General features: G+C 45.3%; 2 protein-coding genes across 5 annotated transcripts; one reads left to right on the top strand and one right to left on the bottom strand.

Moving 5' to 3' along the window:
• Window positions 1–67,009: 67,009 nt before the first annotated feature.
• Window positions 67,010–69,232, bottom strand: LOC119948801 (extensin-like). The gene is made up of 6 exons (XM_038770289.1): window positions 69,198–69,232; window positions 68,797–69,112; window positions 68,409–68,645; window positions 67,894–68,320; window positions 67,545–67,790; window positions 67,010–67,503 (listed from the first exon to the last, which is right to left on the bottom strand). Exons 1-6 carry the CDS (start codon window positions 69,230–69,232, stop codon window positions 67,010–67,012), a joined length of 1,755 nt encoding a protein of 584 aa, XP_038626217.1.
• Window positions 69,233–69,477: 245 nt separating this feature from the next.
• Window positions 69,478–143,044, top strand: NKD2 (NKD inhibitor of WNT signaling pathway 2). Of its 4 annotated transcripts, none has more exons than XM_038770394.1 (10): window positions 69,478–69,621; window positions 73,618–73,653; window positions 76,853–76,950; window positions 132,521–132,581; window positions 134,476–134,600; window positions 136,045–136,140; window positions 137,371–137,518; window positions 138,778–138,862; window positions 139,773–139,900; window positions 141,844–143,044. In XM_038770394.1, the coding sequence occupies exons 1-10, from the start codon at window positions 69,597–69,599 to the stop codon at window positions 142,407–142,409; spliced, it is 1,368 nt and encodes a 455-aa protein (XP_038626322.1). In that variant the 5' UTR covers window positions 69,478–69,596; the 3' UTR covers window positions 142,410–143,044. The 4 variants fall into 4 exon arrangements, with proteins under 4 accessions (XP_038626322.1, XP_038626321.1, XP_038626320.1 ...); XM_038770393.1 differs by having other exon boundaries at window positions 73,615–73,653; XM_038770392.1 differs by having other exon boundaries at window positions 73,610–73,653; window positions 139,776–139,900.
• The last annotated feature ends 1,135 nt before the right edge of the window (window positions 143,045–144,179 follow it).

Here is a 144,179-nt window from a genome sequence, read left to right as displayed (position 1 = left end):
AGCACTGATTTGAACAGTACTTTACAAGGGCACACATCTGAAATCACTTTATTTCCTCTAAAAGGTTACCAGATACTTGCCGGTAATACAAGACGTGGTTGTTGTGACTTAAAAGACAGAAAAAGAAAGTTTCCTGAACTTTTCTGGAATGTGATCTGTAGATGAGGATTCTGAGAGAATAGTTGGAAGGGTAAACTAAAAGGGGTGGGGGGGGACTCATCATTCATCCTGATTTCTGATCTGGGGGATGCAAAATCAAAAGTATTTTGAATTCTGGCTGGTTAAGGGCAGGGAACGTGCCTGCTAATTCTGCTGTATTTTACTCTCCCAAATGTTTAGTACAGTCCTCTGCATAAAGTAAGTACTCAATAAATACCATTAATTTGACTGGTCTGAGTTGCGATTACATCATACAGTCTCAGACATCCAGTTGGGAAGCCTCCGTTGATCTGCCTTGAGGGATCAATCAATCAATCAGTCAATCGTATTTATTGAGTGCTTACTGTGTGCAGAGCACTGTACTAAGCGCTTGGGAAGTACAAGTTGGCAACATATAGAGACAGTCCCTACCCAACAGTGGGCTCACAGTCTAGAAGGTGAGTCTGAGGATCGTGAGTCTGAGACAGTAATCGGGGATGAAATGCCCCGAGTGGGATGGGAGTTGATGCAGTGTCTCCTAGTAGAGCCACAGGACCTGGGTTCTAATCCCACCTCTGCCGCTTAACTGCAGTGTGACCTTGGTCAAGTCACTTCACTTCTCTGTGCCTCAGCTTCCTCAACTGTAAAATGGGGATTCAATGCCTATTCTCCCTCCGACTTAGACTTTGAGCCCTTTGTGGGACAGAGACTGTGTCCCACCAGATTAACTTGTATCTACCCCAGTGTTTAGAACAGTGCTTGACACCTAGTAAGCGCTTCATGAACTATTATTATTGTTTGCATTGTCACATCACTTCTCTGCACCTCAGTTACCTCATATGTAAAATGGGGACAAGAGTGTGAGCCCCATGTTGGACGGGGACTGTGTCTGACTTGATTAATTTAGGAGAAGCTGCGTGGCTCAGTGGAAAGAGCACAGGCTTGGGAGTCAGAGGTCATGGGTTCTAATCCCTGCTCCGCCACTTGTCAGCTGTGTGACTTTGGGCAAGTCGCTTAACTTCTCTGTGCCTCAGCTCCCTCATCTGTAAAATGGGGATTAAGACTGTGAACCTGATCACCTAGTATCCCTGCCAGCACTTGGAACAGTGCTTGGCACATAGTAAGCGCTTAACAAATACCATTATTATTATTATTATTGTATCTACCCCAGGGCTTAGAACAGTGCTTGGCACATAGTAAGTGCTTAACAAGTACCATTATTATTATTATCAGCCCCGACCTGTTTTGATTCCATCCCACCCGACCTAAGGTAAGCATTGTACACCAGGCCCTGAAAAGACCTGGGCCCTTTTGCTTGAATCATCCAGAAAAAGCTTCATGAGAAACAGGCAACTCCTATTCTTTGAAACACATCCGAAACTTTGTGGACAGAGCAAATCAACCATCACGGACGGGAATTCACTTCGGGGCTCGAATCCCAACACGATACGCAAATCTGGAATGGTGCTTGACTCCGTTTCAGAGGAGACCACGGCAGAATCGTGAGTGCTTCCTTTCAAGGCCAATTAACTAAGGGATCGGGGCTGGCAGAACTGTTCCTCTGTTTCTGAAAATCTCTCCGTACGTGTCAACATCAGCGACTTTGATTTTTCATTCATCAGCCAAGACCACCCTAGAAAACACAATAGAGGATTGGGAAGGGGTGGGCTATAACCCTCTGAAAGCTCATGTATGACCAACTTGCCTCACTCTAGAGAATGGCACGACGAGATTATTCTTTCCTTACTGAACCATGGAGGTTTGAGGGAATTTTACAGCCAAAACGGTGGACTTATACTGAATTACTCTCTTTCCCTATGGAACTTGCTTCCTCAATGTTTTCTTTCAGCAACTGGAAACTGGAACCACCTCGAAAGATCCCAGCATAACCTCACCAGACTGTTTAACAGTCCTCTTGGTTTACTGAACGTTTCCAACCACATCTGATCCTCTTGGAAAATTTGCGGATGAGCCGTCCATGATGGGTTACTGCAGGGAAAGTCAAGGAAGGATAGGGAAGGAAATATTAGGGGTTACCACAGGTCCATCCTTCTGGACCATGAAGGTGGGTGTCTAGAAAGGTGTCTAGAAAGGCAGCCATACAGTTCTTCCAAAGCTTTTTTTTTCCTATGGTATTTGTTAAGCACTTACAATGAGCCAGGTGCTGTACTAGACCCCGGGGTAGTTACAAGGTAATCAGGTTGGACACAGTCCCTGCCCCACATGGGGCTCACAATCTTCATCCCCATTTTATAGACGAGGTAATTGAGGCACAGAAAAGTGAAGTGACTTGCCCAAGGTCACACAGCAGACAAGCGGCAGAGCCGGAATTAGAACCCAGGTCCTTCTGACTTCTAGGCCTGTGCTCTAACCATTAGGCACGCTGCTTCTCAGTTCCTCCAATCAGTCAGTTAACACCATCAGAGACGAAGTCTTGGGCTGAATTTTTTTTCTTACAGCATTTATTAAGCGCTCATGATATACGAAACGCTGAGATAGATGCGAGCTAATCAGGTTGAAAGCAATCCACATCCACAGTTGTAGTCCCCATTTTACAATTGAGGCAACTGAAGAACAGAGAAATGAAGTGACTTGCCCAAGGTCACACAGCAGACAAATAGCGGAGCCGGGATTAGAACCCAGGTCCTCCAACTCTCAGGCCCTGGGGAAGCAGCGTGGCTCAATGGAAAGAACCCGGGCTTTGGAGTCAGAGTTCATGGGTTTGAATCCCGGCTCCTCCAATTGTCAGCTGTGTGACTTTGGGCAAGTCACTTCACTTCCCTGTGCCTCAGTTACCTCATCTGTAAAATGGGGATTAAGATTGTGAGCCCCTCGTGGGACAACCTGATCACCTTGTAACCTCCCCAGCGCTTAGAACAGTGCTTTGCACATAGTAAGTGCTTAATAAATGCTATTATTATTATTATTATTATTATTATTATTATTATTATTATTATCTGCTAGGCCACACCGAGGCCTGGGTTGAGAGTGACCAAAATGTCAGAAGCAGAGATTTCTGGAGTTGCACCCCGCATTCAGTGTGGGTCAGTGGAAAGAGCCTGGGCTTTGGAGTCAGAATTCGAACCCGTGACCTCTGACCCATGATGTCTGCTGTGTGACCTTGGGAAAGTCACTTAACTTCTCTGAGCCTCAGTTCCCTCATCTGTAAAATGGGGATTAAGACTGTGAGCCCCATGTGGGACAACCTGATCACCTTGAATCCCCCCCCAGTGCTTAGAACAGTGCTTGGCACATCATCAATCATCATCATCATCAATCGTATTTATTGAGCGCTTACTGTGTGTATAGCACTGTACTAAGCACTTGGGAAGTACAAGTTGGCAACATATAGAGACAGTCCCTACCCAACAGTGGGCTCACAGTCTAAAAGGGGGAGACAGAGAACAAAACCAAACATACTAACAAAATAAAATAAATAGAATAGATATGTACAAGCAAAATAAATAAATAAATGAATAAATAAATAAATAAATAGAGTAATAAATATGTACAAGCATATATACATATATACAGGTGCTGTGGGGAAGGGAAGGAGGTAAGATGGGGGGATGGAGAGGGGGACGAGGGGGAGAGTAAGGAAGGGGCTCAGTCTGGGAAGTCCTCCTGGAGGAGGTGAGCTCTCAGTAGGGCCTTGAAGGCACAGAGTAAGCGCTTAACGAATGTCATCATTATTAGTATTATTCACTCCCTCCCTCCTCTCCATGAGCTGTCTCAAGGAACTGGGGAATCAGTGGTATTTATTTAGGATTCACCGTGTGTGGAGCTCTGTACTAAGCCCTAGGGAGATTGAGATAGAACAGAGCATGGACAAAGAGAAGAATCCACGACTTTGATTTCATTCCCATCTGTCAAATGGGAATTAAGACTGTGATCCCTATGTGGAACAGGGACTGTGTCCAACCTGATTAACTTAGCTCAGTGTTTAGAACGTAGGCCAGGGAAGTCATGGTTTCTATTCCCAGCTCCATCACGTGTCTGCTCTGTGACCTTGGGCAAGCCACTTCACTTCTCTGTGCCTTAGTTACAGCATCTATAAAATGGGGATGAAGACTGTGAGCCCCACATGGGACAGGGACTGTATCCAACACTGATTTGTTTGTATCCATCCAAGTGCTTAGTACAGTGCCCGGCTCATAGTAAGTGCTTAACAAATACCGTAATTATTATCTATTCCAAGGCTTAGAACAGAGCTTGACACATAGAAAGTGCTTAATACCATTATTATTATTATTATTGTTAATATACCTGAGCAGGAAGTTGTGCTGTATACCATTCCCTGAGCTGACCCTGAGTGGGACGCAGAAAACCATAACAGAAACCCATTTCAGTTATCTTTCCAATAAGTTAAAATCCTCATGTATGTCTCTGGAACAAAAAGTCTCCACAGTTGACAATATTTCATTATTAAGAATAAAAAAAAAAGGCAGAGATAAACACTTCCTTCTATGACCCTGAGTGGGACATAGAAAACCCATATGGGTTATTGGTTACAGACTCTCTGAATTCTGCCCCTAGGAATTAGACCCTCGTACACTTCTTGGAGAGAACATTTCTCTCTGTTCAAGTCTGTGCTCCCATCGCTTGTTCAAATTATCTTCACTCATATGGAAATAATATTGCATCTCACAAAAATATCCAAATTCTTGTTTCAAGTTATGAAACAAACATTCTCTTCGAATAATACCATGTCAAACTATGAGTGGGGTTTTGAATTCCTACTTCAAGGGGAAGTTAAAATTAGTTCTAACCCATAGCATGTTAGTTTGTAATAAATTGAACACCATATTCTGTTGCCAATTAGAAGTAACTGTTGGATCCAATTCTTTGAATTATTTAAATTTACACTTATGTTATGCTTTCCACAAAACCTCAGGGTCCCACACAAAAGAATAAGCTTCAAAACAGTTCAATAACAATAAATAAACTTCAAAGCCCTGAATAAACAGCAGAATTCCATAAAGGCAGAAAAAATAAACATGTTTCCAGTTTAGATTTGAAACCCTACAAATTGGTCTGTGTTTTAATCTCGAGTAACAGAACATTAAGAAATACTTTGGAATGAGGGAGTGTTTATCTCTGCTTTTTTCAAAAATTCTTAATAATGAAATATTGTCATCTGTGGAGACTTTTTGTTCCAGAGAAGTACACGGGGATTTGAATTTACTGAAAAGAGAGACTTTGTGGAGGCTAGACAGGGCAAAATAAAAAGCAATTTTGGAAACTTCCCTTGAGCCTTTCCCCAACCATAGCAAGAGGGAGCACCCTCGTTTCCTTTTAACTAAATGTTGTTTTCCAAACAGCCCCGCCTCCAATCTGTTATTGTTTTCTATTTTAATTCAAGGGCTCACTGGGAGGAATTGAGAGCTCTTGGAAAGAAACAAGCCGGTTGATTGCTTTGAAAGGGATTCTCGAAGAAGCAGCAGTTTTCCAAAGCGAAATGATTGAGCCACACACTTCAGGAGGGAGAATCCAACCTTAGATACCCACCCGCAGGGTTCCAATGATAAAACTCGTAATAAGGATATTTCATAAGTGCTTACAGTGGGTCAAGCACTGTACTAAGTGCTGGGGTAGATGCAAGCTAATCACGCTGGACACGGTCCTTGTCCCAGTGTCTAAGCAGGAGGGAGAGCAGGGATTTAATTTTAATCCCCATTTCATGGATGAGGTAACTGAGGCACAGAGAAGGAAAGTGACTTGCTCAAGATCACGCAGGAGACAAGGGGCACAGCTGGGATTCGAACCCAGGTCCTCTGACTCCTGGGCCTCGTGGTCTTTTCAATAGTCCACTCTGCTTCACAGGCCGAAGGTATCTCCATTTATTCATTATCCATTATCTTCTCCATTATCTTCTTATGTGTCTCTCTCCAGTTTCCTTTCCCACTTTTTTATTTTTACACTATGAACCCCCTGGAGGGACAGGGCTAATAATAATAATAATAATAATGTCATTTATTAAGCGCTTACTATGTGCAGAGCACTGGTTCGAAGCGCTGGGGAGGTTACAAGGTGATCAGGTTGTCCCTCAGGGGGCTCACAGTCTTAATCCCCATTTTACAGATGAGGTAACTGAGGCACAGAGAAGTTAAGTGACTTGACCAAGGTCACACAGCTGACAATTGGTGGAGCTGGGATTTGAACCCATGACCTCTGACTCCAAAGCCCGGGCCCCTTTCCACTGAGCCGTGCTGCTTCTCTGTATATTCTCTGCTTCTCTGCTTCTCTGGACAAACCTGTATATTATTTCCCGGTGCTTAGTGCTTACTGTTCTGCACATGGTAAGTAATAAAAATTGCTACTACAGTACTTTGCACACAGTAAGCACTCAATAAACATAATTAATAATACTACTACTATTAATACTACTACTACTACAACTAGCTACTACTGAAGCAACATAGCCTAATGACTAGAGGATGGCCCTGGGAATCGGAAAGACCTAGGTTCTAAGCACTTGACAAGTTCATAGCCCTTGTCTGCTATGCGGTCTTGGGCAACTCACTTAACTTCTCTATACCTCAGTTACCTCATCTGTAAAATGGGGATAAGAGTGTGAGCCCTTTGTGGGACAGGGACCATATCCAATCCGATTTGCTTTTATTCACCCTAGTGCCTAGAACAAATACTACAATTATTATTACTACTACTACTACTAATAATGATGGTATTTATTAAGCGCTTACTATTTGCCAGGCATTCTACTAAACACTCGGATGGACACAAACAAATTGAGTTGGACACAGTCCCTGTCCCATGTGGGGCTCAAAGTCTCCATCCCATTTTACAGATGAGGTTACTGAGGCACAGATGAGTGAAATGACTTGCCCAAGGTCACACAACTATCACTACTACTACTATTTCTACTATGCTTATTCATTCTTTCCATTCTGCCATTAGTATTGTCTAACCCCTGTTCAAGGCACTAGATTCAGCTTTTGTCCTCAAGGAGCTTACGGTCCAAGGGACGAGAAAGGGAGATATATATGGTGTATGAGCCATGACAATAGGAGTCTGAAAACAGCAAAAATTCATTCAATCATATTTATTGAGCACTTACTGTGTGCAGAGCACTGTACTAAGCGCTTGGGAAGTACAAGTTGGCAACATCTAGAGACTGTCCCTACCCAACAGCGGGCTCACAGCCTAGAAGTGGGAGACAGACAACAAAACAAAGTATGTAACAAATACATAACCAATGGAAAAATGACTTCATAAATGCAGTAACTATATCAGTACCAACATGCATGCTAAAGGTAATAATAATAATAATGATGGTATTTGTTAAGCACTTACTATGTGCAAAGCAGCATCTGTTACCCCTGCTAGACTGTAAGCTCATGTGAAGGCAGGAATAATGTCAATCAGTGGTATTTATTGAGCTCTTATTGAGGGCAGAGCACTGTACTAAGTGTTTATCTCTACTCTCTGTATTGTACTCTTCTGAGCAGTGCAACCGCTCTCAGGGTCACACCTGAAGAGTTTCCATTATTCTACCAGTCTCGGCTATGGGAGGGAGAGTCAAGCAGAGGCCTGTCCACTCCATTCCTAGCTTGGGTGGTGTCTAGCGAGTAGAAGGCAATCTGCTACAAATCAAAACTCCCCCGTGCTGGGCAGCAGCTACACGGGAGAGAGTCGAGGGCGGAGACTCAAGTTTACCACGCGGAAGGCAGCAATGGTAAACCACATTTGGGTTTTTACCAAGAAAACTCTCTGGATCCACTACCGGAAAGATTGCAGATGGAGAACGGGGCATTCCGGGAAAGATGTGTCTGTGGTGTTGCTATGGGTCAGAAAAAAAAAATAATAATGTTGGCATTTATTAAGCACTTTCTATGTGCAAAGCACTGTTCTAAGCGCTGGGGAGGTTACAAGGTGATCAGGTTGTCCCACGGGGGGGCTCACAATCTTAATTCCCATTTTACAGATGAGGTAACTGAGGCCCAGAGAAGTTAAGTGACTTGCCCAAAGTCACACAGCTGACAATTGGTGGAGCTGGGATTTGAACCCCTGACCTCTAACTCCAAAGCCCGGGCTCTTTCCACTGAGCCATGCTGCTTCTCTACGGCTTCTCTATGACTCGACGGCATAAGAAAAGACAAGACAAGAGCTCTGCTCTGGGTAAGCACAGTGTTAAGTATTATTATTAATAAGTCTTCAGTTGACAAGGCCACTGGGATTATTAACATTCTACATCATCATCATCATCATCAATTGTATTTATTGAGCGCTTACTATGTGCAGAGCACTGTACTAAGCGCTTGGGAAGTACAAATTGGCAACATAGAGAGACAGTCCCTACCCAACAGTGGGCTCACAGTCTAAAGGGGGGAGACAGAGAACAAAACCAAACATGCTAACAAAATAAATTAAATAGGATAGATATGTACAAGTAAAATAAATAAATAGAGTAATAAATATGATATAGAATTGATATAGAATTGCAATGTTGAGTCAAGAAGGTTAGCATGCCACCACATGGGGGACAAAGCAGCATTCTAATCAATCAATCGTATTTATTAAGCACCTACTGTGATAATAATAAACAGGGACTAACCATAATAAATTCTCGAGAGAGAACATTTGAGTAAGAGGCACGTGGAAAGAGGAAAGAGGAATGGAGGAAGGGGAAGCTCAGACATCTAGTCTCAATCAGATAAGTGTCCTGGCCAAGAGAATATCGTTTGCCCAGGCAAACTGAAGCTGAGATCAGCTGATTGGAATAAACCAGGATAAACCACTGAAACAGAAACAAAGTAAATACTTTTTCACCTAGCACATGGGAAACATGAAACTCATTCCCATTGGAAGTTGTGTTGGCTGAAACTATAACTGTGTTCTCAGGGGTGGGGCGTGGGGGGCCTTAAGTGACTTGCCAAAGGCCACACTGTAGACAAGTGGCTGAACCCAGGCTAGATTATGGACTTCCTGGCTCCAATTTCTCTGCTCTAGCCAATGGGCCATGCTGTCTTCCCATTCTGACCCAATTTCCCCGGCTCCAAGAGAGGATCACCAGTAATGGGATCTCAGAAACACCATCAGTCAACCAGGATCAAAGCAATGCTCATCTCATCACAACTGTGCTGTGCTGGGAGGAATAATATGAGAGAAGGGTGGATAACAGCAGGAGACTGAACAGCTGTTCTCCCATGACCTGAAAGGGAGAAATTGTAAATAGCTTCCGGCTCTGCCACTTTTCTGCTGTGTGACCTTAGGCAAGTCACTTCGCTTCTCTGGGCCTCAGTTGCCTCATCTTTAAAATGGAGATCTAGACTGTGAGCCCCATGTGGGACATGGACCGTGTCCAATCTGATTAGCTTGTATGTACCCCAGTGCTTAGAACAGTGTCTGGCACATAGTCAGTGCTTAAAAAATGCCATTAAAAAAAATATATGGCAGCACCTTGGCAGTTAGGGAAGAGAAATGAGGATAGACCAACTGAGCTTAGAACAATTAGAATTGGGGTAAGAATTGGGGTCTTTGAATTGGGGTCTTAGAACAGAGGCCCTGGGAAGATTGTGACACCAAGAAGGAGAAACCACAATGACATCAGACACTGAGAGCCAAAGATCCAAAAGGGGGAGAAAGTGCATTTTGTGTATGCCAACAACATGGAAATGATTGTCGGTGACTTTGGGCAAGCCACTTCACTTCTCTGGGCCTCAGTTCCCTCATCTGTAATATGGGGATTAAGACTGTGAGCCCCCGTGGGACAACCTGATCACCTTGTAACTTCCCCAGCGCTTAGAACAGTGCTTTGCACATAGTAAGCACTTAATAAATGCCATCATCATCATATCAGTCTTCACCACAACCATACTCACCGATAGAATCTCTGGATAAGCAGCATCCCATTTGAACCCTGAGGAAGCTGGATCAAGAGGCAGCATAACCTAATGGAAAAAGCACAGGCCTAGGAGTCGGAGGACCTGGATTCTAATTCTGCCTTTGTCAATTGCTTGCTGTGTGACTTGGGAGAGTCACTTAACTTTTCTGTGCCTCCGTTTCCTCAACTGCGAATGGAGACTCAAAACCTGTTTTCCCTCCTACTTAGACCATGAGGGACAGGGACTGTATCCCACCCTATTCATTTGTATCTACTCCAGGGCTTGACAAATAAGAAACACTTAACAAATGTAGTAATAATAATCACTTTAATAATGATAATAATAATAATCATAGATGTGCCCATCTGAACCTCACAAAAAAGGGGTAGCACTGCTCTTCTAATGTGCTTCCGGGGCACCATTTTTAAACCAAGACTCACTCCCCTAGCAGGAAGGCTACAGACTTGCCTAGAAAACTCCCTCCTCTAGATTGAAGATGGCTACTCTCTTCCCTGGAAGATCCCAGCTGCTTCGATGTAGATGGACAAAATGCCTGACTTCCTCGTGGCTCCACTGTTGCAAGGCACCATATTTGTTTTCCTTTAACTTCGTCCGCTCGTTGCAGGATGTAAACGCCTGAGGGCAAAAGACATGAAGAGGCACGATGTCTTTTTTCTTGATTTGCAAATGTACCCAGAGGTCTCAGTGATGTATGCACAATATGAATCGAATCAATCAATAGAAACTCACGTTCCCACACTTCAGATGGCTTGCCTCTCCAGGGGAACTCACACGCTTTCCAAACTGAATCGGGAAGGGATGAAATCAGCCCAGTCTGTTGAGGTCAAACCATGGACAAGTGGATAAGCAAGTGGATAAGTGGGTGCCTTTTAGACTGTGAGCCCACTGTTGGGTAGGGACTGTCTCTATACATTGCCAATTTGTACTTCCCAAGCACTTAGTACAGTGCTCTGCACATAGTAAGCGCTCAATAAATACGATTGATGATGATGATGTTATGGCTGTGAATGGAGATCTAAACCGTCACTTGGAACGCGTCCGAAATCATCCATTCTCACCAGGTGAAGTTTCCTGCAGCGAGAGAGCTGGGACTCCTTGTAAAATATGTTTCCATTTCCTTTCAGTTTATGAGTTTGGGTTTTCATTTTTAAAATTCCTTTGCTTATGGCTTTTTCCAGTAAACCTTTGAGGCGAAACCTAATTCAGCCAGGAAAATAAGAAGACCAGCCTGACGTTCGGTTTTAGGTGGATATGAGAAGTCATTGTCTTACTCGCGCTATTAGTTATTAAAATCATCCTATTCATTGGCTTTATCCATCAAGTGTTTCATTTCAATGGCCCCTTTCTTGAAACTTTGAAAAGGGTGAGGTGATTTGCCACTTGATATCTTGCATATTCCTCTTGATTTGGGTAGAAGCCCTTTCTTCTTGGTATGACACCAAATATTTAATAAACATAATATTCAAAAGGAAGTGCCAATTCTCTTACCGTGAAAACAGAAAAGTGGCGAAGCGAATGGGAGGACGGTACAGAATGAATGCCAGAACACATTTTTCCAAAAGAGAAGGGAGGGGGGAGTTTTTTTTAAATAAAATAAAGGATTCATTTGTACCTTATTTGTTTCTCTTGTTCTTTCCCAGCTGGTGTGCCTCATTAAATATTTTATTGGAAGACAATGCATTATTATCCAAAAGGAGCTTTGGAAAACAGGGCTGTTAATAAAGGGCCATCTGTCTCAGGGCACAGAGTTTCTGGACCTGAAGGAGTGGGTGGTGAGGACGAGTTTGTTCTCCAGGCTAAAACGGGGTGGCAGCCAGAGGCTGGCAAAGTTTATTTTATTTTTAATGGTCTCATTTGAACTCGCATTAAGAGACGCTGGTCTTTGGAGGTCTGAAATAAGGCTCTGTTTGTCTTTGCTTTCTCGCAGAGATTACTCATTAGGAATGACGAATCGTGGATCGGCTGGTCCGTCAGACCGGGATGGAACGAGCTGACTGGCACAGAGCTGGGTTCGTCTTGGGCACACTGGGTGGGCTCGCCAGGCTCCTAGTGGGCAGCGTGGCTCTGAGAGGACTTCTAAAACATCTTCTCCTCAACAAATACTGCTATTATTATTACATATTGAGTGCTTAGTGTGTGCAAGGAACTGCACTAAGCACTTGGGGGACTATTATACGGTAGAGAGTCCCAAGCACCAGTGTCGGGTCTGTCTAGAATTTGGAATTCATTTTACCTTCACGAAATCCATGAAAAGTAGGGAGAGGAAGGGTGTTATTATTCCCAATTTACAGATGAGAAAATTGAGGACCAGAGTACTTAGTTCAGAACAACACATCAAAGCGGCTTTTAATAAATGCTGCTGCTACTACTACTACTACGGAGAGGTAAATCAATCAATCAGTGTTATTTATGGAAAACTTACAGGGTGTAGAGCACCATACTAAGCGCTTCGGAGAATAAAATGGAACAGAGAATACAATATAAGAGAACACGGGGAGCTCACTGCAAAGTCACTTGCTCAAAGTCACACAATGGATCAGTGGCATTGCCTGCCCACACTGAGCTCACTGTCTAGAAGCAGGGAGACGGTCATGAATACAAATAAATAAAAGTTGCAGTTGCCTCATCTGGAAAATGAGGATTAAGACTGTGAGCCCCATTTGGGACAGGGACTGTGTCCAACCTGATTACCTTGTATCTACCCCAGCAGTTAGTACAGTGCTTTGCACGTACTAAGTGTTTAACAAATGCCAGCGTGGCTTAGTGGAGAAAGCCCAGGCTTGGGAGTCAAAGGTCTTGGGTTCTAATTCTGGCTCTGCCACTTGTCAGTTATGTGACCTTGGGCTAGTCACTTAATTTCTCTATGCCTCAGTGACCTCATCTGTCAAATAGGGATGAAGACTATGAGCCCCACATGGCACAACCTGATTACCTTGTATCTACCCCAGCACTTCGAACAGTGCTTGGCACATTTTAGCACTTAGCAAATCCCAACATCATTATTATTATTATTATTATTATTATTATCATTATTATCATTATTATTATTATCATTATATGCCATTAAAAAAAGATCTGTTCATTTATTTGATTGTATTTATTGAGTGCTTACCATGTGCAGAGTACTATATTGAGTGCTTGGGAAAGTACAACAATAAGCGTGCGACCTTCCGCGAATTCCTTTGTCCCAGAATTCCTGCAAGCCCAGGGAATTGTGCTGAATTATAGCAGTTGCCCTGGCGAGGAAAGAACTTGATTTCCCCACCTTCCTGAAAATAGGAATTTTGCAACAGTGGAATACGAATGCACCCTGAATCCAGGCGACATGTAATAAACTCCCTGACAGAAGCGGTCTGTCTCGGGATCCAGACTTTGCTCTTTTGCCAGACGCTCATTTGAGAAGCCTCGAATGGAGCGAATGTTTTAAGGATATCTATGAGCTGGATTTGTTATTCCTCTTTATGTTTTAGTTGATTCATGAAGCTCTTTTAAGCTCTGAAAAAAAAAAATGCTCCAGTCATCAATTAGGAGCCAGGGAAATGAAGAATAACAAGATCGTTTCAAAAGAAATGGACACCGTCTTTCCTGGCGGCCGGCTGGAAGCAGGGTCAGTGCGTTTCATGCCAAGATCCCAAAGTTAAGCCTTTTCCCCACTCTTTTCTAAATGGGCTAAATGCAGGCTCCTAAATCCAAAGAAGTAGGCTCTGCCAGCATGGAGTGCTAATTAATCTTGATTAATTAAGAAGCAGCGTGGTGGATCGGGCCTGGGAGTCGGAAGGTCATGGATTCTCACCCCAGCTCCTCCGCTTGTCTGCTGTGTGACCTTGGGAAAGTCACTTTCCGTCTCTGTGCCTCATTTACCTCATCTGGAAAATGAGGATTGAAAGGTGAGCTCCATGTGGGACGGGGATTGTGTCTAACTCGATTTGCTTGTAGAGAAGCAGCGTGGCTCAGTGGAAAGAGCCCGGGCTTTGGAGTCAGAGATCATGGGTTCGAATCCCGGCTCCGCCACTTGTCAGCTGTGTGACTTTGGGCAAGTCACTTCACTTCTCTGGGCCTCAGTTCCCTCATCTGTAAAATGGGGATTAAGACTGTGAGCCCCCTGAGGGACAACCTGATCACCTTGTAACCTCTCCAGCACTTAGAACAGTGCTTTGCACATAGTAAGCGCTTAATAAATGCCATTATTATTATTATTATTATTATCACTATTCAAGTTTGACTCTGGTAAGCAGGTGGCCCCAAGATCCCACATCACCACAGCTTCAAGAGAGCCTCTGCCCTCCCTCCGGTCACCACGACACCAAAGCCACAAGAGTCTGGAATATTCCTTCTGAAGTTAGGAAGCAGTAAGGCCTAGTGGAAAGAACACAGGACCGGATACCTGGGCTCTTATCGCGGCTCCACCACCCTGCTGGGCGACCTTGGGCAAGTCACGACTTCTCTGGGCCTTAGTTTTCTCACCTGTAAAATGGGGTTAAAATATCCATTTTCCCTCTCCCTTAGAGTATGAATCCCAGTGCTTTGCACATAGTAAGCACTTAATAAATGCCATTATTATTATTATTATTATTATTATATGGGATGGAGACTGTGTGCGTCCTGCATTTGTTGTACGTCTCCCAGTGCTTAGTACAGGGCTTGGGAGAGAGTAAGTGCTTAACAGATGCAATTTTTGCCATTGTCAGTACTTAATTAATAATAATAATAATAATAATAATAATAATAATGATGGCATTTGTTAAGCGCTTACTATGTGCAGAGCACTGTTCTAAGCGCTGGGGGGATACAAGGTGATCAAGTTGTCCCACGTGGGGCTCACAGTCTTAATCCCCATTTTACAGATGAGGGAACTGAGGCTCAGAGAAGTTAAGTGACTTGCCCAAGGTCACACAGCAGACATGTGGCGGAGCTGGGATACAAACCCATGATCTCTGACTCCAAAGCCCGTGCTCTTTCCAATGAGCCACGCTGCTTCTTAATCTTATCAATTAAGATTGATATTATTGAGCTTCTTCTAATGTTGGGAAGCTTGTGGTAATCTGATACTGCCAGAGCAGTGAGGAACACTCCCCTCCACTGCTTAGTATAGCATTTTAATAATAATGATTGTGGTATTTGTTAAGTGCTTATTATGTGTCAAGCACTGTTCTAAGCACTGGGGGAGATACAAGGTCATCAGGTTGTCCCACGTGGGGCTCACATTTTTAGTCCCCATTTTACAAATGAGGTAACTGAGGCAACAGAGAAGTTAAGTGACTTGCCCAAGGTCACACAGCAGATAAGTGGCAGGGGTGGGATTAGAACCCATGACCTCTGACTCCCAAGCCCATGGTCTTTCCACTAAACCACGCTGTTATAAGCCCTTGATGAATGTTGCTGATGAATTCAAATGGTGGATGTTTTCTCAAGGAATGTTGGCTGAGTGACCGGGTGACAAAAGGGGGTTATGACCATGTCCAGGATTTCCTGGGAAAATCCATTTGGTTTTCAGTGTTGCCTGAAGTGTCCATACGGAACTCCTGGGAATGCTAGAAATTAAAACAATGACTAACATTCTTCCTTAATTGTTTTTTTATTTCAAAGTATGTGGGTAAACTATATTTTTGCTTTTCCACTGAGAGCAAAGACAAAAAGATTCTTCTCAGTTCCAATTCATGAACATGCAGCACAGAAGGTATCATGAGAAAAGCAAGTAATTTCCAGATGAATATCCAAAAGTAGCCAATAACGTACTCCTGGAGGCGAGGGAAACTGGGTTAAAGTTATGTTGACTTGGCTCCTAGAAACTGGTTGAATGAGGACAGACAAGTTTTCCAAAATATGCATGAGAGATTCATCCTTAAAACACCCAATAAGAAGGCTCCAGTTTTTTCCATGTCATCTGAGGGTTTTGGTTTAGACGTAAGTGTCTCACTCTGCCGTCCACAGTTTTGTGATCATCGATTCAAAGTGAACACCCTTTCTTTAGGGTTGCTAGTCCAGGGATATGTTTCTGACCTTCGTCTCCTTGGAGAAATGAAAGCTCACCTCCTCCAGGAGGCCTTCCCAGACTGAGCCCCCTTGTCCTCAGATCTATAATTCTATTAATTTATATTGATTCTATTAATGCCTATCTACTTGTTTTGTTTTGTTTTGTTGTTTGTCCCCACTTCTAGACTGTGAGCCTGTTGTTGGGTAGGGATTGTCTTTATTGTTGCCGAATTGTACTTTCCAAGTGCTTTGTACAGTAAGCGCTGAAATACGATTGAATGAATGAATATGTTCATCCTGCAATCACAGAATTTAGAGTATCTAAAGCACTGCAGGAGAAGGAAATTCCCTGTTTTCACTCAATCACGACTGACTGCAAAATTCACTAACTGAATGGAAATTTTTCATGCTGTGCCTGGGGTCAGGAGTTCTATCTGGTTAGCGAGCCTTTTGAACTACAAGGAAATGGAAAAATGAATGTTTTCTCCTAGAAGAATTTGCCTTAAAATGACGTTAAAAGATTCTTTCTAGGAATAGACTGAGATGGTATGGAGCATGACCAATGTGTTCGAAATGAAACTGCAGGTTCTAAACGCATCTTTGATCCAACTCTGGAAGCCTTGTCTTTGCCAAAAGGACAGGGTTTGCTGCTAGGGATTCTGGTTGACTAAAGTGTACGGGGAGCATCTGAAATCCATCTGAAGGAGAATCACGGGGAAATTTTCTTTCCAGAGAGATTTTTTATCTTTAAATATGGCTGTCTTTGTGTTCCTTGAGAGGAAAAAAAAGGAAAATATTGAACGAGCGTAAGTCAACATAAGAACTCGTCATTACCAACAATCATAACATAGCACTTACTCTATGCAAAGCACGGTTGGGAGAAATTCAAGATAATTAATTAACACGCAGTCCTATTCCACAAGGCACTCACAATCTAAATGCGGGGAGGCAGACTTCTAGGTGGAGAAAAATAGAATACAGTCAGCCAAGAAAGCAGGTGAAAATCCAGCTATCGACAACATCAACATTGGATAACTGCCCCTCCACCAACCCTGCAGCACTTTTGTACGTATCTTTAAATTATATATTATAAAGTACTCATTTATTCATATTATTTTCCGACTTCACCGTCTAGACTGTAAGCTCTTCATAGGTAGGGATCGTGTCTGCTAATTCTGTTGTATTGTACTCACCCAGGGGCTTAATACAGTGCTCTGCACATAATAAGTGCTCAAGTTTGATTGATTGATTGATAGATCCGCACTAAAATGTGCCATTTGAACGGTACTCACAGGGGGAAGCCTTAGAATAAATGGGGCAGCCACTTCGAACGAATGATATTTGGTTATCAGCTAAGGACCTACTCAATGTTCAAAAAGCTATTATGGATGGCTTCAACGTGCCCTGCTTGCCTTCAGAGATTAGGGCTTTGCTGTAAGCTTGTTGTGGGCAAAGAATGTGTCTACTGTTACACTTGTACGCGCTTCATACAGTCCTCTGCACACAGTAAGCGCTCAATAAATATCTCTGAATTGAACGAAGGAATAGGGCAGGTGGGGGAAAGTAGCCCCAACCTCCCTCCCCCTCCCACATCTCCCCCGACTTCCGTGAACCAGGGAGATTCTGCCCACGTGAGCCACATGGCCTCATGCTAAAGACCTAACAATAATAATAATAATAATAATATATAATAAATAAAATTACTGTGTCTCAGTTACCTCATCTTTAAATTGGGGATTAAGACCATGAGCCTCCTGTGGAACACGGACTGTGTGCAACTTGATTAGCTTTGTTCAACCTCAGCATTTAGAACAGTGCCTGGCACATATTAATGGCTTAGCAAATACCATTTTTTAAAGAAAGCAGGCACCATGACTATTGTCTGACTGCTTCTGTGGAATCCCAGCTCCAGGAAGTAACTGAATGACTGTTTAACAGGCCGGAGACAACCCCGAGGCTGATTTCACATGGCACGGAGTGTGTTGATGTTGGCCAATGGGGAGCTTGTCATTTATCAAATGGTAATTTCCCTATAACCCCGGGATTCAAAACGTTTAGATGATTTAGTGATTCTGCCAAAGGGGTCTATAAAATTTTGGCGAGAGCCAAGAAAAGGTTTCCTCCTGACAGTGGGACTAAGAGGGGAGACCCAAAGAGACAGGGAAACTTCAGAGGACCTAAAGAAAGCTTTGTGACCACCTTAGAGATCACTAGAATTGGATTCTAATCTCCTTTTGTTTGCACCACTGAGCAAAATGTCTGCTTTGGGGAAGATGAAATAAGGGAAGCAGCATGGCCTAGTGGAAAAAGCCCAGGCTTGGAAGTCAGAGGATCTGGGTTCTAAAATCCCAGCTCTGCCACCTGCCTGCTGTGTGACTTTGGACAAGTCACTTAATTTCTGAGTGCTTCAGTTTCCTCAACTGTAAAATGGGGAATCAAGACCTGTTCTCCCTCCTACTTTGACTGAAAAATTCACCAGCTGAATGGAAATTCTTCATGCTGTGTCTGAGGTCAGGAGTTCCATCTGGTCAGTGAGCCTTCTGAACTACAAGGAAATGGAAAAATGATTGTTTTCTCCTTGAAGAATTTGCCTTAAAATGATGTTCAGAGATTCTTTCTGGGAATAGACTGAGACGGTATGGTTCTAAAATCCCGGCTCTGCCACCTGCCTGCTGTGTGACTTTGGAGAAGTCGCTTAACTTCTGAGTGCTTCAGTTTCCTCAACTGTAAAATGGGGACTCAACGCCTGTTCTCCCTCCTACTTAGACCGTGAGACCCACGAGCCCCATGTGGGTCAGGGACTCTGTCAGACCTGATTATCTGGTACCTATCCCAACACTTAGAAGAATGCGTGACCCATAATAAGCATGTTAGAAATACCATAAAAAAGGAAAGAGCTGTGCCAGCTACGGACATGGGGGTGGAGTAGGATGGGGGCCGGGTTTGCTACCGTTCTTATTCTTACCTGTTTCTCATGCTGGTGTTTCCTTGCATGTTGAGGAGGGAAGAATACACCTCTCCTCTATTCCAGTTTCCTGAGTGTTTCGTTGCAATGTATCTAGCTCATCCCTATCCATCCCTTCCTTCCTCTGTCTATCCCTCAATCTCTGAGCCCGTCCACCTCCCCTTCCCATCTACCTGGACCTGTGTCTTCCTCCTACTCCAGTCTCTCTCCTCCTAAGTCTCCCCCATCTTTTTTTTTAATGGTATTTGTTAAGTGCTTACGATGTGCCAAGACCTGTTCTAAGCTCTGTGACAGATACAAGTTAATCAGGTCATACATGGGACTCACACTCTTCATCCCCATTTTCCAGATGAGGTAACGGAGGTCCAGGGAAGTCAAGTGACTTGCCCAAGGTCACACATGTGGAGAAACAGGGATTAGAATCCAGGTCCTTCTGACTCCTTGGTTCCTGCTCTATCCACTTATCCAGCCTGGATCCATCTCTCTCCTTGACCCAGACAAAACCAGAGTAATTCTATAAGCACTTCCCTGTTTTTTCAGTTCCTCAGGGAAACTTTGCTAGGGTGAAATCTTCACTCCCAAGAGAATTGTGACAGTGACTTTGTTTTGTAAAATTCTCTGGCTATATGTCACTGGGCTCCTACAAGTAAAGAGCCTGCCATTGTTCTTCTAAAAAGCCACAGTAGACTGTCTCTTTTTATTACAATTGTCTCCCTTGGCTCAAAAGATTCTTTTGTGACGAGGCCTTTCTAGGTAGTTCTCAGACAGCAAAATCTTCCTCTTCCTCCTCAATGACGACTATCAATACAGTGAAGTAAAGCCGCAGATTTGCGGCTAAGCAGGGGTTAGCTGGCAGGCAGCCGTGGAAGGAGGAAACGGAGTCACTGTCTTGGAGCAGAAACTGTGGGAAGGTGGCAACGACCCCGAGGGAGAAACTCAAACAGTGCCAGGAGCTTGTGGGTTCTAAATTCAGGGAAGCAGCGTGGCCTAGTGGGTAGAGCATGGAGCTGGGAGTCAGGAGGACCGGGGTTCTAATCTTGCCTCCTCCCCTTCCCTGACTGGGCAAGTCACTTAACTTCTCTGGGCCTCAGTTCCCTCATCTGCAAAATGGGAATTGAAAACCTGTTCTCCATCCTACTTAAACTGTGAGTCCCGAAATGGGGAGGTCCCTCGCCCTTCCCAACTTAGTCTCCAACCAACTCGTGTCCACCTCAGAGTCCGGGACTTGATCACCCAGTCAGCCCCAGGATGGACCCCGATCAAATAGAATTAGCCCAGGATGAAACAGCAGGCCCTTCTCCTGTAAAATGCACCCCCCCTCCTCCCCTGCCTGCTGTGTCAAAGATAGAGAAGCACTGTGGCTCAGTGGAAAGAGCACGGGCTTGAGAGTCAGAGGTCATGGATTCTAATCCCGGCTCCACCACTTGTCAACTGTGTGACTTTGGGCAAGTCACTTGACTTCTCTGTGCCTCAGTTACCTCTTCTGTAAAATGGGAATTAAGACTGTGAGCCCCATGTGGGATAACCTGATCACCTTGGTCCCCCCCAACCCCGGCTTAGAACAGTGCTTCGCACATAGTAAGCGCTTAACAAATACCATCATTATTATTAGTAGTATTATAGTTCTAGACAGTCCGGGCCACCCCACAGCACTTATGTCCATATCTGTAATTTATTTATTTCTGTTGATGTCCACCTCCCCCTCGTGAATGTAAGCTCATTGTGGGCAGGGATTATATCTATTTACTGTTGTATTGTCCTCTCCCCTAAGCTTAGTACAGTGCTCTGCACACAGCAGTAAATTTGATTGACTGGTTGACTGACTGACAGTGACCTCGGGTGGGTATGATGGCCCCCAGGCCCATGGGTCAGGATCCCGGGGGATGGGGTAGGTAGCCCCATGGAATCAGTTCCCTTCTGATTTGTGATTCCCCTCCTCAGTAGCACCATGCCCCTCCCTCATCCAAGCCAAACCCAGAGGGTTCAGGCTTTGTGCCAGCCTGATTCAGCTCCAAGGACTAAGGCCCTGCAGGCTGACCAGCCCACCCAGGGCTCTCAGGGATCGCGTCCAACTCAATTTGCTTGTATCCACCCCAGCGCTTAGAACAGTGCCTGGCACACAGAAAGTGCTTAACAAATACCACAATCATTATTATTATTATTCATCCTCAGATTTTTGAAGTGACAGGATGGAAGTCCAAAATTCACTTCCATTTTACCAATCATCCAATTTTATGCATCATCCAATTTGACTCCCCCTCTCCTGGAAGAAATTCCCAGGCTTCTTCTGGTTGGTCAGGGGATCCTTTCAGTCTGACTCAGACCTGGACTGCCCTTAAACACACCTATGTGAATCTGCTTAGCACTGTCCAGGCACAAGCCAAACCGGAATGGGTCCATGCGGAGCTCTGTTCAGTAATTCCCACCTTGTTTTCCTCTTCAGGAGCTGACAGAAATGTTTTCTTTTGAAGAGTCTCCTTTTGCAAAGTCTTCTGGGAAGATGAATAATAGTCTGTTTCGGGCTTCAGCCAACTTCCTGCTGAATGAAGGCAGAAGGCTGATCTTCTGTACAGTCCCTTCCAAAGGCCTTTGAGAAGTTCAATAATTAGCTTCTTAGAATGTCAGCCTTTAGCTTTCTTTCCTCCCATACGAGGAGGAATGGGGGGAAAACCCTTTTTTCTACCTCCCTCGAAAAGCTCATTAGGATAATAAAAAGTCAGCTCTTCTAGAATTAAGCCAGGAGTGACGTCTTTTCTCTTTCCCGTTCAGCCAACAGCTGAAGAGTTGCCCTCTTTTGAACACACCCGCCTAAAGCACTGCTGAGCCCTGAATACATCACCTTGATGGCTTCTTCCTTCCACAGAGGGTGAGCAGACGTTTGGAGGTGCTGACAGGGACCATCTGAAGAGGGTGAAGATTTCATCTTTCAAGGTGCCCTTTCAGAAAATTCTGTCCAGAGTGGAAAGGCCAGATCTTAGTTGATTTCAATGACTTGTGACTTTCCTATCTGTCTGAGCTGTGATTGTCTGGTTCACCCCAGTATCTGGGAGAGATGAGCATTTCTCTCTCCCAAACTGACCCACTTTAATTAGTTTCTTCTTCCTGGTGAGGGCCAAGAAAATCCCCTATCCAGACTTTTCAAAACTGGATAACCCAAGCCTTCGTAACAACCAGGATTCTCTTCTGCTCTCCTTACTCTTCGGTTTCTGCTAGGACAGAGAGGTTGGTGGACTTCTTTTAAGAGCAGATAAATCCAGCCAAAGTTATCAGATTGAAAGATAGACCAGGGAGGGAAAGTCGGGGGACTACTAAAGTCTTTGGAAAGACTAAATCATTAAATTCTTCAGGCTCCTGCCAGCAGCTTTTCTTCATTTGGTATGAAATCACTGGGAGAGCTTATCTGAAAGGAAAGCCCAGGGGACCTGCAACTAGCTTGACTTGATTGGCAGCCCCTCCCTCCACCTCACCTTCATCGGGGGTGGATTTGGGGGGACCCCCAAAAGGGACGGATCAGGATACAGGAGTGTCCCGAAAACCTCTGCTCCTGAGCTGAGGAGGAGGAGAGAACAAATTCCTTCTTCCACTTGGTTTTACCCCATCAGAATGCACGGCCTAGAAAACTCGTCGTCTTTGTGAGCGGGAAAAGAAAACTTCTCCAACTCTCTGAAGCGGGTGCACTGGAAGCAGACCTCCCTGGATTTCTCCATCTCACCAATTTTCCTCACCCATGTTTCTACTCTAAAAACATAGTTTTGAATGCCTCCCCACCTGCCCATCAGTTTAATGATGGCATCTTTGAACTCTCCGGAAGCCACTGGCTTTGGAAACTACAAAGGAAAAAGTTCTCAAAAGTTGCCTTTCTCTCCTCACAAAGAGAGTCTTACGAGTGTTCTACTTTTCTTTCAAACCCTTTTCAAACATGGTTGGAAAACTGAATTATATTGTTAGATTCTTCTGGCTTTAGAAATCATTTGCATCTTCCTCCTCATCACGTCTGCCGGAATAGTTGCCTCCGGACGCAGTGTGAGTCGTGTACACACTCATCAATAGAAAACAGCCTCTCCTTGAAGATAGAAGATTGTTTCCCTGTTTATTAAATAGAACTGATTCTGGCAACCACGGGATGGGAAATGTTAGGGCTTCAGCCACGGGCTCTAACTCTGTGTCCCCCACCCTGGACGTTCGAGAGGCCATTTTGCGACCGTTTCAGAGAAATGAATGATCACCTCCCTTCTTTCTTCTTGTTTTCTGTGAGGCCTGGGGGTCTTCAGATCTTCATCCAAGCCTTGGTGGGGTGCCCAATGACATCGTCCCCCATTCTAACTCCCTCTCCTGCTTTATTCTCTCCTCTCAGTCCTCCCCATCCCCCTCACCCACCTCCCATCCTTCCCAAACAGGAATAGAAAAGTTGCCTTTTTGTGTGCAGGACTTCACTGCAGTGCTCACTTGGGAAGGAAATAATTGGCTTCTTTAAACCTTTGCCAGGCCATGCTGTCCTCATTCCTTTCCCCTTCTAAAGTGTTTTTCTTCCTTTATCTGGAAACTCAAGTAAGCCATTTTGGGTGTATTACCCCCACCTAGCCCTTATTTTGTCTCCCCGCTTCTAAAAGAGTCCAGGAATGCTAGCTTCTTTGAACAAGATTTATAAGAAAAAATAGGAGTCGGACTGTCCGTATGCCCTCCATGCTCTCCCCCACATTGTCCACAGTTATTTTGTCGGAAATAATTACCAAATTCTTCCCGCTTTTGTTGAGAGCAGGGTAGAAGCTGTTGTTTTTCATGTCTTGCCTCTCTCCATGACCTCACGAAGAGACTGATAAAATGGACTCCTCTTTTCAACTCCACTGACGAATCCCTTTTCCTCTCCCTGAAAAGGGAAATATAGAAAAGTATCATTTTTAGATTCTGTAACAAAGCCATTCCCTTAATTTTATTGCATATTTGATTATAAAAGAAAGTCACTTCATTTCATTCTAAATGGACTTGATATCGCTATAATGAACCCTTCTGGGAAACTTAGATTAGGTAGAGCATTTCAAACTGGGGAAGAAAAGCAGCGTGGCTCAGTGGAAATAACACGGGCTTTGGAGTCAGAGGTCATGGGTTCAAATCCCAGCCCTGCCAGTTGTCAGTTGTGTGACTTTGGGCAAGTCACTTCACTTCTATGTGCCTCAGTTCCCTCATCTGTAAAAATGGGGATTAAGACTGTGAGCCCCTCGTGGTACAACCTTATCACCTTGCAATCTCCCCGGCACTTAGAACAGTGCTTTGCACATAGTAAGCGCTTAATAAATGGCATCATTATTATTGTTATTATTATTAAAAGTGGCGTGGCATGATGGATAGAGTGTGGACTTGAGAGTCAGAGGACCTGAGTTCTAAACCTGGCTCTGCCACTTATCTGCTGGGTGACTTTGGGCAAGTCACCTAACTTCTCTGGGTCTCAGTCCCCTTCTCTAGGCCTCAGTTCCCTCATCCGTAAAATGGGGATTAAGACTGTGAGCCCCATGTTGGACATTGTCTGTGTCCATCCTGATTAGACTGTGAACTTGTGGGCAGAGAATGTGTCCTCTTAGTGTTATATTATACTCTCCCAAGTGCTTAGTACAGTGCTTTGCACACGGTAAGCACTCAGTAAACACAATTGAATGAATTCATTAACTTGTATCTACCTCCAGCACTTAGTGTAGTGCCTGGACATAGTGAGCACTTAACAAATACCGTTAAAAAAATGGAAGGGGGGCTGAGCATTATAACTGTGGTATTTGTTAAATGCTTCCGATGTCCCAGGCACTGACTAAGCACTGCGACAAGCTAATCAGGTTGGACAAAATCCCTGTCCTACATGGGGCTCAAAGTCTTAAACCCCATTTTACAGATGAGGAAACTGAGGCCCAGAGAATTGAAGTGACTTGCCTGAGGTCATACAGCAAACAGGCGGCAGAGCCGGAATTAGAACTCAGGTCCTTCTGATTCCCAGGCCTGAGCTGTTTCCACTAGGCTATGCTGCTTCCGTTGGGACTAAATAAAGACACCTTTAATTAGCCCTTGGGCTTCTCAGGGGCCATGGTCTTTATGGGAGCAGCAGTGGCTGAGCTGTTTCTTGCTGGGCTCCCTGAAAAGGGGAAATTCTGGGGAATCCAGCAAGATGCAGAAATGTAATTCCAGAACAGATGAGAAGAGAAGCTATCCCTGCAGCTATTGCCAACACTAAGCCCGTGGGGATCGGGGTGTTGGAAGGAATATAATGGCAAGACACCCCACAGCCCCAAAAGCACCGATTCTGGGGAACTGTGACAGCAGCTGGGACCATTTTTCTTCTTACCCACCCTCCCAGCTCCTGCCCCAAAGAGGGCTTTTTATCTGTAGTATATTTTCTTATATTAATGTCTGTCTCCCCCTGTAGACTGTAAACTCCTCATGAGTGGGCATTATGTCTACCAACTCTGTTATACTGTACACTCCCAAGCACTTAGTACAGTGCTCTGCACACAGTAACCCCCTCCTTCCTCTCCCCCTCGCCCCCCTCTCCATCCCCCCGTCTTACCTCCTTCCCTTCCCCACAGCACCTGTATATATGTATATATGTTTGTACATATTTATTACTCTATTTATTTATTTATTTATTTTACTTGTACATATCTATTCTATTTGTTTTATTTTGTTAATATGTTTGGTTTTGTTCTCTGTCTCCCCCTTCTAGACTGTGAGCCCACTGTTGGGTAGGGACTGTCTCTATATGTTGCCAACTTGTACTTAAGCGCTTGGTACAGTGCTCTGCACACAGTAAGCGCTCAATAAATATGACTGATTGATTGATTCATTCATTCATTCATTCAGCTGTATTTATTGAGTGCTTACTGTGTGCAGAGCTCTGTACTAAGCACTTGGGAAGTACAAGTTGGCAACATACAGAGATGGTCCCTACCCAACCAACAGGCTCACAGTCTAGAAGGGGGAGACAGACAACAAAACAAAACATGTGGATAGGTATCAAGTCATCAGAATAAACAGAAATAAAGCTAGATGCACATCATCAACAAAATGCATACCACTGATTGATTGATTGATGCCTTGGGCAAGTCACTTAGCTTCCCTGTTCTTCCCTGTTCTCCTTAGAAAGTGAGCCTCATCCGGGATCTGATGATCTTGCAACGCTTAGTACAGTGCTTGGCACATAAGAAGCACTTAACAAATATTATTGTTATTATCATCACACGCAAGTAAGTACAGATAGGGCTAAGTAGCTGAGTTTGAAAAAATGTACATAAGCACCTAGGATGTTCTTTGTGGAAAGGGAGCGGGCCTACCGACTCTGTTACACTTTATTCTCCTAAAGAACGCAGTGCAGTGCTCTGCATGTAGTGAGCACTCAATAAATACGATCGATCAGTGGATTAGATGGGGAGGAATGAGCCGCTAAATGCTTAGGCAATGCAGAAATTCGGAAGTGGCAGTAAGGAGGAAAGCCGACTGGGGAGACGAGAGATGAATCCGGGAATCCCTCCTGGAGGAGGTGTGATTTCAGAATGAGCTTGAAGATGGGGAGAGCCATGGTCTGCTAGAGTAGAAGAAAAAGGGAGCTTTGGGCAGTGGGGAGGGAATGAGCGGGGGGTCATCTTGAAGAGACAGCAGTGAGGCACGGTGAATAAAATGGCTTGAGATGATGGATTGGTTAGCTTCAACTGACTTCTCTGACCAGTCTCCAGTTCTCCATAATCTTCCACCACCTTTCTAAACAATAACCCAGCCAAGAAAAGGAGAGAGAAAAAGAAAGAGACAGAGAGAAAGAGAGAGAGAGAAGGAAGAAGGGAAGCAAGAGGAAAAGAGAAGTAAAAGGTCAAGAAATGCCATTGGTTGAAAAAGAGAAAGAAAAAAGATAATTTTTCCTCCCGGACAATTTGTCTTTGAATCTGACCCTCCAGCTTCCTCAGAGTTCAGCCAGGATCTCTGTCCTTTCTTCTGAGGGAAAGTGAAAAATGTGCCTTTTTTCCACATGCACTGGAATGGAAATGCTGAAATGCGTTACAGGCCTCCTTACAAAGCCATCTTGAAAAGTGAATAATCAACTCCTTGAAGTTGAGGCCAACAGATCCCCTCTTTTCTCCACCCACAATGCATCCCGATTCCTGCCCTCCTCTCCCTCCCTCCCCTCTTCTTACTGAAATGCACAAAAGGTCCTTTTGTTATTTAACTCCTTCAGGATTCAACCTTTAGTCACTGAGAGTTTCCTCTCCTATTTTTCAGAGAGGAAAAAAAAATACTTTCAGAAACCCTCCAGGAAGATAAAAAACTAGACTCTAGTCTTCACCCCCCAAATTCTTTCCATATTTACCTTACTTAAGACTAAATGCAAAGACAATCAACTCCCAAGTCCTCTGTCCCAACTCATTCTGGAAAAGAAAAAGCAGAAAAGGAAAGTCTTTTCATTAGCATTTTGAAGTCAATCATTCCCCTCCATTCTCCCTCTCCAACCAGGAAGAGGAGTTCCTCCAGGAACTCTTGTTAAACCATTCAAGAGGGGAAATCAGCAGCATGCAGCGTGGCTCAGTGGAAAGAGCACGGGCTTTAGAGTCAGAGGTCATGGGTTCGAATTCCATCTCCCCCAGTTGTCAGCTGTGTGACTTTGGGCAAGTCACTTAACTTCTCTGGGCCTCAGTTACCTCATCTGTAAAATGAGATTAAGACTGTGAGCCCCATGTGGGACAACCTGATCACCTTGTACCTCCCCAGTGCTTAAAGCAGTGCTTAGAGCACATAGTAAGTGCTTAATAAATGCCATCATTATTATTATTATTAAATCTTACCTGCATTAAACCTTACCTGCTGTATGACCTTGGGCAAGTCACTTAATCAATCAATCAATCCTATTTATTGAGCAGCCACTGTGTGGAGAGCACTGTACTAAGCCCTACGTTAAGAACGCAATTTTCGCATATTCTCATTTTCATACCCTAGTTAACTACTTAGATTTCCATTTTCCATTCTCTTCTTCTTCCTAGCTCTAATTTATTTTGCGCCTTTACCTCAAGGATTGTAAGCTCCTCAAAGGCAGGGATAATGTCTTCTAACTCTATTGTACTCTCCCAAGTACCTAGTATAGCGCTCTGTGCTCAGGAGTTGCTCAACAAAAACCTTTGATGGAATGATTGATGGATACCCTTAGCCAATGTATGTTCTGGTGGATTCCTCACAATGAAACAGCTTCCCCACTGAGACCACAAGTCAATCAATTAATCGTATTTATTGGGCGCTTACTGCGTGCAGAGCACTTTACTAGGCACTTTGGAGAGTACAATCCTATGACGATGTGGCTTGTTGAGACTGGGTTACCTAGGTACAACCAGAAGGGTTTTTCCATTTTAGCGGTTGGGTCCAGAAGGGAATTCTGACATGTCATACTCCCTAGAGGCCATAGCTGTCATCAGTAAACAGATATTTTTTTTTCTTTAATGGCGAGCTGAAGTAACTAACTCATGAAGGAAGCCGTTAGAAACAGGCAAATCCTGTTTGGGAAGATTGTTATTATAATAATTCTGCATCAAAGCAACTGGCTTGATCAAAGCCAAGCTAATTTATCTGCTGTATTTGTCCTTGACAAAACTGAAGGGCTAAGTTTTAGCATAGGGGAATTTACTGTTTGACCCAATCAATATGCCAACATCAAAGAGGTTTTGTCTTCCAACTGAGACAGCAAGCCTGCTTCTTGGACATGGGAAGAACTCTATGTGAACCGGACAAGTGGAAAAAGAAGTTTCTTCCTCAGCATTATGTGTGAAACTGGGTAGCCAGACTCCTTGTATTAAGTTGGGTCAACTGGATGATTTCTGACAAGGATATGTTCAAACCACTGGGTGAAATTCCACTGAAAGAGATCCCTCCTCCTCCTCCTCACGGCTCCCATGCCTCACCATCAGAACCAATGCCACTGCTACCACCAGGCCTGGAAAACCTTAGCTATTCCCACGTGGAGTCTCTGTCAAGCTGGCTCAAGACCTAGGCTGAGTTCTCCAAGGCTCTTATAACATCCTCCAAAGGAACTTGGACTCAGCAATTCAACACATTTTCACTTGTGCCTTCTGCCAGGAATGTCATGGCTCCAGAGCAAAGGAGCAAAGATCCACTCTGGGATCAGTGAATTTCTTTATAAGGCTCTATGTGGCTTCACTGTGCCGCTTAATCCGTGGGGCACACGTTACTTCTAGGCTTCACAACCAGGTCTGGTATTCTCCAGGGCTGCCATCTTGCATTGAAAATGCCTTTGTCTCCGCTCTGCAAAATGCTGACATCTAAATTCTTCCTCTGGGAAGAATTCTTCCTTTGGGATCCAAAAGCCCTTTGTCATGTGGGAAAATGGGAAACAATTCGGGGGGATGGATCTCGGGAGCTGAGGATGCGGGGATTGAGTAGGAACCAAACTCCAATCAGTCGTTACTAAGACAAAGTCAGGGACATTATGGGAGGAAGGAGGGGAAGGGAACACATTCCAGGGGCTTTCTCCCGACTTTGTCATTTCTACATCTATCAAAAGGCCAATATGGAGGCTGCTGCCAAGACTTCTGAATCTAAGATGAGACAAAAGACTGACTCAGAAAATGTCATGACAATCCTTATTCTCAACCCCTCCATTAAGTACCTCCTGGGTGCAGAATTCTGTTGTAAGCTCTTGTTAGACATTAAAAAGAAGCAAAAGATGTGATTCTCTTCCTTGAGAAGTTTTGGGTCTTATCAGGAAGACGAGCAGACTTAAATAAATGGCCATTACAAGAGTTGAAGGAACGTGTATATTCATTCAATCGCATGTATTGAGCACTTACTGCATGCAGACCACTGTAGTGAGCGCTTGGAAAGTACAATTAGAACAGTACTTTGCACACAGCAAGCGCTTAATAAATGCCATTATTATTATTATACAATTCAGCAATAGAGACAATCCCTGTCCCCATGGGGCTGAATAGCAAACATGAGCAGATACAGAAATCAGTGACAGATAAGGGGAACATCTCCCTGAAAGATGGAACTCTGCAATTGTGGTTGCCTCCCGCAAATAAAAATTCGTGCTCTGCACACAGTAAGCACTCAATAAATATGCTTAATCAACTGAGTGACTGGAACGGTAGGAAAGTTATAGCCGTTTCTCAGTAAAAGCTGTTTGCTGGAAGCAGCGAGCTGCCGTGGAATACCAAGCCCCTTCGTATTTTCCTGATGATATTTTTATTGTCAAATTTTAATTTGTTTTCACTGTGGTTTGAATTATATTCCTAGTATCCCATCTGTCCACCCACACTTAGGCTGCAAACCCCTTTGTAGGTTGGGGGTCGGGTTTTAATTGATAGTCTTGTAATTATCTCAGAGTTTAGTACTGGGCTTTGAGTAGTTCAAACCCTTAATGTAAGTAATAATAGTCCATGAACATAATTCATACATCTCCTGCTTTCAAAATAAGTTACTCTCAGGCAGGTTTTTGAATATTTAAGAGAAAAAACTGGTTATCCGGGACTAACATGCTTTGTTTTGTCGTCTGTCTCCCCCTTCTAGACTGTGAGCCCGTTGTTGGGTAGGGACTGTCTCTATGTGTTGCCAACTTGTGCTTCCCAAGCGCTTAGTACAGTGCTTTGCGCACAGTAAGCGCTCAATAAATACAATTGAATTGAATGAATGAATAAAGAAAAGTAAACAGAGAAGCAGGATTGGCCTAGTGGATTGAATGCGGCCCTGGGCATCAGAAGGACCTGGGTTCTAATCCCAGCTCCACTGCTTGTCTGCTCTGTGACCACGGGCAAGTCACTTAACTTCTCTGTGCTTCAGTTACCTCATCTGTAAAATAGAGATTAAGACTGTGAGCCCCATGTGGGACAGAGACTCTGTCCAACCTGACATTCTTGTATCTTCCCCAGTGGTTAGTGCCTAGCCCATAGTAAGGGTTTTAAAAATTCCATTAAAAAAAACCCAACACCAAACCATTTATTAGCCAAGGGTTTCATTGATTACATTTCCACCTTACTGTGTAACTAGCACTCCAGAATTCCAATCTCTATTGAGTCATAAACATCACCTCAAAAAGAATTAGATTTTCATTTCCAAAACTCTTATTTTTTTTTTTTGTTTGTAATGTATTTCTCTGGTGTGTGTAAACGATAAGCAGATAAGTTCATCAAAATTTTTAAAAGAGCAGTCTGGGGAACTGTCACTCTTGGAGTGATTTGCTCTCAGGGAATAAAGACTTGGAGACGGTAAATTCTTTTCCCTTTTGGGGGTTGTTCTGACACAAAGTAAAGACGTCAATTTTTGAACTTGGTGAAGCTACAGAACGGCTCAGCTGTGGCCCTAATTTTTTTAGCATGCCATGATGAAACACATTGTGGGAGAAAAACATCTGTGAGGAGACACTTTTAAACTCTATAATTTACAGGGAAAGAATGTACAATATTATTCCTTTGTTCTGGGCCAGATGTGGAGTGCCATCTGGAAAAAGTGAATGAAGAAGGCAGCCGGGTAATAAAGAAAACACAGGAGAAAAAAAATGAGTTTTCTCAATGAGACTTCAGGAGAGATTGGTTTTCAGTGAGATTGGCTCGAGCCTCCCCGTGGCCTTAACAATCAATCGATTGTATTTATTGAACGCTTGCTGTGGGCAGAGCACTGTACTAAGCGCTTAATGTGCCCTCTCAGACCCCCTCTGGATTCTCCGACTGCAGATGGGCTTAGAGGAGGAGGACTCTTCTCTCGATACCTTACAGATGTGCAGGCTGGGTTGTAGTAGTAATACTAATAATAATAATAATAACGATGATGATATTTGTTAAACGCTTACTATGTGCCAAGCACTGTTCTAATGCTGGGATAGATACAAGATAATCAGGTTGTCCCACGTGAGGCTCACAGTCTTAATCCCCATTTTCCAGATGAGGGAACTGAGGCACAGAGAAGTGAAGTGACTTGCTAAAGATCACCCAGCAGACAAGTGGCAGAGGTGGAATTAGAACCCACATCCTCTGACTTCCAAGCCCATGCTCTTCCCACTGAGCCACCCTGCTTCTCAAGTAGGAGAGTAGCGAGGTGAAGTAGGAGGGGGCAAGATGATTGAGTGCTTTAAAGATTTGGGTAAATTCATGCTCTAAAAATGGCTTGTGAGGGCAAAATGGATGCTCTGTAGACCCATCCATTACTACAACCAGAGTAAAAGACTGTTCCTCAAGGAGTTTCAATCAATCAATCAATCCATTAATTAAGCAGCGTGGCTCAGTGGAAAGAACATGAGCTTTGGAGTCAGAGGTCATGGGTTCAAATCCCGGCTCCGCCACCTGTGAGCTGTGTGACTTTGGGCAAGCCGCTTCACTTCTCTGTACCTCAGTTCCCTCATCTGTAAAATGGGGATTAAGACTGTGAGCCCCACGTGGGACAACCTGATCACCTTGTAACCTCCTCAGTGCTTAGAACAGTGTTTTGCACATAGTAAGTGCTTAATAAATGCCATCATCATCACCATTAAGCACATTTATTGGGAGCACTGTGCAAAGCGCTTGGGAGGGTGCAATAGAACAGAGTTGGTGGATATATGTCTGCCCCTTGAAATTCAGCAAACAGGTGCCACAGATGACCATCAGAGACTGGTCATCAGAGATGACCATCGGAGCAGGAAGAAGAAAAAAGATGAACTGGTATTATTAGCAAGATTAAGGAAAGAGGAATAAATGACCATGTATGTGAGAAAATGAGAAGAGTGTGTAAATCCATCAATCGATGGCATTTATTGAGGTCTTACTGTGTGTACTAAACACATGGGAGAGAAGCAGCGTGGCCTAGTGGATAGATGATGGGACTGGGAGTCAAACAGACCTGAGTTCGAATTTTGACTCTGCCACTCGTCGGCTGTGTGACCTTGTGCACACAAACGTAGAGCTTCAGTATGTTGGGTGGGGATTGTCTCTATCTGTTGCCGAGTCAGCACTCAATAAATACGTTTGAATGAATGTCCTTCGAAGTGCTCAAACCTTAGAAAAACCTTAAGAGCTGAGCCTCCATTTTTTGTGTTTTTTGGGGGAGGAAGGCCTCCATTTTGTCACATCAAAGCAGCCCACCCGGCTAAACTGACAGCAGTTGGATCTCAGAGCTGGAGATCGCAAACCAGTTTCTAAACCCGCTCGAGTCAAAGCTGACTAGAACGGCTGGTCTTGCAAAGCGATGTTCTAAATGCAGGGGGAGGTTGAAAGAAGACAAGCTAATGTTGAACTGTCCAAAGTCATAGGCCACCCAAAGAAAGCCATGCTAATCAGCCATCCCAGAAAAGACCAAAGATCAGATGGTGCTGAAATAAGCTCACACCTGCACCGTTCCAAATCTCTAGACCCGGAGGCTCTATGAAACTCTAGCTAAAGGTGATTTCAATTAAACAATCAATCATGTATATTGAGCTCTTAGTGTGGGCAGAACTCTGTCCTAAACATTTGGGAGAGTACAATATAACAGACTTGATAGACACAGCCCCTGCCCACAAAGAGATTGTAACTCTAGACTGTAAACTCATCGCTAGACCATAAACTCGTTATGGGCAGGGAATGTGTCTGATTATTGTTATATCATACTCTCCCAAATGCTTAATACAGTGCTCTGCACACATTAAGCTCTCAATAAATACAGTTGAATGAATAGTCTAGAGGGGGTGGCAGACGTTAATATAAACACATCAATTACAGATATGTACTCAAGTGCTGTGGGACTGAGAGAAGGGTGAATAAAGGGAGCAAATCAGGGTGACACAAGGGAGGGGGAGGAGAGGAATTGAGGTTTAGTCAGGGAAGGCCTCTTGGAGGAGATGTGCCTGTGATTGTCAGATATGAGGTTGTGAAGACTGTTTTCTTTATCTCAAACTCGTCCTCGGACTTGGTAGGGTCACGCTAGTGATTGAATCATTAATGTCTTCCAATAGTCAAGATTGTCCAAAGTTCCTTTGCTGAGAGATCCTGGAGAGTTCCAGAAGCTTTCCTCGATTTCTCATCTTGGCTTAGTGGAAAGAGGCCGGACTTGGGAGTCAGAGGTCATGGGTTCTAATCCCTGCTCCACCACTTATCAGCTGTGTGACTTTGGGCAAGTCGCTTAACTTCTCTGTGTCCCAGTTCCCTCATCTATAATTGGGGTGAAGACTGTGAGCCCCCAGTGGGACAACCTGATCATCTTGCATCCCCCCAGTGCTTAGAACAGTGCTTTGGATGTAGTAAGTGCTTAACAAATACCATCATTATTATTATTATTATTATTAAGTGGCTCAGTGGAAAGAGCTTGGGAGTCAGAGGTCATGAGTTCTAATCCGGGCTCCTCCACTTGTCAGCTGTGTGACTTTGGGCAAGTCACTTCACTTCACTTAGACCCTACTGAGAGCTCACCTCCTCCAGGAGGCCTTCCCAGACTGAGCCCCTTCCTTCCTCTCCCCCTCATCCCCCTCTCCATCCCCCATCTTACCTCCTTCCCTTCCCCACAGCACCTGTATATATGTATATATGTTTGTACGTATTTATTACTCTATTTATTTTACTTGTACATATCTATTCTATTTATTTTATTTTGTTAGTATGTTTGGTTTTGTTCTCTGTCTCCCCCTTTTAGACTGTGAGCCCACTGTTGGGTAGGGACTGTCTCTATATGTTGCCAACTTGGACTTCCCAAGCGCTTAGTACAGTGCTCTGCACACAGTAAGTGCTCAATAAATACGATTGATTGATTGATTGATTGATTCTCTGGACCTCAGTTACCTCATCTGGAAAATGGGGATGAAAACTGTGAGCCCCGTGGGGGACAACCTGACCACCTTGTAACCTCCCCAGTGCTTAGAACAGTGCTTGACACATAGTAAGCGCTTAACAAATACCATTATTATCATTATTATGTTTTTGTACTGAATGAACTGAATGTATTGAATACCAACTGTGTTCCCTGATGCCAGGTCCGTGCTCTTTCCACTAGGCCACGCTGCTTCTCTTTTGTGTTACGACTCCGGGCTTGAGTCTCTGAAATGTTTATCGTCTCTCAGTGGGAGGCACGCCGGGGGTTAATGGAAGGTTGATGTATGTACAAGGAGGGTGTTGATGATTGTCACGGGTTGAGTAATAACAATTAAAAATAATTATAATTGCCAATTAGGTCATCTCGCTACGACTGAGGATTCAATTAGATGAGTAACTTTTCCTGGTAGGAAGTGGGTGGATATGATACTTTAAACAAGATGATGTTGAGGATGCCAGCGCTGTTGGAGAAAGCCATGAAAACAGTGTGTTTTCAGGAGGATGGGTATAGGATTATGGAAGGAGAGAGGAGAGGGGAAGGAGAAGCAGTGTGGTTTAGTGGAAAGAGCTCGGGCTTGGGAGCCAGAAGCTGTGGGTCCTAATCCCGGATCCGCCACTTGTCTGTTGTGTAACCTTGGGCAAGCCGCTTAACTTCTCTGTGCCTCATTTATCTCATCTGTAAAATGGGGATTAAGTCTGTGAGCCCCACATGGTACAACCGGATTACCTTGTACCTACCCCAGTGCTTAAAACAGTGCTTGGCACGGAGTAAGCACTTAACAAATACCATTATTATTAAGGAGGGTCTCCTCAGAACCCACAACTTGTAAACTACACAACTCACAACAACACAATTTAGACCGTTGGTGGAGTTTTCTATGGACAACTCTGTTGACACTATCATTATCCTGCCTTCTCATCAGCATGGCCGGAGAAGCAGTGTTGTCTAGTGGATAGATCCCGGACCTAAGAGTCAGAAGGACCTGGGTTCTAATTCCAGCTCAGCCACTGTCTGTTGCGTGACCTCGGATAAATCACTTCACTTCTCTGGGCCTCAGCTACCTCAGCTGTAAAATAATAATAATAATGGCATTTATTAAGCGCTTACTATGTGCAAAGCACTGTTCTAAGCACTGGGGAGGTTACAAGGTGATCAGGTTGTCCCACGGGGGGCTCACAGTCTTAATCCCCATTCCAAGAGCCCTATTCCAAGTTTCCTTAATGAATTTTCCAGAACATCTGGAGCTATCACCTAGATAAAAAGGAAGATGAGCTGGGTCGGCTCCAGGATGACAGGTGGTGGAAACTGTGAACCGCTCCAGCAAAAATGGGGGAAATGAATCCGGATTTCTGGCAGTGACAGGGGCTCCTCTTGGGAAACGAAGAGTCCAGCCGCTTCTGATTGAATAATAATAATAAAAATGACATTTATTAAGCGCTTACTATGTGCAAAGCCCTGTTCTAAGCGCTGGGGAGAATACAAGGTGATCAGGTTGTCCCACGGGGGGCTCACAGTCTTAATCCCCATTTTACAGATGGGGTAACTGAGGCACAGAGAAGTGAAGTGACTTACCCAAACTCACACAGCTGACAATTGACAGAGCCAGGATTTGAACCCACGACCACTGACTCCAAAGCCCGGGCTCTTTCCACTGAGCCACGCTGCTTCCCGGTGTATTCTCACCTCTCCCCTGCTCTTTAAAGGGGGATCATATTTGCTCCCTCTGCCGCGTGCTTGCTTGTTTCCAGATCCCAGCAATTAAACAGTGAGCAGTGGATTCCTCTTCTTGTGCAAACTTCATTTTTGAGGGTGGGCAGGGAGGGGAATTCAAGAAGACCAAAGGGGTTTTCACTGCAATATTAATGAAAAGGTTTGGATGGACGCCTTAAAAGTGTTTGCAGGAGACAAACGCCAGGCAGTTTGGAAAAGACAAAATCAATCCATCAGTGGAATTTATTGAGTGTTTACTGTGTGCAGAGCACTGTACTTAGCCCCTAGGAGACTGTCTCCCCCCCTAGACTTGCCAACTTGTACTTCCCAAGCGCTTAGTACAGTGCTCTGCACACAGTAAGTGCTCAATAAATACGATTGATTGATTGATTGATAGACTGTAAGCTCATTGTGGGCAGAGAGCAGTCTATCAACTCTCACACTGTGCTCTCACAAGTCCTTAGTCCAGCAGTCTGCACACAGTAATCACTTAATAAATGCCATCGACTAATTAATACAAGAGTTAGCAGTCATGACCCCTGCCCTCAAGCCGCATGGTCTAGCGGAAAGAGCCCAGGAGCCAGAGGGACCTGAGTTCTAATCCTGGTTCTGCCACTTGGCTGCTGTGTGACCCTGGGCAAGTCACTTCACTTCTCTGTGCCTCGGTGACCTCCTCTGTAAAATGGGGACTAAGACTGTGAACCCCACGTGGGACAGAGACGCTGCCCAACCCGATTTGCATGTATCCATCTCATAGTGTGGCACATAGTAAGCACTTAACAAGTACCACAATTATTCTTATTTTTGGAGCTAACAAAATGGGATGACATTTTGTTAGAAATCTTCTCCGTAAGGTGATGCTTAAGGTAGCAAAGTGCTTTGGTCAGGAGATTGCTTCTTTGTGAAAGCTCCCTGAAATAATAAGCACATGAGTGATGTGGTTTATAACTGGGATGCCAGAACACCATCCCAAAGCAAGTTTGTACAGTACTTTGCACACAGTAGGCACTCAATAAATACTACTGAAGGAATGAATGAAAATTTGGCTCACACATCTTTGATGGGCTAAGCCACAGAGGATTGGATACTGAGCTCCAGGGAGAACCCGCATTTCAATGGCTACTAATAACAAAGAGCCTTAATAATATTATTATTAAATACCATTCAAATGGTATTGAAGTTCCCGCAATGTGCCAAGCACTCTGCTCAACACTGGAGTAGGATTATTATTAGACAAGGTGAGTCAATGGTGTCAGGTGGCTGGATGCTGATTTTTCACCCCTCGGCTCCTCACTCATCTCTAGCTCGTGTCCAAATTTGGTTAACTACATGAAATCTCTGGAGGAAGATGAAGATATATCCAGCCGGGGTCTTGGAGATAAAGAAATCATTCTGGTCCATCCAAACCACGGTGTTTCCAATTATTAAGAGAAGCAGCGTGACTCAGTGGAAAGAGCCTGGGCTTTGGAGTCAGAAGTCATGGGTTCAATTCCTGGCTCCGCCAATTGTCAGCTGTATGAGTTTGGGCAAGTCACTTAACTTCCCTGTGCCTCAGTTACCTCACCTGCAAAATGGGGATTAAGACTGTGAGCCGTGGGACAACCTGATCACCTTGTAACCTCCCCAGCACTTAGAACAGTGCTTTGCACATAGTAAGTGCTTAATAAATTCCATCATCATTATTATTGTTATTATATTGTACTCTCCAAAGCGCTGAGCACAGCCCTCTGCACACAGTAAGCACTCAATAAATATGATTGACTGACTGACTTGATATCTAGGAGAAAGAGAACCCGAGGAGGAGGAGAGAAATGGAAAACGACAATGAAGCTTTATTAGTGTGGCGGGAGCCAGCCTCAATGTGAAAGTCCTGGATTTAATCAAGCGAGAGGAGAAAATGCAAGTAATGAAAGATTTTTCCTTTTTTTCTTTTTCTTTTTTTCCACTGTGCCCAGGGTCTTTGTAAGTTAGAAGGAAACTGTAAGTGTATGGGCTCTGCCAGGTAATTAATGAGGCAGACTTTCTGCATAAAGCGGGCGCTAGGGTTATATATTCAAAAGCTGTCAAGGCCCAGCTTGGCTTGAAACAATGCAGTCCCTCAGTTTGACAACCCATATATTTTCCCTGTTCATTTCTTCAATTCAATATTGTTCATAAGTGATTACAGTTTATATAAGAATAATCCCCTTATAATTAGTTCCAACAATCTTCAGTGAGTAAAGGGGCTGTAATTTTCACCTCGGGCGATCAACCAACAGACCTGTCATTTATTGCTGATAAAACAAATTTTCCTTGGATAACGGTCCTCTTCCCCCAGAGGCACCTCTTATGGGAATAAGGAATGAGAGGAGAAAATGGTGGAGCTTTGGAAAAGATTTATGCTCAGTGTGTCCCAGATTTCGAGTACCAATTTTGTCGGGTTACAGATAGGCATTTTTCATTTTGTTTTATGGTATTTGTTAAGCACTTACTCTGTGCCCGGCACTGTACTAAGCTCTGGAGTAAGATACAGGCTAATCAGGTTGGACACAGTCCCTGTTCTCCCCTGGGGCTCACAGTCTTATTCTCCATTTTACAGATGAGGTAACCGAGGCACAGAGAAGTGACTTGTCCGATAGGCCTGTGAGTCAGAAGACCTGGGTTCTAATCCAGGCTCTGCCACTTACCTGCTGTGTGATGCTGGGCAAGTAATTTACCTTCTCTGTGCCTCAGTTCCCTCACCTGCAAAATGGGGATTCAATTACCTGTTCTCCCTCCTGGTTACTCTGCGAGCCCCATGCGAGACCTGATAATCCAGTCTTTACCCCAGGGCTTAGTACAGTGGTTGGCACATAGTAAGTGCTTAACAAATACACCAGTAATCATTATTATTATTAGTGGTGGTTCTGTGCTGATCTTAATCAGACACACATACACATAAAATCTCACATAAAAGTATCATTTGCAAACTGAAAGGGCAGCTAGATAAAGGTAATAAGTGTGAAAATGCTTTCAACACTGGGGTGTGACAAATCCAAGGCGAGTAATTATGGTAATTAGCGACACGAATTGACTTCTTACAATGTTCAAAGCACTGTACTAAGCATGGAGGTAATCACAAAATCAGTTCTGAAAAGGCCTCTGTCTCACAGAGGCCTCTCGAACCAAGTGAAGGAAAGCAGATATCAATCAATCAATCCATCAATCAATCATATTTATGGAGCACTTACTGTGTGCAAAGCACTGTACTAAGCTCTTGGGAAGTACAAGTTGGCAACATATAGAGACAGTCTCTACCCAACAGTGGGCTCACAGTCTAAAAGGGGGAGACAGAGAACGAAACCAAGCATACTAACAAAATAAAATAAATAGAATAGATATGTACAAGTAAAATAAATAAATGAATGGAGTAATAAATATGTACAAACATATATACATATATACAGATGCTGTGGGGAAGGGAAGGAAGTAAGATGGGGGGGATGGAGAGGGGGACGAGGGGAAGAGGAAGGAAGAGGAAGATATGTAGAGTAATACCTCACCGCTTCCCGCCAGTGGTATTTGGTAACAAACTCAAGTAACTTTTCCAACATTTAAAACGTTGTGTAGCGTCTTGAGGTGAAATGGAAAATAAATAACTAAAATAATAGTTAAGCACTTACTATGTGCCAGGCACTGTACTGAGCACTGGGGTAGATGTAAGATAATTGGGTTGGACACTCCTTTCCCTACATACAGTTCACGGTCTTAACCCCCATTATTTTGCAGATCAGGGAACTGAGGCCCAGAGAAGTGAAGTGACTTGCTCAAGGTCACCCAGCAGACCAGAGGTGGAGTCAGAATTAGAACCCAGGCCAAGAGAAAGGTGGTCCATAGGCACAAGTGAACCGCTTCAAGTCCCAGAATCCCAGAGACATGGGGACTCTTGGCCTGTGGTTCCAGCTTTGAATTTCTCAAAATAAGAGCCATGAACATTATTCACCCTGTTGTCAATCAATGGTATTTATTACTCTGCCCAAAGCTTCATACTGAGCGCTTGGGAGATAACAGTTTGTAACAGATTACATATCTAGTCTATTTATTACATATCTATTCTATTTATTACATATCTATTCTATTTATTTTATTTTGTTAGTATGTTTGGTTTTGTTCTCTGTCTCCCCCTTTTAGACTGTGAGCCCACTGTTGGGTAGGGACTGTCTCTGTATGTTGCCAATTTGTACTTCCCAAGCGCTTAGTACAGTGCTCTGCACATAGCAAGCGCTCAATAAATACGATTGATGATGATGAACAGTTAAGTTCGGAGACACAATCCCTGCTCTCCAGGAGTTTACGATCTGGGACTTCGTTCTTGCCAAATTCTGCATTAAGGAAAACTCAGGCTATCGGAGTCCCTGTAACCAACCCGGAGTGCCTGTTCACAAACCGTTTCTTCCTGTATCCAAATGTTTCCTAATTCCCGAACAACATCCTAGCCAAAACACCAAGTGGAAACATGTGTCCTGGCAGAACTGGGGGCGGGGGTACAATAAGTAATTATTTCAGAGTTTTGCCTTTGCTCTCCTATTACATCGCTGTGACAAACAACATTGATCCTAGTGTAAATTGAATAGTCCCTAGTTCACTATCTCTTCTCCTACCTGATGACCTCCATTTTAGATTTTAGGCTGTTGTGGAGCAGGGGAATCGGGTTATTTAGTTTCCTTTTCTATAGAACCAGGTTATTAATACTAGTAGAATTATTAGTAGTAATAATAGTAGTAATAAGAGAAGCAGCCCAGCAGTGGATAGAGCCTGGGCTTGGGGGTCAGAAGGACCTGTGTTCCAATCCCCTTTCCTTCACTTTTCTGCTGTGTGATCTTGGGCAAGTCAAGTCTCTTCTCTTGGCTTCGGTTTCTTCATCTGTGAAAGGGGGAATATTGTCCTATTGTTCTCTCTCAAGTCCTTAGCACAGTGCTCTGCACATAGGAAGTACTCAATAAATGATTATTCATTCAATCGTATTTATTGAGCGTTTACTGCATGCAGAGCTCCGTACTAAGCGCTGGGAAACTACAATACAGCAATAGAGACAATCCCTTATATATAATCATTATCAATGGTATTTAACAATATTATTATATATATATGTGTGGTATTTTATAATAATTGGGGTATTTGCTAAGCGCTTACTATATGCCGGACGTATAGTAACTGCTTAGCAAATACCCCAATTATTATTATGTAAGCTCGCTGTGGGCAGGGAGCGTTTCTGTCAACTCTTTTGTATTGTTTTCTCCCAAGCACTTAGTACAGTGCCCTGCATGTAGTAAGCACTCAATAAATACCATTGACAATTAGGATGATAATAGCATTTATTGAGTGTCCATTTGCTTCAGTGCTCTGCACAGTGTTCTGCACATAGGAAGTACTCAATAAATGATTATTCATTCAATCGTATTAATTGAGCGCTTACTGCATGCAGAGCTCTGTACTAAGCGCTGGGAAACTACAATACAGCAATAGAGACAATCTCTTATATATCATTATCAATGGTATTTAATAATATTATATATATGTGTGGTATTTTATAATAATTGGGGTATTTGCTAAGCGCTTACTATATGCCGGACGTATAGTAACTGCTTAGCAAATACCCCAGTTATTATTATGTAAGCTCGCTGTGGGCAGGGAGCGTTTCTGTCAACTCTTTTGTATTGTTTTCTCCCAAGCACTTAGTACAGTGCCCTGCATGTAGTAAGCACTCAATAAATACCATTGACAATTAGGATGATAATAGCATTTGTTGAGTGTCCATTTGGTTCAGTGCTCTGCACAGTGTTCTGCACATAGGAAGTACTCAATAAATGATTATTCATTCAATCGTATTGAGCGCTTACTGCATGCAGAGCTCTGTACTAAGCGCTGGGAAACTACAATACAGCAATAGAGACAATCTCTTATAAATCATTATCAATGGTATTTAATAATATTATACATATATATGTGTGGTATTTTATAATAATTGGGGTATTTGCTAAGCGCTTACTATATGCCGGACGTATAGTAACTGCTTAGCAAATACCCCAATTATTATTATGTAAGCTCGCTGTGGGCAGGGAACATTTCTGTCAACTCTTTTGTATTGTTTTCTCCCAAGCACTTAGTACAGTGCCCTGCATGTAGTAAGCACTCAATAAATACCATTGACAATTAGGATGATAATAGCATTTATTGAGTGTCCATTTGGTTCAGTGCTCTGTATGAGCTATTCGGAAAATGAAGAATAAGGAAAAACCCATTCCCTGCCCACAAGGAGTTTTCACCCTAGTGGGGAAAACAAACATACAAAATAAATTACTAAGGTATATATAAATTGAGGAGTGATTAAGGAGGAATAAATAAGTAGTAATAAGATTTATTAAGTGTGTACTATATGCAGAGCACTGTAGGAAGCTCTGGGAGAAAACAGGTGGGAAATCATGGACCATGTCCTTCATGAGGCCCACAGTTTAACTTGAAGGGGACCTGGTATTTAATCCCTATTTTTCTAATGAGGAAACTAAGGCACAGGGATGTTAATAATAATAATTAATAATAATTATGGTATCTGTTAAGTGCTTACTACGTGTCAGGCACTGTAGTAAGCACTGGGGGGATACTAGAACCAGCATGGCTTAGTGGAAAGAGCATGGGCTTGGGAGTCAGAGGTTGTGGGTTCTAATCCCTGCTCCGCCACTTGTCAGCTGTGTGACTTTGGGCAAGTCACTTCACTTTTCTGGGCCTCAGTTACCTCATCTGTAAAAAGGGGATTAAGACTGTGAGCCCCATGCGGGACAACCTATTTGCCTCATATCTACCCCAGCACTTAGAACAGTGTTTGGCACATAGTAAGCGCTTAACAAATATCAACATTATTATTATTACAAGCAAACCGGGTTGGACGTGGTCGCTGTCCCATGTGGGGCTCACAGTCTCAATCCCTGTTTTACAGACAAGGTAGCTGAGGTGCAGAGAAGGGAGGTGATTTGCCCAAGGCCACCCTGCAAGCAAGTGGCAGAGTCAGGATTTGAACCCATGACCTTCTGACTCTCAGGCCTATGTTCTAGCTACTACACCATGCTGCTTCAGGTCGGAGAAAGAGGGCGAGAGCAGCATGTTTTGTTTTGTTGTCTGTCTCCCCCTTCTAATAATAATAATAATGATGATGGCATTTATTAAGCGCTTACTACGTGCAAAGCACTGGTCTAAGCGCTGGGGAGATTACAAGGTGACCAGGTTGTTCCACGGGGGGCTCACAGTCTTAATCCCCATTTTACAGATGAGGTAACTGAGGCACAGAGAAGTTGAGTTGCCCAAAGTCACAGAGCTAAGTGGCAGAGCTGGGATTTGAACCCATGACCTCTGACTCCAAAGCCCGGGCTCTTCCCACTGAGCCACGCTGCTCCTCTAGACCGTGAGCCCATTGTTGGGTAGGGACCGTCTCTATATGTTGCCGACTTGTACTTCCCGAGCGCTTAGTACAGTGCTCTGCACACAGTGAGCGCTCAATAGATACGATTGATTGAATGAATGAATCTTGATATTGGGAACAATTGCCCTCCCAGAGAAGAGTAGGAGTCAGCAAGGCCCGCAAAGCCTTTCATCTGAGTTTCAGCACCTGTTGAAGCTAAGATTTGCAGGTGTGGGTGTTTAATGGTTCCTTTTTAATGGGGGGTAGCATGATATCACTCCTTTTTTGAGCAACGCTGCATAGAATCAAGTGTGGCAAGGGAGAGAAACCGAATGATGAAGCGATTAAGAAATTTGCTTAAGAAAACAAGCCTAAACCGCCCAGGAACTGTAAAGTAGGACTGTACTCCAGCCCCTGAGTCCGGGAAAAATGATTCTTCCTGTAGAAGTGAGTAGGAAGCTCCGGATGTGGTATTTTCTTTCAGCTTTTCTTCTTTAACTAAAATACTTGATCAAAGGGAAGTAGAAGGGAGGGGATTGCTTTTTTAAAAAAAAAATCGTGGTCTATAGCTTGTATAACTTTTTTTAGGGTATTTAAGGGCTTACTATATACAGGCACTGTACGTAGTGTTGGGGTTTGTGCAAACAAATCAGGTTGGGCAAGATTCATGTCCCTCGTGGGGCTCGTGGTATTAATCCCCATCTTGTAACTGAGGTATAGAGAAGTGAAATGACTTACCCAAGGTCCCCCAGCAGACAAATGGCAGAACTGGGATTAATAATAATAATGATGGTATTTGTTAACTGTTTATTATGTACCAAGCAGTGTTCAAAGCGCTGGGGTAGATACAAGGTAATCAGGTTGTCCCACATAAGAATAATAATAGTATTTATTAAGCACTTACTATGTGTAAAGCACTGTTATAAAGTGCTGGGAAGGTTACAAGGGGATCAGGTTGCTCCATGGTGGGCTCGTAGTCTTAATCCCCTTTTTACAGATGAGGTAACTGAGGCCCGGAGAAGTTCAGTGACTTGCCCAAAGTCACACAGCTGACAATTGGCAGAGTGGGGATTTGAATCCATGACCTCTGACTTCAAAGCTTGTGCTCTTTCTACTGAGCCACACTGCTTTAAGACTGTGAGTCCCACGTGGGACAACCTGTTCACCTTGTATCCTCCCCAACACTTAACACACTTTGCACATAATAATGATGGCATTTGTTAAGTACTTACTATTATTGTTATTACTAAGTGCTGGGGTAAATTACAAGATAATCAAGTACCACTGGTATTTACAGGAGGGAGAAAGAGTATTAGGCCTAATCAATCAATGGTACTGAACACAATACATACAAAGCGTTGTTCTAAGAGCTTGGAGTACAATACAAGGGAAATTAGCAGACACATGCACTTTCAGCCTTCAGGGGTAGTCAGACGTTAACTGAGACGCAGCGTGGCCCAGTGGAAAGAGCACGGGCTTTGGAGTCAGAGGTCATGGGTTCAAATCCTCCTCCACCACTTCTCAGTTGTGTGACTTTGGGCAAGTCACTTCACTTCTCTGGGCCTTCGTTATCTCATCCATCTGTAAAATGGGGATGAAGACTGTGAGCCCCCTGTGGGACAACCTGATCACCTTGTAACCTCCCCAGTTCTTAGAACAGTGTTGTATACATAGTAAGTGCTTAATAAATGCCATTTTTATTATTATTAACTACTAGATCCTAAGTAGAAATAGCAGAGCTGGAGTGGACTCATCCCTGATCCATTGTCTAATTGTTAAATAATTAGATTTATGAGCGTGTAGTTGGTGGTTTGCTTCCCAGAGAAGACCCACAGCAGGGCCAGGATCTAATTAGATGGGAATTAATGAAAAAGAGGCAAGGTCAGAGGGAGAAAACAACTTCTGAGTGTCCTCGCTCATTTACCTTTCCTTTCCCATCCAGTGAATTCATATTCCACTTTTGCAAACCTGGCTGGGACTTTTTTGCAGTTCTCTGAGTCCCCGAGGCTCCTGAATGATCCTGTTGCCAAGATGGGTGGCTTTGATTTTTTTTTTTTTCATTTGGGCTGATAAACCTCCCAAGCAGAGCAAGGTATAATAATAATGATGACATTTATTAAGTGCTTATTATGTGCAAAGCACTCTTCTAAGAGTTGGGGAGGTTACAAGGTGATCAGGTTGCCCCACGGGGGGCTCACAGTCTTAATCCCTATTTTACAGACGAGGTCACTGAGGCACAGAAGTCCAAGTCTCACTCAGTCTCACACAGCTGACAATTGGCGGAGCTGGGATTTGAACCCATAACTTCTGACTCCAAAGCCCGTGCCTTTTCCACTGAGCCACGCTGCTTTTCTGCAGGGTATGAGTTCATTTACACGCACTAGATTGCACTGATAAACATGCACCCCAGGAGAAAGAAGCTATTATGCGAGGCCAAGATTTATTACTCTCTGGAACACACAACTAAGTACCTGTTTGGGGGGAAAAGGGGTACTGACTGCTGAGGGTGTTGTATATAAGCACCTGTAGCTAATTGAGTTGATAGTCAACTTCAAGAAAAGTGCAAGGAAAAAAATCTTAGCACACCCTAAAGCCCCCCCTCAGGCCTTGCAGGGATCTGAATAATAATGATGGTATTTGTTAAGCGCTCATTAGGTGCCGAGCACTGTTCTAAGCACTGGGATAGATAAAAGGTTAACAGTTTATCCCACGTGGGGCTCACAATCTTAATCCCCATTTTACAAATGAGAGAACTGAGGCCCAGAGAGGTTGTGACTTGCCTGAAGTCACTTGTCCATCCATTTGAAGGTGGATGGACAAAAGCAAAGAGGAGTGGAACAGCCTGGAAGCTGCTATCAGAATCAAGGTGCATCCTGAATGCTCAGTACAGTGTCATTCACATCGTGAGTGCTCAATGCATACCATTAATAGATGATTATGGATGCCTGGTGAAAACTCTAAAGTCCTCAAGGCAGCAGAGTAAATCCAGAAAAACAAAGCCTTCTCATTTGGGAAAGTCAGAAGCAATTAATCATTAGCATTCATTGAGTGCTTGCTCAGAGAGTAAGCTTATTTGAAAGAGCCACAGTAATACTACTCTAAATCATAGTAGGTGTGCTAGTTGACAATCATTTTACTCTGTTCCAGGCACTGGTCCCCATTAGGTTCACAATCTACATTTTTTTTTTTTTTTGGCTGGGTTTGATTTAGATGGTGGAACAGAAAACGTAGGATTGCCGGTTCTTGAATCAGTGAGGCGGGGAGGGTTATTTTTTATCAAACTCGGGTCAGAGTTTCAAGGGCATGAGGGTGTTAGGGGTGTGGCAATCCAGAAACAGTGTGGTCTAGTGGGAAGAGCACTGTGCTAGCAGATGGAAGACTTGGGTTCTAATCCCAGCTCTGCCAGTTTCCTCCACTTCTCATCTGTGTCTGTTTCTTCACCTGTAAAATAGAGATTAAAGAGCCACCCTCCCTTCCTCCCTTTTAAACTGTCACCTCAGTGTTGGTAGAGGGCTGTGTGATCTGTTTGCATTTTATCTATCCCTGCACTTAGCACGATGCTTGGTACATAGTAAACTAATGGATACCATAAATATCATTAATATTTTTGGAATCCCCGTCTTTTAATAATAAGAATGATGGTATTTGTTAAGCTCTTACTGTGTGCAAAGCTCTGTTCTAAGTGCTGAGGAGGATACAAGATGATCAGGTTGTCCCATGGGGCACTCACAGTTTTAATCCCCATTTTACAGATGAGGGAACTGAGGCCCAGTGAAGTGACTTGCCCATGGTCAGACAGTTGACAGTTGGCAGAGCCAGGATTTGAATCCATGACCTCTGACTCCCAAGCCCGTGCTCTTTCCATTGAGCCACGCGGCTTCTCTTTTCTGTGTCATCTGTGCGTCTGGTCCGATACCTTTTGAGCATCTGCTATTCACCCCACCCTCAGCCCCACGGCACTTATGTACAAATCCATAATTTAATGTCCATCTTCCCACTAGGCTGTGAGCTCATTGTGGGTAAGGAACAGGCCTACCAAGCCTTAGTGCAGGGCAGTTCAGTCAGTTGTATTTTTTTTTTGAGCGATTAACATGTGAGAGCACTGTATTAAGCATGTGGGAGAGTACAGTACAACAGAATTAACAGGCACGTTTCCTACTCACAAGTTTAAAGTCAATAGTCTTAAGGATCCAGGCACTAATCGATATACCTCTCAACTTTAATACATTGTTATAAAATGATAATAGTTGAGACATGCTGTTCTTAATTTTAAGAATTGCTGTTTCCTCTGGGATGTCCAAATCCCAATAATTTCAATAAATAGCACTTTCAGGACAGAAGTCCTGGGAAGTAGAATAGCCTAGTGGTTAATGGCTTAGAACAGTGCTCAGCACATAGTAAGTGCTTAACAAATGCCATCATTATTATTATCTTCTAGGCTGTGAGCCCACTGTTGGGTAGGGACCGTCTCTGTGTTGCCAACTTGTACTTCCCAAGCGCTTAGTACAGTGCTCTGCACACAGTAAGCGCTCAAATACGATTGAATGAATGAATTATAAAGCAGGGGCTTGGGAGTCAGAAGACTTGACTTCTCATCTCAATTCCGCCACTTGCCTGCTGTGTGAAACTTGAGCAAGTTAGTTAACTTCTCTGTACCTCAGTTTCCTTAACTGCAAAATAGGGATTCAATACCTGTTCTCCCTTTTAAAAAACAAATGATATTTGTTAAGCACTTATGTGTCATTTATTCCTACTTAAACTGTGAGCCCCATTTGAGGAAGGGACTGTATCCAACCTCAAATGCGTATCTACCCAGTGATTAGAACAGTTTGACACATAGTAAACAACACTTAACAAATATCAAAAACAAGCAAACCAACAAATCTCTTTTCTTACCAAAAAGAGATTTATCTACGGTCATTAATTTCTCCAAGATCTACACCACATTCTTTCTTGAATTCCCAATAATGTAGCTCTAGAGGATTCAGTTACGTCTACCGAGCGTTTACCCGTGGCTCATAGAAAAAAGAAAAACTTTTGCCTCCAGAAGGTTTTACCCTTTACCATCCCCTCTAATCACAATGCAGTCCCCTAGAAGGAGTCTTCAGAGAAGCCTTAATGAACTGTTACATTTCAGGTATTTAAATTATAAACTAAATACACTGCTGGGAAATTATACCTTCAGAATGTCTGGTTACTGTACATTTGGAAAACCTTCATCATAGAAAAACCCCATTCTCTGCTCCAAAATATATTCAGGCCCCTACGAGTAATTAAACACCCTCTGGTCCCTGTACTTATAGTAATTGTCAAACATCTTTGCAGCGACCGCAGCAATGATTAAAAGGGCTAGGAAAGAAAGAAGGTTAAATAAAACTTTTAAAGCTTTCCTCAGTGTCATGAGCCCTCTTTAGGGGATAAAAGATGAAGAGTGTAGCTTGCTTTTATTTACATGCCTGAAAGTATTTACTCTGCTGCCAAAGGATTTCCTCTCCAAGCCGGCTTGGGCCTTGAAGCCATTTTGAAGTGTTCCTCCCCCGGCCCGTGGTGAATTTGGAATGAGGGAAAGGGATGATGTATTGGGATCTTTGGTGTCAGAGAAAAAGCATCATGGCATACTATACTCTGAGTAGGGGGTTAGGGAAAATTAGAATAGGGCTCAGAAGGTGCAGCGGGAGGCAGGCCAGCTCTGGAGAGCCAACAAATTGGAAGACCCCCAATCTGGGGGACTTTTCAGGTTTTGAGACTTTCCATTCAGAAAGTCCTGATCAACTGAAATAAGGAAGTAGAAGCTTTGCCTAGAGGAAAAAGCCAAGGCTGGGAGTCAGAGGACCTATAATTAATAACAATAATGGTGGTCTTTGTTAAGCACCTACTACGTTCCAGGCACTGTACTTAGTGCTGGGACCAATCCAACAAATCGGGTTGGACACCGTTCCTGTCCCACATGGGACTCACCATCTTAAACATTTGACAGAAGAGGTAATGGAGGCACAGAGAATAAAGTGACTTGCTCGAGGTCGCACAGCCTGAGTTCTAATCCTGGCTCCACCACTTGCCTGCTGTGTGTGACCTTGACCAAGTCACTTGACTTCTCTGGGCCTCATTTCCCTTATCTGAAAAATGGGGATTAAAACTGTGAGCCCTATGTGGGACATGGACTGTGTCCAACCTTTTATTTACCCCAGTGCTTAGTACAATGCCTGGCACCTAGTAAGCACTAGAGAAGCAGCGTGACTTAGTGGAAAGAGCCCGGGCTTGGGAGTCAGAGGTCATGGGTTCGAATCCCGGCTCTGCCGCATACCTGCTGTGTGACCTTGGGCAAGTCACTTAACTTCTCTGAGCCTCAGTTCCCTCATCTGTAAAATGGGGATTAAGACTGTGAGCCCCACGTGGGACAACCTGATCACCTTGTATCCCCCCCAGCGCTTAGAACAGTGCTTTGCACATAGTAAGCGCTTAACAAATGCCATTATTACATTACATTACACTTATACTATTAAAAAAAAAAAAAAAACCTCCAGGATCCAATCCATTCCTCTTCCCACTTGACCATCCCTATTGTTTCGGAATGATTCCATATGGGAGCCAGGACAGTTGTGTGAGTTCATTCATTCAATCATATTTATTGAGCATTTACTGTGTGCAAAGCATTGTACAAAAAGCTTGGGGGAGTCCAATAAACAGAATTGGCACTGGACAGCGCTGCCAACACGAACCGAGCACAGTCACTGCAAGTTCATTACGGGCAGAGAACATGTCTGCTTATTCTGTTGCATTGTACAGTGCTCTGCACATAATAAGCGCTTAATAAATACCACAACTTAGGTGTCACACCAGGGATTGTCCGGTAAACCCAAGCCTGGCTCCTCCAGCCATCGAGTGAGCCCAAACTGACCACTGAGGGGTCAGCGACTCCTGGAAACTACCCAGTTTCTAGCTCCCAAGGCAGGGGATTTTTCTTAAGCTCCGAGGACTGTTTTGGAAACTGTTCAGTCGAGCCATTGTCATTCACGCTGGGACGGTTATTATTATCCTGTGGATTTTGGCATTCACAAGGAGGGCTCCTCACAGACCTTGTGAAAATTCCAAAGTCCAGGCCAAAAAATAAGGGCTTGCGATGCATGTGGGTAATAATAATGGCATTTATTAAGCGCTTACTATGTGCAAAGCACCGTTCTAAGCACTGGGGAGGTTACAATCAATCGTATTGAGCTCTTACTGTGTGCAGAGCACTGTACTAAGCACTTGGGAAGTACAAGTTGGCAACATATAGAGACAGTCCCTACCCAACAGTGGGCTCACAGTCTAAAAGGTGATCAGGTTGTCCCAAGGGGGCTCACAGTCTTAATCCCCATTTTCCAGATGAGGTAACAGGCCCAGAGAAGTGAGGTGAGTTGCCCAAAGTCACACAGCTGACAAGTGGCAGAGCTGGGATTTGAACTCATGACCTCTGATTCCAAAGTCCATGCTCTTTCCATTGAGCTATGCTGCATGTGGATTTTTAGGGGATGGTTCCATCTGGGGCTCAGCATAGGGGAACTGGACCTACATTTCTGCAGAGAGATCACTGTCCCCAGAGGCTGGGGTTCCCTAGCTGACTGCTTGTACATTTAAGGCAATCTTGGATAGAGAAGATTTTACAAATACCCAGTCCCATCTGTGACATAATGAATGCCATTATTATTAAGTGCTTACTATGTGCAAAGCAGTGTTCTAAGCACTGGGGACGTTACAAGACTGTGAGCCCATTGTTGGGTAGGGACCATCTCCATATGTTGCCAACTTGTACTTCCCAAGTGCTTAGTATGGTGTTCTGCACACAGTAAGCACTCAATAAATGATTGAATGAATAAAAGGTGATCAGGTTGTCCCATTGGGGGCTCACAGTCTTAATCCCTATTTTACAGATGAGGTAACTGAGGCACAGATAAGTTAAGTGACTTGCCCAGAGTCACACAGCTGACAATTGGCAGAGCAGGGATTTGAACCCATGACCTCTGACTCCAAAGCCCAGGCTCTTTCCACTGAGCCATGCTGCTTTTCTGCTTCATAAGAGAGTAGTGTGGTATACTGGGACTGGGTTCTAATCCCGGCTCCACCACTTGTCTACTGTGTGACCTTGAACAAATTACTTCTCTGCGCCTGTTAACTCATCTGTAAAATGGGAATTAAGACTGTGAGCCCCATGTGGGACATGAACTGTGTCCAACCTGATTATCTTGTATCTACCCAGGGTTTAGTACAGTGCCTGGCACTTAGTAAGCACTTAACTTTTATACCATTTTTTTTTAAAAAAAGCACAGCAAGCTTAGAAAGGACATTTGCTATTTTCCTCAGAAAATAGTACACCCAGATGCACCTCTGGTTTTAAAAAGAAGCAAAGGCGATTAGGGAACTGTTGAATTTACATTATACCAGCTAAAGCAGGAAAGCCCTTAATTACTCCTGTTGATCCAGAAAAAGGCTTCTCTACTTTTGGAAAAGAAGTTGAACGGGGATAGTGAGCAGAGGCAAAGTCCCCCAGGAGCAAACTGATATCTGCGATGGGAAAACTCCTCTTTTAGGAAAAAGGTTTAGAACCAGATATGGAAAACAGACCACTCACCATCTCCGTGGAGAATTTACAAGTGAGCTACACAGAAGCTATTCTTTGGCTAAAATACTGAAATTACCTCATCCAGACCTATTTTAGCAGCCTGCTCACTTCAAATCGTTGTCAGAAATAGAGGCTGTTCAACAAAGAATGGGTTGATAGATTGATTTGCCCTGAGGTAACAACTGCAGTTGGAAGCCATGAATCGATGTTATTATTAAAGCTTGGGAATCTCTCTGTAATGCTCTCTCTGCGAGCGATGGATGATTCTCTTGTAATTACCTCTGTTTTAGAACAAAGCATCAACACAAAAAAAACCTTTGATACATCCATGTAGGCCAGGTGGGAACACCGAAGTGGATCTGAAGCATTGTGGGGACAATAGACCAAATGACGCAGGGCCGGATTCTGGCAAAGATCACTGAATACTGAGCCATCACCTCAAAGTGAGGAGTCTCGTTCATTCAGTCTTATTTATCTTTATTGAGTCCTTACTGTGTGCAAAACACTGTACTAAACAGTGCTTTGCACATAGTAAGCACTAACAAATACCATTATTATTATTATTATTATAATGGAGAGAGTACAATGTAGCAATAAACAGGCACATTCCTTGACCACAAAGAGCTTGCCCATGTCCCCCTTGTCTCCAGGAGCAGTGTGACCTAGTGGAAAGAGCACAGGCCTGGGATTCAGGGGAGCTGGGTTCTAATCCCAGGACTACCACCTGCCCGCTGTGTGATCTTGGTTAGTTACTTAAATTCTCTCTGCCTCAGTTTCCTCACCTGTAAAATGGGAATTAAATACCTCTTCACCTCTAGACTGTGAACTTCATGTGAGACAGGGACTGTGTCTGAACTGATTCTTGTACCTATCCCGGGGCTTAGCAGAACGCCTGGCACATAGTAAGCACTCAACCAGTAAGCATTCAACCAATAAAGCAATTATTGTTCCAGTGCTTCCTGAGCTCAGGATCAAGTCTTGCCTGCCCCTATAATGCTCTGGGGGATTCTTACCCTTTACCCCATTTCATGATGCTATTCATGACGCTATCCCACTCTTCGTTGCTACAGTTGAATCAATATAAACTTCCATATCTCATCATATAAAATCACAGAATGAATAATTATCTACTTTCCTCCCACTTGTGCAGGTATGCAAGTTTGATATTTTTATGTTCCTCTCATAGAATAGAAGGTTTTTGGGGGGCAAGGAATGTATCTTATACTGCTGTCATATCTCCCAAGTGCCCAGTGCCACTGAATTCAATAAGCGCCATTGCTATTGTGCTCTCAAGTGCTTAGTACAGTGCTCTGCACACAGTAAATGTTCCATAAAATCATTGAATATTGCTACTTTATCCAAATTAAATTTCACTTTACTGCTGCTGTCATCCTCTGCCCAGGCCTAGGAGTCAGTAGGACCTGGGTTCTAGTCCTGGCTCTGTCACCTGTCTGCTGTGTGACCTTGGGCAAGGTACTTTACTTCTCTGTGCCTGTTACCTCATCTGTCAAATGGGGATTAAGATTGTGAGCCCCATATGAGAAAGTTACTGTGTCCAACCGGATTATCTTGTATCTACCCCAGTGCTTATAGCAGTGCCTGGCACATAGTAAGCTCTTAACAAATACCATTTAAAAAAAGGACCACCACGTACCCTGACAGGCACGGGGGGAAAATGGTGGATCCCATGGAAGAGATGTGCCTTCAGTAAGGCTTTGAAGTGGCGGAGAGTCATTGTCGACTCCCAAGTGCTTAGTACAGTGCTTTTCTCACAGCATTCAACAACTACTATTAACTGACTGACATCACAGCTCCAAGGGTCCTGGACTCCGGAGTGGATTGTGGAATGGATATGCCTGGCTCCCCTTTCTGTGGAAGACCAGGTGTTCTGAGAAGGCCCGTTCCATAGACCAGGACCCCAGCCCCAAGCTGGGAGTTTGCTGAAATTTGCAGCATCTGGAGGAAGCGGTGGTTAAATTCCAGATCCCAGGACTTTGCCAGCCAACGGGGAAATAACTAGACTCTCTGAAATTAAGACCCCAGGAAAGAAACCACTTTCTCCCATGAGAGAGGCCGCTACTGCTGCTTCTGAGAAGCAGGGTGGGTTAGTGGAAAGAGCCTGGGCTTGGGGGGGGGTCAGAAGTCAAGGGTTCTAATCCCGGCTCTGCCACTTGTCAGCTGTGTGACTTTGGCCAAGTCACTTCCCTTCTCTGTGCCCCAGTTTCCTCACCCATAAAATGGGGATTGAATACCAGTTCTCCCTCATACTTTGACTGTGAACCCTTATTGGGTCAGAGACTGTCTGACCTGAATACCTTTAACTTACCCCAGCATTTAGTACAATCTTGGCACATAGTAAGTGCTTAACAAGTACCACTATTATTTATTTTACAAGCGTATACCCACTTTGAGAGATAAAGGCATGGTCTCTTTGCTGTATAATTAGCCCGATGTTTTTATTTGAATAGCAATTTATTGCGTCAATCCAAAGGGGTCACCAGTTGCACAGAGAAGAAGCATTTGGTTTTCTCAGAATTTTTGACAACTGCCCGTTCTTGCCATACGTCACAGACCGGGGAGTTTGACAGACGTTTCCGCATTATATCACGCTTATTTACCTACTGACCGATCTGAGATTTTTCTTTCTCCTGTTGATGGATATTAATGCCTCATGACAAGGGTATGAACTGATCGAGCCATCTGTTAGTACTGACTGTTTTAGTTGGTGTGGTGCAACATTCTCTACAAAATTCTTCCGACAGTTCACCACCGCTGATCCTCGGACCGTTTTATTCTACTACGAGCAGCCGAATGGGAGAGTATGAGCTGCGGGATGCTGCTAACAGATTCTGGTCCAGCTGTCCACCCTGCAGGGACAACAGATGCAGCCTAGCTTAGTGGATAGCTCAAAGGCCGGGGAATCAGAAGGACCTGGGTTCTAATCCCAGCTCCTCTACCTGTCTGCTTGTGATCTTGGGCAATTCACTTAACTTTTCGCCTGTCACCTCATCTGTAAAATGGGGATTAAGACTGAGCTCCATGTGGGACAGGGACTGTGTCCAACCTGATTAGCTTGCATCTATCCCGTACTTAGTACAGTACGTGGAACACAGTAAGCGCTTAACACCATAAAAAAATAAAAAGAACCAGCATGGCCCAGTGGAAAGAGCCCGGCCTTGGAGTAAGGAGACATGGGTTCTAATCCTGGCTCTGCCACATGTTTGCTGTGTGACCTTAGGCAAGTCACTTAGTTTCTGTGGGCCTCGATTTCCTCATCGGTAAAATGGGAATAAATTACCTGTTCTCCCTCCCCCTTGGACTATGAACCTCATCTGAGTCAGAGACTGTCAAATTTGTATATATCATGTCTTCCCCGGTGCTCAGTATAGTGCCTGGTACACAATACCACAATTACGATTACATGCTTCCAAAGAGAAATTTTTGGAAGACAACAGGGACAGAGCCAAGGATTTTGTGGACATACATGGAAGTGAGGGTGAAGATGATGATGGAGGATGCCACCCAAGATCCTCTCTGCCTCCATTCCTTATCAAGAAAATCTCCCCTTTGTAGAGAAATGAGGGCAAATGAGAAGAATTTATAGATTCTCAGATTAGTGTTGCTGGGTGACTTCAGAGCTGTAGTACTTGTGGAAGTGATTTTACTCCAAGAGCAGATTATAAAGGAATTTTTTGTGTGTCTGACAGGGTACATACTCCCCCCTGGAAGAGGAGGGCCCTCTTGAGTGGCTAAAGTTGGACTGTACTCTCCCAAGTGCTTAGTAGAGTGCCCTGCACATAGTAAGTGCTCAATAAATACCACTGATTGATATTCTTCGACCATTGGTCTGATTTTTGTCGGGAAGTGTTAAGGATGGGAATGGCTCAAGAAAGATTTTAAGTCAGAGGTTCATGATGGCTTATGAGAAGGATGAATGAGAGTGTTAGAGGTCTTGAGAAGAGTTTAGATACATTCACCGGCACAGTTCATGATGGGTTATTAAAGGTGAAGGTTATGAATGGTAGTGAATATCTGAGACAGCAGCCATCAGTGTTCTTTCCAAGTTTTCTGTCATCCTTATTGAAAGCAGAGTAGTGAATTGCATGGATCCGGTAATGTCATCCCTCCTATAAGCAGTGTGGCTTAGTGGAAAGAGCAGGGGCTTGGAAGTCAAAGGTCATGGGTTCTAATTGCAGCTCCGTTACTTGTCAGCCGTGTGACTTTGGACTAGTCACTTCTTTGTGCCTCAGTTACCTCATTTGTAAAATGGGGATTAAGACTGTGAGCCCCATGTGGGGCAGCCTGATTACCTTGTATCTACCCCAGTGCTCAAAACAATGCTCAATATATAGTAAGCACTTGAATGCCATCATCATACATGGAATTGGGATTTTTGAAACAATATTTCTGAAGCGCTTTAAGTATCTCTAAAAGCAAAACAAATGAATCAATCACTCACTGGTGTCAGTACAGTGCCCTGCACATGATAAATGATCAATAAATAGAATTGATTGAGTGCTTACCAGGTGCACAGCACTGTACTAAGCACTCAGGAGAGTACAGTACAACAGATTTTGTTGACACGTTCTCTGCCTTACAGTCTAGAGGAGTTATAATGAATTAGAAAGAATAAATGAATTATTGTGATTTGCATTATCACCATTACTCCTCTTTCCTTTTTCCTGAAAAGTCTAAAACTCCTCAGGTATAATAATGATGATGATGATGATGATGATGGCATTTGTTAAGCGCTTACTATGTGCAAAGCACTGTTCTAAGCTCTGGGGAGGGTACAAGGTGATCAGGTTGTCCCACGTGGGGCTCACAGTCTTAATCCTCATTTTACAGATGAGGTAACCGAGACGCAGAGAAGTTATGTGACTTGCCTAAAGTCACACAGCTGATAAGCGGCAGAGCAGGGATTAGAACCCATGACCTCTGACTCCCAAGCCCGTGCTCTTTCCACTGAGCCATGCTGCTTTTCAGATATCTAGTGAAGGGCAAGGTGGTGGAAAAGAAGAAAGGACAGTTATGGTTGCAATTTGACCTGAGAGAAATTTACACTGATAAACTGTGGTGAAAATAAAGGCCACTGTTGTTCGTTCTTTTCTGAACTGTTTCTCCATGGCTTTGGCGCAATGAAACCACATCAAAGGAGAAGATCGACAGTTGGGGTTGGATCTTCAGAGCCTGACATTTCCATCAGCCCAGATAAAGGAACAAAGTCCAACCAACAAGTATTAAATCTGTAAAAAGCCTCTCTGGTCTGTTCCCACCCTCCCACCTTTACCAGCAGAAATTTAGGAGCGCAGGACTATTTGGGATTATTCTTTTGAAGCCAAGTAAATGTCATTCCACCTGAGACTTGGGCCAGTAAGGTCTGCCCTCTAAAGATTAATCTAGGAGCCATTCCCTGAAGTGAGAAGGCACTAATCAGATTGGACACAGTCCATTCATTGTCATATTTATTGAGCGCTTACCATGTGCAGAGCACTGTACTAAGCTCTTGGAAAGTACAATTCAGCAATAAAGAGAGCCCACATCTTGCATGGAGCTCAGGTTGGATACAGTCATGTCCAACATGGGGCTTCCAAGTCTTAACCCCCCGTTTCACAGATGAGGGAACTGAGGCACAGAGAAGAGAAGTGACTTGCCCAAGATTGCAGAGTTGGCATTAAAACCCAGGTCCTTCTGATTCCCAGGCCCGTACTCTCCTGCTGATTCTTTCAACCATATACACTTGCAAAGATTGTTAAGGACCTGATCATTTTCAAAAAAGCCCCTAAAAATCCTTCTTTGTTGACCTTGTGGGAAATTCCCTGATACAGTTTCAGATGGTCCATAGCCAAAAATATACAATCTATGTATTTGCTTCTATGAATGGATCTGTACTGAGCATCACCCTGATTTCTGGGAAACCAGGGGAGTCACCTTGCTTGGTGTTAATATGGCTCATTGTCCTAAGTCAGTCAGTCAATTGTATTCATTGAGCACTTACCCTGGGTAGAGCACTGTATTAAGCGCTTGGGACAGTACAATAGAACAATATAAAAGACCCATTCCCCGCCCAAAATGAGCTTACAGTTGAAGCTAAAATCAGGAACCAGGGTTCCAATTCCTAAAGAGATAGAAATTCATTTATTGACTTGATGGTATTTATTGAGCAGTGGCTCTGTGCAGAGCACTGTACTAAGTGCTTGGGAGAGTATAGTATGTAAGAGAAGCAGCATGGCTCAGAGGACAGAGCAGGGGCTTGGGAGTCAGTGGTCATGGGTTCTAATCCCTGCTCTGCCAACTGTCTGCTGTGTGACTTTGGGCAAGTCACTTAACTTCTCTGTGCCTCAGTTCCCTCATCTGGAAAATGGGGATTAAGACTGTGATCCCCATGTGGGACAACCTGATTACCTTGTATCCCCCCCAGCACTTAGAACAGTGCTTGGCACATAGTAAGCACTTAACAAATGACATTATTATTATTATTATTATTAATAAACACACATTCCCTGTCCAAAATGAGCTACTCTGTGGCTTGGGTTATGACTTTGAATCTGTTTGTCTATTTCTCCATGTACAAACTGGAGACTGGATCCACAGGGCTGTAATGATCATTATGTAGATTTTAGATTTTGAAATTCGAGATGGATTGAATTTTGGAAACAGAGGCGTGCCAGGAGGAGGAAAGACTGGTGAAGCAGGTTGAGGAGACAGTGTGGAGGAGGAGACAGACATGTGTACATAAGTGCCGTGGGGGGAATAAAGGGAGCAAATCCAAGTGCAAGGGCGATGCAGAAGGGAGTGGGAGAAGAGGAAAAGAGTTAGGGAAGGCCTCTTGGAGGGGATGTGCCCTTATTAAGGCCTTGAAGATGGGGAGAGGATTTGTTGGATATGAAGTGGGAGGGCGTAGATGAGAGGTTAGAGGCGAGGTAGATGAGATAGGGGTAAGGTAAGTATGTTGGCATTAGAGCAGTGAAATGTGTGGGCTGGGTTGTAGTAGAAAAGCAGCGAGGTTAGATAGGAGATGATTGAGTGCTTTAAAGCCAATGGTAAGGAGTTTCTGTCTGAATTTACAAAGTGGAGAGGAAATGTTTCACAGGGAAGAGCAACCAGTTCTCTGTTCCTGCTCAATGTGAACAATTTAAGCAGTCGAATAGCCCGTTTCCTAAGAGGGCAATAAATATTCCGATTTGTTAATGTTTCATAATAATGGCATTTATCGAGCGCTTACTATGTACAAAACACTGTTCTAAGCACTGGGGAGGTTACAAGGTGATCAGGTTGTCCCACGGGGGGGCTCACAGTCTTCACCCCCATTTTACACATGAGGTCCAGAGAAATGAAGTGACTTGCCCAAAGTCACCCAGCTGGCAACTGGCGGAGCCGGGACTTGAACCCATGAACTCTGATTCCAAAGCCCGGGCTCTTGTCCCCGCGGTGCTTCTCTGCGGTTGGGCACCTGATGAAGCTGGTGGTGGTCCACATCTCCGAGGATCCTTGGGGGCGGGGAGAGAGAACTTGGTTGCAGGGGAAAATGGATCTTGGAAAGGGAACACCTTAAGCATCCCTTCCCTGTTTCCTCCTGCTTCCTTAGTGGGTTGTTGGGTGACCTCTACTGGTCTGTGCACACGGAGAGCGAATCTCAGAGCCCAAGGCCCCCCAACTCTCAAAGACAAACCCCCCCACCCCATCACCCCCTGGAGATCCATCAATCACCCCGCAGGGACACAGCAGAGAAGCCTTGACTCCCCTCTGCCAGTCAACCCACATATTGAGAAGCCGACTCAGTGGAAAGAGCCTGGGTGTCGGAGGTCACGGGTTCTAATCCCGGCTCTGCCACTTAATAATAATAATAATGGCATTTGTTAAGCGCTTACTATGTGCAAAGCACTATTCTAGGCGCTGGCAGGGAGACAAGGTGATAATAATAATAATAATGGCGTCTATTAAGCACAAAGCACTGTTCTAAGCGCTGGAGAGATTACAAGACGATCAGGTTGTCCCACGAGGAGGCTCACAGTCTTCATCCCCATTTTACAGATGAGGTAACTGAGGCCCAGAGAAGTTTAGTGACTTGCCTAAAGTCACACAACTGACTGGCAGAGCTGGGATTTGAACCCATGACCTCTTCACTCCAAAGCCCGGGCTCTTTCCCACTGAGCCAAGCTGCTTCTCAGGTTGTCCCACGTGGGGCTCACAGTCGTAATCCCCATTTTACAGATGAGGGAACGAAGCGAAGTGACTTGCCCAAGGTCACACAGCAGACATGTGGCAGAGCTGGGATTCGAACCCGTGACCTCTGACTCCAAAGCCCGTGCGCTTTCCAATGAGCCACGCTGCTCGCTTGTCAGCTGTGTGATTTTTGGCCAAGTCTAATTTCTCTGAGCCTCAGTGACCTCATCGGTAAAATGGGGATTAAGACCCTTAGCCCCACGTGGGACAACGTGATCGCCCTGTATCCTCCCCAGTGCTTTGCACATAGTATTCATTCATTCATTCAATTGTATTTCTTGAGCGCTCACTGTGTGCAGAGCACTGTACTAAGCGCTTGGGAAGTACAAGTCAGCAACATATAGAGATGGTCCCTACCCAACAGTGGGCTCATGGTCTAGAAAGGGGAGACAGAGAACAAAACATATTAACAAAATAAAATAAATAGAATAAATATGTACAAATAAAATAAAAAAATGTACATAAATATGTACAAACATATATGCATATCATTAAATTGACAAGGACTATCATCAAGAAAAATCCATATGTCAGTCAGATGTGGCAACCTTTTTTTCCAGGTGTTTAATGATGGGGGAGAATGGCAGGAAGGAAATAATCAAGCAATATACAGTAAGAACTTAAATACCATCATTATTATTATTATTATTCTATTCAATCCGTCACCAAATCCCGTCAGTCCCTCCTTCGCAGTCTTGTAGACTGTGAGCCCGTTGTTGGGTAGGGACCGTCTTTATATGTTGCTGATTTGTAATAATAATAATAATAATGGCATTTGTTAAGCGCTTACTATGTGCAGAGCACTGTTCTAAGCGCTGGGGGGGATACAAGGTGATCAGGTTGTCCCACCCTTTGCACTTCCCAAGCGCTTAGTACAGTAAGGGCTCAATAAATATGATTGAATGAGTGAGCACCGTAGCTAAAATCCTCCCTTTCCTCTCCATCCAAGCTGTTACCATGTTAATACGGTCACTCATCTTATCATCTTTTAGACTGCGAGCCCACCTTTTAGACTGTGAGCCCACTGTCGGGTAGGGACTGTCTCTATATGTTGCCAACTTGTACTTCCCAAGCGCTTAGTACAGTGCTCTGCACACAGTAAGCGCTCAATAAATACGATTGATTGATTGATTGATCCCGCCTGGATTACTGCTTCAGTCTCTTCGCTGACCTCTCAGATTCCAGTCCATATTTCACTCTGCTGCCCGGATCATTTTTCTACAAAAACGCTCAGGACGCGTCACCCCCTCTCCTCAAAAAATTCCAGTGGTTGCCCATCCACCTCCGTATCAAACAATCAAACAGAAACTCCCCACCATTGGCTTTAAAACCTGCCATCACCTTGCCCCCTTTTACCTCACCTCACTTTTCTCCTTCTACAATCCAGCCCCCACACTTGGCACTTAGTACTAACCTTCTCACTGGGCCTCGGTCTCTCCCGTCTCACTGCCGATTCCTAGCCCTCATCCTGCCTCCTCAAATCAATCAATCAATCAATCGTATTTATTGAGTGCTTACTATATGCAGAGCACTGTACTAAGCTCCGACCCACGATGACTCTCCCCAACCTTCAAAGCCTTATTAAAGGCCCGTCTCCTCCAAGAGGCCTTCCCAAACTAAGCCCCACTTCCTCTCGTCGCCCACTCCCTTCTTCCTGACTCTCTCCCTTTGTTCTTCCCTCCTCGCAGCCCCACACCACTTATGTCCAAATCTGTGACTTTCTTTGCTATTAGAGAAGCAGCGTGGCTCAGTGGAAAGAGCCCGGGCTTTGGAGTCCGAGGTCATGGGTTCAAATCCCGGCTCCGCCAATTGTCAGCTGTGTGACTTTGGGCAAGTCACTTCGCTTCTCTGGGCCTCAGTTCCCTCATCTGGAAAATGGGGATTAAGACTGTGAGCGCCCTGTGGGGCAACCTGATCACCTTGTAACGTCCCCAGTGCTTAGAACAGTGCCCTGCACTTAGTAAGTGCTTAATAAATGCCATTATTATTATTATTGTTATTTGTATTGATGTCTGTCTCCCCTCCTCTAGGCCGTAAGCTCACTGTGGCAGGGAATGTCACTCTTTATTGTTGCATATTCCCAAGTGCTTAGTACAGTGCTCTCCACACAACCCTCTTCTAGACTGTGAGCCCGCTGTTGGGTAGGGACCATCTCTATATATTGCCAACTTGTACTTCCCAAGCGCTTAGTACAGTGCTCTGCACACAACCCTCTTCTAGACTATGAGCCCGCTGTTGGGGAGGGACCATCTCTATATGTTGCCAACTTGTACTTCCCAAGTGCTTAGTACAGTGCTCTGCACATAGTAAGTGCTCAATAAATACGATTGAATGAATGAACACTCAATAAATATGACTGACTGAATGAAAAACCCATCCGGAAAGAAATGTACAAGGTATGGAAGCAGTAATAGAAATAACAGTATTTATTTATTCCCACTTTTATATCCTCTCCCAGGGTTTAGTGCAGTGCTCTGTACGTAGTAAGCTTAAGTGCTTACTACGTACAGAACACTGCACTAAACCCTGGGAGAGGATATAAAAGTGGGAATTAGACATGGTCTCAAACAAAGTGTCGCTCGTCAACCCCAGCTGACCTCAGTCAAGAAGAGAATGAAGAAGGCACAATCAAAAGACTCCATCAATCAATCAGTTAATCGTATTTATTGAGCACTTAGTTCATGAAGAGCACTGTATTAAGCGCTTGTGAGTGCAATGTAACAATATAAGATCTGGTAGAGACATTCCCTGCGCACAACGAGTTTGTAGTCTAGAGAATAGTAGTCTGTTTTCCCCCATTAACTTGCACTAACTTCTTCAAGGGCAGGAAACATTCATCTTGCTTTTTTTTTTTTAAAAAAAAAAGGTATTTAGTGTTTGCTGGGGTGGATGCAAACTTATCGGGTTGAACACAGTCTGTGTCCCACACGGGGCTCATACTTTTCATTCCCATTTTATGGATGAGGTAACTGGGTCACAGAAAAATTAAGGTCGTACAGCAGGATGACGTAGGAACCCAGGTCCTCCGACTCCCAGCTGGGTGTTTTTACCACCTAGCCGCCTGTTTGTGTTTGTGTACTATATGCCTAGCTCTGTACTAAGCATTGGAGCAGACAATCAAGATAAATCTGGTGGATAAATCAAATCTGGTGGATTTGAATCCACCAGAGTCTCTGTCTCACCTAGGGCTCACGGTCTAAATAGGAAGGAGACGAGGAATTGAATCCTCATTCTGCAGATAACAATAATTCATTCATTCAATCCTATTTATTGAACACTTTCTGTGTGCAGAGCGCTGTACGAAGTGCTTACGATAATTATGGTACTTGGTAAGCACTTACTATGGGCTAGGCAGTGTACTAAGCACTGAGGTAGTTATAAATTGATCAGGGTGGACACAGTCCCTGTCCTCCATGGGGTTCACAGTCTTAATCTCCATTTTATAGGTGATGGAATTGAGGCCCAGAGAAGTGAAGTGACTTGCTCAAGGTCACACAGTAGACAAGTTGTGGAGCAGGGATTAGAACCCAGGTCCTCAGACTCCCAAGCCCGGGCTGTATCCACTAGGCCATGCTGCTTCTCCATCACTATCAACTCTTTCTCCTCACATCCTCTCCCTTCTCCCTATTCCTTAATGTTGAAACTGCTTCATATTCATTCATTCATTGTCGTATTTATTGAGCGCTTACTGTGTGCAGAGCACTGTACTAAGCGCTTGGGAAGTACAAGTTGGCAACATATAGAGACGGTCCCTACCCAACAGTGGGCTCACAGTCATTCATTCATTCAATCATATTTATTGAGCGCTTACTGTGTGCAGAGCACTGTACTAAACGCTTGGGAAGTACAAGTTGGCAACACAGAGACGGTCCCTGCCCAACAGCGGGCTCACAGTCGAGAAGGGGGAGACAGACAACATGACAAAATAAACATGGGGGGTGGGAGTCCCTAAGTGCAGCTAGAAGAAAGTAGACCGGGGATTTTACAAGGACTTGGCAATTTCTAGACTTGCTAGTCTTGAAATATATTTCCTTATATTTCCTAAGCGCTTAGTACAGTGCTTTGCACACAGTAAGCGCTCAATAAATACGATTGATTGATTCCCTTACAGGACAATCAATTAAGACCTCTAGCTTAAAATCTATACTCTAGGACATATTTCATTCGTTCATTCAAACGTATTTATTGAGCGCTTACTGTGTGCAGAGCACTGTACTAAGCGTTTGGGAACTGCAAGTGGGCAACATATAGAGACGGTCCTTACCCAACAATGGGCTCACATTTGTTCATTCATTCAATCGTATTTATTGAGTGCTTACTGTGTGCAGAGCACTGGACTAAGCGTTTGGGAAGTGCAAGTGGGCAACATATAGAGATGGTCCGTACCCAGCAACGGGCTCACGTTCATTTATTCAATCGCATTTATTGAGCGCTTACTGTGTGCAGGGCACTGTAGTAAGCGTTTGGGAAGTGCAAGTGGGCAACATGTAGAGACGGTCCCTACCCAACAACGGGCTCACATTCACTTATTCAATCGTATTTATTGAGCGCTTACTGTGTGCAGAGCACTGTACTAAGCGTTTGGGAAGTGCAAGTGGGCAACATCTAGAGACGGTCCCTACCCAACAACGGGTTCACATTCGTTCATTCATTCATTCATTCAATCGTATTTATTGAGCGCTTACTGTGTGCAAAGCACTGTACTAAGCGTTTGGGAAGTGCAAGTGGGCAACATCTAGAGACGATCCCTACCCAACAACGGGCTCACAGTCTAGAAGGGGGAGACAGGCAACAAAACAAAACCTGTGGACAGGTGTCAAGTCGTCAGAACAAATAGAATTAAAGCTAGATGCACATCATCAACAGAAAATAGAAGGGTCACTGTGTAAAATAGAGTAATAAAAATATGCAGCATGGCTTAGTGGCAGGAGCCCGGGCTTGGGAGTCAGAAGTTGTGGGTTCTAATTCCGGCTCTGCCACTTATCAGCTGTGTGACTCTGGGCAAGTCACTTAACTTCTCTGGGAAACCGGGGGTGGGGGGAGAGTTGCAAAATTATGCACTGCTGGATCATGTCTCCCAAAACAGTGACAAGCAACTGCCTTTAGACCTCCTTCCCCTCCCTCCTCCCACTGAAGCAAGCAGCGTGGCTCAATGGAAAGAGCCCTGGCTTGGGAGTCAGAAGTCATTCATTCATTCAGTCGTATTTATTGAGTGCTTACAGTGTGCAGAGCACTGTACTAAGCGCTTGGGAAGTCCAAGTTGGCAACATATAGAGATGGTCCCTACCCAACAGCGGGCTCAGAGTCTAGAAGGGGGCGACAGACAACAAAACAAAACCTATTAACAAAATAAAATAAATAGAATAGTAAATATGTACAAGTCGCGGGTTCAAATTCTGGCTCTGCCGATTGTCAGCTGTGTGACCTTGGGCAAGTCACTTAGCTTCTCTGGGGCTCAGTGACCTCATCTGTAAAATGGGGATTAAGACTGTGAGCCCCCCGTGGGACAACCTGATCAGCTTGTAACTTCCCCAGCGCTTAGAACAGTGCTTTGCACAACGAGTGCCATTAGAAAAAGAAAAGGAGACCCGATTTCTAATCACAGCCTTAGCACTTGCTTCATGTTTTGTTTCGTTGTCTGTCTTCCCCTTCTAGCCTGTGAGCCCGTTGTTGGGTAGGGACCGTCTCTAGATGTTGCCGACTTGGACTTCCCAAGCGCTTAGTCCAGTGCTCTGCACACGGTGAGCGCTCAATTAATACGATTGAGGCCCTAACTGAGAGCTCACCTCCTCCAGGAGGCCTTCCCAGACTGAGCCCCTTCCTTCCTCTCCCCCTCGTCCCCCTCTCCATCCCCCCATCTTACCTCCTTCCCTTCCCCACAGCACCTGTATAGATGTTTGTACATATTTATTACTCTATTTATTTTTTAATTGTACATATCTATTCTATTTATTTTATTTAGTTAGTATGTTTGGTTTTGTTCTCTGTCTCCCCCTTCTAGACTGTGAGCCCGCTGTTGGGTAGGGACTGTCTCTAGATGTTGCCAACTTGGACTTCCCAAGCGCTTAGTCCAGTGCTCTGCACCCAGTAAGCGCTCAATAAATACGATTGATTGATTGAATGAATGAATAAATAATCCCTGCTCTGTCGCTTATCAGCTGAGTGACTTTGGGCAATCCACGTGTCCTGATGTGCGGGGAGCGTGTCCCGGCCTGTAGGGGGCGTGTCCCTCTGTGCGGAATGCGTGTCCTCGTCGGTAGGGGGCGTGTCCCGGCCTGTGGGGGGTGCGTCCCGCTGTGCGGGGGGCGTGTCCCTGGCCTGCAGGGGGCGTGGCCCGGCCCTTAGGGGGCGTGTCCCGCTGTGCGGAGGGCGTATCCTAGGCTGTAGGGGGCGTGTCCCGCTGTGCGGGGGGCGTGTCCTAGCGTGCAGGGGGCGTGTCCCTGCCCGTAGGGGGCGTGTCCCGCTGTGCGGAGGGCGTGTCCTAGCGCGCAGGGGGCGTGTCCCGGCCTGTAGGGGGCGTGTCCCGGGCTGCAGTGCGGAGGGATTGTCCTAGTCTGTAGGGGGCGTGTCTCGCTGCACCAAGCGCGTATCCTAGGCTGCAGGGGGCGAGTCCCGGCCTGTAGGGGGCGCGTCCCTCTGTGCGGGGGGGCGTGCCCTGTCCTGCAGTGAGGGGGCGTGTCCCGGCCTGTAGGGGGCGTGTCCCGCAGTGCGGAGGGCGTGTCCCAGCGTGCAGAGGGCGTGTCCCGGCCTGTAGGGGGCGCGTCCCGCTGTGCGGGGGGCGTGCCCTGCCCTGCTGTGCGGGGCGTGTCCCGGCCTGTAGGGGGCGTGTCCCGGGCTGCAGTGCGGGGGGCGTGTCCTAGTCTCTAGGGGGCGTGCCTCGCTGCACGAAGCGCGTATCCCAGGCTGTAGGGGGCGTGTCCCGGCCTGTAGGGGGCGCGTCCCACTGTGCGGGGGACGTGCCCTGTCCTGCAGTGCGGGGGCGTGTCCCGGCCTGTAGGGGGCGTGTCCCGCTGTGCGGAGGGGCGTGCCCTGTCCTGCAGTGAGGGGTCGTGTCCCGGCCTGTAGGGGGCGTGTCCCGCAGTGCGGAGGGCGTGTCCCAGCGTGCAGAGGGCGTGTCCCGGCCTGTAGGGGGCGCGCCCCGCTGTGCGGGGGCGTGTCCCGGCCTGTAGGGGGCGTGTCCCGGGCTGCTGTGCGGGGGCCGTGTCCTAGTCTCTAGGGGGCGTGCCTCGCTGCACGAAGCGCGTATCCCAGGCTGTAGGGGGCGTGTCCCGGCCTGTAGGGGGCGCGTCCCACTGTGCGGGGGACGTGCCCTGTCCTGCAGTGCGGGGGCGTGTCCCGGCCTGTAGGGGGCGTGTCCCGCTGTGCGGAGGGAGTGTCCTAGTCTGTAGGGGGCGTGTCGCTGCACGAAGCGCGTATCCTACGCTGTAGGGGGCGCGCCCCGCTGTTGGGGGGGCGTGTCCTAGGCTGAAGGGGGCGTGTCCCGCTGCACGAAGCGCGTATCCTAGGCTGTAGGGGGCGTGTTCCGCTGTGCGGAGGGCATATCCTAGTCTGTAAGGGGCGTGTCCCGGCTTGTAGGGGGCGTGTCGTGCCTTGCAGTGTGGGGGCGTGTCCCGGCCTGTAGGGGGCGTGTCCCGGTGTGTGGAGGGCGTATCCTAGCGTGCAGGGGGCGTGTCCCGGCCTGTAGGGGGCGTGCCCCGCAGTGCGGAGGGAGTGCCGTAGTCTGTAGGGGGCGTGTCTCACTGCGCGAAGCGCGTATCCTTGGCTGTAGGGGGCGTGTCCCGGCCTGTAGGGGGCGTGTCCCGCAGTGCGGAGGGCGTATCCTAGTGTGTGCGGGGCGTGGTTTCTCTCGGTGTGGGGGCGTGCCTCGGCCTGCAGTGCGGGGGCGTGTCCCGGCCTGTAGGGGGCGTGTCTTGCCTTGCAGAGCGGGGGCTTTTCCCGGCCTTTAGGGGGCGTGTCCCTCTGGGCGGAGGGCGTAGCCTAGTCTGTAAAGAGCGTGTCCCGGCCTGTAGGGGGCGTGTCCCGCAGTGCGGAGGGAGTGTCCTAATCAGTAGGGGGCGTGTCCAGGCCTGTAGGGGGCGTGTCCCGCTGTGCGGAGCGCCTATTCTAGGCCGTAGGGGGCGGGTCCCGCCGTGCGGGGGGCGTATCCTAGTCGGTAGGGGGCGTGTCCCGGCCTGTAGGGGGCGTGTCCCGCTGTGCGGAGGGCGTATCCTAGCGTGCAGGGGGCGTGTCCCGCCCTGTAGGGGGCGTGTCCCTCTGTGCGGAGGGAGTGTCCTAGCCTGTAGGGGGCGCGTCCCTCTGTGCGGGGGGCGTGCCCTCGTCTGTAGGGGGCGTGTCCCGAGCTGCGGGGCCCGGGTCCCGGCCTGTAGGGGGCGTGTCCCGCTGTGCGGAGCGCGTATCCTAGGCTGTAGGGGGCGGGTCCTGATGTGCGGAGGGCGAGTCCTAGTCTGTAGGGGGCGTGCCCCGGCCTGTAGGGGGCGTGTCCCTCTGTGCGGAGGGCGTGTCCTAGCGTGCAGGGGGCGTGTCCCGGACTGTAGGGGGCGTGTTTCGCTGCGCGGAGGGCGCATCCTAGTCGGTAGGGGGCGTGTCCCGGCCTGCAGGGGGCGTGTCCTAGCGTTCAGGGGGCGTGTCCCGGCCTGCAGGGGGCGCGGTGTCCCGGGCCGCGCGGGGGGCGTGTCGGCCCTGTCCGCAGGGGGGCGCGCCTCCGGCCGGCGCTTAAACCCCCGTGCGCCGGGCGCGCGCGCGCGGACAGCGCCCCGACCGCCGCCGGCACACACACACTGTACACGCACACACACGCACACACACACACACACACACTCTCTCACTCACACTCTGCGCGCTGCGCTCCCCCCCCCTCCTCCTCCTCCTCCTCCTGGCCGCCCTCCTGGATTACAAACCGGGCCCGAATGATCCAGCCGGACCGGACCCATGGGGAAGCACCAGTCCAAGCCCGGTAAGCGGGGGCTGGGGAGGGGCGGGACCTGGGTGCGAATCCCGCCGCCGCCCCCTCCGTTCGTTCATTCATTCAGTAGTACGTATTGAGCGCCTACCGTGTGCAGAGCACTGGACTAAGCGCTCGGGAAGGACAAGCCGGCAACCCAGAGAGACGGTGCCTGCCCAAAATTCATTCATTCATCATCATCATCATCATCATCATTTGTATTTATTGAGCGCTTACTCTGTGCAGAGCACTGTACTAAGCGCTTGGGAAGTACAAATTGGCAACATAGAGAGACAGTCCCTACCCACCAGTGGGCTCACAGTCTAAAAGGGGGCTTACAGTCAATCCCCATTTTACAGATGAGGTAACTGAGGCTCAGAGAAGTTAAGTGATTTGCCCAAGGTCACACAGCAGACATGTGGTGGAGGCGGGATTCGAACCCGTGACCTCTGACTCCAAAGCCCGTGCTCTTTCCACGGAGCCACGCTGATTCATTCAATCGGATGGAGCGCTTACCGTGTGCAGAGCACTGGACTAACCATGTTTGTACAGATTTATTACTCTATTTTTTTACTTATCCCTATCTATTCTATTTATTTTATTTTGTTAGTATGTTTGGTTTTGTTCTCCGTCTCCCCCTTCTAGACTGCGAGCCCGCTGGTGGGCAGGGACCGTCTCTAGATGTTGCCAATTTGGACTTCCCAATCAATCACTCAATCAATCAATCGTATTTATGGAGCGCTTACTCTGTGCAGAGCACTGGACTAAGCGCTTGGGAAGTCCAAATTGGCAACACATAGAGACGGGCCCTACCCAACAGTGGGCTCCCAGTCTAAAAGGGGGAGACGGAGAACAGAACCAAACATACCAACAGAATAAAATAGGATAGAAATGTACAAGTAAAATAAATAAATAAATAAATAAATAGAGTAATAAATATGTACACCCATATATACATATATACAGGTGCTGTGGGGAAGGGAAGGAGCTCTGCACACAGTAAGCGCTCAATAAATACGATTGATGATGATGATAGTACAGTGCTCTGCACATAGTAAGCGCTCAATAAATACGATTGATGATGATGATGATGATGATGATGGGAAGTACTAGCCGGCAACAGATAGAGACGGTCCCTACCCAACATTCATTCATTCATTCAATCGTTTTTATTCATTCATTCATTCATTCAATCGTATGTATTGAGCGCTTACCGTGTGCAGAGCACTGGACTAAGCGCTTGGGAAGTCCAAGCCGGCAATCAATCAATCACTCAATCGTATTTATTGAGCGCTTACTATGTGCAGAGCACTGGACTAAGCGCTCTGCGCAGATGGAGACGGTCCCTACCCAACGTTCATTCATTCATTCGTGTTTATTTATTCATTCATTCATTCCATCAATCGTATTTATTGAGCGCTCACCGTGTGCAGAGCACTGGACTAAGCGCTTGGGAAGGACAAGTTGGCAACATATAGAGACGGTCCCTACCCAACGTTCATTCATTTATTCAGTCGTATTTCATTCATTCATTCATTCAATCGTATTTATTGAGCGCTCACTGTGTGCAGAGCTCTGGACTAAGCGCTTGGGAAGTACAAGTCGGCAACAGAGAGAGACGGTCTCTACCTAACATTCATTCATTCATTCCATCATATTTATTGAGCGCTTACTGTGTGCAGAGCACTGGACTAAGCGCTTGGGAAGTCCAAATGGGCAACAGATAGAGACGGTCCCTACCCAACATTCATTCATTCAATGGTATTTATTGAGCGCTTACTGTGTGCAGAGCACTTAACATTCATTCACTTATTCAATCGTATTTATTGAGCGCTTACTATGTGCAGAGCACTGGACTAAGAGCTTGGGAAGTCCAAGTCGGCAACAGAGAGAGACAGTCCCTACCCAACATTCATTCATTCGATGGCATTTATTGAGCGCTTACTGTGTGCAGAGCACTTAACATTCATTCACTTATTCAATCGTATTTATTGAGCACTTACTATGTGCAGAGCACTGGACTAAGCGCTTGGGAAGTCCAAGTCGGCAACAGAGAGAGACAGTCCCTACCCAACATTCATTCATTCAATGGTATTTATTGAGCGCTTACTGTGTGCAGAGCACTTAACATTCATTCACTTATTCAATCGTATTTATTGAGCGCTTACTGTGTGCAGAGCACTGGACTAAGCGCTTGGGAAGTCCAAGTCGGCAACAGAGAGAGACGGTCCCTACCCAACATTCATTCATTCAATTGTATTTATTGAGCGCTTACTGTGTGCAGAGCACTTAGCATTCATTCATTTATTCAATCGTATTTATTGAGCGCTTACTATGTGCAGAGCACTGGACTAAGCGCTTGGGAAGTCCAAGTGGGCAACAGATAGAGACGGTCCCTACCCAACATTCATTCAGTCAGTCGTATTTACTGAGCGCTTACTGTGTGCAGAGCACTGGACTAAGCGCTTGGGAAGTACAAGTTGGCAACATAGAGAGACGGTCCCTACGCAATATTCATTCATCATTCATTCATTCAATCAATCGTATTTATTGAGCGCTTACCGTGTGCAGAACACTGGACTAAGCGCTTGGGAAGGACAAGTTGGCAACATAGAGAGACGGTCCCTACGAAACATTCATTTACTTATTCAGTCATATTTATTGAGCACTTACTGTGTGCAGAGCACTTAACATTCATTCACTTATTCAATCGCATTTATTGAGCGCTTACTGTGTGCAGAGCACTGGACTAAGCGCTTGGGAAATACAAGTTGGCAAAAGAGACGGTCCCTACCCAATATTCATTCATTCATTCATTCAATCAATCGTATTTATTGAGCACTTACCATGTGCAGAGCACTGTACTAAGCGCCTGGGAAGTACAAGTTGGCAACATAGAGAGACGGTCCCTACCCAACATTCAATTATTTTTTCAATCGTATTTATTGAGCACTTACTGTGTGCAGAGCACTGGACTAAGCGCTTGGGCAGTACAAGTTGGCAACATATAGAGACGATCCCTACCCAATATTCATTCATTCATTCAATCGTATTTATTAAACGCTTATTGTGTGCAGAGCACTAGACTAAGCGCTTGGGAAGTACAACGTGGCTCAGTGAAAAGAGCCCGGGCTTTGGAGTCAGAGGTCATGGGTTCAAATCCCAGCTCCGCCACTTGTCTGCTGTGTGACCTTGGGCAAGTCACTCAACTTCTCTGGGCCTCAGTTACCTCATCTGTAAAATGGGGATGAAGACTGTGAGCCCCACAAGGGGCAATCTGATCACCTTGTATCTTCCCCAGCGCTTAGAACAGTGCTTGTTACGTAGTAAGCGCTTAACAAATACCAACATTATTATTATTATTATTACAAATTATTACAAGTTATTACATAGAGAGACGGTCCCTACCCAACATTCATTTACTTATCCAATTGTATTTATTGAGCGCTTACCGTGTTCAGAGCACTGGACTAAGCGCTTGGGAAGTACAAGTTGGCAACAGATAGAGACGGTCCCTACCCAATATTCATTCATTCATTCATTCCATCGTATTTATTGAGCGCTTACTGTGTTCAGAGCACTGGACTAAGCGCTTGGGAAGTCCAAGTTGGCAACATGGAAAGACGGTCCCTACCCAACAGCGGGCTCACAGTCTGGAAGGGGGAGACAGACAACAGAACAAAACATAGTAACAAAATAAAATAAATAGAAGAGTAAATATGTACAAGTAAAATAAATAGGGTAATAAATCTATACAAACATATATACAGGTGCTGTGGGGAGGGGAAAGAGGTAGGGCGGAGGGCGATGGGGAGGAGGAGAGGAAAAAGGGGGCTCAGTTTGGGAAGGCCTCGTCTGGCCGGGTGACCCTGGATAAGTCACTTCCCTGCCCCGGGTGGTGGGGACGGCACTCAGCACAGTGTTTAGCGCTGGAGGAATGCGGTGATGATGATGATGATGATGATCTGATTGTGTCCCTTTCCGGTCCTGGTCCTTCGAGGGCAGCAGCAGCGGAGGCCAGCAGGAGGAGAGAGAATCCCGAAGGTGAGAACCACCCCCGCCTGATGATAATAATAATAATTAATTAATAATAATGATGGTATTTGTTAAGCGCTCACTATGTGCCAATCAATCAATCAGTCGTATTTATTGAGCACTTACTGTGTGCAGAGCACTGTACTAAGCGCTTGGGAAGTCCAAGTTGGCAACATCTAGAGACAGTCCCTACCCAACAGTGGGCTCACAGTCTAAAAGGGGGAGACAGAGAACAAAACCAAACATACTAACAAAATAAAATAGATTAGATAGGGACAAGTAAAAGAAATAAATAGAGTAATAAATATGTACAAACATATATACATATATACACTGTTCTAAGCACTGGGGAGGATACAAGGTGATCAGGTTGTCCCACGTGGGGCTCACAGTCTTCATCCCCATTTTACAGATGAGGTCACTGAGACAGAGAATAATAATGATAATGATGGTATTTGTTAAGCGCTTACTATGCGTGAAGCACTGTTCTAAGCGCTGGGGAGGTTACAAGGTGATCAGGTTGTCCCACATGGGGCTCACAGTCTTCATCCCCATTTTACGGAGGAGGGACTCAGAGAATAATAATAATAATGATAATGGCATTTGTTAAGCGCTTACTATGTGCCAAGCACTGTTCTAAGCGCTGGGGAGGATACAAGGTGATCAGGTTGTCCCACGAGGGGCTCACAGTCTTCATCCCCATTTTACAGATGAGGGAACTGAGGTTCAGAGAATAATAATAATAATGATGATGATGGCATTTGTAAAGCGCTTACTATATGTGAAGCACTGTTCTAAACGCTGGGGGGATACAAGGTCATCAGGTTGTCCCACGTGCAGCTCACAGTCATCATCCCCATTTTACAGATGAGGGGACTGAGGCTCAGAGAAGTTAAGTGGCTTGCCCAAGGTCACACAGCTGACAAGTGGCGGAGCTGGGATTAGAACCCACGACCTCTGACTCACAGGCTCTTTCCACTGAGCCATGCTGCTTATTGAGCGCCTACGCTGTGCAGAGCACTGTGCGGAGCGCTGGGGAGGGGACGACACCACTGTCAACAGATGCCTTCCCTGCCTACACTGAGCTACAGTCCGGAATCAGTCTATCGTATTTATGAAGCGCTTAGTACAGTGCTCTGCACACAGTAAGCGCTCAATAAATACCATAGAATGAATGAATCAGTCAATTAATCATATTTATTGAGCGCTTACTGTGTGCAGAGCACTGTACTAAGCACTTGGGAAGTACAGGTTGGCAACATATAGAGACAGTCCCTACCCACCAGTGGGCTCAGTCTAAAAGGGGGGGGGGGGGGGTTGCGTACTGTGTGCGGAGCACTGTGCTGAGTGCTTGGGACAGGACAGTGTAGCAATAAGGAGAGACAATCCCTGCCCACACTGAGCTACGGTCCAAAGTCAGTCAGTCGTATTTACTGAGCGCTTACGGTGTGCGGAGCACTGTACTAAGCTCTTGGGAACGTACAGTGCAGCAATCGAGACAATCCCTGCCTACAACGAGCTCCCAGGCTAGAGTAAGTCTATCATGTTGCTTGAGCGCTTACTATGTGCGGAGCACTGGGCTGAGCGCTTGGGAAAGGACAGTGCAGCAATAAAGAGAGACAATCCCTGCCCACAACCAGCTGACAGGCTAGAGGGATGTTGCGGGATGCTGAGGTTCGCTCGGCCTCCCCCTCCCTCTCATTTGTCCATTTATTCAGTCAGTCGTATTTATTGAGCGCCTACTATGTGCAGAGCACTGAGCTGAGTGCTTGGGAGAGGACAGGTCTCCCCCTTTTAGACTGTGAGCCTACTGTTGGGTAGGGACTGTCTCTATATGTTGCCAATTTGTACTTCCCAAGCGCTTAGTACAGTGCTCTGCACATAGTAAGCGCTCAATAAATACGATTGATGATGATGATGATGACAGTACTACAATCAATGGATGCATTCTCCGCCCACACTGAGTTTACACTCTAGAGTCAATCAATCATATGTCCCCAGTCTCTCGCTTTAGACGAGCCCCTACCCCAATTCCACGCTTTATCTGAGCTCCTACTCTAATCCCACGCTTCATCCAAGCCCCAATCCAATCCCAAGCTTTAGCCCAGCCCCTGCTCCAATTCCAAGCTTTCTCCAAGCCCCTACGCCGATCCCACGCTTTATCCGAGCCCCAATCCAATCCCAAACTTTATCCGAGCTCCAATCCAGTCCCAAGCCTTATCCTAGCCCCTGCTCCGATCCCAAGCCTTATCCTAGCCCCTACTCCGATCCCAAGCCTTATCCTAGCCCCTACTCCGATCCCAAGCCTTATCCTAGCCCCTACGCCGATCCCATGCTTTATCCGAGCCCCTACTCCAATCCCTCACTTTATCCAAGCCCCTACTCCGATCCCTCACTTTATCCAAGCCCCTACTCCAATCCCAAACCTTATCCTAGCCCCTACGCTGATCCCGTGCTTTATCCGAGCCCCTACTCCAATCCCTCACTTTATCCAAGCCCCTACTCTGATCCCAAGCCTTATCCTAGCCCCTACGCCGATCCCATGCTTTATTATCCGAGCCCCTACTCCAATCCCTCGCTTTATCCAAGCCCCTACTCCAATCCCTCACTTTATCCAAGCCCCTACTCCAATCCCACACTTTATCCTAGCCATTATTCCAATCCCCAGCTTTATCCAGTGCTTAGAACGGTACTTGGCACATAGTAAGCACTTAAGAAATGCCATTATTATTATTATTATTTTTATTATCTGAGCCCTTACCCCAATCCCATGCCCTAGACGATCCCCATCGGAGCCCCTCACCCCATCCGAACCCCCTGCCCCAGCCGCACAACCCATCCCCATCAGCTCTGCCCTGGTGCCCCAGAGGCGGGTCCCTTCCCGAGCTCCCTGAAGTCTCACCCACGGCTGGAGAGTACTCGGAGCCGCTTACGACGATATTTGCGTTGGGGAAGGTGTGAGGGGGGAGAATAAGGCAGTGGGAAGCCAGCCCAACTCCCCTCCCAGCCCCCCGGAGATCAGGTGTCCTCCCCATTGCCTGCCCCTCGCTCAGTTCCAGGGCCCGGGCTCCGCCGCTGCCCCCGGTGAGCCCGTTCCCAGGCCTAAGATGGAGAGCCGAGCCCTTGGAAACGGTCTCACTTGCTTCTCTCCTTCCTTTCCCTTCGGCGTTTCTCACGGCCGTGCTTGCGGACCGTCTCGGTGCTGTAGGAGACAGCTTCGTGGCCAACTCCTACAGCAGCAACCGGAAAGGTTTGGAGGAGGGAGACAGATTCAGCGGCCTGGAGCATAAAGCCAAGGACAGGCAGGTAAGAGAGACCCTTCTCTCCCGCTACTAGATACCAAATTACGGTATTCGGTAAGCGCTTACTATGGGCCAGGCACTGTTCTAAGCGCCAGATGATGGTGGGAGGGACGCTTGGCGAAGCAGAGTCCTTTTCAAGAGCCCTCCCTGGCCTCAAGGCAGGGTTGGAGGGTGAGGAAGCTGGGCTGTTAAACCCTTGGTGGTTGCTTCTTGGTGTGTCTTCGGGGCTGCGCAACTCCCACGTGATGACTGTCCAGATTAAAGCCCAGTTATTTGAGGGGAGGGTGAAAGCTCTGCTTCTGAGCGGTGCCGTGTTCCTGACGGACAGGCTGGGTTTCTGGGTGAACGGAGAGAAGAGCTTGTTGAATCTTTAACAAACTTCAGCCGTTGGCCCAGCTGGGGAAAACCGCCTCTTTTCTCCAGATCCCTCGCTCCTTGCGGCCTTCGCCGATCCGGTGACGCTCGCCCAAAAAAATCCTTCGCCTCCGCCGCTGGCTTAGAGGGTCCAAGCCATCGCGTGCCCCCAGTTTAGTGGACACTCCAACAGGCTGGCGCTCCAAGTCCCCGACCCGGGAGACATCGGGATTTGATCGGGTTTTTGATTAGGAGACTGTGCCTCCTTTGGAAAGAGGTCACCTTTAGCAATCCCAGCGCTACGTGAAAGAACCGCTCTTCCTCCTTCTTTGGTCTTTCGTCCCCTCTCTCTTTGAGGTGTGCTGATGTGGGATGGATGTGATGAAGGGGTCTTGACCAAAGTGGGTTTTGGGGATTTTTTTATAGGCCAGAGGCCCAGACTTGGATACCCTCCTCTTTAAAGCCATTAGATTCTGCCTGAAGGCAGGGCTTTATAATAATGATAATGATGGTATTTGTTAAGCGCTTACTGTGTGCCGAGCACTGTTCTAAGCGCTGGATCCCTTCCTACTTATAGAAACTGATGGTATACTCAGACACGGGCCTAGGGAGAGTGTCCTACTGTGAAATGAAAAGGCTGTTCATAAATGGCACCTCTTCTTTGGATTTGAACTTGGAATTATGTTGAGGTTCTCACCTCTTGAGTGACTCTTTCTGGTCGGTTACGCTATTTCCCTCGCTAGCTGAGAGAGTTTGCCTCAATCGAAGATCTAGAGAATAGCTGGTAATGGACTTTTCATGGTTGTACGTTAAGGTGAATTCCCATTTCTAATGAATTAGATTTGATTAAGATATGTGCACTTTTGATTGATTTTATGAGGATTCTGTCCATCAATCATATTCATTGAGTGCTCACTGTGTGCTGAAGTACTGTACTAAGCACTTGGGAGAGTACAATATAACAAAGTTAGTAGACGTGTGTTCCCTGCCCACACAAGCTTATGGCCTAGAGAAGGAGCAGCTATAAATAAATTAAGAATATGTACATAAATGCTGTGGGGCTGAGGGTGGGTTGAATGAAGGACGCAAATGAAAGTGCAAAGGTGATGCGGAAGAGATTGGGAGAGTGGAAAATGGGGGCTTAGTCGCAGAAGGCCTCTTGGAGGAGGTGTGCTTTTATTTAATAAGGCTTTGAAGGTGGGAAGAGCGATGGTTTGTTGGATGTGAAGGTGGAGGGGAGATCCCAGCCAGAGGCAGGACGCGGGCTGGGACCGGTGGTGAGGTAGATGAGATGTGTGACAGGTAACCATCGTAGCCATCCCTCTGTCTCTTAGGAGGTTTAAGTCTCAACTGGATTGTAAACTCCTTGTGAGCAGGGGCCATGTCTCCTAACTCTATTGAATCGTCTCCTAAAAGTTTAGTGCAGTGGTCTGCACCCAGTGAATGCTCAATAAATAACCCCGATGGATAGAAACCGCCAAAGACTGAGGCCATCTGTCCTGCAGGAGAAATAAAGGATTGGCCATTTGTACTAACTGTTTTTCAAACTCATTTTCGAGAGCTACGTATATAGCTGCTTTCTGGATTAGGTTAGGTGGTGACACTGAGAAGAATATTTGTGATGCAACCTGAGACAGGAACTTAGAAATTATCGTAATGTCACAAAGTTGTGGTGTTGGTGGCTGTGACTGTTGACTTAAATATGGGACTAAATTGCTTATTTACCAGAAATTTATGGTAATAGATTAGGTAAGGTCACTGGAGATTTTTAATTCAGTGCTTAGAGTGAATTGCTTCACTTGGAGTGGTGTTGTTTGTAATTTTACCTGGTGTGAAAACTCACCTTAAGAATTTTATCAGGACTTCATCAAGCATTATGTATTGCCTCTTGCTCACAGCAAACATGAGGAACCCTCCCTCGATTCTGAAGAAAATAGCATGGCACCACTCTTTTGAAAACTGAACACCATGCTATAGGAAATGTTTACTGAGGGTGAGGGGGTTCATTCACTCATTCAGTTGCATTTATTGAGTGCTTACTGTGTGCAAAGCAGTGTACAAAGTGCTTGGGAGAGTACAATATAATAGTAAACAGGCTCATTTCCAGCCAACAAGTTTACATTCTGGAGGGGCAGACAGGCATTAATTTGCTGCGTGACCTTGGCTGAGTCACGTAACTTCTCTGGGCCTCATCTGTAAAATGGGGATTAAGACTGTGAGCCCCACGTGGGACATGGACTGTGTTCAAATCCAATTAGCTTCTATCTACCCCAGGGTTTAATACAGTGCCTGGCACCTAGTAGGCACATAACGAGTGCCATTAAAAGAAGAAAAGGAGACCTGGGTTCTAATTCCAGCCTTAGCACTTGCCTCATGTTTTGTTTCGTTGTCTGTCTCCCCCTTCTAGACTGTGAGCCCGTCATTGGGTAGGGACCGTCTCTATATGTTGCCGACTTGTACTTCCCAAGCGCTTAGTCCAGTGCTCTGCACACAGTAAGCGCTCAATAAATACTATGGAATGAATGAATGATTTCTGGGCAAGGTCACATGACAAACGGCAGAGTTGAGATTATGACGCAGATGACTTATTCCTTGGATGGGAGGAAGAAGCAGCAGAAATATCTGCTGCCATCCCGAGACACCAATGTCCCTGATGGCAAATTGTTCAAGTCACCGGGTGGATGGGATATTACAAATTTTTGGGCTTTTTTGGGTGCGATGAGCTGAAAGGAGCGATTGGGGAAAAAAAAAATCAGATGATTTTTTTTACCCAGATACTATAAATGATAATAATTCATTCCCCAGCCCTTTAAAGAAGTGCTAGTAATCTGCTGTGTCTTCAATAGAGGAGAATCTTAGAAGCAGGGAATAAGACTGGTTAGGCAATCCTGATGCTCTGTTGGATTCTCTTAAATGATTTCAGTGAAGCGCCTCCAGCTTTTCACCGAATTGAGCCGCAGCTTCATTGTATTTGCCCGCTGCTTCACCAAATGTGCTTCAAAGGCTGCCTTCAAAGACTGTCAGCGGGCTCCGAGTCTTACGGGCAGGAGGTTTGATCGCCAACTCTGTGGTAGTTGGAGGTACCGAATGGAGGCAGGTCAGGGGAGAAGCGAAAATCTCCATGGGCTTGATGCTCAGATACCTATTAGACTAAGCCCAGTGAAGGTTGAGAAGCCTGGGACCTGGGTTCTAATTCCAGCTTTGCCACTTGCCCGCTCTGTGGCCTTGGGCAAGTCCCTTCATTTCTCTGCCCTGCAGTTCCCTCATCTATAAAAAGGGGATTAAGACTGTGAGCCCCGTGTGGGACATGGACTGTGTCCAACCTGATTAGCTGGTTAGCTACCCCAGCATTCAGTACAGTTCCTGGCACACATTAAAGCACTTAACAAATGCCATAATAATAATATTGATGGTATTTGTTAGGCACTTACTATGTGCAAAGCACTGTTCTAAGTGCTAGGGGGATACAAGGTGATCAGGTTGTCCCACGTGGGGCTCACCGTCTTAATCCCCATTTTACAGATGAGGGAACTGAGGCACAGAGAAGTGAAGTGACTTGCCCAAAGTCACACAGCTGACAATTGGCAGAGCCGGGATCTGAACCCCTGACCTCTGACTCCAAATCCTGTGCTTTTTTCCACTGAGCCACGCTCCTTCTCTAAAAAGTCTGCTTAACAAAAGCTATTAAAAAAATAGATGAACATGGTTCTTAAAACATTTAAGCTACTCGCTGGGCTTCAAGCGGCTTCCGACAGGATCATCAATTGTATTTATTTGTCTTGAGCTCTTACTGTGTGCAGAGAGCTGTACTGAGTACAATATAACAGAGTCTATAGACACATTCCTTGCCCAAGAGAAGGTCACAATCTAGAGATTAAAATAAATTCTGGATATGTATCTAAGTGCTGCCGAGCTGAAGGTGGGGTGAATAAAGGCTTCAAATGCAAGGTCGACGCAGAAGGGTGGGTCCCAAGAACTGTACTGTAGTAAATGGCGGTCATAGCATTGGTATTTTTTGGATGATTTCCTCTGCCCACCCTTACAAATCCTCTCTGTGTCCTCGTCCTTGTGAAGTTCCTTCACAAAACGGTGAACTTTCCCTTCCTCAAATCACAGTAGAGTGACTGGTCTTCATTCAGTTCATTCATTCGTACTTATTGAGCGCTTACTTTGCGCAAAGCACTGTACTGTGTGCTTAAGGGTCTTTGCGGATAAGTATTTTAGAAGCTGCAAATTGTGGTGTTCCCGGAAGGAGATTTTAGCCTCGAGTTTCCGTACTTCACATCCCGCATCCTTTAACCGCTCCCAGGCCTACCTCCGATATCTGTGGGGCTGTCCCAGGGACAGCGTGGATAAGTGAAATCTGTGCACAACCCCAAAGTGTCACCGTCCTCCCTCTACATTTTTTGATCACATGACAACTCTGTCAGGCCCGGATTCTTTTGATTGTCAGCCCGGGCAGATCGCCTCTGGCTGGAACCAAGAGTTGGTTCCATTTCCCTAAAGAGGATAGTGTTGCTAGGAGAACAGTCATCATCAATTGTATTTATTGAGCGCTTACTATGTGCAGAGCACTGTGCTAAGCGCTTGGGAAGTACAAATTGGCAACACATAGAGACAGTCCCTACCCAACAGTGGGCTCACAGTCTAAAATCAATCAATCATTGGCATTTATTAAACACTTACTGTGTGCAGAGCCTTGAGCTCTTGAGAGAATGCAGTAGAAAAGGGTTGCTAGACATGTTCCTTGTCCACGAGGAGTTTACAGTCTGGGGGGGGGAAACGGACGTTAAAAAAGATAGAGAAAATGGAAGAGGCTAAGGATATGTACCTAAGTGCTGTAGGGCTGATGTTGGGGTGACTGTCAAGTGTTTAAGGGGTTCAGTTCAAAGTAGGTGATGCAGAGAGTGGGGGAAATGAGGGTTTAGTCAGGGAAGGCCTCTTAGAGGAGATGTGATTTTAGCGGGGCTCTGAAGATGCGCCCCTGGGAATTTTGGATTCTGTTATTCGCCTTTGCCTCCACTCGATAACGCTACCTCTCTTCTTGCTCTTGGGGTAAAGACATTGCCATTTGGCATCTAGCTGTCTCCTTGAACTGAGGATAAATGCATCTGTTTGTGCGCTGAGCTCCTCAGACGGAAGCTACCACACCAAGACAAAAATGTGGGTAACGTTGCAGACCCCAAGACCCTCCACCCTCGTGGGAGTTGTACTGTTTTTGATGGAGGTGGGTTAGCCACAAAAATCCATCCCTCCCACCCAAGACTAGCCTAGGACTCTGAGGCACCTGTATATATGTATATATGTATTTATTACTCTATTTTACTTGTACATATTTATTCTATTTATTTTATTTTGTTAATATGTTTTGTTGTCTGTCTCCCCCTTCTAGACTGTGAGCCCGCTGTTGGGTAGGGACCGTCTCTATATGTTTCCCACTTGTACTTCCCAAGCACTTAGTACAGTGGTCTGCACACAGTAAGCGCTCAATAAATACGATTGAATGAATTAATGAATGAGGCCTGCCTTTTGTACCTAAGTGGGCTGGTGACTGTGCCGAAAAGGTTGAAAGATAAGAGAGAGTCAGGTGCAAGGCTTGTGTTTCCTGTCTATTGGCATTCAAGGGGCCCCAGTCCCCAGCCCCCAAGGAATATTGCCTTTCTGCAGCCATATATTGCTGGACCATAAAACAGAAATGGTTTGAGGCCAGACTAACATCTTGGTAGCAGCTGCACAAAGTGTGTGAGGACTTTTCTTTGAAAGTCCAGACGTGGCCCTAGGTACTCTAAAAGAGCAGTGGGTTTTGGGCTGTTTAACGTCATTTAGTTGCAGGTAAGCGGTGGAGTAGATTCCATGTGTGAAACTGGGATGGCTGGGATGACTGAGCCGCCTTGTGTTTTATAGCCAGGTTTTTTCTCCCATCATCATTAATGGTATTAATTGAATGCTTACTACGTGCAGAGCACTATACTAAGCATTTGGCGCTTAGAACAGTGCTTTGCACATAGTAAGCGCTTAACAAATGCCATTATTATTATTGTTATTATTATTTGGGAGAGTAAAACACAAGAGTCAGCCGACACGTTCATTCTCTGACTGCTATGTGTTTAGATTCTAATCTTCTTCTCTCGATTGACTTCCTTTCCTGCCTCTGAATTTCCTGAATGTGCTTTCCCTGGGGATGCAGTGATGTGCCTTCTCCACTGGCCAAACTACTTTGTTCTAAACTCCAAGCAGCACGGCCTAGTGGAGTGAGCCCAGGCCAAGGTGTCAGAGGACCTGGGTTCTAATCCCGGCCCTGCCACTTGCCTGATGTGTGGTCTTGGGCAAGTCATTTCACGTCTCTGTGACTCAGGTCCCTCGTCTGTAAAGTGGTGATTTAAGGCCGTGGGCTGCAAGTGGGGCAAGGGACTGTGTCCGCCCCGCTCGCCTTGTATCACCTTGTGTGAGTTTGGGCAAGTCACTTATTTCTTTGTGCCTCAGTTACCTCATCTGTAAAATGGGGATTAAGACTGTGAGCCCCACGTGGGACAAACTGATTACCTTGTATCTACCCCAGTGCTTAGAACAGTGCTTGTAGACTGTGAGCCCACTGTTGGGTAGGGACTGTCTCTATATGTTGCCAATTTGTACTTCCCAAGCGCTTAGTACAGTGCTCTGCACATAGTAAGCTCTCAATAAATACGATTGATGATGATGATGATGAACAAATACCATTGTTATCATTATTATTGTCACGTACTTCTTTGTGCTTCTGTTACCTCATCTGTAAAATGGGGATTAAGACTGTGAGCCCCGCGTGGGACAAACTGATTACCTTGTATCTACCCTAGTGCTTGGAACAGTGCTTGGCACATAGTAAGCGCTTAACAAATACCATTGTTATCATTATTATTGTCACGTACTTCTTTGTGCCTCAGTTACCTCATCTGTAAAATGGGGATTAAGACTGTGAGCCCCACGTGGGACAAACTGATTACCTTGTATCTACCCTAGTGCTTGGAACAGTGCTTGGCACATAGTAAGCGCTTAACAAATACCATTATTATCATTATTATTGTCACTTCTTTGTGCCTCAGTTACCTCATCTGTAAAGTGGGGATTAAGACTGTGAGCCCCACGTGGGACAACCTGATTACCTTGTATCTACCCCAGTGCTTAGAACAGTGCTCGGCACATAGTAGGCGCTTAACAAATGCCAACATTATTATTTCCTAGCCCAGTGCACCTAGTAAGCGCTTAACAAATGCCATTTAAAAAAAAATTGGCGTATGGAATTCTGTATTTCCATCGCAAAGGTGGGGGGATTTTGGAGCCAGTGGGCCTAGTTTATCTCAATGTTTGACAGTTTGAGCAATGACCCGGAAGCGTGTTGTGGATCACCCCGACAGAAGCCGTGGAATCCAGCCTTCTGCTGGGATAAGAGAGGCCTGGGTCCGTTCTAGTTCCCTATTAGATTCCTGCAGGTGGTTTAGAAGGCCTCTCCCAGACGGGATTTGATGATGGCTTGAGAGAACTGACTTCAGAACCTCCCCTCGGCCCCCCCAGCTAGGTTTAGAAGGAAAAGTCTTATATAATCTTATGAAGTTCTTAAAGAAATTTTATCCAGAACTCCGTAGCGGCCCAGAGCAAAATGCGGTCATGGCTGTGGGCCAGGGTTAGTGTGTGGTTTGTTCCTGAGCCCATAGAGATCTGGCAGTTGTTTCTAATAGACGAGAGCTATCGTGGAGCCGTCTCCCCCGCTGCCTCCACCACACCGGAGAGCCTCTGGGCATTGTGGAAAGGCATGGAACGCAAAGGATTTATTCCCCAAGCAACCCCAAATCAAGTCGCTTTTCTCCTTCCAAAGGGCGTTTTAGATAACATCGTGTACGGCTCTACGACGTCATTTTCGGGCAGTAGAACAAGTGATTGAAGAGCCCTAGAATCAATCCATGAGTGGCATTTACTGAGTGCTTTCTGGGTGCCGAGCGCTGTACGAGGCACCCGGGAGAGAATAGTACAGTGGAGTTGGGGAACACTTTCCCTACCCGAATACCAACTAACCGTTATCAAAGTGTTCCTTGGTGGTGGCTCTCTAAACATTAGAAATGGAAAATGACACCACCTTCATCGCGCCTACTGAAATCTTATTCCAGGGCAGAACTGGGTTTCCAGCTTGAGACAGATTCTAGAAACCCCTTCTGACCTTCTTGCACAGATTCACACTCGTTTCCCAGCTTCTCCTACTCCCCTATTTTCTTTCTCCCCGGCAACCGATTGCTCTCCTTTCTGCCTTGAAATAAAACTGATGGCCACTTACTACTTCCACGCTTCCTGCTTTCTTTGTGTTTCTCAGAGACCACATGCCATTCCTTGTTATTTTGATTGCATTTCTCAATTTAACTCAGTCCCACCCCAACGCCTCCCCTTCCGGATTTGTCACCGGACGGTCCTTGCAAATTCGGTACCGTTTTGACGACGTTAGTTTGCACTCAGATTTCAACCCCTTATTCACCCCACCTGCAGCCTCACAACTCTCATGTACAGATCCCTAAGTTTCTTCTAATGTCTACCTCCCCCCTAGACTGTAAGCTTCTTGTGGGCAGGGAACATGCCTTCCAACCCTGTTGTATAGGACTCTCCCAAGCACTTCGTACAGCACTCAGCACACAGTAAGCGCCCAGAAAGTACAATCGATTGATCGACAGCATGTGGAAAAGAACTGACTGGGTGTTTTCCAGAAAGGGGGCTGATAAGGGAGAGGTTAAGTTTAGTGTGTAAGTTTTTAACAGCTGTGATCTGTTGCCTTCTCAATTTCCGTGATTGAGGAGGGTGGGCTGGAGGCTGGGGGAAGTGTTTTGTTTGTAAATCCTCACTTGGATCTCTTGCCATTGAACTGAAGTTGCAGTATTCTCCCAAGGAGGTTTCTCGTTCCAGGATTTAGCAGCCGGACGACATGAAATTCATGTTGTTCGGGTCCCGGTTGTCAGCCACATCGGTCTGTTTTAGGAGGTTGTAAAGAAGTCCCCGGGGACAGATGGTAAAAGCCCTTTCAAGTTGGAGCTCAACTCTGAATTGTTTTGATTATGGAAACTTTATTGAGCTGGGATCCCGGTCAACTCAGTCGTACTGGTCCGTAGGAAATACTTCTTCCAGACAGAGCAAGACATATTGAAGCCCCATGGCCCAGGATTTCGCTTTTCTAGGAAAACAAGTTGTCTGCCCGAACCGAGCTTAATCCCTCAGTCGCTCGGGCCCATAAAACATCAGGTACTGTCTCTCTTGATGCTCTTTGTACGGTGCAAATGAGTTAAAGCAGTCCCATTCTCCGTCTTCGCAAAAATGCCACCAAATTTATTAGGTAGAGAAGCTTTTTCATTTGCGCAAAGAAAGAAAGAGAGCCTGCTTTTCTTTCCTAAATATATTGCAGAGAATACTGAGACCCGGTACCCCTGGAGCCTCTAAACCTATAAACAGATGTCAAATATGACAAATGGCCATAGAGGATATTAAAGTCTTAAAACCTTATTTCAGAGTCCAGACTCATCTATTTATCAACATTCCAAGTTAAGTAACTCAACCCTTCTGTTAAAACTGTTTGGCTTTCGCCCTCTAATCAAAGCACTCTCTTGGTTTTCTCTGTTATTTGTGCATTCGCTCACCATCATTTAGAGAGTAGACATCTTTACCCGCCCAAAACACGGCATCTTTCAGCATCATCCGTCCAGGAAACAGTTGGAGCCTGGGGAATTTTCTAATACTAGAAGCATCAAGAACTTTGAAAATTGGCTTGTTGTTCTGCCAAAGCCGGTCAGTCGTATTTATTGAGTGCTTACTCTGTGCGGAGCACTGTACCAAGCCCTTGGAAGAGTATAACTACATAATATATATATATATATATATATATATATATATATATATATATATATATATATATAACTATATATCCCTGCCCACAGTGAGCTTACAGTCTAGAGGGAGAGACAGACACTAATATAAATAAATAAAATGACAGATAGGTACGTTAAGTGCTTTGGGGCTGGGAGGGGGGATGAATAAAAGGAGCAAGTCAAGGTGACGCAGAAGGGAGGGGGAGAAGAGGAAAGGAGGACTTAGGGAAGGCCTCTTAGTCTCAGCAGGACCCTTTCATTGTCTGAATCTTTCTATGCTATTTTTATCTTCTGTCTGCTGGATTCTTTTCTGGCTCTGCCCTACTAAATGCCTACAGGATGGGGATTGTGTTGCTTAATCAATCAATTGTATTTAGTGAGTGTTTACTGTGTGCAAAGCACTGTACTAAGGGCTTCGGAGAGTACAGTATAACAACAAACAGATACATCCCTGCCCACAGCGGGCTCACGGTCTAGAGGCTTAGCGTCAGGGTCCAGAAATGCACTCTGTCCACAGTAGATGTTCAATAAATAGGGATGAAAAGAGGAAGGGAATTAAGACATTGGGTAAAAACTGAATAGTTTGCTTTGATGGGGGGGAAAAATGGGCTCTGCCGTGATGCAGTGAGAAAGCTACCTAAGATAATGTGGGGCCGCATTTTCGACCCACGTTTGGCGCTACTGGGAGTTAAGCAAATCTGGGTCCAATCGGCGGGGATGCCGAATGAGTCTAGGTATCCAAATAGCCCTGCTTTTAAAAAAAAATGGTATTTCTTAAGCACTTACTATATGCCAGGCACTCTTCTAAGTGCTGGGGTAGACACGAGCTAATCAGGTTGGACACAGTCCATGTCCCAGATGGAGCTCACAGTCTTCATCCCCGTTTTCCAGATGAGGTAACACAGGCACAGAGAAACTGTGCACAGCAGACAAGTGGCAGAGCCAGGACTAGAACCCAGGTCCTTCTGACTCCTAAGCCCGTGCTCTATCCACTAGGCCACACTGCTTTTCATCAGGGAACCGGGAATGTGTTAACAATAGTTAATTCAGTAGCAGGACTTTTGTTTCTCAGGTCCGATGGAGACTGTTTTAAGCAATAACTAAAATTCTTACCCGGAACCAAAGGTGGATTTCTTTCCTGAGCCACCTGCGTCCAACCTGATTAGCTTGTATCTACCCCGGCACTTACAACAGTCCTTGACACGTAGTAAGCACTTAACGATGTCCATCATCATCATTTCATCCAGCTGGGCATCAGAATTGACCGTCTTGACAGAACGTTTCCTGGTTGTAGACTCGCCGCTAGGCACTTGGGGCACATTCTGAAGGTGCAGAAGTCATTATCCCTGCTCTGGTGGGGTCGGAGGGGACGACAGACACAAATTGACGAATATTGCGTCGCGAAGAGTGACAGGATAGATGGCAATAATAAGCAGAAGTAAATATATGCCTCCCAGGCGGCTGATGGCTTGACACAAAGGCCAGGAAGCTGAGGGATAATTCGGGGGAGCATGGCCTAGTGGAAAGAGCACGGGACTAGGGTGTCAAGGGAGCTGGGTTCTAATCCTGGCTCTGCCACTTGTCGGCTGTGTGACCTTGGGCAGGTCACTTCACTTCTCTGTGCCTGTTACCTCATCTGTAAAATGGGGATTACGGCTGCATCCAACCTGATTAACTTGTACCTACTCCAGATTAGTACAGTGCTTGGCACATAGTAAGTGCTTAACGAATACCATAAAAAGGCATGCCTCCAGAGAGGGCAACTCTCTGGATGGGCTTAAACCGAACCCCCTAAAACTTAGGTAAGGGGACAGTCATGCCTTTATAAAGACGATTTCTTACCCTTCTTTAACTCTGAAAAGCTTTCCAAAATCCAGTTGGAAAATGTCACTAAACTGTTATCTAATTCCTTTTTTTTTTTTTTTTTTGGAAAATTTTTGGAGGGTTTTTCTTCCCTTTAAAAGGTTTGGGGTTTGTTTTTCCATTTCTAAAGCCAATCACTGTAATTCCGCCTCACTGTTTGTGTTGGAAGGGCGGTGTGCAGTTTTTACCGAGGTCCAATGGCCCCGTGTTTAATAGCCCTAATAAAAGTGCTTCCCCCTTGTATTCATCTGAAAACAGAAAATGTATTTAAATATGATTGAAACTTTGAGCGCTTGTTTCCTCTCGCTCCAAATGAAATAGTAAAGATTTTTTACGAGGGCAAAAAGAAGGTCCGTAGGTAGGTAAGAAGCGGTCCCCCGCTGAACGGCCCAGAGCTGTTTGGAAGCCGGGTTGGGGGTGGGTAGGGGGAAAGGGGATGGTGGAGGAAAGCTTTCTCAAACAGTTGGCTAATTGGAGTTTCCAGCTGCTCCACATAAACTTCAAAGTGCTTTAAAGAGGAGAACTTTAGGCCCCAATCTATCATTAGGAGTGATGATTCTTGCCTGCCACCAGCTGCTCTTCTTTCCCATCTCCTCCTTGTCAGGAAGAGGCAAAAAAGAGAAGAAAAGACACGAATGCTGTGCCTTGAAGGCAGAGCTGATGCTCACCTCAAGTTCCAGGTACAAGAAGGCTGGCAAGCCTCGCCCAGCTGGAGGGCATTTTCCTAAAATGCTGTGTGCCCCGTTGGAGTCTACCCAGAAAGAGACAGCGATGGTGGCTCAGTGGAAAGAGCACGGGCTTGGGAGTCAGAGGTCATGGGTTCTAATCCCGGCTCCGCCACTTGTTTGCTGTGTGACCCTGGGCAAGTCACTTAACTTCTCTGTGCCTCAGTTACCTCATCTGTAAAAATAGGGATTAAATCTGTGAGCCCCACGTGGGACAACCTGATAACCTTGTATCTACCCCAGGGTTAGAACAATGCTTGGCACATAGTAAGCGCTTAACAAATACCATCATCATCATTATTATTATTATCATCATCGCCAATGGGTAGAATCTCTTCTTCTCCACGTCGCTCCTTCCCTCCAGAGCCTCGCAGCTGTCCCTGCAGTAAAGACGCCTTTGCGTACTTATCCCGAAAGGGAAAATGGAGTCATGGGATTGCATAAATGGGAAATTGTTCTAATGATTGGCATCCTACGGCCGATCTTCTGATCCTTCTTCCACCTGATTGCTTCCCACTTCCCTTCCGTACCTTACTGTGACTCTTCAAACTTCCCACCGACTAACTTATTAACTCACGACCTTATCTGACAGTATTTTGCACCCTCCTCTCCTTTAGACTCCTATTCTTCCTAGATCTCTCCCCATTTCCCTGTGGCTGAATTCATACCAGGTGGGAGTCAGGCACAAGGATTTTCAAACCTCCCGGTTGTTAGCCGGAAATATTAGGAATGTTAGAAGTGGAGTGAGGATGGATGTCCGGGAACTCAATGACCACAGCGTTCCTCTAAGCATCCTGTTTTCACTGTCTTATGCATGACCGTCAATCAATCGGTAGCCAGGGGTCGTTTCTAACAACTCTGTTGAACTGTACGCTCCCAAGCGCTTTAATACAGTGCTTTACACAAAATAAACGCTCAATAAATACCGTTGTTGGCTAGGCCACGCTGAAGCACCTAAAATATTACCTTTGTTCCAACTGATTTAAGCCTCCTAAACAGAAGGAAAAAATAAGCAAATGGCATGACAGGAATAAGTATAATAGTCATGCTCCCTCTCTGAGAATTAGGTCTCTTCACCCCCCCAAAAAAACCCGTTACTAAAATTGTTCGGTTCTTGAGTGTTTACTAATCTTTTTCACTAAAGATGGAAGCAACAGACTCCTTCAGCACGCAGAAGCCTCAAGACTGGATGTTGCTAACTGTAAAAATATGCCATCACTCTCCCAACATCTACTCCAAGCTGGAATGTAGACTTCTGGATTATAAATACAGGAGTGTGCTTTGATCCCTCTCTGTGGAGCGGGACACATGCTGCCCAATTATTAGCATTTGGCGTTGTCCGTTATTTATTTTTTCCTATTTAAATGTTGCCTTTTCTCCTCACCGTCTCCAGTGAACTTACGGCGCCTTGGGTGGGTTGCGAGGGTGATAACCTCCTCCCACCCACCTTCTCCCCGATTGCTTTCTCTAGACTGTAAGCTCATTATGGGCAGGGAATGTGTCTGCTAATTCTTGTAGTGTGCTCTCCCAAGCACTCAGAACAACGCTCTGCACATAGCACTCAGTAATAAATACCATTGATTGATGATGGTTACTCGTAGGCTAGACCTGCCCGATGGTTCTGCATGCACGCAGATGAATAACTTCAGGGAGTCGGAATTTAGGATCCAAAAATATCTGTGACCAAAACGTCCTGTCGTTGCTTGGTTCTTCCATGCTTGGGGGAAACAAACCTGTTTCTAATAGCTTTTAGCTTTATTAACTCCAGGGACCATTTACAAAACCAAGGGGGAAAACAAATAAACAAATGATCAGAGCACTGATCTGGCCTCTCGACTGCCCAGGTGGCTCTCTCTCACATTTTGAAGGATTTCCGTGGCCCCTCTCAGCCCCCTCAGAGCAGACAGTTTGAAGGAGTTTAAGCACTTAAAACAGTGCCCAGCACATAGTAAGCTCTCAACAAATGCTATTAAAAAAAAAAAGGGAGCACAAACTGGGCAAACTGTGAGCCTTTAGCCCTGTGGCTGAGAAGCAGCGTGGTCTAGTGGGTAGAGCATGGACTTGGGAGACAAAAAGGACCTGGGTTCTAATCTACCACTCCACCACTTGTCTGCTGTCTGACCTCGGGCAAGTCAACTTCTCTGTGCCTCAGTTGCCTCATCTGTCAAATCGGGATTAAGACTGTGAGCCCCTTGTGGGGTAGGGACTGTGTCCATCCTGATTTGCTGGTGTTCACCCCAGCACTTAGTGCAGTGCCTGGCACATAGTAAACGCTTAACAAATACCACTCAGGCTGTGGTCACCATCCACAAAGGGGTCACATGACTTTCTTTGTTCCCATGTCATCCTGGAGTCCTGGGCATGACCAAAGTTTGCTTTTCAGACTCTAAACTACCATCCAGTCTTTCGGGTGAAGAGAGAACATAAGTTGTGCCGGATTTCGAGCTCTTGGAAAAAATATGTTTTTAATCCATCGGTACCAATTTAATAGAACGGATTTAATTGGAGCGCATGTTAAAAGCTTGATAGATTTATTTTAAGCAAATTAATTGCAAGCAGCTGTTCATGTTACTTCCGCGTGTCGGGGCCGAGTGATGGAACAGATCGCGGCTTTGCCGTTATTTGGTGAAGCCTAATTGTTTCAAGGCCTGAAGGATTTCTAGAGAGGGAGCATGGCCTAGTGGATAGAGCACAGGCCTGGGATTCAGAGGGACCCGGGTTCTTATCCCGGCTCCACCACTTGGCTCCTGTGTGATGTTGGGCAAGTCACTTCACTTCTCTGGGCCTCAGTTAACTCGTCTGCAAATTGAGGATTAAGCCTGTGAGCTCCATGTAGGACAGGGACTGTGTTCAAAACTGATAAACTTGTATCTACTCTAGTGTTTAGCACAGCACTTGGCACGTAGTAAGTGCTTAACAGATACCCAAAAAAAGAATTTAGTTGTTATCAAAAGCCTCAAGAAGGAGGAGATTTTCAATGATCTGTAAAATGGGGCTGCATCCAACCTGATTAACTTGTACCTACTCCAGATTAGTACAGTGCTTGGCACATAGTAAGTGCTTAACAAATACCATAAAAAGGCATGCCTCCTAGAGAGGGCAACTCTTTGGATGGGCTTAAACCAGTGATTTAATGATTTTTTTTGCCTGAGTGGAGATTTCTTCACCTGGGACTCTCAGACCATGATGAATTTGGATTTCCACAGGAATCACCCAGTTACTTAATTGATCCATCAATCATATTTATTGAGCACTTATTGGGCTTGAGAGAGTCCAATATAACAGAGTTGGTAGACCGGTTCCCTGCCCCCAATGAGCGTAGAGACTAGAAGGGGAGACAGACTTTAATAAAAATAAATAGATTACGGATATGTGGAAAGTGCTGCGGGGCAGGGGGAGTTTGACTAAAGTGTGCAAATCCAAGTAATAATAATGATGATGCAAAGGTCTGAGAGAGAGGAACCCTGGATTATGATTCCAATTCCTCCAAGTGCCTGCTGTGTAACTTTGAACAAGTCTTTTAACTTCTCTATATTTGGAACTAATGAGGGGTGGCGGGAATAATAATAACTGTGGTATTTGTTAAGTACTTACTATGTGCCAGGCACTGTACTAAGTGCTGGGGTGGATACAAGCAAATCAGGTTGGACACAGTCCCTTTCTCTTGTGAGGCTCACAGTCTTCCCAGCCAGGGCAGAAAAGAATGACTCTTGGAGCAGGTGGCCCTAAAAATAATTGTGGTATTTAAATATTTACTGTGTACTAAGTGCCAGGGTCAGTCAATTGTATTTATTGAGCACTTACTGCCAGCAGAGCACTGTATTAAGTGCTCGGGAGGGACAATATGATAGCAGACACATTCCCTGCCCACAACGAGCTTAAAGTCTCATTGGGGTAGGTAGAAGATAATCAGATTCCAGATGGGTTTCACAATCTGAGCAGGAGGGAGAACAGTCGTTGAATCTGCATTTTGCAGTTAAGGGAACTGAGACATAGAGAAGTGAAGTGACTTCCCCAAAGTCACAAAGCAGGCACGTGGTGGAGTCAGGATTGGAACCCAGGTTCTTCTGACTCCCAGCGTTTTTTCCACGCTGCTTCCCTACTCCTTAAACCCCATACCTCCCGATCTGGGCAGAGCCCCCTCCCCTCTAGGGATAGCCCTTGTAAATGCCGTGTCTGTGGGAAGCAGAAAAGTTGACATTTTAGGATCGGTACCAGGCTAAATAGAACCGAAATAAACGAGATGGCACACAACTTGGAACACTGTGTATTTGTAATAAAAAGACCTGGCGGTGGCTTGCAAGTTCAGCTGCTTTCCAAAGTCTCTTTGGTTTGGACAGCTCCAAACTCATCACTGACACACGGGTTAGTTATGTTCTGGATTCGTCCATTCAACAGTGAGTACTTAATAGTTTAAGCTCAGAAAAGGTCGCAGCATTTTCTAAAGGCTCTGAAGGTAAAGGGTATCAAATATGGACAAATATTCTACCTTCTTTATTGGTGTGTGAACAGCAAAGCAAATCAGAGCAAATAGAGAAGCAACTTGGCTAAGTGGAAAGAGTATGGGCTTTGGAGTCACAGTTCATGGGTTCAAGTCCCGGCTCCACCAATTGTCAGCTGTGTGACTTTGGGCAAGTCACTTCACTTCTCTGGGCCTCAGTTCCCTCATCTGTAAAATGGGGATAAAGACTGTGAGCCCCCCGGTGGGACAACCTGATCACTTTGTAACCTCCCCAGCACTTAGAACAGTGCTTTGCACATAGTAAGTGCTTAATAAATGCCATTATTATTATTATTATCAGAGTCCTTCAAGTGTGGAAATCATCAATGTTCCAGAACTGTAATAATTCCCTCAACCCCACCCAATTATGGTAGTGATTAGTACAGGATTGATGGTCTACCACAAAGTGTTCGATACAGAGAGAGTTTAGGTGCGCACATTTGTTTTTCAGAGTATTTATTAAGCACTTATTCGGTGCCAGGCACTGTACTAAGCTCTGAGGCAGATGAAAGATAATCAGCTTGGACGCGGCCCGTGTCCCCATTTAACGGATGAGGTGACTGAGGCTCAGAGATGTGAAGTGGCTTGCCCAAGGTCACACAGCAGACAAGTGGCAGAGCTGGGATTGGAACCTACAACCGTCTGACTCCCGAGCTCCTGCCCTATCCACTAGGCCACACTGCTTCTCTGAGACAGTGCTCCCAAGAAAAGGTTCCAATGACTTTGAAAAAGGGACTGAGGAATTGGTTAGAAACTGGGCCCTTCTGACTCCCAAGCCTGTGCTCTATAATAATAATAATAATAATAATAATGGCATTTGGTAAGTGCTTACTATGTGCAAGCACTGTTCTAAGTGCTGGGGGGATACAAGGTGATCAGGTTGTCCCAATGGGGCTCACAGTCTTAATCCTCATTTTACAGATAAGGTAACTGAGGCTCAGAGAAGTTAAGTGACTTGCCCAAGGTCACACAGCAGACATGTGGCGGAGCTGGGATTCGAACCAATGACCTCTGACTCCAAAGCCCAGGTTCTTTCCACTGAGCCACGCTGCTACCCACTAGACCACACATGCATGTGGGTTTATATTTTAGGTGGTCACAAGTGATGTCTTTGGAGGTTATTTGTTGACCTAAATGCACACTTCACCCAGTTAGAGAGAAGCTTGTGATTCAGATTGTCTCCATTTAGAGACCAGTCATTTGTCAGCTGAGAGAAATGTCAAAGGGAAGTAGATGCTTAAAGCAGAAGAGGGAAATGTTTCAGAAGGGACAGGAAAAATGGAAAAATCCAATATCAGGGTTTCGCATTGCTTCCCAGGCCGAGTCAGGAGATGAGTTGTTAAAGGTGAGTTTCAGGAGGTTTTTGTCAGGCCATTAAGAACAGAAAACTATTTGCATGAAGTTTTTCTCACTTGCGGATGGGAATTTGGAATTTAGGGTGAGTGGGGGTAGTCTGGCTGGTTGCATTTTCCATGCCCTCTCAGACTGCTTAAGCCATCTAGCGTGGTGTGAGGAAGTAGGGTGGCCGAATGGATAGAGCACGGGCCTGGGAGCCAGAGGGACCTGGGTTCTAATCCCGGCATTGCCCCTTGTCTGCTGTGTGGCCTTGGGCAAGTCACTTCACTTCTCTGGGTCTCAGTTCCCTCATCTGTAAAACGGCGATTGAAATTGGGAGACCCATGCGGTACAGGCATTATCCAGACTGATTTGCTGGCATCCACCCCAGTGCTTAGTACAGTGCCTGGCACATAGTAAGTTTTAACAAATACGACAATTATTATTATTACCCTTTTGGTCCACCCCCTCCATGTTGGGGTCCCATCAGCCGAGCTTCATGGTATTGGAAATCCATAGTTTGAGAGCTTGGTTTAGCTGGCCACAGTGGCTTCTGGAGGGGGCTCTGTTGTCTTGGAAGGGCCTGCCATCTTCATGACTGGGCTCCTTCTGAGCTCCGGTCCTAGTCCTCCTCCTTTAATGTGAAGAAAGATCCGGGAGGATCGTGTACCTGATGGAAGCCATGATTTCCTCTCTTAACTGGAGACTAATCACGTTATTTCCAGTGGAAGTTGCTGTGACATTTCCCTCCTCCTAATAAGTAATCCATTCCCCCTCCCCCCCAACCACCAACCTCTCCAGGATTCCCTAGGAAAGCCCTAAAAGAGAAACAAGTTTTCCTTGGTTTAGGGTCGTCTTCTTGGGATGCTAATTCAAACCTGAATGTAATTAGGTCTAATAATGTCTTTCAGAAACCCAGATCTACCCTCAGAGTGAATTATATCAACTCCTTTAGTTTGTATGATCTCTCATCCTCTTTCATGTCCATGAAATATTTGGCAAGGAACTAAGCTGGCAGCCTTTTATGCCAACATTAAACAAATTGGGTCTGTTAGATCCTGTTTGTTACGCTGTAGCTAGAGTTTATTTATAATGATAGCCAGCTTTTGGCAGTTTGAAGCAGGGGGATTTATTTTCCTTTTGTTCTCCACTGCATCTTCCCAGGGAAATTGCAACTAGTTGAGAGCTATAAAATCATGGGTCAGGCAGAGAATATCTTGACAAGCAACCAAACGCTAATTGGAGATTACTTTTTATTTGACAGTTAAAACGTCAGGTCCGTTTTGCCTGCAGAGTGAGGCTAGAACTGGTGGCCTTTATAGCTCATAATTTTTAAGTATGTTGTCATTGCTCAAGTCATTCATTGCCATGTATTCCCTTAGCATATGGTGAGTTGGGATGATCAATAGATCAGTGGTATTTATTGAGCACTTATTATAAGCAGAGCACTGTAAAAGGCACTGGAAAAGTACAGTACAGCAAAATTAGCAGACACATACCCTATCTTACAGTCTAGAGGGGAAGCCAGACATTAATATGAATAAATAAGTAATTAATATATAATGTAAAGATGAGGGAATGTATGTTTCTTGAGAAGGTTAGCACTAGAGGAGCTGGGTTGTAGAAGAGGTGAGTAGTTTTTGTTTGATGTAGAGGTGGATGGACAACCACTGGAGTTTTTTGAAGGGGGTGGGTGTCATATCCTGAATGTTTTTGTAGAAAAATGATCCGGGCTGCAGAGTGAAGTATGGACTGGAGTGGGGAGAGGCGGGAGGCTGGGTGGTCAGCAAGGAGGCTGATGCAGTAATCCAGGATGAGTGATTGTATTAACGTGGTAGCAGTTTGGATGGAGAGGAAAGGGCAGGTTTTTTCTACGTTGTGAAGGTGGACCAACAGGATTTGCGGGTTTTTTCTATGTTGTGAAGGTGGGACTGACAGGATTTCGTGATGGATTGAATTGTGTGGGTTGAATGACAGAGAGGAGTTGCCTGCCCACGAGGATCTTACAGTCTAGAGGGAAAGTAATCAGGTTGGGCAAAGTCCCTGTCTACATGGGGTTCACAGTCTGATTAGAATTTCATCCCCATTTTACAGATGAGGAAATTGAGGCCCAGAGAAGTTAAGTGATTTGTCCAAGGTCAAAAGGCGGTGGAGCCGGGATTAAAACCCAGCTTCCCTGACTCTGAGGCCTGTGATTTTCGCGTTAGGTCACGTTGCTTCTCAAAAAACATATTAACTCTCCAAAGCCTACATTGCTTCTGCCTCTTCTCAGTATTGAACATTTAGGGAATTTAATTTTCACTGACCCATCCTTAAGTTAAGTGACTTGCCCACAGGCAATGGAGAGTTTATAAAGTAGTGGAGATTCCACAGTTTCCAAGAATATTGTTTCCTTTTTAAACTCAATTTAGGCCTTTCTATTCATGCTTCTGAGAGCAGAGTGGCATTTCAAAGAGCTATGACATTTCAGACCACAGGAACCACGAGAAAGTTGGGTATTCCAGAAAGGACTAGCATAAGCCCAACGAAAATTATTTTGATGCTCAGTCTGGCTCAGCCTTAAAAGCAATGGCCTGCTAGTTTCAGGTTAATGTTTTGCCTGGTTATAACTAAGTAGTGTAACCGTTTACAAAGAGGCTGTGATTCACAAAGTGCTTTAAAGAAGTTATCTCCTGTGGGGAAAAAATTACCTCCTTTTTGAAATTATTAAAAACTGCTGTGATTTTTAGCAAAAATTGTTTCACAAAAGAATCTGCCAACGTAAAGACTTCTGGTTCCATTACCAATCTGGGAGGGAAAAAAATAGCTATTTACCCTTCCCAGCCTAACATTTCACTCACTGAAGATTAAATGCCACTTTCTTCTAACCTAGGGTTTGGGCCAGAAGTCACTGATGCTACCCTCTACTTTTTCTGTGACAAACTAAAATATTCATCAGGGATCCAAGTTGAGATCAAGTCATGGAGGAAGTGAAAAACCCCACATTTTCCTCTGATGCCAATCCAGTGTCATTAACAGTAAAGTCAGGCACAGGTTTCGCAGTCAGTACCATCTGTTATACTCTCTGAAGCGCTTAGTATAGTGCTTTGCACACAGTAAGCGCTCAATAAATATGACTGAATGAATGAAAAGGATTGAATGATCAAGGACCAGGAGTTAAATTGGATTCAGGAACACCCCGATTCATTTTGATTATTTCATCTCTTTGATTTGGGGGAAAACTGAATTGGTCTGTAGATAAAAGAGCCACTGTGGAAGTACATGACAATAATAATGAATAATGATATTTAAGTGCTTACTAATGTGCCAAATAGCCTCCTAAGTGCTGAGTGTAGGAGTAGATAGAAATTAATCAGGTCAGACACAGACCGTATCCCACATGGGGCTCACAGTCTAATCAGGAGGGAGACTAGGTTTTGAATCTCCATTTTACAGATGAAGAAACTGAGACACAGAGGAGTTAAGTAACTTGTCCAAGTTCACACAGCAGACAAGTGGCAGAGCCAAAAGTAAAACTCATGTCCTCTGTCAGCCTCATGCTAGGCCAGTAATTAAACAGAAGAACAAAGTCCTGAGACCGCTAATGACAGGGGAACATGTTTGCTTGCCAGTATCATAAGAATATTTGACGATTAACCAGACCCATGATCTGTCCAGCCCAGGATTCAATCTCTGACAGGGACACAAGATACTGGAAAGAAGCATGGCCTAGTGGAAAGAGCACGGGCCTAGGAGCCAGAGGACATGAGTTTTTCTTCCGGCTCTGCCACTTGTCTGCTGTGTGACGAGGGCAAGTCATTTAACTTTTCTGTGCCAGTTCCCTCGTCTGTAAAGTGGAGATTAAGACCGCGAGCCCTGTGTGGGACAGAGATTATGCCCAACCCCACTAACTTCTATCTACCCCAGTGCCTGGCACATAGAAAGCGCTAACAAATACCGTTAGAAATATAGAAGTAGGAAATGGCTTACTATGTGCCAGGCACTGTACTAAGCACTGGGGTAGATCGATTTAAGATAATCAGGTTGGACACGGTCCCGGTCGCACATGGGGCTCTCAGTCTTAAACTTCATTTTCAAATGAGGGAACTGAAATTTAGAGAGGCTAAGGTGACTTGCCCAAGATCACACAGCAGATGAGTTGCAGAGCTAGGATTAGAGCCCATGCTCTTTCCACTATGCCATCTTGCCTCTCCTTCCTACCAGTTATTTCGGAAAGAGCAAAATAGTTTTCAATAACCTTTCTCCTTCTCTTTCCCCACCCAAGAGTAGTTGGGGTAGCATAACAGAGAGAACAAAGAGCTTCTTATGGAGCAAACTTGAGGGTCTTGATCTTTTCCTCATTCCTAATAATAATTGTGGTATTTTGTTAAGCACTTATGTGCCAGTCACTATACTAAGCGCTGGGGTAGCTACAAGCAAATCAGGTTGGACCCAATCCCTGTCCCAAGTGAGTCTCACAGTCTCAAACCCCATTTTACAGTTGAGGTCAATGAGGCTTAGAGAAGTAAAGTAACTTGCTCAAGATCATACAGAAGACAAATGGTGGAGGCCCAGGCTTGTACTCTATCCACTAGACCATGCTGCTTCTCCGTAAACCATTAACTTCCCTGTCAGGTTGACTCCAGCAGGTAGTTTGCATGGCTCGGGCCAGTTGTGAGTTGTAGGGAGACCTGTTATAGTCCCCATTAAACCCCATTTGGAGACAGGGCTGGACTTGGAACCAAGCATTTGCGCACGCGTGAAGCAGCCCGGATTGCACATATGCATCTGTTATATTGTTATATTGTTCTCTCCCGAGCATTTAGTACAGTGCTCCGCATAGAGTAAGCTCTCGATAAATACGATTGCAATTTATTTAATGTCCATCTTCCCACTTAGACTGTAAGCTCTTTGTGGGCAGGGAAGGTGTTTATCAACTCTGTACTCTCCCAAGCGCTTAGTTCAGTGCCCTGCACACAGTAAGCACTTCATAAAAATGATTGATCCGCAGGGAAAAGGCTTTTTAAAATGATTTTAATTGGGGTGACAGCACGCTCCATGCCAGGAAAGGGACCAACCATCCTGGCAGCTGACTAAGCAGCATTAAAAGTATCATTTGCTTCATTAGATCCATTGCGCCTCATATAATCTCCCCCATGGAGAGGCCATGCCTAATCATCAGTATTCTCGGGCCTTTCTTCTCCTTTTTAATTGTGTGTGTTTTCACGGTGGCTTTTCATCTCTAGAACATTCCAGCACTCCACACGATCAAGAGATGAAATAATCAGAATTAATTGGGCGTGGTCCTGAAACCTACTCAGCTCTTCGCTCCTCAATGGTATTGCACAAATTCCCATTCCAGTAGCTTGAGTACAGATTTTTGCTTTAAGATAGCTTCTTATCACTGCATTTTAATGAGATTTAAATGCACTTCACATCAGTGAGAGCCACCCACGAGAATCCTGGTTTGTCTTCTCAACTGTGGGTTACCTCAGGCTCTGACCAAACCTGACTCTGTATCTCCAAGCGCTTTGAGATTCACCCTACCCAATCTGTGGCACTCAGCTCTATGTTCTTAGGCTTTGCAGCTTTTCCTAGCTCTGATTTATTTTCATGTCCGTCTCCCAAAATTAAATTATAAGCTCTTATAGGGCAGGGACCAGATGCACCAACTCTATCCTGCTCTCCTGAGCACGTAATACAATGCTCTGCGTGCAGTCGGCATTCAATGGAGACCACAGATCTATCGATTCTTCCCTCTTCCACTCTTTACCATTGACTTAGTCACCTTGCCCTCTCCTATCTTGCCTTGCTGACTTCCTACTGTCTCCCAGCACACTCACTTCACTTTCCTAATTCCAACTTACTCACTATCTCATCTATCTCACCGCCGACCCCTCTCCCAAGTCCTGCCTCTGACCTGGAACTCCCCCCACCCAATTTACAGGTGACAGACCACCGCTCTCCCCACCTTCAGTGCCTCCTTCAAATCACATCTCCTCCAAACGAGCCTTCCCTGACTAAGCCCTTATTTCTCCCACTCCCTCTCCATTCTGTGTCACCTTTGCACTTGGATTTGTATCCTTTATTCGCCCCTCCTCAGCAGCATTAGTGTCCATATCTGTAATTTATTTTAATAACTTTCTCCCCTTCTAAACTGTAAGCTCCTTGTGGGTAGGGAACATGTCTACCAACTCTGCTATATTGCAGTCTCCCAAGCACTTAGTACAGTGCTTTGCACACAGTAAGGGCTCAATAAGTACGACTGATTGACTGTGCAAAGAACATGGCTACCAACTCTATGTTGCGCTGTCCCAAATAGTGCTCTGTACACAATAAGCACAGGAAAAAAATAGGATTGGGTGATTCCACAGTCTAAGGGGGATATAGGACTGGCATGTAATTCCCATTTTACAAATGAGGAAATTAAGGCACAGAGAAGTTAAATGATGAGCAAAGTCACATAGCAGGGAAGTGACAGATCCAGGATTAGAACCCAGATCTTCTGACTCCCAATCCAGTGGTCTTTCCAAATGACAGATTATTTCATCTCTATTGGGCACCCACAGACTTTTAGGTCCGTATTGCAAGGAAAGAAAAGACTTAATCCTTCCCAGCTAAGAATTTGCAACCCTGGGGGGACAAAATGGATGCACACGAACCATTTTTTAAAGGTGGATTACTGCTTCTGGTTTTGAATAAGCTGTATATGATTGTATTTTATTCTTTAGCTGTGGGCTAATTGAGGAGGGTGGCTAGCTCTGTTCCAGCCATTTAACCAGAATAAACTTCCTGCTGATGAAATTTGAGAACAGCTTGGAATGACGGAGGTGGGAAAGGGGAGATTGGGATTGCCCTGGGCAGAAGCCGAAGGATTGATAAGTATCCGGGGCAGACTTATTGGAAAGAGAAGAGGCCAAGAGGGTTTACTTTGCTGTGTCGAAAGGGAGGGAAAGGAGGAGAGTCTGGAAATGGAAGGTGGGATAAAGTGGGAGAAGGGTCATGAAAAGCCCGTCTCTAGTTTCAATCAGTCAGCCAATCAGTGGTGCTTATTGTATGCAGAAGACTGTATTAAACTCTTGGGAAAGAACAATATAATGAGGAGCTTACAGTCTAGAGGGATCTCCTGTTCTCTATCAATGGCATTTGAGTACTTACTGTGTGCAGAACGCTGTAGTAAGCATTTGGGAAAGTACAGTATAATGGAGTCCTGGCCATAAGTAGCCACGGTCTACGCTCCCATTTCTTCCCTCTCACCTCCACCCCACCAGCTGGGGGTGGGAAATCATCTGGTGGGGGTTGCAAAATTATGCGTGGCTAGATCGCCTCTTCCAAAACAGTGACAAGCAACTGCCTTTATTCATTCGATCATATTTATTGAGCGTTTACTGTGTGCAGAGCACTGTACTAAGTGCTTAAGACCTCCTTTAGACCTCTTTCTCCTCCTCACACTGAAGCAAGCAGCTTGGCTCAGTGGAAAGAGCACGGGCTTGGGAGTCAGAGGTTGTGGGGTTCTAATTCCGGCTCCTCCACTTGTCAGCTGTGTGAGTTGGGGCAATCCCCTTAACTTCTCTGCGCCTCAGTTACCTCATCTGTAAAATGGGGATTAAGACTGTGGCCCCACATGGGACAACTTGTATCCCCCCCAGCACTTAGAACAGTGCTTGGCACATAGTAAGCGCTTAACAAATACCATCATTATTCCATTATTATTTACTATTATCAGCCTTTGACTGAGAGAGTGGATCTGCTCCTAAAACCTCCCCTCATTTTATGAAGTTGAATAAAACCCTTAATCCTTCTGGACCTTTATATCTTTGTTTAAAAAATGTGATAATATTTACAGCCTGCCTCCTCTACTGGGAAGCAGTATAGGAAATCACTTAAATTTCACTGGAGTTCATTCATTCAGTTGTATTTATTAAGAGCTTACTGTGTGCAGAGCACTGTACTAAGCACTTGAAGTTGGAGTCACGCTGTTGCGGAAGAATTTCAGGTTGTCCGAGAGTCTGGACACAGGCGTGGTCACACCTTTCATTCATTCATTCAGTCATATCTATTGAGTTTACTGTGTGCGGAACACGTACTAAATGCTTGGGAGAGTGCAATATAACAATAAACGGACACATTCCCTGCCCACAACGAGCTTAGGGTCTAAAGGGGGCGAGAGATGTTAAATAAATCACAGACACGTACATAAACTTGACTTCCAAGTTTGAGAAACATCCTAAAGAGTCACGCATACCTAAAGCACTAGTCCTAATTGTATTTATTGAGCTTCCTCTTTGTTTCTACGCACCGTACTGAGTGCGTGGGTGTTCAAAACACAGAAGCACAGAAGCGCTTAAGGTCACACAGCAGACAAGTGGTGGAGCCAGGATTAGAACCCATGACCTTGTGACTCCCAGGCCTGTGGTCTATCCACTAGGCTCTGCTGCTTCTCTTCGGATTACTTCCAGGAGGTGGGTGTGGGGGAGAGGTGGGAGGAAGGGCAGTATTTCCTGAAGAGGATGGTCCCCTTCATCCCTCCGTTGAAGTGGGAGGTTGTAGCCAGGCACGGCTACTTGGTGACCTTAACCTATTTTCTGGCCGAGCTCATTTCGGGGCCATGCCTGTACGGGATTTCTGTGGCAACTCCAGAAGGGTTTATGGGGCTCCTGTGGTTAAGAAGGGAGCGTGTTGGTGAGATGAACCAAAGGAGCCTTAATCAGGAGCTGCACTGAGCTCGAAATTGCATTTCCCACAGATGAAAAGCCTCCCCCTTCACAAACACTGTTAACTCAATTTGCTGCTTCCAGCCTCCAATTAAGATAATAGAGCTTTGTATTTACACAGGCCTTTCATCCCGGCCCTCAAAGCGCTTGGTAAATATTTTCCTATTAGGTCTCACAACACTCTTCCAGGATGCAGTGAGGCCAAATGTTACTCACCCAAGTTAACAGAGAGCAAAGGAAAGAGTGTGTGTGTGTGTATGTGTTATGTGGGGGCGGGAGGTGAGGGAGAAACGACCTATTTTGTTCTGTCCCCAAAATGTTTCATTAGAGGCTTCCCTCTTCTCCTTCCACTGAAGCCTAGTGGTCGGGGGCCTGGGAAGCAGAGACTCCAAAGTTGAAACCTCAGGGGAAAGTTGAAAAGACAATGGAATGCCAGCCTCCACCCCTGTCCATTTAAAATTCAGTCAATCAGTGTGTAAATTATATTTACTGAGCTACTTCTGAATGAGAGCACCCTGATAAGCACTTGGGAAAACTCAAGGAACTTTCAGTCTAAGGGAGAAACAGGCCGAAAGGAATTTACAAATAGTGTGGGGAGGAAGCAAGTGACCCAACAAACATAACGTGAATTGGCCGAATAATTGAAAATACAAGTTAAAGTACGTATGTACACAAGTGGAAGCAGTGTGGCCTAGTGACGAAAGCACCTGGGTTCTAATCCCAGCTCTGCCAATTGCTTGCTGTGTGACCTTGGTCAAGTCATTTCACTTCCTTGAGCCTCAGTTTCCTCAATTGTAAAATGGGGTTACGTGTTCTCCCTCCTACTTAGACTGTGAGCCCCAGGTGGGAAAGGGACAGCGTCCAACATAATTACTTGTACCTGCTTGAGAAGCAGCGTGACTTGGTGGAAAGAGCCCGGGCTTGGGAGTCAGAGGACATGGGTGCGAATCCCTGCTCCGCCACTTGTCAGCTGTGTGACTTTGGGCAAGTCACTTAGCTTCCCTGTGCCTCAGTTACCTCATCTGTCAAATGGGGATTAAGACTGTGAGCCCCGTGTGGGACAACCTGATAACCTTGTGTCTACCCCAGCGCTTAGATCAGTGCTTGGCACATGGTAAGCACTTAAATACCATTATTATTATTATCCAGCACTATGGTTGGCACATAGTAAGCGTTAAACAAATGCCATTTAAAAAAAAGTGCTGGGGAGGGGAATGAGACCAGGAGTGCTAAGGGTAGGATCTGAGAGGACACCACTGGGTGTCAATCGGGGAAGACTTCCTGGAGGAGGTGGGATTTTACTGGAGGGTTTTGAACTTGGGGAGGACCATGCTCTGACAGATTGGGAGCAGGGCAAGGGTTCCAGAAGGGGGAATAGCAGGGGCAAGGGATTGGAGGCAGGCGAGTTGAACCCTTGGTGTAATATGAAGATGAGTTTGGAAAGAGCAAAGAATGCAAGCAGGGGTCTCATGGGCCAAGAGAGCTGATATAAAATGGAGAAAGTTGGTAGACAACCTTTAATCCAGAAGCAATGAGATGTTCTTGATGTGGAGGGAGATGGGGAGCCATTAGAGGTTTTGAGGAGAGGAGAAAGGTATAGACTGTAGGCTGTAAACTCTTTGTGGGCAGGGAAAGTCCCTATCAACTCTGTTATATTGTACTCTCCCTAGCACTCAGTAAGCGCCCAATAAATATGATTGATTGATTGAAAAGGTCGGTCAAACAGTGCTTCGGGAAAGTGGTCTGGGCAGCATACAGATGGAAAGGCTGGAGGCAGGGAGACCATCAAGGAGGCTGATATAGTAATAATAATGAAAGTATTTGTTAAGCACTTACTATGTGCCAGGCACTGTTCTGAGCGCTGGGGTGGATACCAGCAATGGGAGTTGGACGCAGTCCCTGTCCCATGTGGGCCTCACATTACTCAAACCCCATTTTACAGATGAGATAACTGAGACCCGGTGAAGTGACTTCCCCAGGGTCACACAGCAGACGAGTCGTAGTCTCACCGAGATATGACAAGGGTGTGGATCTGGGAAATGATATTGCAAAGGAATTCAGCTGCTTGTGACAAACTGAGGGGATTGTTTAACACCCGTTCAGAGGGTTTCACCCCAGTGGATGTCCAAGATGCCACTCAGAATATCCCAGATAAAGCATCACTTGGGCAGCAGTGACCAAATCATTACGATCAGTCCGTGGTATTTATTGAGCGCTTACTGCATGCAGAACACTGTATTATGCACTTGGTAGACAACACAACAGAGTCAGTAGAAACGTTCCCTGCCCACAAGGAGAAGCAGCGTGGCTCAATGGAAAGAGCCCGGGCTTTGGAGTCACCGCTTATGGGTTCAAATCCCGGCCCTGCCACTTGTCAGCTGTGTGACTTTGGGCAAGTCACTTAACTTCTCTGGGCCTCAGTTCCCTCATCTGTGAATTGGGGATTAAGACTGTGAGCCCCCTTGGGACAACCTGATCACCTTGTAAACTCCCCAGCGCTTAGAACAGTGCTTTGCACATAGTAAGCGCTTAATAAATGCCATTGTTATTATTATTACTACTACTGGACAGGGCATGGGCCTGGGTGTCAGAGGACATGGGTTCTAATTCTGGCTGTGCCACTTGTCTGCTGTGTGACTGTGGGCTGGTCACTTCACTTCTCTAAGCTTCAGTTACCTCATCAGTAAAACGAGGATGAAGACTGTGAGCCCTGTGTGGGACACGGACCGTGTCCAACTGACCCACAGTAAGTGCTTAACAAATACCATTAAAAACAAAAAAACAAGCCTGCAGTCATGATCCTCGGGAGGCAGGATACTTGTGGGGAGGAGGTGAGGAGGCCATGTTTCTTGGCTGTTTCTTTTCTTTACAAAGTTAAAATTGCTCCTTGAGGAGTTTCCCCTCTTTCCTGAGGAAAATCTGTCAGGAAAAGTCTCAAGAGCAGCATAAACCCTCTTAAATACGCCCAACCATCATTGGCCCCTTCACCTCTGAATTCCCACCATTTCAGGGAGAGGCGGGGCGGGCGGTCACTTGCTTTTATTTGTCATGCCCCTTTTCCCTCCCCATAAATGCGCGGGCAAGAGGCAGGTCAGAGTAAGGCCCAGGGCACCGGGCATAGACACCGCCATGCAGCCCTCCGAGAACACGGCTCGACTCTACCATCCCGTGTCCGGCTTGGCTTAGTTTAGGAGATTGGAGGGGCTCCCAACTTGGAGGTGGCTTAGCTGGGCAGAATTTGCTTCGAGTTGAGTAGAGCTTTCTGAGCACCTCCTCAAACAAGAAGCATCAGATGGGCAAGTCCTCCTCCGCTTTTGAAGTTTTAACGTGGAAAACCAGGTTCGGTCTTGGGTTTCAGCAGTGTCCACCTCGTTCCTAACCATCTCCAGAGTTCCTTCCCCTTTCATGTTCAAAGTCACCAACCACACCAGAAAACCTGCATCTCTGCTAACTTTCCGATGCTCGGGGCCTCTTTTCTTTCATTCGGAGGCCTTTTCTGCTCAAACCCTGCTGTTTTCCTAAACCATCTTGCTGCCGCAGAACCACTGACGTCTCGGAGACAAGATCATTTATTGTTTAACTGAGATGGATGGGCCCCGTCTCCCATAGCCATTTTTTATCTTTATAGTGTGAGGTCCTTTAATTTATGAGGGTGGGGGCTGGTTCCTGGGTTACAGGAGTAACTCATAGCTCTCTGGCCCTTTAAAATTCATCTAAGTCCTTGTTGCCAGATATCAAAGCATAAAGAAAATACCATGACTTAAAGCTGAGGCTTTTACTCGCAGACGTTTTTGGCTTAGTCTGCTGGATTTAATTCCCCGTTTGATCTTGCATAGCTTCCAGCCAACAACAACAGAGCTGGGTTTAAAGGTTATTAAATTGTAGTGTGCAAGGTATGTTTCCACATAGCCCTATGTAGATTGCTTTAAAAAAGTTTTATTACTGTTTTTTCAAAGACGCTTAATCCTCAGTGTCCTAATGCTGTAATCAAATATAACCAGTTCAACATTTTCAGTTTGTTTATCTTCCTTAAGTACATTCACATCCAGCTTTAATATATAGTCCCTTCTAAATTTAAAAAACGGAAAATGCAACAGCAGTTTTTTTCGAGTTTAGAATAAACCCTCTTTTGAAATAGGAAACATGAAATTTTTATGCCAACAAAGGAGAGCAAAATATTGCCCCAGTGGATTCCCTCACCGCACTCACTCTCTTTATTTTGAACTTGGCTAAATCACTGACTATAAAATGAAAGATTTCAGATAGGTTTGATTTAGGTGAAATAGAGTGGATTGTAAGATTTTAATGGCATTTTTTGATCTAATTTATATTGTGAAATGTCTGGTTAATTTCTGTTATCCGACCTGGATATTTAAACTTTTAAAGAAAGTGTGTTGCAATTAGTTGAAATTTTCATATAGCTCTGAAATACCACAAACTTATTTGGAAGAACGTGATCTTTTTTTTTTTTCAAAACCCTGCCCAGTACATTGCAAGTTGTCACTCTAGAAAACTGTCAGGGGTATGCACTTGGAAGGAGGTTGGGGAGGAAAAGGGAAGGGTTAATCCTGCAGATTTATCTAGAAAATAACAAGTGTTTGGGTCAAACTAAATCGTTTGAAAGTATGAAAAGAAAAAAACTGGGATACTTTAGTATCAAAGGCCATTGTGGCCATTGCTCCTAAGCTTACCAAGAGAATCCAAACTTCGTACTGATTAACCTGACAATTTGAAAATTGTTTTAAAGTCTCTTTCAGAAAGTTTGGGAGCAAAATTGCATGGAGAATTAGGTTTGCTAGCCTTTCGTCTTTCCAATTTCTCTGAAGCAAAATGTGCGTGTGTGTGTGTATGTATTTGTGAATTCACCCCTTGTAACAATTTCTTTCATATTGTTCATCATTCAGATGACCAGTAATGGAAGAAAGTTACGGAAAGGAAATGCTGAGTGGAAAGAATGTCTTTATTTTCTTGGCTGATATTGATGTATCAAAGTTTTCCGATAAAACGTTGGAGACAATATATGGGCTAGGGCCGGGTCTGTGAACCTGGAGAAGTAAGAAGAGAACATTTGACCCTATAGTTACCCCCCTTTTAAATTCAGACATAATTTTGCGTGCGCATGCAAAATTTCTGATTTAAGCGTTGTAAATGATACCAGTCAGATGTAAAGAAAATGTATAAGCCTCATTTGAAAACCTGGCACTTTCTTGTAATTTTAAAAGAAACAGACCCAAAGGCCTAGAAGTTTCAGTGTGCTTTGTTTTCCTTAGGCCTTCGAGCTTTGTGTTTTAAAATCAGAAGTTCAGAATAACATTTGAAAAGTAGGCCCCTTTAGAATGGAAACCATCTTTCATTATTGTTGTAATCTCCCCTCAGTGGACCTCAACTGCACATATGTAGGTATTATTAAGCCCATAAAACTACGCTGTCACATCTGAAACTGTTTAGCTGTTGAAACGGAGACTTCTACTTCAAAGCTTGCAGTAGTGTTTCCAGACAGACCCGACTGGCAGATCACCTTGAAATCAAATTCCACTCAGATGGTGAACATGCAGAAAATGTGCCTTTATTACCTTAACAGATTTTTTTTTTCCTGGGGGGTGGGGGGGCGGGGAGGAGGCTTGATTTCTTTAGGTTTACAGTGGCAGATGTGCTCCCCCCCTCCACAGATGCTGGAATTTGGAAACAGTTTGGAAATCGAACAGTTGCAACTCATATTGAAATATGGGGTTTCCAGATAATAATAATAACAGTTTTAGAAAGGATTTCAAGCAATTGGGCCTCTTTCCCTCCCTCACCTAAAGCCCCAATATCCTCTGGATAGCTCAAGTGGTTTGTAACAGGATATAGCGACTAGTTTGCATCTAGATGGAGAATTCAACCCCAACCTTTTTGAGTCGTTATTAAAACGTATAACGCTACCAAAGAGTTGCTAATTGGCCTGTGTTGAGATGACCTGTCTGAGCATGGAAATTTAACTTCTCCAGAGATATTTTCTCCGGGTTGAAAAGTTGGCCTACATAGGCCCCTGCAGCGGAAGGAGAATTTCAGACTTGTTCGAGAAGGCCCCCATTCACATCTCGCTACTCTTCCGGAATGTTTTATAAGTCCCTAGCCCCATGATTTTAAATGAATCGTTTCCATTTTGAAAGGTCTGTTTTGTATTTGGGGCAGAAGGAAATAAGCTAAGGAAACGGGATCTTTCACCTGAGTACCAAAGGAAAAAAAATGGCATTTCTAGGCCAAGTTTGAGTGCCATCTCCTCTCCGAAAAGTCCCTGTTCCCCATTAGACTTGGCAGCAACTTGTGAGCAGGACCTTGCTAATATGGTTTCTCCTCTGTGGCCCTTTCTCTGATTTTATTTTTTCCACAAAGGCAACTTTACTCTTGTGATTTTATAATGATTTTACAAAGGCCTGGAGAAGCATTAGTAGTCATCTTTTTTTCTTAATCTATGGTATCTATATTGAGCGCTTACTGTGAGCAAAGCACTTACTAAGAGCTTGGGAGAGTATAACACAATGGAGTTGGTTGACGCGATCCCTGTCCACAAGAAACGTACACTCTACAGGGGAGACAGACGTTAAAAAAGATTAGGAATGGGGGAAATAGTAAAGGGCTTATTGTGTGGAAAAGAGTGTACTAAGTACTGGAAAATAAAATACACTGGTGAAAATTAATAATAATAATGGTATTTGTTAAGTGCTTACTATGTGCCAGGGACTGTACTAAGTACTGGAGTAGGTACAAGGTACTTGGGTTGTCCCACCTAGGGCTCACTGTCTTAATCCCCATTTTACAGTTTATAGGAACTGAGACACAGAGAAGTGAAATGACTTTCCCAAGGTCACACAGCAGACGAGTGGCAGAGCCAGGATTAGAACCCAGGTGATTTTGATGCCCAGGCCCTGCTCTATCCACTAGGCTATGTTGCTGATTGAGTGATTGATTGAGAAGCAGCGTGGCGCAGTGGAAAGAGCCCGGGCTTTGGAGTCAGAGGTCATGGGTTCAAATCCTGGCTCCACCACTTGTCAGCTGTGTGACTTTGGGCAAATCACTTAACTTCTCTGGGCCTCAGTTACCTCATCTGTAAAATGGGGATGAAGACTGTGAGCCCCTCGTGGGACAACCTGGTCACCTTGTAACCTTCCCAGCGCTTAGAACAGTGCTTTGCACATAGTAAGTGCTTAATAAATGCCATTATTATAATTATTATTGATATGCAACCACAACTGGAAGTATCTTTTCCAATGCTTCACGTTGTTTTGGCAAAACTAACTCTTTCCCCTCCTCTCTGGGGCTTCTTCTCCTCCCACCTAGGGAACACACTGGGATTGAAGGAGAAGGGAAGAAAGGAGAATTACGGGAAGCGTAGGGCCATGAAGGGTCCTGCAGTATCCAGTCGGTGCCTTAAACTTTGTCCCATCCTCTAGCCAAGCTGACTCTGAGGGAGAGGAAGAAGACCGGAAGGCAGGAGGAGGAAAATCAGACAAAACAAATCAGAAATAAGATCCACTGGGGTAGAGTTGACAGCACTGGAGGATTTGGGAGAAGCTAGACAGGCTGGAGAAGGCTGATAGAGATTCTTTAAACCAATTACAGGTTTCTCCTCATTAAGGCAAAATGCCACTTTGAAACAGATTTTTAAATTAAATGTTTTTTGGAGTCATTCCAGTTGCGCCATTACAAAAAAAAAAACACCTCTCATCCATTGCTGCAGTTAGAAGTTACTCCTTGCCAAGATGATGGCTTGTTACTGTTTAGACTTGGGCTTAGAGAGAAATCTCCTTGAGCTCCTGGAAACTAACTAGGAAATGAACACAAACCAGCAAAATTGATTAGAGAAGGGGCTTCCTTGAAAAACAGCGAGGCTTCCAGTCTATATAACTGTCTGCTTGAGGCATTTGTGTCTAGCACATCTGTGGAACCTTGTCATCAGCATTTCCTTTAGCTTAAACTGCATCAAGGAAATTGTCTTGTAAACACTGCTAGTGCATTTAAAACCCACCCAGGTCCCAGGGACATCTGTCTTTGTCTTCTGGGTTTAATTCACTGTTAAGGTCTAGGAATAAATTCAGTTTGAGATCATTCTCATGTTTTAATGAAAGCATTTGAGGGGGGTCCTTTTTATACTTTTTTGTTTTCTATGGAATACTCTCTGGAAAAAAAATATAACAATTATCAATTTATAATTCTTCTTCATTTTTAGTTGAAAGCGAATTGATATTCAGACACTGTGACACTGGAAATTTAGTCTGCTAATCAGAATGGTCCAGGCCTATCTTAGGAAGAGTGGGAATACCAAGAAAATTCAAAGATGGGTTTAAGATTCCCAAGGAATTTGCTGTCAGTTCGGCATTGAAGAAAGGAGGCCATGGGGCAGATTGTGTTGCCGTCTTTGGAGCTTCAAAGGGGAAACAGGGCCCAGGGATGGGGACGAACGGGAATCAGGATGCCGAGGAGATGGTTGAGGAACCTGTTCAGAGAGACAGGAAGAGGAACAGGCTTGGCTGGATCCTTGGAAAAACAAAGACAAAGATGGTTTCGAGAGGCCGATGGTGAAAACCTCCAGGCAGGAGTTCGAGCTTCTCAGTGAATATGTGCCTATCCCAGAGAATTTGTGTTAGTGGTGATTTTTCTGGACTTGAAGAAGGAAGTCCTTATGGGGCAATAGTTGCATTTTAGCTGCATATTTGTTCACCTTTTCTAGTTTCCCCTCTGCCTCAGTGACCTTTAATTTTACTCTCCTGGTTCTCTAGTTTTCTCCATTAGGGGTTTGAGAAATCAAGATAGTTTAGTAATCGTCTGTCGGATTTGAGGAGGGAGGGTGTTCCAGGTGGTGGGCGAAGGGTCGGTGGCCAGATAGATGAGGTCAAGGTAGAGTGAAGTTAACGTTAGAGGAGTAAAGTGTGCGGGCTGGGTTTTAGTAAGAGAGTAGTGAAGTTAGGTAGGATTGGGCGAGGCGATTGAGCACTTTAAAGCCAATGGTGAGCAGTTTTTGTTTGATGTGGAGGTGTATGGACAACTACTGGAGTCTCTTGAGGAGTGGGGAAACATGGCCTGAATGTTTTTGTAGAAAAATTCATTCATTCATTCAATCGTATTTATTGAGTGCTTACTGTGCGCAGAGCACTGTAATAAGTGCTTGGAAAGTATAATACAGCAATAGAGACAATCCCTGCCCACAGAGGGCTTACAGTTTGGGGGAGAAGGGAAGACAGACATTAAAACAAACAGGCATCAATATACATAAGTAGAATTAAAGATATATGCATATATAAATAAGTACCAGGCAGCAGAGTGAAGTATGGACTGGAGAGAGAAAGTTGTACCTCAGCCTTGGTCCAGACTCTTATCCAGCACTTAAAACAGTGCTTGGCACATCGTAAACACTTAACAAATACCATCATTATTACCATCATCATCCCTCCAGGGAGAGCCATTAATAATAATAATAATAATGATAATGATGGCATCTATTAAGTGCTTACTATGTTCAAAGCACTGTTCTAAGCGCTGGGGAGGTTACAAGGTGATCAGGTTGTCCCACAGGGGGCTCACAGTCCTCATCCCCATTTTACAGATGAGGTAACTGAGGCACAGAGAAGTTAAGTGACTTGCCCAAAGTCACACAGCTGACAGTTGGCGGAGCTGGGATTTGAACCCATGACCTCTGACTCCAAAGCCCGTGCTCTTTTCCACTGAGCCACGCTGCCATTGACATCAGGCCTTAAGCTCAGACTGGGCTCCTTCCAGGGACAGTCAGTCCATTGTATTTATTGAGCGCTTACTGTGTGGAGAACACTGTGCTAAGCTCTTGAGAGAGTACAGGATAACAGAGTTGGTAGATATGTTCCCTGCCCACAATGGGCTTACAGTCTAGAGGGGGAGAGAAGTTCAGTAGGCGAGTCATCTAACTTCTCTGCGTCTCAGTTTCCTCATCTGTAAAACAGGGATAAAATACCTGTTCTCCCTTCTGCTTAGACAATCAGCCCCATGTGGGACAGGGACTGTCTCTAACCAGATTATCGTGCATCTACCCCAGCGCTTAGTACAGTGGCGAGCGCACAAGTAACTGCTCAACAAATGCCACAATTATAATTAGTGCATGGGAGTGAAGAAATGAAGGGTTTGGACTTGTCTCAGATGCCAGCGTGTACAATGACTATTCTGTTGCCAGTTTCCTGGCTGTCGGCAACCTTTTCTAGGTCACAGTAGCCATTATAATAATGGATGTAATCAGCATAGTTTGGGGACACTGAGACAAGCAGGCTCTCTGGGGAAAGGCCAACAGGAAGAGCTCAATAAATAGCCTGTTTGGTGGATTGATTGATTGAGTCTGCTGACTGTTAATAAAGGAAGATCAATCTCCCTATCACTCTGTTCCATCAAGCATGATTGCAGTATCTGTTAAGCGCTTACTATGAGTCAGGCACTCATAGTTTCCCAAGCGCTTAGTACAGTGCTCTGCACACAGTAAGCGCTCAGTAAATACGATTGATTGATTGATTGGGATGGATACAAGCACATCAGGTAGGACCCAGTCCCTGTCCCACATGGGGCTCACAGTCTTCATCCCCCCTTTCCAGATGAGGGAACTGAGGCCCAGAGAAGTGAAATGACCTACCCAAGGTCACATAGACAATAATAATAATGATGGTATTTGTTAAGCATTTACTATGTGCCAAGCACTGTTCTAAGCACTGCAGGGGCGGGGGGGAGATACAAGGTAATCAGGTTGTCCCACACGGGGCTCACAGTCTTCATCTCCATTTTCCAGGTGAGGGAACTGAGGCCCAGAGAAGTGAAGTGACTTGCCCAAAGTGGCACAGCTAAGTGCTGGAGCCAGAATTAAAACTCAGGTCTTTCTGACTCCCAACCCTGGGCCTGGAAGCAGTGGTGGAGCTAGGTGGCGGATCATACATCTCCTGGGTCCCTGAGTGCTATTTGATATGGACACTATCGATTGTTGAAAGCAGCGATCTGTATAACTGACTTTTTGGTAAAAGTAGCAAGAAATTGCTGCAGTTGGCTGTCAATCCCAGATTTCCCTCTGAAGCGGAGACTGAATCTTCCAGCCTTTCAGCATTTGCAAATGCTTAGTACAGTGCTCTGCACACAGTAAGCGCTCAATAAATACAATTGATGATGATGATGATGATGATTTGCACCAGTGAAAGAGGAGGGAAGGGAGGGAGATTCCTAAGGTCACGGCTTGAGCTCCATTTCATTTGGAGCAAATATCAACCTTCTGCCCATTAAAGCCTTTCTCACCAATGAGTATTTGCGATCCATTTTCCCAGCCAAACTACACTCTGGAGGCGGAGCATTTTGAAATGCAATGCTGCCTTCTAGTGACTGATGAAACCCTGCTCCTTAAAGCACATTCTGAATTCTGTGGAAGAGAAGCGATTTTTGTTTTTTGTTTATTTTTTATGGTATTTGTTAGGCGCTTACTGTGTGCTGGGCACTGTTTTAAGCCTTGGGTAGATTCAAGATAATCAGGTTGGACACAGTCCCTGTCCACCATAGGGCTTACAGTCTTTATCTCCATTTCATAGATACGGTAACAGAGGTACAGAGAAGCAAAGTGACCTGCCCAAAGTCACAGCAGACAAGTGGCCGAGCAGGATTAGAACCCAGGTCCTTCTGACTCTCAGGCCCTGACTCTAACCACCAGGCCACGCTGCTTTCTCTAACTCGGGTCTTTCTGACTCCCGTTGCCCATGCTCTATCCACTAGGCTATCCACAAATGCTATCATTAGGCCATGCTGCTTCTGAAGGGTGTTGATCATTGTAACGATTCCGGGAAATGAAAATAAGCAGTCGGCTTTCTTCGTGTCATGTAGAAACCCCTTCATAAGGCAACATATTTATTCTATTTCTTTTATTTTGTTAATATGTTTTGTTTTGTTCTCTTTCCCCCCCCCCTTCTAGACTGTGAGCCCGCTGTTGGGTAGGGACCGTCTCTATACGTTGCCAGGTTGTACTTCCCAAGCACTTAGTACAGTGCTCTGCACGCAGTAAGTGCTCAATAAATACGATTGAATGAATGAATGAATGAACCCTGTTTTACTAAGGAAGAATGAGGGCTGTCTGCCTTCTTGATTGGTTTAGAGAGCTTGGGTCTCGGTAATAAAAATTGTAGTGTGTGTTAAAGACCTTAACACTGTGATAGATACAAGGTACTCACGTTAGACATAGTCCCTGTCCACTATGGGGCTCATGGTCTAAGAAGGGGAAGGATGGGCATTTAGTCCTATTTGTGTGTGTGTGATTTTTGTTGCGGAGAGGGCAAATGCAAAGCCCTTCCAGATGACTGAAAAACAGTGGGTCCTCTGCAGCTACAGGGGATTTGAGACATTAATGAAAGGCCAGCAAGCACTCAAGTCCCCCCAGGGTTTTCCTGGTGTAACCACTTGCTTAGTGGAAAGAGCCCAGGCTTGGGATTCAGAGGCCATGGGTTCTAATCCCAGCTCCACCACTTATCAACTGTGTCTGACTTTGGGCAAGTCACTTAACTTCTCTGTGCCTTCAGTGACCTCATCTGTAAAATGAGGATTAGGTCTGTGAGCCCCACGTGGGACAACCTGATTACCTTGTAACTACCCCAGTGCTTAGAACAGTGCTTGGCACATAGTAAACACTTAAATGCCATCATTATTATTTCAGATGAGTAGACTTAGGCACGGAGAAGGGCAATAATAATAATATTCAGGTGATTACTACGTGCCTAGCATTGTGTTAGAAACAATCCAATCAGATCAGACACAATTTCTGGCCCACACAGGGGCCTATAGTCTAAGCCAGGAGTGGGAATAGGCATTTCATCCCCATGAAAACACTGAGGCACAGAGAAAGTAAGTAACATTTCTGAGGTCACACAGCAGGCAAGTACCAGAGCCAGAATTCAAAACCCAAGTAATAACATAATAATAATAATAATGGGTATTTGTTAAGTGCTTACTATGTGCCAAGCACTGTTCTAAGCGCTGGGGTAGATACAAGGTAATCAGGTTGTCCCATCTGGGGCTCACAGTCTTAATCCCCATTTTCCAGATAAGGTAACTGAGGCATGGAGAAGTTACGTGGCTTGCCCAAGGTAGACACACAGCAGACAAGTGGCGGAGCCGGGATTAGAACCCTCGTCTTCTGCATCCCAGGAGTGGGCTCTTTCTACTAGGCCATGCTGTTTTTCAAGGGCTGGAGGAAGAGAGATGGGGGTGGTCTATGGAAGGAGTTCAGGAGCAGAGCTGTGGGGTCCATAACGAGTGAAAACAGAGGCTGGATGTGGAAGAGACCAATTCCCCATTCCCTACCTCCCGGAGGAAGTTCTGTCACCGCTAGGCAGGGTAGCATATCCTCCCTACTCCAGGGAGAGGCCTGGCTGACTCTAACTATGGAGACATTAGTTGAATTTTATGGAAATCCATCAGTAGTATTGGAACATTTGCTGTGTGCAGAGCATTGTACTAAGCAGTATAATCGAATTGGTAGACACGTTCCCTACCTACAAGGCGCTTACAGTCAATCAATCAGTGGCATTTCATTCATTCAATCGTATTTGTTGAGCGCTTACTGTGTGCAGAGCACTGTACTAAGCGCTTGGGAAGTACAAGTTGGCATTTGGGAGCTTACTGTGTGCAGATCACTGCGCTTACTAAGTGCTTGGGAGAGGACAATACAACGGAATCAGCAGATACGTTCCCTACCCATGATGATCCTAGAGTCTAGAGGTCTACAGTCTAATGGCCAGGGAATAACTGAAGAACATGGGGCGGGATATCATTCGGTAGACGTAGGAAGTCTTCTCTCAAAGGAAGAACCAAGCAGCTTGTCCTTTTTTTTCCCCTCCTTCCCCTGGAGTAGTCATGAAAGAACTCAGTTCATTCACAAATCCCCGCCCGAGAGTGGAAGTGAGAAGTGGATGGTTTGAGGCAGTTCATTTTGGAAAGTCAATTTTCCCCATCGAAATGACTTGGGAATCAAGGCAGTTAAAATATGCTAGTTGAGTTTAATTGTGCAGAATGGACATTTTTACCCCAGGATTTCCCCAAAAATATTATTCTGTATGTGTACCAAGAGCCCCGTATGGACTTTTAATCATTTTCAGACCCTAAAAGAAATGTTGACGTAGGGAATCCTGGGGGATGAAAGGGAACCCGATATGGAATGCAGGTCTGGGTGATCTACTTCACAGATCTGGGGAATCTCCGCTGATTTGTTGTCTTTGATACAGTCTGGACTCATTACAGTTCAAACAGATTGCGGCATTAAGCCGAGAGATTTAACCCCCCAAATTGTGCTTTCTCCTACATTGTCTTTAATAATAATGCCAAGGCAGAAAGGGGAGAGGGACTAAGTGTTGCCAGTGTTTGAAAGCTACGAAGGTGTTTTGAAGTCCTCCTGGTATCCACTCCATTTTACTGTCTTACCCCTCATGCTGTGAGGCACGGGGGTTGGGGAAGGGTTATAATTGTGTGAGGTGCTGTGTTAATAAAGAAGCAGCCTCAATCAAGCAATCAGTGCCAAGTGCTGTACTAAGCGACTGGGAGAGTACACTGCAACAGTGGTGGTAGATATGTAGAAATGCAACATATCTTAGTAGCAAGAGCATGGGCTTGAGGGTCAGAGGACCTGGGTTCTAATCCTGGCTCCGCCACTTGTCTGCTGTGTGACCTCACGCAAGCCACTTCACTTCTCTGTGCCTCAGTTACCTCATCTGGAAAATGGGGATTAAGTCTGTGAGCCCCACGTGGAACAAACTGATTACCTAGTATGTACCCCAGCACTTAGTGCTTGGCACATAGCACTTAACAAATACCACTATTATTATTATTATTATAGTAAGTGCGTAGCAAATACCATTATTATTAGCTATGATTATATGTTCCCTGCCCGTAGTGAGCTTACAGTCTAGATGGGGAGACAGATAATATAAATAAAGGGCTTACACTTGTGTACATTAGGGCTCTCGGGCTGAGGCGGGGGTGAATATCAAATAATAAAAATAATAATGACATTTATTAAGTGCTTACTGTGTGCAAAGCGCTGTTCTAAGCTCTGGGGAGGTTACAAGGTGATCAGGTTGTCCCACGGGGGGCTCACAGTCTTCATCCCCATTTTACAGATGAGGTAACTGAGGCCCAGAGAAGTTAAGTGACTTGACCAAAGTCACACAGCTGACAATTGGCGGAACGTGGATGATGCAGAAGGGGAAAGGAGGGCTTAAATAGGGAAGGCCTCAATCAGTTGATCTACTCTCCCCTGAAAAGAAGCACTGGGCTTGTGCACAAGTGACCATCCCCGATGTGAGAGGGGCTCTGATGTGCCACTTGACCCAAACATCTCGTCCCCACCCAAACCCAACACGTGACCTCACCGGGCAGTGAAACAATACAGAACACGCTATCCAAGGACACCATAGAAATGGCAATTGATTTGTCCCAACCGACCGTCCATTGACTTGTGATGTGGCCCTGGGAGTCTCTTTTGCTTTCCGAGATTGTCTTTGGAACAAAGGCCTGGGAATCAGAGGACCTGGGTTCAAATTCCACTCCACCACTTGTCTGCCTTGTGACCTTGTGACCTATTCGGGAATACCCTCCAGAATAAATAGTTCCCAGTGAGTCTCATGTGCAAAGTAGAGCCCCAAATTCTCTTTGCAGAAAGTCTCTTTGTCAAGAGCCATTGAAGCCACGGGCCGAAGAGGGCCTAGATTTAGGCTAGGAGTTTAGGCTTCACTTAGACTGTGACCCTGATGAGAGACAGGGACTGTGTCCACCCAAATTGTCTGGTATCTAGCCAACCCAGCACGTAGTACAGTGCTTGACAGTCAGCCAGTCATATTTATTGAGCCCTTACCGAGTGCAGAGCACCGTACTAAGTGATTAGGAGAGTACAATATAACCTTAAACAGACACATACCCTGTGTCTGTTGTCTGTGTCCCTGTGTCTGCCATTGCAACAAACTAGAGGACTGCGCAGAAAAAGCTTACCAAATTCCATAAAAAAAAATGACATTTCCTTGAAAAAGACACAAGAGTGCCCTCCCATGAACACGATGAAAATAATAGACACCAGCAGGGTTGAGCTCCCTTAAGCCTCAGTGTTTATTTTCTGTGCTCCTGGCAGGAGCTCAGAGCATGGGGAACATGGCAACGTCTGAAGCCACTGGGGCCCGAGGTTCTGAAGGAAGCATCTGGAATGTGGAACAAATCCCTGAAATGTTACTGGTGATGGGGAAGCCAGCAGTTTTCGTGACATTCATTCATTCATTCAATCATTTATTGAGCACTTACTGTGTGCAGAGCACTGTATTAAGCGCTTGGGAAATTACAATGCAGCAATAAAGACAGTCCCTGCCCACAACGAGCTCATTGTCTAGGGAAACAGCATGGCTTAGTGGAAAGAGTATGGATTTGGGAGTCAAAGGTTGTGGGTTCTAATGCCAGCTCTGCCGCTCATCTGCTGTGCGACCTTAGGCAAGCCAACTAACTTCTCTGGGCCTCAGTTACCTCATCTGTATTATGGGGGTTAAGACTGTGAGCCCCACGTGGAAAACCTGATCACCTTGTATCTACCCCAGTGCTTAGAATAGTGCGTGGTACATAGTAAGCACTTAACAAATACCATAATTATTTATTATTATTATTATTATTATTAGTGGTGGGGAGACAGTCTAGAGGGACAGAGACCAGGGCATGGGATGGAGCTTTTTAAATTCAGGGTGACTGTTTGAACTGTAACAGTCTTTCCACACTCCTCCTTGCTGCCTCTGATACAGATTCACCCTGTTTTCTTTTATTCATTCAATCACTCAATCGTATTTACTGAGCACTTACTGTGTGCAGAGCACTGTACTAAGCGCTTGGGAAGTACATGTGGTCCCTAGGTTTTGCAGAATGGGTAGCATCAGTCTGGATTTAATATGCTGGGATTTCATGCACCATTTTAAAACTATAGGGGAAGAATCTGGGTTGGAAATCCATGTATGAGCTCCGCCATTCCTTTGAAACAGTCATGGATTTTTCTAATGGGAATGTCCATTTCCATTTTGCCGGACTTAGTCAGGGAAGGCCTCTTGGAAGAGACATGTTTTCAGTGAGACTTTGAAAGGGGGAAGAATAATTGTCAGATTTGAAGAAGGGGGGACGTTCCAGGCCAGATACGGGATGTGGGTGAGATGTTGGTGGCGAGGCAGATGAGACTGAGGTACAGTGAGTAGGTTGACATTAGAGGAACAAAATGTGGGCTGGGTTGGAGTAAGAGAGTAGCAAGGTTAGGTAGGAGGAGGCAAGGTGATTGAGTGTTTTAAAGCCAATGGTGGGGAGTTTCTGTTTGATACAGTGGTGGATGGGAAACCACTAGAGTTCTTGAGGAGTGGGGAAACAATGGACTGAACGTTTTTGTAGAAAAAACGGGCAGAAGAGTGAAATACAGACTGGAGAGGGGAGAGACAGGAGGCAGGGAGGTCAGCAAGAAGGCTGATACAGTAATTGAGGCAGAACAGCAGCTCTAGAAGCAGTTAATGTGAGGCGGCATCCTTGTGTGTCAGAGAGGATCCTTCTCAGTGTAGGATACCCATTTCTGCCCCCAAGTAGCTACCCTGGTCCAGAAGGAGTTCATATCATCATATCAATCCATTTGCAGGCACAATTGGGACACCTTTGCGCATAGGGGTGTGTGAGGGGCTGGGAAGTGCTCAATAAATATGGTGGAACAAATAATAAGAATACTAATGATGGTATTTATTAAGCACTTACTATGTGCCAAGCACTGCTCTAAGCGCTGGAATGGAACTTCTGCCCACCTGGGGAATGGCATGTGTACAGAAACCCACATCCCCCCATGTAGACTGTAAACTAATTGTGGGCAGGGAACATGTCCACCAACTCTGTTATATTGTACTCTCCCAAGGGCTTAGTCATGTTGCCTGTCTCCTCCTCTAGACTGTAAGCTTGTTGTGGGCAGGGAATGTGTCTGTTCATTGTTGTATTCTCCCAAGCACATAGTACAGTGCTTTGCCCACAGTAAGAGCTCAGTATACAGTACTGAATTGAATTCAGTGCTCTGCACGCAGCAGGAGCTCAATAGATTTGATTAATTGATCGATTATTGGCTTGTCTGAGCAGAGATGGCCACAACTCCCAAGACACTGCATTGGTTTTGAATTTCTTTTAAGATAGCCTGGGTAACATCTTGAAAGTACCTTTTCTGTCCATTTTTTTAGATCTCCCTCTTCCTAACTGGGCACCTCTGTTTGTGTGGGATCATTCTCATCCCCTATTAGGCCCTGGGAGGTTGGCAATCCAGTCTCCACCTCTGTTGCCCCTCAGGAGCTTCCGCACCCCCATTTTTATTTGAAGGTGATCCACAGGTAATACTGGGGTTATTCCTCCAGTATCTTGCTGTGTATCCGATCGATTCCTCAGGAAGGGGCTCTCAGGCACCTGGAAAATGTTTATAGTCAGTTGAAAAGTCCTAGTTCTCAATGTTGACATCTTCAGTTGCCTAAAAAAAGTTCTGTAAAGCCCAACCCTGCCATTCTCTATTCACTGAAGCACAAAGGGATCACCTACCCTTCAAAATAATACTAGTACTACTACTAATAATTGTGGTATTTGTAAACGATTTACTCTGTGCCGAGCACTGTACTGATTAGCACGGAGGTAGATATGATCTGTAATTGTTTTATTATCTGTTATTTATATCTGTAACTTATTTATTTATGTTAATCTCTGTCTCCCCCTCTAGACTGTGAGCTAGTTGTGGGCAGTGAGTGAGCCTGTTCGTTGTCATATTGTACTCTCCCAAGTGCTCAGTACAGTGTTTTATATACAGTAAGTGCTCAATAAATACGATTAAATGAGTGAATGATCATGTTAGACACAGTCGTTGTGGGTGGGGAATGTATCTGTTTATTGTTGTAGTGTACTCTCCCAAGAGCTTAGTACAGTGCTCTGCACACAGTAAGCTCTCAATAAATACAATTGAATGAACATAATCCCTGTCCCTCATGGGGCTCACAGTCTCAGCAGGAGAGAGAATAGGTATTAAATCTCCACTTTACAGATAAGGAAACAGATGCAGAGAAGTTAAGTGACTTTCTCAAGGTCCCAGAAAGCAAGTGGCATAGCTGGGACTGGAAACAAACATTAAACTCTAAATCCCACTGTTCAAATGAGAGTGAAAACTATAGTGATGGCAATCAGGTGAAGTTTGGTGTGAAGATACACCAACCCATTCCAGTAAGAAAAAAAAAGTGCTGCTTTCTAAGATGAATGGATGGATTTGAAACATTTCTGGAGACTCAGAGGAAGGGGAAAACTACAGATATTTGGGCTTCTTGAAATTCAGAGACACTAAGTACCACTGCTGGGAAATAAAAGTGGCAAAAATAGTTGGATTTCGTACGGGGAAAATATTTAGGAATAACTTCAATGTAGGTAATAAAACCAAAGCACTGAATGGATTTGCGGGAATGATGTTAGCCTTTCCATTTGGGAATTTTCATCTGGTCCAAAAAAGAATTAAGAAGCTTCACACCCAGCATTTGAACTGATGCAATGCCTCGGTCCCGAGACTTCATCAAGAGGGTAGAAGAGGAGTTCAGAGGTGCAAAATTAAGAGGACACTTTTCCAGCAAGTCAGGCTGCAACCTGAATGCATCGGTCAAGAAAAACTGAAGGGAGTTTCACACCACTGAAACTCGAGAATATGGAGTGTGGATCCAGCAGAAAAATTACCAAAGCCTCAACAGCAAATTCAGTCCTAGAAGGGAAAGGACTTGCTCGGAACCTGCCCACATCAGGCACAATTTCTCAGATCAAACTAGCACGTGATCGGGACAGGATGCATTTTTAGCTTCGCCTGCGGAAGGCTCCCAGCCTCGCCTCCTCCGGTTCAGGAGAAGCTCAACATCGGTCCAAGCGACAGGATTAATTTTAGTTGTTCTTTCTTAATGAGTGTTTGTCATTACTTTTAAGGGTTCATTGCAGGTTTCCCTTGCCAACTGCGGGGGTTAGTTTCCTTAAAGTCCCAGTGGTTGGCGATTGCACGGTTGGTCAAACCAAAGGCTTCTGGAAGAAAGGACAGTTAAGTGACCACCCTGCTTCCATCACACTGGGCGAAATTCAAGATGGTTTGTGGGAAACAAAGAGAAACGCCCTCCGAGCCCGTTTCAAGCCAGTGACTTTCCAAGGATGGCATTGTACCGCCTTGTCACTGAATCGGGATTTCATAAGGGTGCGGGTAATGAGCAACCTGAAACAGTTGCATTTAGTTCCCTGTATGATGCTAATAAGCCACTGATAGGGTGACTGAGAAGCATAAATGCCATCCCGGAGAGCAGCCAGCTTGAAATGCCAGGCTGTACTTTATTCACAGCCACTGGAAAGATGTGGTTCCTCAAAATCATATACCGACAAAGTCAAAATGGTCCGCAGAACATTGGGCGTGGTTACTCAAAACCACGCTTGGGAAAGCAGTGGGTGGCGAGGGAAACCATGTTTTAGTTTGACACAGGTCGAAGTTGGACCGGAGAGCTTCTAAAAAGCAGTGTGCGCTAGTAGAAAGAGCCCGGTCTCAACTCTGCAACTTGTCTTTCGTGTGACCTGGGGCAAGTCATTTAACTTCTGTGTGCCTCAGTTACCTCATCTGTCAAATGGGGATTAAGACTGTGAGCCCCATGTGGGACAAGACTTCTGAACTCATTCCAATCGTTTGGAGAGCAGCTTCGTTTCTCAGGAGAGGACATCAGCTTCCAATCAGTCGATCCATTTATTGAGAGCTTACCGTGTGCAGAATTGCTAGACTCTTTTCCTGCCCACAAAGGACTTGCAGTCTGGAAGGGGAGACAGATGTCAATATAAATAAATCAATTACAGATATGTCTCTATATGTTGCCAATTTGTACTTCCCAAGCGCTTAGTACAGTGCTCTGCACATAGTAAGCGCTCAATAAATACGATTGATGATGATGATGATGATATGTGCATAGGTTCCATTGGATGAATGGATGAATGGTGGGGTGAATAAAGGGACTGTTTCCAACCTGATTACTTTGTATCTACCCTAGTGCTTAGAACAGTGCTTGGCACATAGTAAGCATTTAACAAATACCGTAATTATTATTATTATTATTATTATATTATCCTTGAAGAGAGGCAAAGTGTGATGTCTGAGGAAATCCCAGTCTCAGAGCCCTCCTAAATGTAATGAAGTGAGACTGTGGACAGCTTTTCTTGGTATTGTCAAGAGTGTACTGAGCACCTACTTTGTATTGAGCCGTGACCTGAAGGCCTGCTGTGCATAGAACACCACACTAGGTACGCGAGGAGCCTGCAGAGATAAAATCAGTTAATCACTAAGATGGTATTTGAGTGCTGAGTTTGTGCAGAGAGCACTGTACTAAGCACTTGGAAGGGTACACTTGTGTTGCTAGTCACAATCCCTGTCCTTAAGCAGCTTATAGCCTAATGGGAGATGTTAAGCATTAAAAAAAACCAATTGCAGATATGGGAAATGATTGAGAATAACTGTTTGTCGGGGGTGGTATTAAGAATATGTGTGTGGCAATAGTTGGGGAAAATAAGGTGGGAGGAATGAGAGGTTAGGGAAGGCTTCCTGGAGGAGATGTGATACCACCTGTCCTCAGGATGTTTACACACAAAATGCTTTCATGAATCTTAGAGTCTGTCAGTGAGGCCCCCTGGAGAAAGCTAGTAATTTAGGTAGGGAACTTCTAAGCCTTATTAAAAGCACACCTCCTTCAAGAGGCCTTCCCAGACTTAAACCCTCATTTCCTCTGCTCCGTCTCCCTTTCATTAAGATTTGCACCCTTTGTTCACCCCACCCTCAGTCCCACGGCACTTACGCACATATCTGCAATTTATTTATATTAATATCAGTCTCCCCTTGTAGACTGTAAGTCCTTTGTGGGCAGGGAAAGCGTCTAGCAATTCTGCACACAGTAAGCTCTCGATAAACGGATCAACTGATTGGAAGCTGAAATCCCCTCCTGAGAAACGAAGCTGCTCTCCAAACAATTGGAATGAGTTCCAGTCTGAGCATGGCCCAACAAACTGATGCCTTTGAAAAGTCCGGTCAGTTCCTACATGCTTTGAGGGAGGAGGTGAGACCCGAACTCTGTTGAGTAATAAGTGAAGTGTCACCCTGTGCTCACAAAGTGTTTACTCTTAACCCTTTTCAAAGCCCCTTATAAACTAACAGGACTTCCTGAAATGCAGGCACTTGAAGGTCAAAGGTGACTATTGATTGGTAAGAGTCAGTAGCAGGCTGAATTCAATGAGCTTGTGTCTGTTGGGGTGAGAGGGAATTATTGGAAAGCGTGTCTCAAGGTATCAGGGTCAAAAGAGTTGGCAAACATGAAAGCTTCCTCTGTCGATCAGTCAATCAGTGGTATTATTGAATGCTTACTATGTGTAGAGCACTGTACTAAACTCTTGGGAGAGTATAATTCAACAGAATTAGCAGACACTGTTCCCTGCCTATAAGGAGCTTACAGAGTAGAGGGGGAGATAAATATTAACATGAATAAATAAGTAATTTATAATATATAATTTAAAGATCAGGTTATCCTGAACATCTTTTCAGGTGGTTTTAGTTTAAGAATATTCAGATGATTAAGCAGAAAAAAAAATCACAGCACTCCAGAACTGTTTACTCCTTTGAAATGACAATCGGCCAAAATAAAAATGATTCTTTTTCTAATATAATTGGAAGGAGGGTGGGGAAGAGGAAAGAAGGGAAAGAAAACCCAAAACCCTAAAAAATGTCACCTTAAGAAACCTGATCATAGTCTTAAAGCTCCACTGTGAGGGAGATAGGTTTGTTTCTGTGTTGTAGTCGTTTTTAAAATATAGTCACATGGTGTTAAAAAGCACACAGAGCTCTATCAGGGTAGATTTTCATTCTGCATGGAATATCGCTTTCCGTTTTTGTATTTAAGTTCTAAAAAGCCACGATTGTTTAACTGCTATTAGTAAATTTAGTTTCCCAACTTGTCAGAATATGAAAAGAATTAAGCTTTGGAACAGAGGATCTGGAACAATGGCCTACATCGGCTCAAATGGCAATTCAAGGAGTGAGTAGACACCAAGTTTTTTGCTATTTTTCCCTGATTATGTGGGGGGGTTTGGGTGGGAAGTGAATAGGGAGTGAGCAATCTGAGTTGTTTTTGCCTTGGGAGGGGGCAAATTTAGGAATGACAGTACTTTGCTTGTGTAAGAACCGCTAGCATGCTGAGAATAATGTGGAAGACTGAACTTTGATCATCCAAGCATATTTTCCCAACAGGGACTTTGATCACGGAAAGGGGGAAGTCAGCCAGTGGAAAAATGGCTTTGTTTCCCAATAGACCCCTGGAGACCAAGCGGCCTCTGGATTTAGGAAATAGCCGTATCCCATCTGGTTTAGTGGGCAAAACCGAGCCACATTGAAAAGAGCTCTAGCCGGTTTAATAAATTGTAATTAAAGCTGTTGCCCCTTAGGTTTGACTGAAACAACATTAGATGAGGGGGTGGGGGGCTACTTATTTTAACAACGAAAAGCCCTTAATCTCCTTGATGGTAACTTTATGCTCTGCCTCGCTTTAGTTATGTGTTTGGGGTTGGTTCTAGACCCGGTTCTTTCCTAAGGTTTTCAAACGTGTGTGTGTTTGTGCGCATAAATCAGGCCGTTTTAAAATAGGCTTTCCTCTTTTTGCCCGAGTTTCCTGGGAGATGTTCATTCAATCGTATTAAGTGCTTACTGTGTGCAGAGCACTGTACTAAGTGCTTGAGAAAGTACAACAGTAAACAGTGACATTCCCTGCCCACAATGAGCTCACAGTTTAGAGATTCATGGCAGGAAGAAAACTAATCCCTGAGGATCTCAAACTGGGAGGGGATGTGTTTTCGGATCACTGTGAAATGTACTAAACTAAACCAAATTTGTATTGGAAGCAGTTATTTTTCACCAGTTCTCTGTGTCACTTTATCAGCTGGTGTGTGGATAGAGCTTGTGAGAGAGGTGATATATTGTTGGTATTTTTTTTAAGGGAAGTCCAGGAAGAGGTATAGAGGAGGGCCTATCACATTCAAATGAGCATGATTGCCATCACCACTTCTTTCTAGAGGAACCTACATCACACATTTTTGCTCCAGTTACCTCACTAGATTAGCGTTCTCCTTGCCAGAAGCACTTAGTGACTTGCTGGCAAGCAATCAGTAATTTTCTATCAGTAATCTCACTGGCCTGCTGATGGGTCTGCAAGATTCATTGATCCACCACACTGTGGGACTCCTGAAGGCAGGGATTATGTCTATTGTACTCTTCCAAGTGCATAGTATAGTGCTCTGCATACCATAAGCACATTTATTGATTGATAGGAGAGGGGTGGGGAGGGGATCTTATTCCAGATAACCTAATCTTACGGGACGAGAGCGTATTTCTTGGACAATCCCTAAGTTTTTTAAGGCTGCTAGCATTTATCATCATCCCGTTCGTTGTACAGGGAAGGTGACTTAGTGCGGTTAACTCCACAGAGGGAGCAGGTTTTCCTCCTCGACAAAGGTAGATTTTGGTCCAAAATGATGTCTAGTCCTTGTCTCCTTCCTTTCCTGTGTCTGTGGCTGATGTCAATTGGAAGTGGCCCTTTATTTCCCAAGGCCTAGCCCAGTGCCTCTACCAAATCTCTTGATTTTTCAAATCCATCCCAAGACCTCGGAATGTTTAAGAAGCCACTTCTTTTCAGCTTTTTAAAGAATAATTTTCTGTTATCCTTTTATGCCTTGCTGATTGACGCGTGCAGTCTCAAACGGTGGAATTCCTGATAGCCCGATAAGTTTGCCTATTTTTTTTCTGCGCGGAAATGTGGAAACAAAGATCGGTAGTGTTCCCCAGCCCAGCAGGGGTGGGTTTAGGGAGCTGAAGATTTGGCTAATGTCACCAGGTCCTTAGCAATGAAAACCCCCGCGGAATCTGATCTCACTTAAAAGGCTGGTAAAAGGCCCAGCTGAAGGATGCCTAGCAGCGATGCTGCAGCCAGCCTACTCTTCTGTTTGTTTTCCAAGTGCCTATCAGGCTGATCAGAGCCCTTTTCTGTCCTTGGGAAATAGCCCCAGCGTGTAACTGGAGAATAAAATCATTACTGGCTTTCATCAAGAAACAGAATCCCCGATGGCCATGAGCAGGGGTGATGGACTGTGGGACTCCTGTGTCTCCATCTCCCCATCCGTGGCACAGGCACTGAGGAGAGCCCCAGGTCTGGCCCGTTGAGCCCCGTTGGCCCTTGGCTCTCTCCTGGCATACCTCAGAAGGAGAATTTTCTCTTCGCGAGTCTCAAACAGCCCCTGATTCTCCCGGCATCTCTGTCAGGACTCCGAAATTTGGTTTCAAGGAATGGGGCGGTTCATCCCTAAGTACGTGTGTGTTGGAGGTAGGGAGATGGGGGGAGGTTGGGGGGGTTTCAGCTTCAAAAACCGGCCCTCCTCCTGCTCAGGTCTCTGCCACCTCAACTTTACCCAAGTAAAATCCTCCTCCCCTAACTCTATACGCGTCGGTATCTAAATATGTCACATCGTAGAGAAGCAGCGTGGCTCAGTGGAAAGAGCATGGGCTTTGGAGTCAGAGGTCATGGGTTCAAACCCCGGCTCTGCCAATTGTCAGCTGTGTGACTTTGGGCAAGTCGCTTAACTTCTCTGGGCCTCAGCTCCCTCATCTGTAAAATGGGGATTAAGACTGTGAGGCCCCCGTGGGACAACCTGATCACCTTCTAGACTGTGAGCCCACTGTTGGGTAGGGACTGTCTCTATATGTTGCCAACTTGTACTTCCCAAGCGCTTAGTACAGTGCTCTGCACACAGTAAGCGCTCAATAAATACGATTGATTTATTGTAACCTCCCCAGCGCTTAGAACAGTGCTTTGCACATAGTAAGCGCTTAATAAATGCCATCGTTATTATTATTATCTTTAAAAAAATTTTTAATTTTTTTTTTTTTCAAAACAAAATCCATCCTGAAGCAGCCAGGGCCATATTTTGAATCCAATCTGCCTTGCTGCTGCCATCAAACCCCTGGACCCTTCGTAAACATCCCAGTGCCCAAAAGGGGCGGGAAGATGAGGTGGGGGAGGGACCATTCCAGGGAATGTCCTCCTGGGAGGCCTAGATCCTGACAGCTGCTTGCTTGCAGGAGGGGGCCTGGGTGTTGGTTGACAGGGACGGCCTAAGGTGAAACCGTTTTTTGGGATGCAGGGGCAGTGCGGGGAAACAGCTGGAGAACTGAGGATCCTGCCTTCGGAAATCCGTTTGGACTCTGGCCAGAATCAAACTCCGTCGGCATAAGGGTTCTGCTTAGGGATGGAGAGGAGGGTGGAGAGGTTCAGAAAAGGGGGTGGTCACGGGTTTCACAGGATAAAGGATCTTGTCAGGAAGAAATAATCAAACTGGGGAAATGATGCTAGGAAAGCAGTTAAGCATGCTTTGGAAGTATTTACGTTGAAACAACCTTGCTAGGTTTTCCCAAGTTCATCATCACACACCTGACAGAGTCTACCAATGCTTAGGATAAAAGATCTATTCCTTGCCCACGTGTAAACGCTCCTTGTTCTCCATTTCCTTTCGGTCTGTTTCAAGTTGACTTTTCTCTCACGTCTAGTCTTTGCTCCTCGGGAAAGTAAAAATCAAGAAACTTTCATTTGGCAGGAAAATGATTGTCTATAAAATGATCTGCAACTTCTGGAACTAGTTTTACTTTTGTTTTGGTCAGACTGGTTTCTATGAGTAATTTTTTGTACTAGTCAGGTAGGGAAGCAGTGAGACTTAATGGAAAGAGTACGGGCTTGGGAGTCAGAAGTCGTGGGTTCTAATCCTGGCTCTGCCACTTGTCAGCTGTGTGACTTTGGGCAAGTCACTTAACTTTTTTGTGTCTCAGTTACTTCATCTGTAAAATGGGGACTAAGACTGTGAGCCTCACGTGGGACAGCCTGATTACCTTGTATCTACTCCAGTGCTTCGAACAGTGCTTGGCACGTAGTAAGCTCTTAACAAATACGATCATTATTATTATAACTTCAGTGGTCTCTAAAATAGGATTTCAGAATGACAATTTCAGACATTCATTTCCTCCATCTTTTAGTTTCTACTTACTGATCTTTCCCTGAGCCTTGATGGGTTCTTGGCTGAGGCATGATATGGAAATGTTTGATGATTCTGTTTTCCATGACTGATTCTGCAATAAGCCAATAGAACTGGTGTGCATTCCTCTTCAGAAGGCAGGCACGAATGGTGAGCTAATACTTGTTGGTGCCTATTAAATGCTTAGTACGTGTTAAACTCTGGAACTAGATATATGGTTATAAGATTGGACACAGAGTCCCAATCCCACCCACGTGCTCACAATCAATCTTATCCTCATTTTACAGGTGGGGAAACTGAGGCCCAGAAAGGCTAAGTGACTTGCCCAAAGTCACCGAATAGGTCAGTGGCAGAGCTAGGATTCGAATCAGGGAACTCTTGACTTTCGGGACCTTCCTCTTTCCATTAGGCTCCCGATCCCTTCTGTCTTTAGACAGTCTCAAAAGTCCATACAAGCCCTCTCCTTCCACCTCCCCCTACCAGGGAACGGGTTGGACTCCGAGAAATTCAGTGATCCCAGATTTGCAATCAGCGGCCTCCTTGGAAGGGAGATTCAGTCGATGTCTTTTTGAAGTTTAAGAAGCTGGACTGGAGAGGAATGAGAATCAGATTTGCAGTCCAGATTTCCTAGCTCCTCCATTCCCTCCTGCCTTTTCTTTTCCTCCGTTTCTCATCAAAGCTTGATCCGATTTCGCAAGGGGCGGTGGGAAAGGGAAAGGGCCCGTTGCCTAGGGTAAAACCCCCGTTCATTTGGAGTCAAAGATCAGCGAAGCCCATTTGTGTGAATCATCTTCAGAAGAATGGATTCCGACGATATAATGGGGTATGTGTGGTATTTTGATTTCTGAAACATCTGAAACTTGAATGAGGCATAAAGGATTTGGCAGTTGTTAAAACTTTTGGATGCGGAGAGTGTAACACAATAACCCCGTGCAGATGTTCAGTCCCTAGAATGGGACTTGTTCCCAGATCTCACGTCTCGGAGCCCTCGGATGTAGGAAATGCTTCTGCCTGGAACTGTTTGTTTTCAGCGGATCTGCAGCTGAGGGCCTGACAGTTGCCTCACAGCTATACCTTCTTCTTCGTGCAGGAGCTACTGAACGGAGAGCTGAAAGAAGGACATTTTCGGGAAGACCAATGTCCCCTGGAGGGTGAGTGCTTGCCCCTGCTATGTGAGATGGGAAATGCAAACGTTCTCCTTTTTCTAGAGCATTTTTTTCTGGTATTTGTCAAGAGTTTACTATGTGTCAAACTCCGTAAGCGCTGGGGGAGATACAAGTTAATTAGGTTGGACAGTCGCTGTTGCACATGGGGCTCACAGTGTAAGTAACAATCAATCGTATTTGTTGAGCACTTACTGTGTGCAGAGCACTGTACTAAGCGCTTGGGAAGTACAAGTTGGCAACATATAGAGACAGTCCCTACCCAACAGTGGGCTCACAGTCTAAAAGGGGGAGACAGAGAACAAAACCAAACATACTAACAAAATAAAATAAATAGAATAGATATGTACAAGTACATATGTACAGTTGTAACAATTAATGGCATTTATTGAGTGCTTACTATGTGCAGAGCACTGTACTAAGTGCTTATAAGAGCACAATGCAACAGAATTTGCAGTTACTCTCCCTGCCCTCAATGAGTTTACAGTCCAGAGGGAGAGACAGACATTAATATGAATAAGTAATTTAAGTAGCGGGAGAACTGAACTGAGGCCCAGAGAAGGTAAATAACTTGCCCATTGTCACAGCAGGCATCTGGCAGAGCTGGGATTAGAACCCAAGTTCTCTGGCTCATAGTGCTCTTTCCACCAGGCCACACTGCTTCTGCATTTGCCAGTCCTTTTTTCCAGATTATTTTTCTCCTCTGCGTTAGCAGCTCTATGGCCCTTTAATAACTTGTGGGAAATCTACAGGTCCGTTAACTTTCTGATAAACCGCATTTTAGGCTAAGCCAGATGAGTTTCTTGGCTAAAAGAGGCACGCCAGTCTCGCAAAATCAAGGGGGTGTGGCCAACCGAGCTGCTTCTGGTGTCTGCTTTCCAAATATTAGCAAGAAGCCGAGTAGCCTAGTGGGTAGAGCACAGGCCTGGAGTCAGAAGGACCTGGGTTCTAGTCCTGGCTCCACCACCTGTTTGCTGTGACCGTGGGCAAGTCACTTCACTTCTCTGGGCCTCAGTTACCTCATCCGTAAAATGGGGATTAAGACTGTAGGCCCCACGTGGGACATAGACCGTGTCCAATCTGATTATCTCGTATAGACCCCAGTGCCTGACATATAGTAAGTGCTTAACAAATACCATAGAAATAGCTGTTCCATTCTCTTAACAATTAATAATGCCTATAAGGAGTTTAGCATCACCTTAATTTTAATCTACGGTTTTGTGATGGGTAGTTACCTCCTTCCCTGGGTTCTAATCCCAGCTCCACTACTTGTCTGCTGTGTGACCTCGGGCAATTCACTTAACTTCTCTGTGCCTCAATTCTCCTGTTTTCCCTCCTACTTAGACTGTGAGCCCCATAAGGGACTCGCTTGTGTTTAACCTAATTAACCTGTATCTAGCCCAGTGCTTAAAACAGTGTTTGACAGGTGATAAGCGCTTAACAAATACCATTAAAAAAAAAAGTCTGGGGACAATGGTATTCCAACTCCTTGAGCTATGGGGGGCTTTTTTTTTTTTACTTTTCCCACTCAGTGAGAGGAGAGCAGGTTTCTCTGGTTGGAATCCCTAAGCAGTCACTCCCAACCCCTGAACCGTGATGGCATTGTATACCTATCCTTAAACTCTGATCTCCCCTGCCCCCTCAACAACGTGTATTTTATTGTCTTTCCCCCCCCCACTGGATCATAATCTCCTTGAGGGCAGGGATCTTATCTACTAACTCTTTACACCCTCAAGCTCCTGCTACAGTGTTGTCTGCATAGGAGAAGCCCTCAATGAATTCTATTAATCGTTGGCTCCCATTCTAGGACATTTTGGGGGGGCTGAATGAGAAAAAGAGGTGCAAGAACTCTCATACGTCTTCTCTTCCCTTTGCCTTTCAGTGATCCTTCCGCCTGAAAAAGAAGCATGTGAGGGCTACTTACAATCCCTGAATGCAGAAGAAGGAGAAAAACTAGTAAATAAGGATGCCAGTCGAGGAACAGGGAAGAAGCGGTTAAACATTGAGGTATGTCTTTCCCCATCCTACTTTAAACTTGCCCCCTTCTTTATGCATTCATTCATGAGGGTGTTCTTGAGTGCCCAATTGGAGAACAGTCAAGATGTCCTCCAGTTCTTTAGCAGTCTGCATCGTATTCCAGCCCAATACGGAATAAGCTTTGAAGTTGTCATAGTGGGAGGAATGTAGATCCTGCTGTGGAATTTTGCTAAAGTACACATGTTGAATGAAATTCTGGGAATTCAGGACTGTGCCTAACTCTAAACACACAACTCCACAGAAGAAATAAAAATCAAAGTCAGCAAACAGTTTAGCATCCATCCCTAAGCCTAAGGAGCTCAGGACCATATGAGATAAATCAGTGGTCCCCAAAACAGAAAACAGCCATTTTTCTGCATGGGAGGTATTCCTGGCTCGCAAAAGTTCACATAGTAATAATAATAATAATAATAATAATAGTGGCATTTAGTAAGCGCTTACTACGTGCAAAGCACTGGTCTAAGCACTGGGGAGGTTACAAGCTGATCAGGTTGTCCCATGGGAAGCTCACAGTTTTCATCCCCATTTTACAGATGAGGTAACTGAGGCACAGAGAAGTTAAGTGGCTTGCCCAGCGTCACACAGCTGACAGTGTGTGGAGCCAGCATTTGAACCCATGATCTCTGACTCCAAAGCCCGGGCTCTTTCCACTGAGCCATGCTGTTGTGTCACCTTCTCTTTGGAACAGTCTCCTTTCACAGATAACCTACACCTCAATCACCACACTGGCTTGCAGTTTCCTTGTCAGGGGGAATGGAGAGGCCAGTGTCCAGAGGACTTTTTCCAGACCGAAACTCTGTTTCCATATTCAATGGCCTTAAATCTATGCAAACAGCCTCACTTAGACTTTTCTTCTTTTATAAAATGGGGCATCTCGGATTTCTGCAGTCCTTGAGGCTAATCTGACTTCTGACCTAGTGTTCCCTTAGTACTTTCCTAGAAACTGTCTTTAGTCCCTGACCCTTAAACTGAATTGAATATTTAGTGGAAATAACCCCCCAAAAAGATCAAACACAGTTCAAGAAGTTTTATATACCCAAAATAGCTTTGGGAGCTGGGTGCGTTCTCAAGAAAACTCTTCATTTATCCCTTTCCAAAGGGTAAATACATCCCACTAATTTTGGGGTAGTTTTTTTTTAACAGTACTTCAATATACTTCTTGAGTGTTTACTATGTGCAGGGCACCGTACTAAGCACTTGGGAGAATACAATATAGTAGAGTTGGTAGACATGTTCCCTGCCCACAGCGAGCTTTCAGTCCAAGGCAGCTAAGCACTTACTGTGTGCTACTGTGTGTCTGTACCATACTTGCTTCTGAACCACCAAGTTAAGCAAACATCCAACAGAGGATCTTTTTTTTTTAACCCCCTGACCCTTCCCCCTACTTAACCAAAAAAATATTCCTCATTTGCAGGAACTCCAATGTGATGTGTCGGTGGAAGATGACAATCGTCAAGAATGGACCTTTACGCTCTATGACTTTGACAACAGTGGAAAAGTAACCAAAGAGGTACCATTGATCTTGATCCCATTTAAGACCCAAAAAGCGCTTATTTAACCTACTAGAATAAGGCCTGCACCACTGGCATATTTCTGCTTTAAGCAGCCTTGATTTCCTCAACAGGAACCCATAAGGACCAACTGACAGTTCAGTAGCTGGTGTTGTTTTCAGGGGATTTCCATCCCTTTCTCCCTCCTGCGGGTGGTCCTGGTTGGGCAGAAGGTTTTGGAATAGATGATTGGGGCTCTGAGTTTTATGCACTTTGTCTGTGGCATTAGGAGGCAGGAAAGAGAGTAGTAATAATAATAATAATAATGGTATTTGTTAAGCACTTACTAATGTGCCAGGCAAGGCAGCGTTTTGTTCTCTGTCTCCCCCTTTTAGACTGTGAGCCCACTGTTGGGTAGGGACTGTCTCTATATGCTGCCAATTTGTACTTCCCAAGCACTTAGTACAGTGCTCTGCACATAGTAAGCACTCAATAAATACGATTGATGATGATGATGATGTAGGGCTCCCGGTCTCAATCCCCATTTTCCAGATGAGGTAATTGAGGCCCAGAGAAGTGACTTGCCCACGCTGCTTCTCACTCTATTACTGTAGAATGAAGATACTGCAGTTATTTGTGAATTATCATTGCTCAGAGAACCAGATCTCTTTAAATTTCAGTGCCCATAAGGTATAGTTGTTTTTAATGGTTTTTGTCAATCGCTATGTGCCAGGCCCTGTACTAAGGTCTGGGGTAGGGTACAAGCTAATCAGGTTGGACACAGTCCCTTTTCACAGTCTGTAGTCCCCATTTTCCAGATGAGGTAACTGAGGTCCAGAGAAGAGAAGTGACTGGCCCAAGGTCACACAGCAGACAAGCGGTAGAGCTGGGATTAGAACCCAGGTCCTTCTTACTCCCAGGCCTGTTTTTCTTTCCCTGAGGCCACGCAGTTACGCCCAGCCAACAGGTACACTAATGTGGTTTTGTAAACGCAAGGCTCAAAATCCCAGTTACAGATTCTCAGGGATAACCTACACTCCGAACTCTTTCCTTGCCTCTCCAGTTACAGTTCCCTTCAGAGCCACCCGAGTGTGCGGTGACAGATTTAGTGATCGTGAGTTGGAGTGAAAGCGGAAAAAACAAAGGGAGGGAAGTGTATTCCTAATTGGAGCATTTCATTTTTAATAGCTTTTTTCTTTTGAGATCCATCAGCGGCTTCTGCTATCTCACGCTTCGCTTCCCTTGCCCAGGATATGTCCAGTTTAATGCACACCATTTACGAAGTCGTGGATGCGTCGGTGAACCATTCCTCTCACAGCAGTAAAACGCTCAGAGTGAAGCTGACGGTCAGCCCGGAGCCCTCTGGGAAAAGGAAGGGGGGTCTCGGCTCCGGACAAGGTAATTTCATCGGGTTGAGCCGTGAGCTCAGTCCTTTTGGCTATAACGTGTTTGTTCATTAGGCGATTTGGAGAGCTAGGATTAGAACCCAGGTCGTCCTGATTCCCAGGCCTCTGCTGTATCCGCTAGACCGTGCTGCTGGGGTACCGTAGCACCGCTCTGAATTGCTGTAATTTTGCTATAATGCAACAGGCAGGTAAAGTCCATCAGTTTATAATATTTATCGAGCACCTACCGTGTGGTAAGCACTGCGTTGAACACTTGGGAGAGTTTAACAGAATTAGTAGATGTGATCCCTGCTCTCGATGAGCTGACAACTTAGTGGAGGAGACAGAAACTAAAAGAAATTACAGATAGGAGGAGGCAATGGAGTATCAGTGTTCAGAACAGTGCTTGGCACCTGGTAAGTGCTTAACAAATACCATCATCATCATCATCATAAAAATATGTACATAAGTGCAGTGCGGGTACTGTGGTTACCTGAGTGTTGAGGCAATGCAGAAATGCTGAAGTAGCATTTGGGGGGAATTTGCTTGGCCTAATAGAATAAGTGCAGAACAGAGAGTCAGGAGACGTAGATTCTAGTCCCCACCGCCCCCCTTGCCTGCTTTGTGACCCCGTGCCTCAGTTTCCCCACCTGTTAAATGGAACTAAAAAAACCTGTTCCGCTCACTGTGGGACAGAGATGCTGTGTGACTAACTAGCATCTACTTGGGGCTTAGCTCAGTGCTTGACACATAGTATGTGCCTAATAGCATCATCGCTCTTATTCTCAGAAACTGATTTTAAATTTACAAAGTCCCCCGAGGTGATAAAGAGCAATTTCATGTGTTTGATAAGTGTCAAAGAAATAAACCAGGTAATAGTATTATTATTAATAATTATAATAATGCTAATAATAATAATTGTGGCATTGGTTAAGCACTATGTGTCAAGCGCTATGCTAAGTGTTGGGGTGGAGATCAGACAACTATTCCTGTCCTGTATGGCACTGACTACTAGTTCACTTCAAATTCTAGGCCTGCAAAGCCTGACACAAAATGTGTAAGGCTTTTTCCTTTACAACCTTCTTGAATTTCACCTCCTGTGACACAGCACCCGGGTGCTCATTCACTTATTTTTGAACCATCTGTCCCACAGCCCCTAGCTTCCAATTTTTTTGACCGGGGGTTGGAGGTTTTCAGGACCCTAAATGCCTCTAGGCCAACTGCCATGGAACTGCCTTGCATTCTAAGCAAGTCCTTTCTTCCATCCTTCAGATCGGGAAACGAGTCGCTGTAAAACCGAAGGGGAGCATGCTGAGGAGATGAGGACGGCAGACAAAAGGCTGTCTGCCCACGTCAGGTATTCGAAACAGTTAGCAAAGTCCGCGGCTCAGATTGCAGAAAGCCCACGCACAGCACTGTGCTTCATTTTCCTTTTTAAGAGCAATATCAAATGGCTCATCCCCTGGAACCATTTCTCTGGTGCTCTTTCAAGATAAAAGGTCACCTAGACCAGTGTTTTCCCACTGGGTCCATCTGTCTATCCTGGGAAGTGTCCAGATGTGGCCTGTACTTTTTCCTGCCGCCGTCTTTACAATTCCACCCTCAGGCCCAGACCCTCCCACATGCCTTGAGAAAGCAGAAGGGTGGTTCAAAAGTTAAAAATGCTTCAAAAGCCGGACTCTCGATACCTAGCTCTGACTGGAAATGGTATCTCCCCAAACTTTCCTGTCAGACTTTCCAGGAGACGGAGAGACTTTGCCTTAGGTTGCCCCTTCTTCTTCTCCAGCAAAATTAACGTGCCACTTCCGGGCCGGAAGGGCATTTCTCTCTCTCGATCTCTGAAGCTAAAACATCTGCCCAATCAATCAATCAGTCGTATTTATTGAGCGCTTACTGTGTGCAGAGCACTGTACTAAGCGCTTGGGAAGTACAAGGGAAGTACAAGTTGGCAACAAGTTGCCCAAGTAATCCTTATTCCTTCTCTTTCACCCTGCCCATTCTGAGGCTCTGCAGCAGCCATCCCAGCATTCTCAACCCCTGAGGAAACTCATCGGCGGCAAGCCTCTGCTGACTGAGACTGGCCAATGGTCCCTCAGCGGGATGAGGCAATTAAATATCCACAAAATGACTTTGGGTGTTTTCCTGTTGATTAGGGCAGGGCAGCTCTGTTCTTCAAGACAGCAGCACCTTAGTGAGCCCTTTCGGGCTTCTCATTGTGTTCCCCTCCACCCCCATGCGCCGTAGTGATGTCACTTTTCTTCACCCAGAAGGCCCAACCCCGACCACCACCACTACGGCGTGCGGGAGCAGTACTGTGTGGACGAGAACACTGAGAGGAGGAACCATTACCTCGATCTTGCTGGAATTGAGAACTACACTTCCAAATTCGGGCCAGGTGAGCTCCCCTAAAGCAGAGCCAGAGAGATAACCAACCCTCCTTGAAAGGCAGGTATCCTTTGCCTCAGAGGCAAGAATCAAGTTTGATGTTCTGCAGGCTCCTTTCAAGATGAAATAACATTTCATCTTGAAGACTTTCTTGAAAGGAAAACAATTGGCACCTGAATTAAGCAGGCTACAGGGCTGAGTTCAATGCCCTCTCTCTGGTCTCCCCCGGGGTGTGTAGCTACAGATGTTAGCCCCTACACACACACACCCTGTCAATCAGTAGGTCAATCATATCTATTGAGCGCTTACTAGGTGCAGAGCATTGTACTATGCTCTTGAGAGAGTACAATATTAGACATTCTAGATGGGAGATGGAAGTTACAGATATGCAGATAATTGTTGTGGGGCTGGGAGGGGGATGAATAAAGGGAGCAAGTTAGGGTGACTCAGAAAGGAATGGGAGAAGAGGAAAGAAGGGCTTAGTCTGCCCCAAGTCACTTACATCAGCACTCCTCACTCCCCGCATCCCTCTATTGACCTGGAAGTAACAAAAGTGGGTTAGGCAATGGAAAGCAATGACATCATGCAAAACCTTTTGCAGAAATCCACAGGGGTCACCATGACCCCCAATCTGTGCCAGAGCCGTCAATTTCCACTCCCGGATTCCGTTAGACATGAGTCCGGGGTCTGAACCACGGGAGGAGCTGAGGAAGTGAAGAGAGACTGGTGCTAAAAAGAAAAATACACAGAGGTGTCCAGTGCTCCTACTGACCTATAGGACAGACCAACCGAAACCAAAAGCCAGGGAAAGGGCTATCCTTGGCCACACCTGCTCTCATTCGTTCATTTAATTGCATTTATTGAGCGCTTGCTTATTTACTTACAGCACGGGAGAGTACAGTACCACAATAAACACACACATTCCCAGCCCACAAAGAGCTTACAGTCTAGGGGGACCAACCTTAAAGTTCCAATTTTGGCGGAAGCCAGAGGGTCCTTGAACACGTCTCCAGGTCCGTCTAGACACCCAGAGCCCAAATCCGGTGGTTGAACCACCTGTAGATATGGTTAAAGGCTGGACTGACCCCGTAAAGGCCCTAAGAGCACCCGGAAGCTCAGCCCTGATTCTTGACCTCCCTCTGCCAGCCAAGTTAGCCAGAATAAAAAAAAAAGTCCTCACAGAGCTCTCCATCGAGGTGACAAGATCCACGCTTGAGGTGAGTGGGACTTTCCTCCTGGAGGGGCCAACTGCCTTCCCTTTCCCTAGCGACAGGCCTGTTTTCCCCATCCTTCAGGACAGTGCCCTTGGGGCTCCACTGACCATCTTCTGTAGCCTCAGTGTCTAAATAAGGGTGAAGAGAGAACCCCTCCCAACGAAAAGGGAGGAATGGCATATTCTTCTCCAACAGGATTTTGGGAAAATTTGCTATGGGATTAGAACCTCCCCCCCAAAAAAAGCTTTCAGAACAAGCAAGGCTGCTCTTCTGTAAGCTAGATCCCGTTTTGTCGCAGAAACTGGCACAAAGCAAATTCTCAGAGAGTCTGTCTCCCCCTCTAGACTGTAAACTCAATGCAGGTAGGAAACGTGTGTTATATAGTTGCATTGTATTCCCCCAAGCGCTTAATGCAGTGCTCTGCACACTGTAAGCACTGAGTAAATACAACTGACCTGGGGGAAGTTGCTTAGCCTCCCTGAGCCTCAGTCTCCTCAGCTGCAAAATGGTTCTTAATGCTACTTCCCTGTCCCTTCAAGGGAGAGAGAGGGGGAGATATATATATATAGAGAGAGAGAGAGAGAGTGTGTGTCTGTGTGTGTATAGGAGGAGGAGGAATGGAAGAGAAACTGAGAGGAATGTTCCAAAGCACCTTTAAATACAAGATGGCATGCCGTTGATGTCAGTGAAGTCTGTCGCCCCAGCCCGGACTGATGCCTCATTTGCCTTGCATTTTCAGGTTCCCCTCCAACACCGCCCAAGCAGGACCACCACGGGAAGGGCAGCCATGCCCAGAGCCACCCTCGCCCACAGGAAGCAGACGCCCACCCCGGTCACCACAGGAGGTCCCAGGTGCTGGCCGAGTACCCGGGGCCGCCGGCCGAGCCCCCGGCCCGGGCCTGGGAGGGGCCGCAGCGGCTGAGGGGCCAGGAGAGGCCCTTCCTCAAGTCGCCCAAGGGCTCCGGGAAAAACCCGGCCTCGGTGGGCGGAAACGGCGGGCCCAAGTCGGCCAAAGCGCCCAGCTATTACGGGCCCGGGCCGCCCGTCCAAGCAGGGCTGGACGGCTACCACCTCCAGCAGCAGCTGTATGGCCACAAGAAATCCCGGCAGAAGGCCAAAGAGGCCCACTCCCCGCTCAGAGCCACTCACGCCCAGCCCACCGTCTTGGAGCATGAGGTCACGCGAGACCTCCCCCCGGTGCTGACCAACGAGGGCTACGTCATTCCCGTGATCCAGAGACATGAGCATCATCACCACCATGAACATCACCATCACCACCATTACCACCACTACCACCAGTCCTGAGGAAGAGGGACCGGGCTGCTTCAATCCTTGGGGACGGACAGAGCCGGGGAATTTCCAGGATTAGGCTGTCGCACTTCCTTTTTCCAGAAGGCGCCGAAACGATACCTGTTTTCCACCTAAAAAAAGACAACCAACAACAAAACATTCAGATTTACACGAGGATATCCTTTCCTTTATACACAAAATTCAGCTCTAGATCTCAGGTGTACGAGCAGTTTGGAAGCTGCACCCAGATACTCTCCAGAGAAATCCTTGTTTTTTTTAATACTGTAAAACTAACGATGTTTTTAATGAACATGTTTGATGCCACTGCTGTTTTTCAGTTATAATACTGTTTTATGTAATCCATAAAAATCATATATATTTGTAGAGAAAAAAAACTTTATACCTGCTTCTGTTTATAATTCCAAAGAGAGGCCTTCTTTTTTGGTAAAAATAATCTCGGTCCCAATGTTCTTCAGCTATTTTCCTCACAGCTTTGGGGCTTCCTATTGGTGCTCACACAAAAATTTCTTTTGTACAAGTCAGTAGTTATCCTATGAGCATGTACTATATATTGCAGGAGTGAATGTAACGCTGTAACCTTTGAAAATAATTTATTCATTATTAAATCCCAACGCCGATGGATTTACTTACACACCTTTTCTGTGGTATGTATGGGTGGGGGTGACTTGTTTTGGATATGTCACGTAAAGCACTGAATGTGGGGAAGAAAGAAGTGTAGCTGAGGGGGGGGTCGTTGTTTGCGTGAGTGTGGAAAACCTAATCCAGGTGCAACGGTTTTGGACAGGGAATGCCTCTACTAACTCTGTTTCCATTGTGCTCTCCTAAGCGCTTAGTACAGTTCTCTGCAGACAGTAAGCTCTCAATAAATATGATTAACTGAACAGAATCTGCAGCAGGGGGAACAGGAAGAGGAAAGACACGTGCAGCCTCTGACTTGGAACCTTTTGGTGGTAAAGAAATCCTCTGAAGGCAACAGAGGAAAACAACCCCTACGTAACAAGGGAAAGAAGGTATCTCTTTCCTAATTAAAAAACAGCATGGGATGAGTGGGGTGGGGAAGAGAAGACTGATATTATTCCTGCTTCTGCCACTGCGAGTCAACTGAAGCAAGCCATGTTTACTTTCTTGGCTTCAATATCCTCATCTGTGAAATGGGGACAACTACATTCCTTCCTGGAGTTTTCAGGGCTACGGTTAGAGTGAGCGTCCGTCAGGGGAAAAAACAGGACGTAAATGCACTGCAAAACGTCCCTCCATCGTGGGAAGGAGCGTGGCTCAGTGGAAAGAGCCCGGGCTTGGGAGTCAGAGGTCATGGGTTCTAATCCCTGCTCTGCCACTTGTCAGCTGTGTGACGTTGGGCAAGTCACAACTTCTAGGAGCCTCAGTTACCTCATCTGTAAAATGGGGATTAAGACTGTGAGCCCCAGGTGGGACAACCTGATCACCTTGTATTCTCCCCCAGTGCTTAGAACAGTGCTTCGCACATAGTAAGCACTTAACAAATGCCATTTGCATTATTATTATTATATATTTAACTTCCTTACCTTCCCCCTTCGAACCATAACTCTTTCCTGGTAAGGAGAGGTCAAATTGACATCTGGACTTCAAAATCGAAATCCTGGCTGGGGCTTTGTGTGACGTTAGATTCCTGACCCCTAGAAAGTGTTAAATGAGCAATCGAGGCATGTAGTTTCCCAAGGAAAAGGTAGAGGTTGGTTGTGTTTGTTGTGTTGTGTTTGAAGGGTGAGGGATGGAACTTGGGCC

This window comes from Tachyglossus aculeatus, chromosome X3 (assembly GCF_015852505.1).
Source record: "Tachyglossus aculeatus isolate mTacAcu1 chromosome X3, mTacAcu1.pri, whole genome shotgun sequence".
NCBI lineage: Eukaryota > Metazoa > Chordata > Mammalia > Monotremata > Tachyglossidae > Tachyglossus > Tachyglossus aculeatus.
The sequence above is the reverse complement of the archived record's forward strand: the minus strand, read 5'-3'. Positions and strand labels throughout refer to the sequence as shown.

What these genes read in the sequence shown, in the direction of transcription:
- LOC119948801 (XM_038770289.1), bottom strand. Translation starts at nt 69,232, where the DNA reads ATGCGCCCTCCGCGCAGCGAAACACGCCCCCTACA. An exon ending in TAGGATACGCCCCCCGCACG is followed by an intron (nt 68,646 to 68,796) that starts GCGGGACCCGCC and finishes TTTACAGACTAG; the next exon opens with GCTACGCCCTCCGCCCAGAG. An exon ending in AAGGATACGCGCTTCGCGCA is followed by an intron (nt 68,321 to 68,408) that starts GTGAGACACGCC and finishes CCTGCACGCTAG; the next exon opens with GATACGCCCTCCACACACCG.
- NKD2 (XM_038770390.1), top strand. Translation starts at nt 69,575, where the DNA reads ATGATCCAGCCGGACCGGACCCATGGGGAAGCACCAGTCCAAGCCCG. An exon ending in GAGGAGAGAGAATCCCGAAG is followed by an intron (nt 73,654 to 76,852) that starts GTGAGAACCACC and finishes TCGGTGCTGTAG; the next exon opens with GAGACAGCTTCGTGGCCAAC. An exon ending in GGGTCTCGGCTCCGGACAAG is followed by an intron (nt 137,519 to 138,777) that starts GTAATTTCATCG and finishes TCCATCCTTCAG; the next exon opens with ATCGGGAAACGAGTCGCTGT.